The sequence below is a fragment of the Panthera tigris genome, chromosome A1, assembly GCF_018350195.1.
Source record: "Panthera tigris isolate Pti1 chromosome A1, P.tigris_Pti1_mat1.1, whole genome shotgun sequence".
NCBI lineage: Eukaryota > Metazoa > Chordata > Mammalia > Carnivora > Felidae > Panthera > Panthera tigris.
The window spans coordinates 137,226,899-137,356,737 of NC_056660.1; the positions used below are offsets into that span (position 1 = coordinate 137,226,899).

A 129,839-nucleotide genomic window follows, 5' to 3' on the forward strand; every position below is an offset into this window, starting at 1 on the left:
AAGCCATTGCCATGTTGTGAGGATACGCTGTAGAGAAACCCATGTGACGAGGAACTGAGGCCACCAGCGAATAGCCATGGGAGTGAGCCACCTTGCAAGCTGCTCCTCCAGCCCCAGTCAATGACTTGACTGCAAGCCAGAAACACCAGCTAAACTGTTATTGCATTTCTGACCTACAGAAACTGTGAGATAATAACCGTTCGTTGTTAAGCCATTAAGTTTTTTACAAGCTTATTTATTTTGAGAGTTGGGGGGTGGGGCAGAGAGAGAGAGAGAAATTCCCAGTGGGGCTCCATGCCCAGCTCAGAGCCCAAATCGGGGCTGAGTCCCATGACTGTGAGACCATGACTTGAGCCGAAACCAAGAGTCAGATACTCAACCGACTGAGCCACCCAGACACCCCAAGCCATCAAGTTCTGAGGGCAATTTGTTGAGCAGCAATAGATAATTAATATAACCAGGAATGGAGACAACTCCTGACTTACTCCTCCTCTGGAGGTCCTAGTCAACTAACTTTCTTCTCTGCCTCGCTGCTCTTGCCATAGGATGGTCTATACTGAGGTAGGAGCATCTTTGCACCAAAAAGCTCAAAATTTTTGAGCCTCAGTCCCTGGGCTTGAATGTTTCAGATGGAATCAAATGCAAATTGCTTACAAGATTTGAAAAAAGCCCAGCTATTTTAACTGGTAACCAAAGTAGATTCATGCTAACACGAGACTCTACTTTTTTACTGATCAGGAAAAGTAAGGCTTAAAAAAAATATTCATACTTCATGGTGAAAAGGTGGTTCAACTTTTCTGAAATGTACTAAGGACATTCAAAACTTTTCATGCTCTTTGATGCAGAGTTGGTTATACTTCTAGAACTAGATCTTATGAAAGCAATCTGAAACGTATAGCTAAAGATGTTTCCTGAAGCATTTATAGTAGCAGAACAGTAGACACAACCTTTGTCCTGTATTAGAGGATTTGCTTTTTTTTTTTAATTATGGTACGTCCACTTCATTTGAAATTGTGTTACTATTAAAAAGTAAGCTTATATAGTTTTTTATTATGTGGGCCAATGTTTAAGTAGAAAGGCGGGATACAAAATTATAAATGCAATATACTTTCTAGTCTAAAAATGTAAACATAGGGGCGTCTGGGTGGCTCCATTGGTTAAGTGTCTGACTCTTGATTTCAGCTCAGGTCATGATCTCACAGTCATAAGATCGCTCTCTGGCATCAGGTTCCGAGCTGGGCATGGAGACTGCTTAAGATTCTCTCTCTCCCTCTCTCTCTCTCTGCCCCTCCACCACTCATGCATGCTCATGTGCTCTCTCTCTCTCTCTCAAAAATATAAATAAATATAAATAAATATAAATATAGATAAAAGACTGGAAAGAAATGTGCTAAAATATTATCATCACCTACTGTTTGAATACTCCATCCAGGCAAGGATTTGGGATAATTATTTTCATCTTTATACTTTTAGAATTCTCACTTTAATAGGAATTAGTTTTTATGCCAAGAAAACAAAATGTTTAAAAATTGCAAATGTAGTAAAGATTGTGAAAGAAAGAAAGAAAGAAAGAAAGAAAGAAAGAAAGAAAGAAAGGAAGGAAATATAATCTTAAAGCCTCTAGCATTTTTCATTGCCTTTTATCCATAAGCTACAATACTTTGGGTGATGTATGAACGACTCATTGAAAACTCCTGGCCCATGCATGTTCACATTTCCTCTTCTTTCAGGTAGGGGACTAAGGGACATTCTCCAATGAGACAGTGGAATGGGAAACAAGGGCGTCATGCGACCACAAGAGTCCTTGTGGCATTCCAACGACAAAGTACCCAGGGTGAGGTGCTCTGAAGGAAGCCCTGTTAACTCAGGATTCTGTTTTCTTTATGTAAGGATGGAAGTAGGAAGATATAATGCAATTATAAAAAGTTGGTCATCGACTCTGAAAACGACTCAAATTACTGACAGCTTAAAGCAATCAACGCTAGGAAAGCCATAATTATCCCAATACTGTAAAGGTTTGGGGTTTTAAAAAAAAAAAAGAAAGAGTTCTTGCAATCTATGTCTTTCTGTCTGGATCTCTCTGGTTACATAACTAGAAAAGGGCCTGCACAGGAATGAATCGCAGATGGCTCTGCTCAGTGTTTGCTTTGAAGTCGGTTCAACTCGATTTATCTGGTCCGTGGTTTGAGGATGGGTGGAAGGCTCCAACAACACAACAGTGTCCGGGCCTCAAATTAGGGACAGAGCAACCATTTCCTGGGCACAGTGTGTGAGGAAAGGATTTTCCCTTTCGGGGTGCTGATTCTGATCCTGCTAGCTGTAGGAGAGGGGTGGAAGGTATTGCTTCCTTGTCTGCTGGTCCTGGAGCCTAGAGGCAGCTGAGACAGCTTCTTGCCCTGCTGTGGGAAGGCTGCAGCTCTAAGCATGAACCAGGCTTGGCCAGACTGGTCCCTTCCAACCAGGGAGACATCAAGACCACTCTTAGCAGGACAAGGTCGAGTGGGGCCCTGGGGTTCAGCCTCCATTGTGGGTCTCCGTAGTTACAGCTTGTTGCTCTGTTCATTTTCTCTCGGGTAGTTAATTATATCATTTCTCTCGGCAGTTTTCTGAAGGGAATAATTGACTCAAGAAGCCAGAGTGTCAAATATTTGTGGAGGGCGACGTGAGGTGACTGTGGGAGGCAGCAAAAGTGAGAAGGCCCCATTGAGAATGGTGGACCCACTGAAGGCCAGGACCAGGAAGGCAGCAGAAGTCACCTAGTTCAGGAGCCACGGATACAGATGCCCACAGTGACAGAATAGGTCACCTAAAAGCAGGAACTTGGCAGGTCTGATACAGCCTGGAGCAGAGGGGGGCTATGGATTGGAGAATGCGTACCCTTTCTAATAGCATACAAAACAAACAATCTTAATAAACAAATTACAGGTCAAAATAAACACAGTTGCAGGTTGGATTTGTCCCAAGGGTCAGCAACTTGATATTCTTGGGTGGTCACACCCCTTTGATGTACAGATAATAAACAGGTCTGGGGAGACAACTCATTCAGTCAGTGATGAGCTCAGAACCCAGGTTTCCTGGCTCCCTGGCCAGTGGCCTTCTGGTCCGAATCTCTGCAGAGAAAACTGCCTTGATGGCAGCCCCCCCCCCACTCCCCCATAAGGGTCAGGACAGCAATTTGATAGCAAAACTGCACCCTACCAACCTCTTTCTGGAAATGGCCAGCCTCAAAAAACCCTCTGCCTCTAACATGAAACAATCTTTTTTTTTAAATGTCCCCACAGCTCACTTGCTACCCTGCAGCAAGTGAGCCAATGAAGGTCCACCACATATACCTGAAGACCAATTAGAAAGTCTCCTTGAGGGTTGCCTGGGTGGCTCTATTGCTTAAGTGTCTGACTTTGGCTCAGGTCATGATCTCACGGTCTGTGAGTTTGAGCCCCATATCGGGCTCTGTGCTGACAGCTCAGAGCCTGGAGCCTGCTTTGGATTCCGTGTCTCCCTCTCTCCCTGCCCCTCCCCTGCTCACGCTCTGTCTCTTTCTCTGTCTCAAAAATAAATAAAGATTTAAAAAAGTGAAGAAAGTCCCCTTGCGTCCAAAATTCCCACCTTAACAGAACACTTGCCAATCAGAGACTGTCTCAGTATCTCCTCTTTCTACTCTGTAAAGCAACTGTCCTTTCCTACTACCTTTCAACCCCTGCTGAAAAAAAAGCGACCTGCAGAAGGGTTCCCTTGCTGTAAGTTTATGAATCAAAACCCTGAGTTCATTTTGTCCTGGCCTTGGCTTTGTCTCTGACAGCGTTGTGTGACTGGACTGGAGCCCTCAGGGATTTTGTCCCGTATCTGTCTATTCCTGGCAGAGTAGATAAAATCGGTCCCCCATCACCAGCAAGCTTTCCAAAACAGTCCACATTCCTGGGATGCCAGCTGGCAATTTCTGCTTCCCCCTGTCCTGGAGCTGCAGAAGAGGCGCCTGAGCCCACAGCACCCTGGGAATGGCGTCGGTCCCTCGGGCTTTGCACAGAGACTCCTATGCAAAGCTCCTCCTGGAGCCCCACCACACCCTGGCCAGCACTACCCCCTCATAATCCTCGCCTGGGACCTGTGAGCCAGCCAGTCACATAACCTCTCTGCACTGCTGTTTTTCTTCAACTGTGAGAACAAAAATGCAGCCACTCAACATCTACTCACTAAATATTTTCTCTGGTGCTCAAGCTGAGTAAAAGCCTTAGTGATCAAGACTCCCCGCCTCTCCCTCGCCTGTGAGAAACTGCTGAGGGTCACAATTACATTTATTGAGCACTTACTATTTCCCAGGCACAGAGCTAAGCACGTGATACTCTTCCTCTCACCTGATTCTCATGAAAACCCAATAAGCGAGGCATTCTTGTCTCCTTTGTGCCAGTGATGAAACCGAGACTCAGAGAAGTTTAGCGAGTCGCCCAGGATCACACAGGGGCAGAGTTAAGATTTGAACCTAGGTTTAAGCTGGATCCTTGACCACTTTCCTATATGGCATAACAGCCTTTCTCGGGGACGCTCAGCCTCTCCCCTACCTCCATCCTACACCACGGACCACAGTTCCATGTCACTGCCTTCTTCTAAACCCAGACCAGCCTGGTATGAGGCTCTGGGGTGTGGAGAGAGAACAGAACCTTTAAGTCCTTTGTAGGTCCTAAGACATGTAACTTCTAAAGGTACCACTTCAATGACAGCAACTATATTAAAATGTTTCCACAACCCATCTTAAATATAAATGCCATTAAAAACATTCTGAAGGTAATTTTATAAGTTTTCTTTTGAAATCATTTTTTAAATTTTTTAAATTTTAATGTTTATTTATTTTTGAGAAGCAGAGAGAGACAGAACACGAGTGGGGGAGGGGCAGAGAGAGAAGGAGACACAGAAGCCGAAGCAGGCTCTGGGCTCTGAGCTGTCAGCACAGAGCCCGATGCAGGGCTCAAACCCACGGACTGCGAGATCATGACCTGAGCCGAAGTGGCAAGCTTAAACAACTGAGCCACCCAGGCGCCCTTTTTTAATTTTTACTTGGTCATTTTATTTTCTTATTTTGAAATCAATTTAATCATTCATTCTGAAACATTTTGCTTGAAAAGCCCTAGGCACTGGGCTTATAGAGTACTTAAATGACTTAAATTTTTTTTTTAATGTTTATCATTTTTGAGAGAGAGAGAAAGCAGGCGAGGGGTAGAGAGAGTGAGACACAGAATCCAAAACAGGCTCCAGACTCTGAGCTGTCAGCACAGAGCACGACATGGGGCTCGAACCCACAAACCGTGAGATCGTGACCTGAGCCAAAGTTGGACGCTTAACCGACTGAGCCACCCAAGTGCCCCTGAAGTGACTTTTAAAAAATTCTTGGGTTGTGGAGAGAGTACCTCCATAGGGTTCCATGCCCTCACCAATGCGTGAACTTTTGAGTCAATTTCCAGAAGCATTATTTTTGTCTCCTGAGCTGACGGCACTAAATCCTTTCCATGAGTGCCTTCTGGGAATTTCTGCCCGTCTACTGTTTTGGAGTTTTTTTTAGCCTTTTGGTGCTGTGGGAGGGGAGTAACTGAAAACAACCATGGTTTGGGTGGTGCATCCCAAGTCCTCCGTGACTGCAGCCATGGGCGCCCTCCTCCCTGAGGGAGGGTCAAAGACTGGCAAGGATGCATTTTGGAGACACTGACACTACTTTATCTCTGGGATGGTGTATTCGCTGGCTATAGCAAAACACCACAGACTGGGCGGCTTACAGCACAGAAATGTACTTGTCCACAGTTCTGGAGGCTGCAGGGCAGAGATCAAGTGGCTTTCTCGAAGGGCCATGAGGGCAAGACCTGCTCCAGGTGTCTCTCCTCAGCTTGCAGACGGCTGTCCTCTTGCTGCCCTTTACCAAGTTATCCCGTTGTTCTTGCACATCCCCAGTTTCTGTCTGCTTGTCCTAATCTCCTCTTCTTACAAGAAGGACACCAGATTGGATTAGGGTCGCTCTAATGGCTTCATTTCGATCATCTCTTTGAAGACCCTATTTCCAAATATGGTCACCTTCTGAAGTACTGAAAGTTAGGATGAACTTGGGTGTGAGGCACAGTTCAGCCTATGACAGATGGGGTTTGGTTTAAAATGCCCTGATGGTGCTCAGAGGCATTCCCTCTACCTTTGCCTAGACCTCAAGAGAAGGCTCCTCCCCACTCACATCAGAGCTGGAGTGAGTTCTAGAGCTTCTGCCCTGTGTGTGCTTATTAAGCTCTTGGCTAAATAAATGCCTTAACTCAACATCCAGTGCTGTGGTTATTATCCCCACTTTGCACATCAGAAAACAGAGAGGTTAAGCAATCTGCCCAAGATTAGTCAGCTAATATATGGCAGGGCTAGGACATGAAATGAAGCAGGCCATGCTCTTAGCCTCTACAGTATGTGGGTTTGTAAAAGCCCTTTATGGGCAGGGAATAGCCTTTCATTTGCAAAGGATTTGGTTTGCTCATGCTGTGTGTGTGTGTGTGTGTGTGTGTGTGTGTGTGCGCGCGTAATGGAGAGAGGTGATAAACAACTTCTTGTTTTGTGTTTTGTTTTGTTCTATGTAGAGTGGTTCAGAGACTTGCCCGAGAGATCACCCATAGTCAGGCCTTTGGTTTCAAAGATGGAGGCCAGAGAGGCAATTTGGCATGATGGCCTAGCAGTAGGGAGGTAATAGGGACTGTGAGCTTGAGGTTAAGAGAAAAGGGCCCTCTGCCCAGGACTGCCTCCCAAGATCTGGAAGGGGTCGGTACAAACAGCATCAGGGTGGGTAGAGGCTGAACCCACTCACATACTCAGACCCCAAGGTGGAAGGATCAGGATGCCCAGTGCCTATGGAAATAGACACTGATTCCTGTGACTCTGGAACCCTACACGACGGTCCCTGAGGCCAAGCCTGGCATAAAGGGAAGCATCTTCAAGAAGAACCACCCTCCTTTGAATGCTGACTGACAGATGAGGATACATCCTCCTGTCTCGCAAGCCCAAGGGTTCTGACCTAAGAAGGGGGAGGGGGGGCGGGGGAGGAGACACAGAACCCTGACAACTGGTCCTGGGATTCTCCACATCCGGTCAAGTGGGTTTGTGTATAGCAGGTTTATTTTGATTTAGAGAAATAAATGTGACATTTCTTATCATTCGAGTGCCATGACGCAATTCACATTGCACATTTATTCTGGCTCCTTTCCAATTTTTCCCATCTTGTTCAAGCTGTGGGATCCCAAACTGGGTATGACAGATTAGTGAGGAGTGTGCAGAAAGGGGCTTAGAATTCACACTGACCAACCCAACTGTTTCCTGGTCCGATCACAGAAGTAGCTAATATGTGAGTGTCACCTGTGTATTTAGCGGTCTCATCAAAATGTGGTCATTTCCCAAACCAGGCATTAGGCTTCTCCTAAATGGAAACCAGGGCTTTACCTCGGCTCTCTCACCCCATCTTGTAACAGCCCAGAGCCCAACGCCTGGAGAAAGCTTCTATGTGGAAACACAAATGTGTTTAAGATTTCAATGATCTTTGTGCACAGGCTTATTTTCTGGGTAATGATGGATCTGCCCCTACAATGGGCACTAATCCCAGCCAACTGTGATCTAACCAGGGATTTTAGGCCAGAAGCATCATAAGCAGAAATTATCTGGCATCTCTCAGCAGGTGCTAGACAAGAAGTACCGTGGAAGTTGCTGGCAGCTTTCTACTTATCCCTGACTTGCCAGACTCTCACCTGGCTCAGTGGAGAAAGGACTGCTTTACAAACCAAAAGAGTTGGATTTTGAGTTATTTAACCTTGGATGAATTCCTTGAGCAAATTACTTAGCCTCTCTTAACCCTGTTTCCTGGTTTTTTAAATGGGGAAAAGAGCAATTCCTTTAAGGCATTTCTAAGAGGATTAAATGATGTCACTTATGCAAAGCCCAGTCATCATTGGCTGCCCTACCTCATCCTGCTGCCCCCCCTCCGCCCCATCCATTCCTCAGGGATAAGACCAGCATCCAGAAACACTTCTGAGAAGAAAGTAAGCACTGGAAAGCATTCGTAGAGGAAAGATAACTGCCTGGAGACTCTGGACCTCACACCGAAGAAAGGGCACAAAGATTTGGGACGAGGAACGCAGCCCATTTGGGGATTGGGAATTGCGTCTGAGAGCCCCAGGCTCTGCTTACCTCCACCGGAGAGCCATCTAGGTGAAAGGCAGCTCAACAGTGCAGGCCTGCATGGGGCAGCATGGCAGGCTGGTTGAGATCATAGACCTGAGTTTAAATCCTCACTCTGCCGCTTACCACCTTATGACCTTGGATATGTCACGTAACCTATCTGAGCTTACGTTATACCCTGTAAAATAAATAGTTTGAAACACTAGCACAGTGTCTGGCATCTAGTCGGCACTCAGAGGCATTTTGGTGGTTAAGAGCTTGGACTTAGGAGCCTGGCTCTTGCCCTCACTGACTTACTAACCATGGTCAAGTAACCACCCTCTCACTGCCTCAGTTTCTTTCTTCGCAAGACAGGGACAGTAATACTACCTAATACTCTTAGTTTGGGTGTCTCCAGAAGCTCTGAGACCATGATTTGAGAGCAAGGAGTTTATTTGGGAGGTGCTTCTAGGGAACACTGGTAGGGAAATAGAGAAGTGAAACACAAAAGGAAAGGAAACTAGCAAAGGGTTAACCTCTGTGGTCAGCTGGAGCTTCTTAGCACTGGGGAGATGGGAGAGTGTAGAATGTCACCCCAGATATTCCCAACCAAAGGTCAAGGAAGCTTGGGGCGCCTGGGTGGCTCAGTCAGTTAAGCGTCCGACTCTTGATTTCAGCTCAGGTCATGATCTCACAATTCGTGAGCTCGAGCTCCCTGCTGACGGCACGGAGCCTGCTTGGGATTCTCTCTCTCCCTCTCTCTGCCCTCCCCCCATTTGCACTCTTTCTCTCCCTCTCTCAAGATAAAAATAAATAAATAAATAGGCAAGGAAGCTAGAGTGTTTATCCACCAAATGTCCATCGGTCATTGGTTGAAGGCTGTTTCTGAAGATCTTAACTCTCAGCATCCCCAGAGTCTTGCGTGTGAGTTAAGTGTGCTCCCCAAACCAGGGGAAACAAAGACTATTTAAGCAAAGAATTTCAGGTGCTTGCAGCAATAGTCTGCAGGATAGGGGAGAATGACAGCAGATATGGTCAGGGCACCAGCAGCATCTGCTATCCTACCTCACAGGGCTGTTATCATGATTTAATAAAATAAACATGTAAAGTTCTTAGGACAATGCCTGGCATGGAGTAATGACTCTCCCAGATGACATGCACACTAAACAGGTTCAAATAATCTTTCACTTAAATACATTTCAAAGTACTTGTGACTATTCTTCATTGTTTCGTATTTAATGGAAGGGAATAATTAGGAAAAAATAATTAAGTTCAAAAATATTTATGCACCATCCACCGTGCCTGCATTCCCGTAATAATCAATAGAAATAAAGACTTTAGACATCTGAGGCAAGGCTTTACTCCTATCACCTCTTCCTAAGCATATCCTTTTGCTTGTTATCCTTTAAAAAATGTTTTCTTTATTTCTGACTTCTTCCTGACTTCATTTTGCAGTTTGCATGCGGGGTTGTTGGTAATCTTTGAACCACCATGGAGTATATGAATCGCCAAAATCATGGAGACAGGCAAATCCCACTTTTCAATTTGATGAATAAAGGTGTCAAAGAAAAAATGGTCACAAAGAGCTCTCAGCAAGCCTACTCATCAGCAGGAAAGATTCACACTCTTCTCCCATATTATTAACCTAGTCCTTCATCATTAAATATGAACAGACCATCAAGAACCAACCGATCTTTGGGAGAAAAAAAGTCAATGGCACAAAAGAGGAACAAAAGGAGCAAATAGAATAATCTACACAGAGGGAACAGACAAAATGCAGGAAATAACAGGACGTCTACAACTGCATATTCATATGTTTAGAGAAACTTGAGAAGTCATTGTAAGCACAAAACAAGAACAAGTTGCTATAAAAAAGGAAGGAAAATAATGAACAGTAACAAGAGTGCTTGGATATTAAAAAGATACTTAGATGCAAATCTAGCAAAGCATATGCAGGACTTGCAGGCTAAAACGCAGAGTGCTCTATGAAGCATAAATTTAAGGAGTCTTGGGCATCACTATCACGATGAAAGAACTTAGACCTGAGATGGAAACTTGGTGTGTCTAGAGCTGTGAGATTTTGGCAAATTCATCTCAAATATCTACCACAGATGCATTTTTGTCATGGCTGAGTTGAAGCTGTTGCCAGATAATTCTAACATCTCTATCATCTCAGTGTTGGCGTCTTTTGCTTGTCTTTCTTCATTCAGTCTGAGATCTTCCTGGCTCTTGTATGCCAAATAATTTTCAATGGAAACTTGGATGTTTTTGTATTATATTATGAGACTGGGTCTCATTTATACCTTCTGCTCTATCTACCCCTGCCCCCCACCCCCACCTTTTTAAACACTATTCCAGCAGGTAAAGGAGGTGAGGGTACATCGCCCTGTTACTTACAGATGGAGGGAGGAGTCCAGGTTCCTCATGTGGACTCTAGTGACATGGGGAAGGGCCTCTTCTTCACTGCTGTGTGGGAATGGGGATTCTGGGTCCCCATATGGTCTCTACAAACACTGAAGTGGGGGTGACCACGTTGCCTGTAGCAATTGTGAAAGTCCTGACTCTCTACTCTCTACTAGGCCTCCTCTGACCCCATCCCAGTGGGAAGGAGGGGGGGATGTCTCATTACTGCCAGGTGGGGTAAAAGTCCAAGCTCCCCATGTGGTCTCCACGGACACCGCAGGGGTTGAGATTAAAGTCCTAGCTCCCTATTTGGCCTCCTCTGACTCCATCCAAGAGGGTTCGGGGGATGCCTCAATACAGCCTTGTAAGAGTGGGAGTGTAGGCCTTTGGGTAGGGTTGGGCCCCGGTTTTTTCTATGTTGTTTGGCTAGAGTCGGGTGGTTACTATCCAAGTTTTCTCTTTTGCTAGGCTGCACCTTTCCTGGTCCTTCGGCTAGACAGAGCAGGAGTTTGTTGGGGTCTTTTATGTCCGCACCCATTGGCATTTCTTTGGTGCCCCAAGTCTAGGATGTATAAGGGAATAAGAAAACTGAGCTAACTCACTTCTGTGTCATTCCTGGGTCCTCGTGTCCCTAGCTGGTCTGCCTTTTCTCCTCCACCTTTCATAGTCTCTTTGTGCTCATTTCATATAGAATGCCAGGGTTTTCATTGCATTTAGTATCAGGAACAGGAAAAAATGCATCTGTTCTTTCTTTCCTGATATCCAAGTCACTCAGTTTCCATTTTAAAGTAACTAGTATAATTAAGAGTTTCATTTCAAGGGCACCTGGATGGCTTAGTCGGCTAAGCGTCTGACTTTGGCTTAGGTCATGATCTCGTGGTTCATGAATTCGAACCCTGGGTCGGGCTCCAGGCTGACAGCTCAGAGCCTGGAGCCTGCTTTGGATTCTGTGTCTCTCTCTGTCTTCTCTCTGCCCCTCCCATGCTTGCGCTCTGGCTCTCTCTCTCTCTCAAAAATAAATAAACATTAAAAATTTTTAAATAAAAAAAAAGAATTTCATTTCAAGGCTTGGAAAATCCAACTGCTAAGAAATAGTCATGACTTTATGAGAACCCATAAAACTGGTGTTTGGGGGCCAAAACTAACTTTTCTAACAGAGAGAGACTCTATGTAAGTTTTCACGCAATGTTATTGTTTTGTTTGGGGGACCACTTTTGACCTGTGATAGATACGACATGTCATAAAAAAAATATTAAAAGGGCCGGGTCGTCACTGTGCTTTAGACGATCTGATGATATAAGTAAAGGAGGTTTTATTATATTTTGGAGTACTTTGAGGTTTTAGGATTCTATTGCCTGGATGCTTCGAGTCGGAAGGTAGGTTATTCTAGGCCAGGCACACTCCATCTGAGTGGTCTGCTTCATATCCCCAATCAATTAGGTCATTGACATGTGTGCGTGTCAGGAATAAACACTGCCAGTCTCAAAGAGTGGGGGGATAAAGTTCCCTAGGTCACCCTGACATGGAACGGCTTCCATCTGGTTTGGGTTAGAGACAAACAGCTGACTAGATAGCTTAATGAACCCCCAAGATAGTTCCATAAAGAGAAAGTGATGATCAGGAGGTTCAGTTTCCATTCTGGGATTCCCACAAATACTTCAGAAAAGATCCAATTGCTTTCTGAAGGTTGCAGAAATTAAACCTTCTCTGTTGGAAAGGCCCCCTCCCCACCTTTAAAAAAAAAAAAAAAAAAAAGCCCTCCGGGACTGCCGGGGTGAAACTCAGATTCGGATGATGACGACGAAGAAATCTCACGCTCCAGTCAATATTTTGCTGGTGCTGTTCTGGTCCAAGGGCTCTGTGTACTTGAGCAACGGGTGTGAGTCCTGGGACAGGGGAAGGGGAAGGAAAATGAAAAAGCAACCCAAAGTGCGTTCCGCCAGAGTTGACAGCAACTCTCCTTGACACACATCGATTTTCCTCCCCAAACAGTCCTGACAGAGCGTTTTAGCATCAACTAGATATTCCCAGAGAGTGCTTATAACCCTTTAGAGATCATTGTTTTCTTATGTCAATATGCATATTACCGGCAAAGACCTCACTTGCTCAGAAAAAAATGAAGTGCTGTTCACCCTCCGAGCAGCTGGCTCTGATTTTATTTCATAAGGCGCTAGTTTCCAAATCTTATGAAATGCTGCATCTTGGCGATGCAGGAAAATATCGGTGTGTGGATTCTCAGTTCCCATACACCTACCCAATGGCACAAACAATGGGTTTAAAGATATGCACACCAAGTGGGCCAAGTGGGTAGTCTTGGTAGCAAGATCCTTTCCTAACAAGTAGCTCCCTGGCCAGGATCAAGCAGTCCAAGCAAATGCAAACACTGACATTCCGAGATTCAAAGGGCAGCCCCTTCAGCAGTCTTCCTATCCTTGCCAAACAGGTCTCTAGTAACGGGACAGGACCACATCCAGAGGATATGTGCAACACTTGACTTTATGTTTTGCTATACCTTCTTCAAAGGGAGGCCAGTGTTCTTCGAGTTTCTGAAGACAGCGTAAAAACACTACAGTATGTAAAATAACACGCTTTCTACTCTCAAAGAGCAGACTCCCAATGTGAGTGATGATACAAGGAAGGAGCATCCAATAAGACTTAGAGGAAGAGAACAGTCGATGGGCAAACACAACAGCATGTGCCGTTTTTGTATTTTAATTTTTTTTAATGTTTGGTTATTTTTGAGAGAGGGAGAGCACGAGCGGGGGAGAGGCAGAGAGAGCAAAGGAGACACAGAATCTGAAGCAGGCTCCGGGCTCCAAGCTGTCAGCACAGAGCCCGAGGCGGGGCTGGAACTCGGGACGGCAAGATCGTGACCTGAGCCGAAGTCAGATGCTTACCGGACTGAGCCACCCAGGCACCTCCTGCGTGTGCCGTTTTTATAGCAAGGTGCCGGTAAGTGTGTAGAAGGAGGCAAAAATGAGCCAGACGGCAATCTATGCACAGTGAACCGGATCTCCACGCCATCACACATGATAACTGAACATTCCCTCCATGGCCTACAGCATTTACCACTTGCCAAGGGAGAGAAGGTGGAGTGGTGGGTAAAGCACAGCTCTAGAGGCAGGCAGACTGCTTTTGAATCCCAATTCATTACTTCCTAGCTATGGGAAATAGTGCTGGTCGCCTAATTTCAGAACCTCCATGTTCTTATCTATAATATAGGTATACATGCATCCATGTAGCATTTATTCAATGCCTATTGTGTGTCAAGGATTGCACTAGATCCCGTGTAATACAGAAATGAATAATACTTCTGGTGTGTTCTGATTTAAATGAAATAATATACAGAAATGCTTAGGCACTATTATTTCCTTTCTCTTTCTTAATCCTTTAAGGGATGTAGAAGTAGTTTATTCCCAAATAATCACTTGTTCATTAAAAGATAAATTACAGGGGCGCCTGGGTGGCTCAGTCGGTTAAGCGTCCGACTTCGGCTCAGGTCATGATCTCGCGGTCTGTGAGTTCGAGCCCCGCGTCAGGCTCTGTGCTGACTGCTCAGAGCCTGGAGCCTGTTTCAGATTCTGTGTCTCCCTCTCTCTCTGACCCTCCCCCGTTCATGCTCTGTCTCTCTCTGTCTCAAAAATAAATAAAAATGTTAAAAATTTTTTTTAAAAAAAGATAAATTACAGAGATATCTACCTCTAATACACAAAGAGCTTCAATCCATGGACTTCTCTTGGGGAAATTTGGCATCTCAAATGTCAGGACCTGTCACCAGGGCTTGAAATGAAGGGATGGAGGGAACTCTAAAGGCTTCCCATCATCCACCTGCCCTGACCACTCCCAACTCTGAATCTAACTGTGGCCTGGCAGCGGGGATAGAGTACAGAAAGTGGAGGAGGTGTTGGGTCACTTCCCTGAGCTATTAAGTAGCCATGTGATGGAAAGGAAGTCATTTAAGCCAAAAGTAACAGCAGCCATCACCTACCGAATGCCTCAAAAGTGCTCCCACTAGACTACAAACTCCTTGAGATAAGGACTTACTTATTTGTGTCCCTCCTTCAGTGACTACCAAAGTACAAATAGCTGGCACTCGAACCACATTTGCTGAACATAAATTGGGATCATTTTGCCTTGGCCATGTTGTAGGGTTTTTATGAAGATCAAATAAGGCCATTCCTACAAAAACTCTTTGAGGTTGTAAAATACCATGCAGATGTAAGGAATTAATATCTGCCTGTTTCGGGCCTGAGAAGGAAGTAGCAAAAAGGGAGAAGAAATGGGAAGGATGAAAGGGAGCTGGGGGTGGGGCGCTTGGATTTGAAAGCAATCCGAAGCCGCTCTGAGCTGGAGGTTTCAATTGCTTCAAGAATAAGGGCTGATTCCCACACAGCCTGACTGTCTTTCAGTGGCTATGGCTGAAGACCTGCTCAAAGATACTCTATCCTATGACCAGTTTCGGGGTATTGGGAAAAGGAATTACGACAGTCATATAATATGATGGAATACCACATTTCAAAGGTCATGCTTCAGGGAGACTGTGAATGACATAAGGAGATGATTAAGAACAAATTAAGTCTTTTAAAAAATAAGGCAATTAGAATCTTAATTTTAATAAAAATAAATGAATAGATGAAAGCATATGGAAGCAAGGAAAAAACACTGAAAGGACGTATACCAATAAGTTAACAGTAATACATTATTACAAATAGTCATAATAATTATAAAGAATCTTCTTGTCTTATTTATACTTGTATATGTTCCACATAACCTTCAATAAACTCGTATGACTTTTATAATTGGAAATACATCTGTGCGTGTATACATGGATATTCTCTTCTTTGTTGGTTCTTGCATCCCTTTCAGGAACTGATTTAGATCCAAATCAGTTGTTCCAGGAACCAAATCATCAGGAACTGAATCAGACGTTCCATCCAAGTCCCAGTTGGCAAAAATGAAACCCATAACTCAGCTTCTTGATTTTGTCAGCTGCAGGCTAGATTGGACTTGCTCCCCTTTCCCCTGGAAGTCGGATGCCTGGGTTCTAGTCACAGGTCTCTCCAAACAGCTGTGCATCCTTAGGTACATCACTGCCCATCTCTGGGCTCCCCTCCTCCTCCGTCAAATGAAGAAGCTGGACTCTGGGGATCTGGTGATCTGGGACCACCTGGACAGTTTTTATACCATTTACCACCTTTTCCTAGCTTTTCCTCTATGCATATGTGTTCCATTTCACTCCCCCTAACAGTTCTTCCCCAGGAAAAGAAGCAAAGCGGCAGAAGAGGCTTGTTGAGTGTTTCTTGACACCTGCCATTGCCGGTTGGAAGACCTGGTTGGCTAGAGCGGAGGGCTCTGCTTGTTGGGCAGGTCAATAAGCAGAGCCGGCCCTGCTCCCACTCTCGCCCCACAGTCAGAGCCCTGGCATCAGAATGGCAACCCACATTTGGTTCACGTGGGACACACTGTTAGGGAAAGGCAAGCATGAATACAAAAGGCCTCTCTTCTATGAGCCAGCAATAGCACTGCTAGGAATCTACCCAAAGGATACAGGAGTGCTGATGCATAGGGGCACTTGCACCCCAATGTTTATAGCAGCACTTTCAACAACAGCCAAATTATGGAAAGAGCCCAAATGTCCATCAACTGACGAATGGATATAGAAGATGTGGTTTATATATACAATGGAATACTACTTGGCAATGAGAAAGAATGAAGCCTGGCCATTTGCAGCAACGTGGATGGAACTGGAGGGTGTTATGCTAAGTGAAATAAGTCAGAAGAGAGAGACAGATACCATATGTTTTCACTCATACGTGGATCCTGAGAAACTGAACAGAAGACCATGGGGGAGGGGAAGGGAGAGAAAGAAAAAAAGTTACAGAGAGGGAGGGAGGCAAATCATAAGAGGCTTAAGGACTGAGAACAAACTAAGGGTAGATGGACGCTGGGGGAGTGGGCAAAGTGGGTGATGGGCAGGGAAGAGGGCACTTGTTGGGATGAGCACTGGGTGTTATATGGAAACCAATTAGACAATAAATTATATTTAAAAAAACAAAAACAAAACAACAAGGCCTCTCCTCCAAGAGGCCTCTCTTTCCTCCAAGCATGTTTGAGTGTCTGCTTTTGGGTCTGTGTCTGTCTGCTGTCTGTAGTTGGCAGAGCTGGTCTTGGGGAAGGCCTGGCACTTGTGACCAAAAGGTCAGTCTCCTTCCTGCTCCAGGCTAGAAGCAGCACAAATTGTTCTGATCAAGGAGCAATAACATGGCATGACCCCAGAGCCCCCCGCCCCCCCCCCCACCAGCAGCCTGAGGGGGGCACCCAGTCCTCCTCTGCCTCCATCGTCATGGCCTATGGCCACTCGGCCTCGACAGCCTCATGCCTCACATCTCCCAGCTCTGGCCTCCTTTCAAAGGCCCTTTATTAAACCACCAACTATTTGCTGTCGAGACATTTAGGATGAAATCATTGTGTTAAACAAATAAACGTAGCTTCGTCCAGATTTCTGCTCTGGGGGCAGAGTAGGAAAATAATTTCTGTCTGCTCGCCACAAAAGCGGCTGGAAAGGCCCAAAGAAAAATATTATTTTTACTCCATTGTGTGAAATATTGTCCTGGGGATCTGACGCACTGAGCGTTTGAAGAGTTTGCGCTGGCAGGTTTCAAGGGTCCCCTGGGTCGGCCCCCTGGGATTGTTTTCTGCATTAATAAACTTAGCATGATGTGTGTTAAAAGGAATATTCTGTTTGCTTTGTAAATAAGGGATGTCAAACAAGAAGCAGAAGCCTTACAGACATTAGGTGATGTGTTCTCAGAGCAGGGAGAGGAAGGCAGGGAGGGAGAGGCACCCTGGAAAAAAATGGGCATTACTGGGGCTCCCTGAACTGGGCTGAGGCCATGTTGGGAAAACAAATCAGCCTGTTTGAGTCCAAACCAGGCCATTTCCTCACTGATCCTGGTGGGAAAGCTGCACACTTTGCCCTGAACCAGCAGGATACAGGCTTGGGAAGGAAAGTTCTCAAGTGTCTGTCAGCTGTGTGGTGGAGGGGAGATGATGGCGCCTGGCAGAGGCCCTCCCCCAACCCACACCCACCCCCACCCCTCGTAGAGAAGTTTCTTGGCTTGTCAGGATCTCCCAGAGCTGGCGGGCAGGAGGGGGTGGAGGTTAAAGCCATATCTTTGGGGATGATGATCTGACTATCGCTCCCTCTATCTCTCTCATATGCCTTTCTCAGATGTCACTGCAGCCCCTGAACTAGTTCCCCTGTCAAATTCCTGACAGGCCCTCAGGGATGCTGACATCGTGGGAGACACATCACCCTCGCCCTGTGATCCCTGCCTCTGTGGGGAACCTGAAGGAGGCCGGGCAGGATGTGTACCGTCTCTGGCTCAAGTATTTGCTATTTTCACAGGTGCCTCCCCCTGGCCCCACAGCCCCCTCCGTTGTCCAATGCAATGTTATTGAAGGCTCCCCAGACCTCCCAGGCGTTTTCATTTCCACCCGCTGCCCTGCTGGCCTCTTCTCTTTCTCCCTAAGTTCTCCATCTCTCTCAGCCGTGCAGGGAGGACTCCCTGGAAGCGCATTTCTATTCTGGAAAGTCCTGATTCTCTCCTGCTTGGAAGTTCACGCCGATTCTTGAGACTTTGGAGGAAGACGAGGGCAGACGATGCAGAGATCTGTTCTGTGAGAATCACAGACTCAGAGCCCTAAGGGTGCAGACACAGACACGAGGGGGGCTGGATCCCCGGAATGAAGAGCTTTCACCGTTGCGGCTTTCCGAGCCCACCCCCAAGCCGTTCTACTGGAGTTACTTTGGGGTAAGGCTCAAACCTCGAAACGTTTCTAAGGTTTGGCGAGTCCGATGGAGGAGATTCCAGGGCAACAACTAAGCCACACAGTGGTCTCACCCACACGCTTACTTCATGGAAGAGTAACTCGTGTGTCTGCGGTCCCTGTATTAGTTTCCTGTGGCTGCTGTAACTAACGCCGCGAGCTGGTGACTTAAACAACACAAATTTATTTTCCCAGATTTTGGCAAGAAGTTCAAAATCAAGGTGACGGCAAGGCTATGCTCCCTCTGCAAGCTGCAGGAAGGCTCCTTCCCTGCGCCTTCCAGCTTCTGGTGGCTGTTAGCATTTCTTGACGGTGGCTGCCTCTCTCTCTGCCCTGTCTTCCCATGGTCTCCTCCCCTGTGAGGCTCTCTGTGTTCTCCTCTGCCATCTGTCTTTCCTCCCTTTGTGTCTTTCTTATAAGGACATTCGTGATGGCATGTAGATCCCATCCGGATACACCAAGGTAAGTTCCTCCTCTCAAAATCACTAATCACATCTTTTCCTATATAAGGTAATATCCATTCTTCTACTATATAAGGTAATTTTCTCAGGTTATGAGGATTAGGACATGACATACCTTTTGCAGGGGGCCGCCATTCAGCCCACTACAGCCCCTCGGTCAATGGCAGAGTCAAGACCAGAACCTGGGTCTTTTGCTTTGCCACAGAACATGTTTACTACTACATCAAGCCTCTGGGCCACACACAACCCTTTGAAGCAGCCTAGTGTAGAACTTATGTTCAGAATTTAAAGCAACAGACCTGAGTTTGAAACCCCAGCATTTACTTAAGTTTACTACTGTCTCCAAGTCTGTAAATTGGGGATAACTGTATAGCCTTGTATGAAGGATTAAATAAGAGAATGTGTATAAAGCACTTGGCAGCATCAGGCACATGGTAAAGGTTTAATGTTAGTTATCAATAGTATTTTTGTTCTGGCAGGGGTTAAATATTTTATCATTAAAAATTATAAGAAGGAGAAAATATTTGCAAATCACATATCTGACAAGGGAGTAGTATCCAGGATATATAGAGAACTCCTAAAATTCAACAATACAAATAAACAACCTAATTCAAAAACAGTCCAAGGACATGAATAGACTTTTCTCCAAAGAAGATATATACAGACGGCCAAGAAGCACATGAAAAGATGCTCAACACCATTAATCATTAGGGAAATGCTAAACAAAACTACAAGATACCACCTCATACCCACTGGGATAGCCACTGTCAAAACAACAGAAAATAACAAATGTTGACAAGGATGTGGAGAAACTGGAACGCTTGCACGTGGCGAGGCCGCTGTGGAAAACAGTCTGGTGTTTCCTCAAATAATTAAAAATGGAACTACCATAGGATCCAGCAATCCCATGTCTGGGTACATACCCAAAAGAATTTAAAGCAGGGTCTCAAATCGATATTTGTAAATTCACGTTCGTAGCAGCATTATGAACAATAACCAAGCCATGGAAGCAACCCAAGTGCCCATCAGTGGGTAATGGACAAGCAAAATGTGGTATCTACATACAGTGGAATATTATTCAGCCTTAAAAAGGAAGGAATTCTGACATTTGCTACAGCATGGATGACCCTTGAGGACATTATGCTGAAATAAGCCCGTCACAAAGAGATACACACTATATGATTCCATTTATATGAGGTACGGAGAACAGTCAAATCCATAGGGATAGAAAGTAGAATGGTAGCTGCTAGGGGCTGGGGGAGAGAGGAATGGGGAATTATTGTTTAATGGATATGTAGAGAGTTTCAGGTTTGCAAAAGGAAAAAAGTGCTGGCGATGGATGGTGATGACGGTTGCACAACAATGGGGGGAAGAAAACAAACTACAAATGCAACAAGTATATTGCTAATGCAACATTAGCAACCTATGAACTTGACTGAGATTGAACAAGGAAGGTAAAGGTCCTGGAAGCCCCACCTGGGAGGTAGGGGGAGATGAGCCACACCGCGAAAGTTCCTCTCTCTGGCTTCATAGCTAAGTGGCCTCCAAGGAGCTGGGCTGCCAGCTACACAGCATCCCTGTGACCCTCAGCAGTAGCCACGCCAGCCTGCTGTTCTCCCACCGCTAGCCTGCTTTAGGACCATCCACCTGGCTGAGGAGGATGAGCCGAAGAAAGGCAGAGAGACCTGAATGGTACCCTGAGAACTGTCAGAAATGAGAGGTTGTATCATCCAAGAACTAGGAGCTAAGATACTGAAGGATTTCACGTCACTTTTGAAAAACTCTGTCCCATGGCCAGTATTAAAGGGAGAGTTCCTTGTGGCCAGAGTTCAGAACAAATCTCTCAGCATCATGGGGTTGTGACCTTCTCCATCGTGTTGCCGTTGTTGGCAGTCAGCATGATCATACTGAAAGATCTATGTTAAAAGGTGACCTACTCATGTCCTTGTCTCCCCCTCTGACACTTCCACTATGCAGCCCCCCCTCCCAAATGCACACATACTGCCAATGAGTCCCCCAGTGAAGCCCCAGCAATTCATCTGAAAATACTCTCGGCTATTTGCTTCTGTTGCAGCTCTCACTATGGACAGAGGTCTCCAACTTACCCACCCATAGCCCAGAGAGAATTTGAAAACTGCAGAATGCCATGCAACACCCTGACTGAAATGCAGCTTCCCTGAGATAGATGAGGTATGAGCGGGCCACCCAAGTACTTCACATCCGGGGACCAACTCCTGTGACCTGGTGGTCTGCCCTATGGTCAGAATAAACCAGGCAAGGAGGTAAAAGCAGCTTTGGAAGGCTCAGGAATCTTCCTGCAACTGTTTCCCATGGTTTTCTTTTCCTAATCTTGCTCCATGAGCAGCGGGTTACCAGAAATCCAATCTGGCTCTGGAGGAAAGTTCAAGATGGTAAGATAGGGGAGAAGCCTGAGTGTTAGGATCACTCCACCTACCCTCACAGCTAGAGAAAGCCAGGCTGGTTTAAGCCTCTTTCCCAAGCTTCATACCAGAAGGCAGCCCGCACCAAAACCCACGCCCAGAGAAAGCTTGTCCTGTGCACATAGTATATAATCAAAACAGAGTAAAAACATTCTCCCTCTAGGATGTTGAATATAGGTCCACTTTCCACTTCTTTTCCCTTCTCTCTTTAACTGGTTGTCTTTTCATATAAATTTCAAAGCTGTAGCCAAACAAGCTTTAACACCATACCAGTAAGGGCTCTTAAAGATATCGTGGGAAAAAGAGACCAAGACTCAGTAGTTTCCAGGCTCTATCATATCATCTTCATGCAGCTACCTTTAATGATGCCTCTGGCTGTTCTCTGCATTGCGGTCTCTGCCTACAGGCTAACCAAAGCTTGGCCACTGCAGGAGTAATGACAGCTTAAAGTAGCTTGAGCTTTGGATGTAATCAGAATCATGATGTGGTGACAGTGTTTCCAAGCTTGTTCAAAATAATGCTAGAGCACCATTCGGTTTCTTAAAACTGCCGCAACCTTCCCTGGGGATCTTGCCTTCAGCGCACCCTGGAGGACAGGAGTTTTAGTCATAAAGTATTCAGGGGCGAAGTGGTTCCAGCACCAAGACATGGGTTAAACTGGACCAGTTCTAAGAAGCCTTTCAAGTAAATATCTGGGGGCATATGGATCTTCAGTTTAAACGGAGGGAAGGCTAGGGGTCACACTCAAGCAGCCTCCACCAGGGAAGGAGACACCCAAGGGATGACCAGATCTCAGGGCTCAAGATTTTCTGTTTGCAGACAGCGGAACTTTTTTTTCTTCTCTATATATCTAGCTTTATTTTTTTTATTAAGCAGGGTCATAAATTACGCATAACAAAATTCACCCTTTTAATTGTACAGTTTTGAATGTTTTGACAAGCACACCAATTAGGTAACCACTACAATCAAGATATTAATCAGCTCAATCATTCCCCCCACACATATCTAAAATTCTCCCATACCATTTTGTAGTTGGTCTTAGTCTGTTTGGGCTGCTATAACAAAATACCAGAGACTGGGTGGCTTATAAACAACAAACACTTGTTTCTCACAGTTCTGAAGTCTGAGAAGTCTGAGATCATGGCACTGGCAGATGTGGTATCTGGTGAGGGCTTCCTGTTTCACAGATGGCCATGTTTTAACTGTGTTCTCATATGGTAGAAAGGGGCAAGGTAGCTTTCTCAGGCTGTGTTTTTGTTTTTTTTTTAATAGATAAACTCTACCCCCAACGTGGCGCTCAAACTTATGACTCCAAGATCAAGAGTCACATGATCTACCAACTGAGCCAGCCAGGTGCCCCTCAGGCTGCTTTTATAAGGTCACAGTCCCATTCATCGGGGCTCCACCCTTATGACGAAATCACCTCCCAGAGGCCCACCTCCAAATACCATCACCTTGGGAGTTAGGTTTCAACATATGAATTGTGGGGAGTCATAGACATTCTGACCATAGCAGTAGTCAAACCTCTTTTCCCACCTCCAGGCCCTGGCAACCACTGCCTTTTCTGGTACATCATATGAATAAAATCATACATTATGCCGTCTTTTGAGTCTGGCTCCTTTCGCTTAACATAAGCATTGAAATTCACCCACGTTATTGCGGGACGCCTGGGTGGCTCAGTAGGCTGACTGTCGACTCTTGATTTTGGCTCAGGTCATGATCTCATGGTTCGTGTTTTTAAGCCCCGAGTTGGGCTCCACGCTGACTCCCATTTTCTGTCTCTCATTCTCTGTCTCCCACTTTCTCTGCCCCTCCCTCATTCACTCTCTCTCTTTCAAAAAGAAATAAATAAACTTAAAAAAAAAAAAAAAGAAATTCACCCACATTATTGGCAGTTTCAGTAATGTGTTATTTTTAATTTTTGAAAATAATTTTAATTATGGAATTATTTGTATTATTTGTATGTTTATTTTTTCACCAGTTGAAGGACATTTTTTTCCCCTAGGTTTTGGTGATCACGAATAAAGCCACTATAAAAATTCATATACAGGTTTTGGCGTGGACATAGATTTTCACTTCACTTGGGTAAGTATGTGAGAGTGAGGTTACTGCATCATATGGTAAAAGTGTATTGAACTTTAACTGAGGGGCTTTGAATTGAATTGAATTGAATTTGAATTGAATTCAAAACTGCCACAGGGCTTCCCAAAGCAACTGTTCCCCTTTTGCATTCCCATCAAAAATGGGTCAGAGATCCATTTACTATATGTGTTCGGCAGCACTCAGTGTTGTTACTTATACTTTCTTTTAAACATACAACAATCCTATTCTTTACCAAAGGAAGGCGAGCCAGCAAGAATGTGTGACTTATCCAGCTGACCAAATAGCCAGGCTAGAATTTGAACTCAGAACCGTAAACAGTTCTAAACTAGGGGTACCCAGTATTTTAACTTGCTTTAATCTCATCTCCTACATAGCTCCATGATAGTCAAATAACTCAATAAGAAAAAAAAATAGCTCAATTAAAAAATGAGCATGGAATTTGAATAGACATTTCTTCAAAGAAGGTATACAAATGACCAATGAGCACTTGGAAAGACGCTCAACATTGTTAACCATCAGAGATGCAAGCTGAAACTACAAGGAGGTATCATATCATATTAGCCAGGATGGCTATAAAAATTTAAAAAAAAAACACAGAAACTAACAAGTGTTGGTAAAGAAATAGAGAAATTGGAACCTTCGTGCATTGCTGATGGGAATGTAAAATGGTGCAGTCACTTTGGAAAACAATATGGAAACCCCTCAAAAAGTTAAACACAGTTACTCTATAACTCAGTAATACCCACTCCTAGCTATATCCCCAAGAGAACTGAAACCAGATCTTCACGCAAAAACTTGTACACGAAAGTTCATAGCAGCACTATTCATAATAGCCAAGAAGTGGAAACAACCCAAGTGTTCCTCAACAGATGAGTGGATAAACAAAATGTGGTATACTCGTGCAAGAAAATATTGTCCTGCCACGAAAAGGAATGAAGTTCTGATACATACTACATGAGTGAACCTTGAGAACAGTATGCTAATACATCTCAATAAAGCTGTTATTAAGAAAAAAAGTGTTTATGTGTCAATATCCCAACTTGAGGAAAAGCATGGGGAGAGGAACCAAACTTGGGGATGAAAGACTCAACTTCACCCCTTATTTGCTCTATGACCTTGTAAAAAATGCCCTTAACCCATTTGACGCTTGGTTTCCTCATTTGAAATCTAGGGAAAATGAATCCCCCTCGAAGTGTTTTCTGTCAGAGAAGATACTGTCTGTAAACCTACAGATTGCTATTTCATTGTTAGCTGTAACATGAAGGTCTTGAATTTTTCTCTGAAATGGTAATTCTCTTTCTGTAAGATCTGAGCTGCTTAAGAATAGCCGAGTCAGTTTTGTAGATTCTGTTCCTTGCCACCGGCCCTCAGTGCTTAACAGTGTTTAGTAGAGTAAATACTCCATAAACTTACTCACCCGTTGAGCAGCAGTTGTAGGCCTGGGTTATAAACATAAACAAGACTTAACTGTCCCCTCAGGAAGGTCAGTCAATTGGGGGAGGAATAGGAGACCAGATATCTGAATTTATAACTATAAAGCAGGTACATGTTATTGTAGTAAGATGAGCAGGTGATTATGTGTGCACATCCAACCTTTCCAACATATGTCTCCTGGAAATAAAAGTTGAGGACTTTGATGGATTGGGGAATCTGTGTCTCTCGCCGTTGAATCCCGCATATTTCCAACAGAAGGAAAGGGTTGAACATGGTTCAAAAGGATTTCTAAAAATGTATGATGTTAGCTATTTAAGGAAATAAAAACATCACTAACATATGATTGCTAGTAGAATGGGAACTTGAAAAATATCATATTTCCGCAGCGAGGGGCCATTCTTAGCTCACCCGCTTTCCTGGTAACCTCTCGATTATTTTGTCTTAAAAACCCTAATAAAAACATCATGTAATTCCTTCCAATAGTGGGTTCAAAGCAAAGCAATGGAGTGGATCAGCTATGTATTTTCTCGGTTATTCATAGGGCTAAAGCCCCACGAGGGAGGCATTAGATGGACCTACTTCTATTAGGTCATATGTTGTTTATAATGAGTTTCTGAAAATCCAGTTGTCTTTTCTCAGGACCCCAGGATGTTATTACCAAAAACATACATTTCAGAACCTCTCCACCTCCCAAACCCTGCTCAAAAGGAGCCTTGCTGTATCTTTGGAGTCTCTATATTGAAATATTTCCGTTGATGAGTACTTGGCATAGCAGGTTTCAAAACCTTGGTATTCGGAATCGCTTGCTAATGTTTTCTTAAATTACATCCTCTTGTGGGTCCATCAAATCCTGTAGTTATTACAAATAAATAAATGGAGTTTCTCTTCATGATGTAAACCAGCTTTCAATGAAGTCATCGAGGGGAAGTTTAGTTTGGATGAGAGCGTCGCCTACCCAGGGCAAGCGCTGCTTTCCGCTCGCTGGGAGCTGGAGGCGCTGGTCAGCAGCTGCTCTCAGGCGACCGAGTAGAGCAAACTCCTGCTGTTTCATTTCTTGTTGTAACTTCCAGCAGGAAATTCCGTATTTTCAAATGCTCCTTTTCCCAAAAGTCCTGTGTGTGTGGTGACCACGGCCCAGCCACCCTGGAGCTGCTTGAAGACAGACAGTGTATTGGTGCTCACTCCCCACATCTCCACCCCAATGTGGACCATGCTGGAGGCCCTAGGGCAATCCTACAGCGTGTAGGTGCCCCCAAAGCTGATGTGTCTTGCCCTAAACCACAAGGCCCCAGTCTTCCCCAAGCACAATGGGAAATCCATTATTGAGGATGAAAGGGAGGTGGGATAAGAAGGTTGACTCCCAGGAGAGCAGCAGAGACTCTCGGGGCTCATCCTGGGTACACTTCTGGGACACCACCTGGGAGGTAGACATTCTGGTGGACCCACCTCATGGGGAGTGGTAAGCAGGCAGTGTCCTGAATACCTGCGGGCAGCCTCACCCTCCACGGTGGCACGAGGCAGAAGGTACCCCCATATCGGCGTGGAAGTAATTCCCACTCACGGACACAGTTTGGGTCTGGAGAGCTGTCTCACAGCATTTCTTGGCTGGATAATTTCCTTTTCTGCTTCTTGAAATGTAAGGCAGGGTCTCCTCTGTGCAGGGCCTCTCTTTCCCACCTCTCCCCCACAAAAATGCTTTCCCTATGTGCCTAGTAATAGGGAAATATACTTCTTAAATCATAATAGAGAAGTGTTGTCTAGGATTTGGGGCATAATTGAGAGCCAGAAATATAAGGTTAATGCTGTTGCTTCAGTGATATGTATAGATTGTTGTTGCGTTTCTTCATTCTTTTCCTTATTCATATGGTGGAAACTGCTACCTTATAAGGGTGTCAAACAGCTCCTGGACTCAGGGTCTTGCCTTTTGATTGCCTTCAGATTTGCATCGGTAGCTAAATGGAAATTAATCAGAGCTAGATAGCTTAAGGCTATCAAGTGGCTTCAGAGTAAAAGGCTGATTTTAAGTGAGGAGTTTGCTATTGTGTTGTTCCATAACCAAGTAAGAGAAAGAGAAATGAAAATGCCGAATTCACCAGTGCCCCTATTCTCTCAATATAAATGCGCCTGCTGGGATTCAATAGAAAGCGAAAGGCAGCGCAGTGCAGTGGTTAGGAACATGTGCCCTCAAATCAGAGAGACTTGAGCTCACATCCCTGCTCTGTACATTTACCACCATTTATCTTGGGAAACTCACCACTTTGAGCCTCAGATTGCACATCTCCAAGACCAGGATCAACACTACCTACCCCACATCAGCAGGTAAGGTTTGATAGTGTGCTTATAACAATTGGCACATGGCAGGCTCCCAGTGATCAGTCATTAAGCTTCGCTTCACCTTGAAGTTCAGCTTTGCCGCCTACCCAGGAACCAAGGCTTCACACCATTATACACATTGTCTTCCCCCCTCTGGAAGGTAAGACCCGCAAGGCAGAGATTTTCATTTCCTTTATTTATAACCATTTCCTCAGTACCCACGACAATGTTCAAAACCTGGGAGGTCCTCAAGAACTAAATAAATTCACTCATTCATTTGGTTTCCATGCAACAAATTTTCACTGAATACCTACGCTCCAGGCAACGTGTGCTAGACAATGTGCGCGACTCAAAATAACAGGTCCCTTGAGGGACGATGAGATACCATCTCGTGTAGAGATGTGAGGCTCAGGCAAAAGAACTAAAGGTTGCTTTCAGGGAGTGCCCAAGAGCAACACTGGGTGGTGTGAGAGCCAACAGAGACCTTCACACGACAAGGGGCTGGTGGGATGAGCGGGTCAGTATGGGCTTTGCATAGAAGCAGGTGTGGAGTTAGGGCTCCAGCCTCCTCCTAAAGAAGGCAACACCAGGGTACATCGTAGAGGGCTCAGTCAGGTACCTGGGTCTCTTTATGGGTCCAGTAAGACTAGTTCTGAGGGCTGGTAATATGCTCACAAGTTTTTGAGAAATGATTGGAAAGCAATTAGTAATTCTATTTTTTATTCCGATTGCTAACAAAAGAAAAAGTTCCACGTCTTGGTAAATACTGATCAGCAATCCCATAAACTCATAAAAAACAAAACTCTATTTCACATGACAAGTTTTCTGCCCCTGGAAAATTTGCAGAATGACCAAAGGAGAGAGTAAACTGATCTTGAACTTCATGAGCTCATGGTCCACCAGTAAACGTACTGGCATTTTTACAGCCCCAAGCATCCCTGCCCCTTGTTGGTTTTTAGAATGTTCCCGCCTTCACCTTATCAGGTCTGAGACCTGACAAGCTCCTTCCTTCCTTCCTTCCTTCCTTCCTTCCTTCCTTCCTTCCTTCCTTCCTTTTTAAGATTTATTTATTTGTGAGAGAGAGAGAACAAGAAGGGAAGGGGCAGAGAGAGAGAGAGGGACAGAAGATCCGCAGTGAGCTCTTGCACTGACAGCAGCGAGCCCAACGTGGGGTTCAAACTCACGAGGCATGAGATCATGACCTAAGCTCAAGTCAGAGGCTCAACCAACTGAGCCACCCAGGTGCCTCTGACAGGCCTCTTTCTAATTTTCCCTGATATGAGATGCTTGCCTTTTGCCTTGATTCTTTGATTTCCCTCCTTTTCCTGACAAGAACATCACTGGGTCCCAAACTCCACGGGCTGAACCACAGGGTGAGTTGGGGCTCAGTGGGCTAGAGGCATTCCTGCAGAGTCCCTTGTGTTTCCTGATGGCCTGCCTCCTTTCCCCACAGCCCTTTGTCTCACCTCCACATCTGAGAGATGGCCAGGGCGAAGCCCATGATGCCTACCTCTACATTTACTGCCTGGGTGCTTACCCATCACCCCAAGATGCCAGACGTCCCCAACGGCCCTCTCACTAGGACTCATCCCCACAGAGCCAGGTATATTCCCACTTGAGCCAAGTATATCCCCCCAACTCCCCACCTTGCACACTCCCAGACACCTTCACCCGATGCTCTCTGGAATGCACAGCCAATCATCAATAGAATCCCCCAAATCCTCTATTTCTCCTCTAAACGTTCCTTCACCTTCTGCTTCAGGTGGGAGCCTGATCCGCTCTAAAGGAACTGCTTCCCTACAGCTCCCTCAGGGGTTCTGACACAGGGACAGATGTCTTCTTCCTTTCCAGAGGACTGTCTCTTCTCCTTCAAACATCAGACTATGGCCTCCAGGTCATTCCTTGAAGATTCTGCCCCAGGTTCATGATCTCTCTCTGCAACATCACTCCTGCCCTGATTCAATGTCCTGGCCCCTTAGTTATTTGATTTCTTTTCTTCCAGTGATCTTGTCCTATGCATACCTCCCATATTCTCGATTCCAACCTTCCCCCACTACCAGTTACCACTCCTATATTTCTAGCTCACTCCTCTAATCTTCCAACACCAATAAATCCTGGAATCCACCAGGATCCCCAACTTACATCCCTTCTTACCACCCTTCCTCTGCCACATAGCATCACCTCCCTCCTTACCCAGCACAGAGCCCATGATCTGTCGCACATCCTAACTCCCTTCCCCCTCACCTTGCTTAGGGCTCAACAGGAAAAAACCCAACCCTGTTAAATCCAATTCTCCACCCACTGATCATCTGCTCTCAAGCACGTAAAACATGCCATACTCTCTTAGATTTTATTTTCCAATGAGGAATATCTTAGACAAGGATTGCAGCACAAATAGTATTTTGGGAGATGATCCTAAGAAACATCAGAAGAGTCAGGAAGTAAGACAGGGGATGAAAGAAAACCAATAAAGGATCACTAATAAGCAAGTTATCTCTGTGGACAACTGGGGAATCCCAGTGGGGAATGCTGCCCAATGTGTTGAACACGCCTCAAAACTACCCTAGCTGAATGCTGTGGGAGCTGGCGTATTTATCCACCAAAGCCCTGTCCATCATTGGTTGAGAACTGCTTCAGAGGCACAGTAAGTCTTTAGCGCACCCTGATTACGCAGTGTGTAGGCAGCGCGTGCTCCCATAGCCAGAACAAAGCCCTGAGGCAGCACATTGGAAATGCATGCAGTCATTGTGGGAAGGTGAGTGCCTGCAGGTCACCCCCCACCCCAAGCAACGTCTGCACTTACTGACCAGTTTCCACCTGAGATAGGCCATTAATGCTACCTGACAATCTTGCATTCCTCCAGGCAACTACGTCCCTCTCTCACACGCTCCTGGAAAACTCTTTCTCACTTCTTCCTCGCTCCTTAAACTTCCAAGCTCCCCCAGCCTTTGACCTTGCTTCTTCCTTCATGGAAATAACCAAAGCCATCAGAACACAAGTGCATCCCCTCCCACCAGCACACCCACTCTACCTGCCCCTGTACCTATTCCTTCTGCCATCCTCCTATTGACCGTGAATGAGCTCAGCATTATCATCTCAAACACTGAGCCCTCCACCTGGGTGCCATTAGCCCCATCCCTTCTCCCTACTCAAGGTCAGCACCCCTGTATTTGCTTCGCCCTGCCTGCCTCATCTGTGTTCCTGTATTAGCATCCAAACCTTCTATAACTTCTCCCATCTCAAAACAAAACAAAAACGAAATCCAGAGACCAATCCAGGCACTGCCCATTTCTTTACTCTCCTTTACAGCAAAACTCTTGAAAAAATTTGTGTATTCCTGCTGTCTCTAATTCCTTTTTTCCCATTCGCTTTATCTAACTTAGAAACAATTTACCATGAAAGTTTTCAATCATACATAAAAATAAAGAATATTATAATGAACCCCATAATCACATCACCCAAATTTAATAATTATGAATGCGATACTTACTTGCTTCATTCTTTTTTTCCCTTGCTGAAATATTTCAAAGCAATCACAGATAACATGACATTTCACTGTTCAATATTTTGAAATACATCTGTAAAGACATGAAAAATTTTCTTACATAACTTTAATAGTAGGTAAGAACAATGAGGTAACACCATTGTAATATATATTGTGTAACAATAATTACGACTGTTCTCTCCTAAAACCAACCCTGCCCAGGTTTTTTTGTCCCCACTATTCCACACAAACTTTCTTACCTTAACATTCATGACCAATAAGCCCAATGGCCATTTCTCCCTGGTAGGAGAAATGTTTGGCATTTGCTTCGCATTAGGCACTCCCTTAGAACACAGGACTTTCAGTGCTAAGACACGGAGAGGCCTGGGCAAATCAGGACAGTTGGTTGCCCTATTTCTCAGTTTTTATCCTCCTCAACTTTTCAGGAGCAATTGACAGAGGTGATTACTCCTTTCTTCTTGAACAACATTCTTTTCTTGTCTACTGGGACCCCACTCTCCCTTGGCTGTCCCACTCCCTCTCTGGCCGCTGTGCACCTGTCTGACCTCTGAATGTTGGCACAGCCCAGAAGTCTCTGTTCACAGGCCCTTTTCATCTTTCCTCACTTTCAAGTCTTTAAATACCACGTACACACTGATAACTCGCGGTTTTCTATCTCCAACCCAGACCTCTTGCCTACATGCAGACTCTTATTCAACTGACTCCTTGGCATCTTCCCTTGGAAGTCTCAAAGGCATCTCAGGCTTCAGAGTTCAAAACCAAATTCTTGATCTCTCTTTGAAAACCACCTCTTCTTACAGCCCTCTTTATGACAGTAAATGGCAAATGCCTTCTTCTATCTACTCAGAGTAAAAATCTTGGAGTCATCTTTGACTCCTCTCTCTTACGCTTACTAAAATCTACTAGCAAATCTTATTTTCTTTCAAAAATCGGTGACAGTCTAAGGACTCACTTTCCCCATTTGCTCAAATTATTGCAACAGTCTGCTAACTGGTGCCCCTCTGTCATTCATTGATCCCTTTTACCATGCTAAGATGTTCTGAGTTTTATGTCCTTATGTTAAAGCTTGAGAAATGTAAGAATCATGTATTAATAGAGGTGTGAAAGTATTTCCCCATGATTCTATCCTAGAGGGATAAATTGGGTCATAGGCATAATATTGACGCTCTTTAAACGTTTGATTTTACAAAGAATCTATCCTAGGCTGTGTCTAGAGAGCCATAATTAAAAGATTGAGTTGTCTAAGACTGTGGAATACTTTTTCCACATTTCTCTATTTTTTAGAAGAAGCTATATTGCACATGAAACAAATAACTGGGTCATGTCCATTTCAATCCTGTTTTACTGACACAGACTTTAATAATTTTTAGAATACTTTATAAACTTGTATTAAAATGCACATTTCTCATATTAAGAAGCCGGAGAATATGAGAGGAACCCAACTGCTGGCCTCTATTCAGTGTGTCCACCCCTTGAAGCCAAATTTTCTGGAGGTAGGGGTGCCTAACTGTAGCAACTATTCTTATGTTTTAGCTCTTCATTACGAATAGTGCCTCTCACAAAGTGATTTCTCTGCTGTCCCAGCAGATCATTAATTTTAGCATTGCATTGCGGTCTCTATTTTAGAAACCTTTCTTTAAAAAGAATCACTCCTAATTTTTAGAGGAATTCCTGAAAAACTAACATGACAATTGTTTCATTGCCATGAAAAATAATATGTTTCTAATTATCTTTCCCCAGAAGCTCCCCAGCAAACACAGCTGTGATTATTCATAATTCTCAATAATCAATAAAATATTGGCCAAGCACTTTATTACTAGGATTACATGCAAAGAGGCATGGAGAATGTTATCTGTGGTGTAGCCACCAAGAGTTCTAATGGAATACCTCCTGCCACCACAAAATCGTGCTGAATACTATAGAGACAGACTTCCCTTCTCCTAAAACCGTGCTGACTTGCTCTGCACATATAAAAAGCCGAGTTAATCGTCCGAGAAACCAGTGGGGAAAGAGCAGCTCCTTGAGGCAGGCTGTGTCTTCTGTCCGGACCTCCTCCCTCCTCCTTCTGGAGAAAGGGCAGACTGTGCCTTGGCCGTCACACTTCCTCCATTCTTTCCAATTCCCGGAAGTCACAACATGCCTCCACGTGCAGTTACCCAGCTCCTGATCATGGAACCGGGCTCAGTCTTCCGAGGCTGTCACGATAACTGTGATCTCTTCCACAACGTGAAAGGACTTCCACCAATTCCTAACTGCCCGCGGAACTCTTCCCTGGGTTTCTTCGGCCATATGTCCTCAGGGGGCCTGAGCCGTTGGAAAACTTACAATGTGGCCCAGCAGGACCCGTGTCTTTGGTCCAGCGTGATCACGGAAGACTTTTTTCAGCCATCGGGGTTCAACACTGTTTAGAAGAACGCAAGTGGCAAGAGAGGCCACAGCAAAGCAAACAGCCCACTGAATGATGTCGCCTGACACGCTCTCCCCAGGACAATGCAACTGGCTGCATGTGCAGGATGGTGGGCATGTGCTCATGGGAAACACATCCTCTGTAGATGCTGATGAATCACACAGAGGTTCTGTGCCACCCTTCTCATACCTGAAGCGCTAATCACCCATTATTATCTTTTGACAGGAGAAAATGGCTGAAGACCCCCCCACACACACAACTAAGAAGGTTTACGAAGCCTGCCTTACCTAATTTGACTCAGATTCACTGTATAAATACTCCATGTCACTTTCTCTCCACAGAAACAATCAAGTCTGGGGTGCCTGGGTGGCTCAGTCTGTTAAGCACCCGACTTCGGCTCAGGTCACAAACTTGCAGTCCATGGGTTTGAACCCCGCAACAGGCTCTGTGCTGACAGCTCAGAGCCTGGAACCCGCTTCATATTCTGTGTCTCCCTCTCTCTCTGCCCCTCCCCCACTTGTGCTCTGTCTCTCTCTCTAAAATAAATAAACATTAAAAAATTTTTAAAAAAAGAAAGAATCAAGTCTGCATAACCAAACTGAGCCAGACAGCTAGTAGCAGTTTCAGATATTCTTTTTTTTTTTCATCTTTTTTTTTATTTTTGAGGGAGAGAGAGAAAGTGGGGGAGGGGCAGAGAGAGGGGGACAGAAGATCCAAAGCGGGCTCTGGATTGACAGCAGCAAGCCCCATGCAGGGCTCGAACTCATGAACCATGAAATCACAACCTGAGTCGAAGTCAGACGCTCAACCAACTGAGCCACACAGGCACGCCTTCAGATATTCCTTTGGCTCATATTAGATATCACCTCTGCCAGAACTCCCATAAAATTAAGGTCTCATTGTAAATACACAATCATTTCACTACAGATAACTGGACACCCTCTTTCAGAGAGAAGCTATTGTTCAGTTTAGTTTGTTTCAAGTGAGTTTCTGTATTTCAAAGGAAAGAAACAGTGGCTGATTTTTTGTCTACCTAGCATCTGTTCCCTTTTCCTAATTAGCAGTCTGATTTCTTTTTTGGGAAATAACTCTTTCCCCCGTGTGTAGTTTGGGTGGGACTACTACCTGCTGTCACAGAAGCTGAGAGACTAAATACTATTTTCTCCTATGGCATATCCTCGATAAAAACCCAACCAACTGGATGCCTCTTCTCAAGACCGTGACTCTTGAGTGACCCAAGGGTGGCAACCTTGCCTTATCCAGACCATTACAGCTATGGCATCATTCCCAGACCACAGGCTTCCTCACTCTGGAGCAGTCTTGGTTTCCACCTGCCTCCATGCCCGTTTCTTCAGGCTCCCTGTCAATCTGGGAACACCAGAGAGCTGCTAAAAAATTCCCATTCTCTTGGGTCATCCAGAATTCCTGCCTCTTGCCTACACCACAGCACTCTGACTCACCCACTAACACAATTGAGGAAAACATACTTCTGACCCCACAAACACCTTCTCTTCGGCCTGCGGGCAACAGAGAAGCTCAGTGAGCTGCTGATTAGTAGGGTTACATGTGTCCATAAATGTGCAGATAGGTGGCTGGGCCTGCTCTACTGGCACTCCGTGTGGACCATACGATGGCAGGGCTCTGATAGGAATCACTGGAATATTCTTAACCCACTTGACCGACCCGGGCTCTGCTTGTCAGTTAAAAAAGTAAATCAAGAGCCTTCGTTTTTATTAACCAACCTAAACTACGTGGGTCCGGTTGAGACAGCACAACTTAGTGGCATCAGACTCTCAGCACGCCTGCTTACGAGCCTTTGGGGGGTTGAAATTTCCCTTTCCCTCCCAGAACTAGTATTATAAAAGGCTTCCCATGTTACCTGTCCTTCAGGGTCATGCGTGGGAATAAAAATGTTCCTGGACGTGCTCATCTGAAATGGGTGAAAGGTTCGGGAATACCCACGTGGTAGGCAGGAAAGAATGCCATTCACCAAGGCAGCAAAGCACAAAGTCGTGAGCGGGAGGCGGGCATGGAGGGACATGAGGCTCACGGCCAGGGGTCCTCAGCATGTGGCCACAGTGAGTGCCTGAGCGGCACTTATATGAGGTTTATACCCCAAGAAATCCTCACACCTTACAGCTCGATAGATGTGTGGATTCCACACCAGGCCACTTGTGTGGCAGTGCCTGCTGAAGAGGGGACAGGCCGAAGAAGGGCAAACTGAGGGGTCCTATCAGATGATAGAGGCATCTCTTGGCTCAAGGCTTCGGCTTATGACAGCAGCAAAACAAAACAAAACAAACACACAAAAACAAATGGCCCAAGTTGGCATTTTGCTGAGCCTTATTCATCAGTCTGTGCCTCAAACCAGCCACCCTGGTGCTTTCCAACAGTTGAGAAATACGGCTCCCACAGGGAGTGGCTCACAGGACCAGTGTTGCCAGAGACAGGGTGGGGATTTGAGATCTCTATCTAGATCAACCAAACCCCAAAGACCAAATACGTAGTGCAGGCACGTAAAGGAACATTCAGAACTGAATACCCATTGGAGTCTCGACGAATGGACACTGAAGCGCAGAGATGTGGCCAGAAGGTAGGAGAAAAGATGCGCCAATAGGTCCGTCCAAACCGCGGGTCTGAGGTGTGCAAATATTTGAACAAGGTTCCCAGCTGGCTCAGGGAGGGAAACAAGAAGGAAATGGGGCTGTTTCCTGGAGACTTGAGTTCATTACTTCTTTTTTTTTTTTAATTCCATTTTTTCATGGAGATAAAATTCACCGTTTTAAAGTGTACAATTGAGTGAGTTTTGTATACTCTTAATGTTGAGTAACCATCACCACTAATTCCAGAAAATTTCTATCACCCCAAAAAGAAACCCCATGCCCACTAGCAGTCATTCCCCATGTTCCTCCCCCCAACTCCAGGCAATCACAAATCTACCTTCTGACTGTGTGAATTTGCCTCTCTGGGTATTTCATCTGAATGGAATCATACAATCTGTGGCCTTTTGTGTCTGGCTTCTTCCACTGAGAGTGCTTCCAAGGTTCGTCCTTGTTCTAGCACATGTCCACACTTACTCTCTTCACAGCTGAGTAATATTCCAGTGCGTGGACATACCGCCTTTGTTGCCTCATTCAGTAGCTCATGAACATACGGATTGTTTCCACTTTTTGGCTACTGTGGATAGTGTTGCTGTGAACATCTGTGTACAAGTTTGATTGTGAAGATATGTTTTCAGTTCTCTTGGGTATATACCTAGGAGTGGAATGGCTGGGTCCTAGAGTCCCTTTACGTCTTAAAACTCTTCTCTTCAGGGAAGGAGTATGGGGCAAAATGGCAACAGTGCCGTCCTTGGCTGCCACGCTCTTGGATGTGAGGCCAGAGGCGCAGAGGGAGGGTGCCATGTGACGGTGTGACGTGAGCCCTTGGTGCCTGCAGGAGTGTGGTGGTGACCACAGTCTCTCCCTGAAAAGGGCAAGTAGAAGGTGACGTGGCAAAGGAAGCCAGGCGAGAATCCGAGCGAGGACCCTTGCAGGGAACATCCACTGCCTCCTGCTTGTCAGCTCAGCTCCTCCCAGGGGTCTGCTGTCCTATCCACATTCCTTCCACTGCTGTTCTTTCCAGAAGCAGCAAAACATGGGTCAGGTAGTCAGGGGAATAGGTGCAAAGAACTGATAAGATTTTGTAAGATACCACCCTCATGTCTTCGTTGGGCTGCTAAAGCCAACTACATAGATTATGTGGCTTATAAACAATAGAAATTTATTTCTCACCATTCTAGAAGCTGAAAGCCCAAGGTCAGGGTGCCATCATGGTGGGGTTCTGGTGACAGTCCTCTCCCAGGTTGCAGACCACCATTTTCTCACTGTGACCTCACGTGGCAGAGGGAACGTTTCTTCAGTCTCTTTTACAAGGGCGTTGATCCTATTCGCAGGGCCCCACCCGTGACCTAATCTTTCTTCCCTTTGTCATTATGCTCTGTGGTGACAGTCCAGAGTTTGGACGCCCTGCAAACACTCTGCCTTGGTCCAGCTCATGTCCAAATTTCCCTTCTGACACAAGAGCGATTTAGTGATGTTCCTGGCACCTTGTGAAACAATGCACCCTATGACATTTCTGACCTAAAACGATGCTCTTCTGTGCCTTCCCCTTCCTTCCCTCTGCAAACTGCTACCCTGGCCAAAATTGGCCAGAAGAGAAGGCACACCTTTCTGCCAATTCTAAGTTTATCTTCTTCTGACTTGTCAGGTTATTTGAGTTCCTTTCCTCCTATAAATCCCAAAGGCACCGTTGCAATAGTTCAAATGGATTCTCACCCTAAAAGTGCAGATGCCGAGGAAACCCACAGGATGACGACAAGGCTGGTCTTCTGTTGTGGTGGTAGTGAAGACTGAATGTTGTTTGTAGAGCTAATTAAAATGAAAAACAGAGAGTCTCCCTAATGTTAGGTTTGAAGGTAGCTGTCTGGGGGGAGATTTGCCTTATCGTGCGCCTCCAGTCGGCACAGATCTAGCCTAGGTGGCTCACAAAGCTGGCAGGTAAAAGGGCCCTACTCATTTTAAACACCGTTTTCCAATGCCTAACTTTACATGGTGGTTGCTCTGCTAGGAGAAAGGGATACAAAAGTGATTAAAACATTATTCTTGTCCTCAAGGAATTTATAATATTAGTAGAAATATATGAGGGAATCTGGTATGTCGGGCAAAAGAGAAAAGTTGAAGATTCCAGGGAAGATTTCGGGGAAAAGGGGACAGAGCCAGTACAGGCCAAGATCACTTAGCCTCATCGAGCGCCCTGAGGCTGGAAAGTCAGCAAGCCATATTCCTTCTGCTTCGACCACTGCGGTGGGAGGGGGAGAGGGAAGACTAGTTCTGTGGATCTAATGAGCCCACCTGCACCTTTCCTTGTGGCCTTAAACTCCGCAGATAGTCCCCTCTCTAAACGCTACTAAAACCACAAACCCTAGATAATTCCTAGGGTGGAATTATTTGCTTGGAAGGCAAAAAGGTGCTAGTGGCTTCTTTCAGAAAAGTGTCTAGCTCTATAACTGATTGAATCAAGTGAATCCCTACAGTCTATGGTAGGGATTCTACTGTATTCTAATTCTAAAGGCATTGATGACCCAAATATTGATATATCTTTTAAAATTTTTTAAAGTTTATTTCTTGTTGAGAGAGACAGAGACAGCATGAGTGGAGGAGGGGCAGAGAGAGAGGATCCCAAACAGCCTCCATGCTGCCAGCACAGAGCCTGATGTGGGGCTCGAACTCAGGGAACCGTGAAATCATGACCGTGAAATCAAGAGTCGGACGCCTAACCGACTGAGCCACCCAGGCATCCCCAAATATTTATATTAATACATTTAAGCAAGAGGGTGCTGGGGTGCAGTAAGAGTGTCTATAAAAGGCAGTTCCCTCACAGGCCCCACAGCAGGAAGAGCACAGGGCCAGCCTGGAAGGGGCCACCACAGCGTACTGTAGCTTGGAGGCATTTCTTCTACCAACAGTTGGGACTTCAGCAAATTTTTCAGTTCCTTGTCAAGTGCTCTGAAGCATTTCAGTCCCAGAGCCGTGTCTGGGGTCAGCTCTGGTGCTGTCCGCTGTCGGTCTGGGAGACACTATGGGGATGACGGGCCATCGGGGAAAAGGTGCTTTGTGAAGGACACAGCACGTCGTCACTGACTGCTTTGGAGTAATGTTTTACGCCCTTGGGAACGTTCATCTGAAAATACCTGGTAAACATGGACCTTCTCGCAGCTGCTGGAAGGTAACCATCCCTCTTTGAGGAGACTGAAGGAATTCTCCCAGAGTCTGAGGGTGAGCTCCAGAGGCAGGACTGGAAATCCATTCGTGGCCCCAGTTTCTTGAAACGCTGTTCACTTGCTTCACACCCTCATCCTCCTCTTGGAGAAGCAGGGAAGGCAAAGCCAGGAGGCTTTCACTGCTTAAACTGTTAACTAGCATTTTCCCGAAATGTGTTTCTGGTTAGTTTAAAGAAGGATAAACAAGATTTAATAGCTGGCAATGAATCACATTTTTTTTTTCTCCCTAAATGCTATTTGGATCCACTCAAACGCCTGTCATTCTACTTTTGTACAAATAAATAAATCTCCTTTTCTTTGGTGCATTTTTCTCTGTCCTGCATTTCCTAAAATACAATTTGTTTGACGGATGAGTTAAGCAGTTCTGAGGTTTGTTTTTGGCTCTGTAGGCAACTGGGTTGTTTTCTCATCATAATTCAGTAGGACAAGGTTACCACCCCACAAACACTAACACCTCATTTAGAACCAGAAGCACCCCCCCACACACACACACACACACACACACACAGAAGAAAGCAGTTGCTGGTGTTCTTGGTATAAGTTTCCATTTACATCTGTAGTTTCCTTGCATCGACATCTCTGCCCTGCCCCTCCCCTTTCCTCCTGTTTTAGTTTTGCGGGGGGTTCGGGCATGCACACACGTTCTGAAGTGTCACTGCAGACAGACAGAAAGTAAACTTGAAAGGAAGGACAAGGAGGTCCGTCATGTGCTCAGGCTTGGGGTTCTGGACCAGAAACCTGATAAATAGGGACCAACCTCACTATAACCTGAAAGCAAAATTACCCCGAGTATTTTTTTTCTGCAACGCAAACCACATAATCATGATTTTTTCTTTACGTGAAAAAGTTGCACAGGAACTAACCTTATGTGTTTTTGAAAGTCATTGTACTGGAGGGAAACAAATGTTCTCCGCATAGTCTCAGAATCAAGGTGACGTTTCTCTTGGTTTCCAGTCACCAGCTGAACAGAGAAGTGCCTTTTAAATAACTGCCCATCATAAGAAAAGATGAGCCAGGTCTAGAAAAGTATGTCAAAGTTCTCGTTTTTAAGTTCTCACTAGTGCAGGGTCTGTGAGCCTGTTTCAAATGATCTATCAGTGCTTCTCATAATCAGAAATGTCATTGCCCAGGAAAGAGGCAGAAGATTCCAAGAGAGGGAGGCAAACCCAGAACCCAGAGGTGGGCTCCTTTTTCTGCTGCTTTGCTGGGTGGCTGGGGAATGAAGAGGAAGGAGCAGGTTTCCACCCAAGAGTTGTCCTGCCGACCTCCCTCTCTCCCATTCCAGCTGTCCAAGCTTCTCCACAAAGTCTGGAAGCAATATGGCCTCACCTGAAGATTATTTCCCCAAGGTTTTCAGATTTTTTTCAATTACAATACTGTTTGAGTCTGCTTTTTAGTACTTGCTATATTGTATTGCAATAATCTGTTCACAAGCCTATAATTATCTCCAGAGTAAGGACATTACCATCTTTGGATCTCCTGGTATCTATCACAGAGCATGTAATAACACAAATGAGTGGGGGCATGAAGGAAAGAATACTCAACAGCACTGACTAATAATCGAGTTCCTAAAAAATGGCAATAATGAGATGTAATAGTCCATTTCCCTTTCCAACTGTCATTTATCAGCCATCTATAATGAAATATGTAATTTTTAAAAAGTAACCTTAAGGCTATGATTCCTAGTAAGTTTCGTGAAGTTTTGAAAACTGCTTCATGGGATGCCCACTGGGCCTGGGGTTTAGGAAATGCAAACTAGGAGTTCTTGGCCCAGGCCAGTCGTTCTCAAACTTGAGTGTGCATCAGAATCACCCAAAGGGCTTCTTAGAACAGATTGCTGGGCCTCACTCGCAGAGGTTCTGGTCCAGTAGGTTTGGGGAAATGCTGATGCTGCTGGTCTGGGGACCACAATTCGATGAGAGAACAAGCAGGGGTGGTGGGTGCTGAGTCTGTAGTTCTTATGCTGACCAAACTGCATGACATCTAATAGGCCATTCGCCCATCTCGTGGTGGCTCGGGTAGGTGGGAAGGACAATGAATGGCATCTCTAACCCACAGAGCACTTCAGAGCACAAACGCTGGGTCACTTACACAATCACGCCTTTCTCAACCCGTTTTATAGGGATTGAGGCTAATGGTGGGAAAAGAAGTAAAAATGATGATGCTTTGGAAAATCAGAAGTACTACACAGAAATGTGCTGTTTTAACCTCGCAAAGATCTTCACTTTGTACTGGGCTTTCCCACTGGGGCTTGCCTGCATTGGCCTTCTTAGCATAGAAATACTGACGTTAAGTTAGTGGAACAAACTCCCTGCGTTAGGAAACGTGAAAAATGGCTGAAAACATTCACGTATCGGGGTTTACGTCCTGGGGGAAGTACACAATTTTCCGGGCATTCTATTAAACTGATACAGAAGGACTGGCATCTGTTCAGTATCTGTGCATATGTCTCTACCCACTGATGCTACAGCCACCAGGGTTGTTTCCTGGGGATCTGCTGGCAGCCCTGACTCCGACATTAATCAACTTGACATCTGGAACCAACCTGAGGCACCCCATCTGATTGTCACAGATGCCTTTACTTTTCAGCTGTCAGCGAAGAGATTATTCAGTTAAGGATGCCAGGTCTACACCACGCAATCTGTGTGGAGGAGGGCCGGGTGGTGTATTAAAAAGAGAGCTGAATAATCTGGGAGTGTGGGCAAGACAAAAATTTCCCTCGGTAATCTGTCAACTCAGACCTACACCAGGAAAGCATTTTGCCTGCAGCAGCAAAATTACTGTGGTCGGGGAGACCAGGCTAGATTATGCTCTACATATCCTTGGAGTGCATATTTTGCCCATTTTTGCAAACTACAATCCTCCTTGAGCTAACTAAATAACAGCAGCAGCTACTTTCAAAACCGTTTAGCCCCCCTTGGTCTGTTGCAGCCAGGCCCACATTCTTCAGGAGTCTGGGGAAAGATGTGGACACCTCTTCTTGGGTGAGTTTCAAAGAAGACTGGACACTGCTTAGAGACTAGCAACCTAGTCACTGTCATTATCACGACAGCGGCATGGGATGGAGCTGATAGGCACAATCTCAGTTGCATACCTTTTTGATTTTAGCATCCCACGTGTTCTAATATGGAAAATGAGGCCCAGGACATTATCCAGAAGAACTGCTTGTTGGCAATTGCGCTGTGATGTGTTCGGAAGAAGCAGGCAATAAGGAGTCAAATTTCACTTCATGAGGGAGAAAAAAAAAAAAAAAAAAAAAAGCTCTGTAGATAACACTGTAAATCAGCCAGGAGACAAATGTCTGCCTGGATTGTCACCCACCATTTCACGGCATTGATTTCTCAAAGCCTGAAACCGTAAAGGACCCAATCCAGAGCGGAAGGGCATCTTGGCGTCCCATGTTTGCTGATTTAATTTTCCTCTCTGAACACACGCAGCCCCATAATTAGAACATTTACCAACCATAAATACAATTTAAACTCTGTACATGTGTGCCTACATGTGCGGAGAAGTTTAAGCTGAGATACGGTTTCAATAAAAACAATCCTTCTGCGCTGATTAGAATGTGTAAAGAGGAAATCTGTTTATACCACAATCTACTCAAAACTTGTGTTGGCAGCAACACTCTTGGCTAATAAATGTCAATAGCAAAGCTACATGGAGAGTATGAATTAAACTGCTCACAATCTGGAGATTCAGAGCTCAGTCTAGAGTGATATGTCCAACTAATTCCACTACGTCTGTCGTGAAGAAATGCCATCCATAAGCCCTTGGCGAAAACACAGACTGCTAACGGACGGGGCCTGCTTAGCGATGTTTGTCCTGCTGTTGAGTTCAAGTCCACCCTCAAAAGGAAAGGAGTTCTCAGAGGAAACTGCAGAGCCCTGCAATGTTTTGGAAGGGGGTTCATATTTATTCACCTTCTCTTAAAGATAACACTGGTAGCACGAGGAATGAGATTATCAGAATGATTAAAAAACAACAGGGAATTTAATTTTTTTGATGCTCTATTTCTCATTTCCTGTGATTTTATAAGAATTAGCAATCGGGGCACCTGGGTGGCTCAGTCGGTTGGGCGTCCGACTTCGGCTCAGGTCATGATCTCGTGGTCTGTGAGTTCGAGCCCCATGTTTGGCTCTGTGCTACAGCTCAGAGCCTGGAGCCTGCTTCGGATTCTGTGTCTCCCTCTCTCTGACCCTCCCCCATTCATGCTCTGTCTCTCTCTCTGTCAAAAATAAATAAACATTAAAAAAAAATTTTTAAAGAATTAGCAATCGAACACTGTCCATTGAGTCCATCTACACACCTATTCATCCGGAAAAAGAGCAGCCCTGGTCTGATCAGTGCAACATCCCCTGACTGTCGACAGGACTCAGGACAGCCCTTCATCATACTCAAGAACTGGAAGGGAGAGGAAAAACACAAGTCGAGGAACTGAAGGTGGTGAAAAATCACAAGGGACTAATGGGCACCATATGCAAGGGTAGAGTGAAGGTGTGGGATGAGACAGCCCCCTGGGAGGGGTAAACGTGTCCCTCCTGTAGTGAACTTTTAAAGAACCACCTTAGGATAAAGTAGGCATGACCAGCCAAACAGGTGAGAGTCATAGAAAGATTTCTGGGTGATCAACAGCCTTCTCCTTCAGGTTGGCTAGGGAGTAATCTACATTTTTTGAGCTGGAAGGAAAGGAGTAGGGGCAGCTTACCTGTAATAATGATAATAAAAACAACAATAATAACAGCAAATATGTGCTACATGCCAGACACTGTTCTAAGCCCTTGACATTTATTAACTCATTAAATCATAACAAAAACAACCCTAGGAAGTATTACTACCACCCCCATTTTACAGATGAAGAAACCGAAGAACTGACGTGCAAGAACTTCCCAAGGTCATCCAGTCAGTGAACGGTGAAAGCAGACTAAGGCAGCTCATTCAGAGCCACATGCTTTAGCTTGAGTCTCTGCTGCCTCTCGAAAGCGCTGATACCCAGTATATTGAGCACTGTTCTAAGCAGGCTCCAGATATCCTTGCTTATAACGAGCACTCCATTCTGCCTCTTGACATGGCTGACAAAAGTCAACTGAGTATACCATGTCCCCTGTACCCTTTGCTTTTGTCCCATTACGCTTGCTCTAAGTCTGGAGTCAGCCAGAAGCCCTGTTACACTCCAGAGTGACTAAGTTTGTATTTGTGTGGCCCTAGCCTGTCAGATGGAATGCAAATGCAGCCCCACCCTCAGACCAAGTGCCTATCCTTCTCCAGGTTTTTCAGGCATTCACTCAGATCTGACTTGCGGTTGAGGAAGGCTGTGTGCACCCATGGAAAGACAAAGACAGAGTACAGGCAATTTTTTTCTGGTAATTCAGATTCAAGAAAACCTCCAGACAGCAGTCAGGTCATTGACAGAGCACTTGCAATACATTTAATCGGTTCTTTCACTTGTGTTATTTCACTTAACTCTCATAACAACTCAGTGAGGCAGCCAATGTGATCTCTGATTTTAGTGGGAAAAAGACTTAAGATTCAAGAAAAGGTTACGTGACTTGATCATACATCAAGTAAAAAATACAGCTGGGACTCAAAATCCATGTCTATATCACGGTGCTGAACTCAAAACAATCTTTCCTTCAGCACTTTGTAAATAACAACAGCAGCGGTAACTAACTAATCTAAATAACTAACCAGAGCCTTGCCCTCAGCTGATAGGATAAGAGCAATTAGTAGCTGGAATGGACACCTTGGCTATATTCGTTCGGGCAGCCAGGACGTCCACACAAGGTGGGGTAGGTTCCACGTAGCTTCAGGCCCATAACCCCTCTTCTAGGATGAGATCTGTCTCCACACCCCGCCCTGGAGTGCATTTCTAGGGAGCTGGAGGCAAAGGGTCTTCAACAAGGGGCCCTCCTCTGTAAAATACCATTCCTCTTGTTCTCCTGAAAGCCCTGGTTAGCTGACCTTTCAGGCACGATGAAAGATAGCTTTTTTTGGTTTATTTTCCCCAGACAGTTGGAGGAATGTTGTTCTGGGCCAGTGTTCAGTGGGTTTGTGTTTTTGTTGCTGTGTGGTGCTTTGCTATAGTGGTATTACCATATTTTGGAAGTTTTCTAAACCATTGCCCATGCACCCAGGGGTGACTATTAAAATGATGAGAACATTTTTATAAATCATAAAAATAAATATATGTACAAAAGCACAGTTAGTAAAATGGACAAAGCTAACTCAGCTTAAAAAAAAAAAAACACCTGAAAGTATTTCTTTCAGAATCTGAGTTTTGTGCCTAAAAGGAAGTCCATGGGGAAAAAAGTATACATTTTAAGGGAAAAAAAACAAGTGAACGTGAATAACACGATAAATGGTAAATGCTGACTTGGATTGTATATTTTATCTTTGTATCTAGATGGAAGAAATACAGATATAAAAAAGCAAGCATGTATGCATTAAGAATAACTATAATGCTATGTCTTATTTATGTATAATCATTCTTTTGCTAGAATCAAACCATGCATGACAATTTTTTTCTTTTTAAGTTGCTTTTTAAAAAATGCTCGTTTTGTTCTTTCTCATCCAATAGCTATGATCTTTATCATATCTGAAGGCCTATCAGCATGAGAGATTATGGCCAGAACCTGCTAAGAACATTCAGAAGCTAGAACTTCTGGACTGTCTGCTCACCCCCTCTTTCTCCTTCTCCCATCCACTGCTTCCACCCACACCATCCACTGCTCTGCCAAGATCTCGGCCTCTACTAGTTGAGGGCTTCCCTGGCTGCACATAAACCAAATCCTTGTCTCCCTGGGCATCCCTGAAAACACACATAAGTGGTTTCCCAAAACAGAAGAAACTGATTGCCAAATACTCCATGTGCTGGGCAAGATTTCAATGAGCAAATGAATACATAGAGGAAATAAAAATTAAGTGCTTAATAGTTCATTAATGGGTAACTGTTTACAGGTTGACAGTCATTTTAAAACGTCTGTTTTCCTTTAGAGATTTTAGGGGCAGGCAGGGCTTTTGGCCTTCATGTGGGGAGGGGGAGACCGGAAAATGAGTGTGGAGAGCTTCTCACTTGTGGGGCTCCTCCAGGCTCTTTAAGGCTAGCCAACTAGTAGTGCTGACCCTGGCCTGTGTTCCTGTCTCCTAGCACAGGGGCAGGGCAGATTCAATGGCATAAGGTCATTATGGATGATTACAGTTATAGATCTTGGGCAAGATCTAAGGAAAGCAGGCTTCAGACCAGTTGAACTTAAACTAGCTTTGTTCTCAATGCCAAAGTAGATGGGCTGTGAGAGTCACCCTACTACATCCCACATTGTTAGTGGCGGGGGAATGTCTTCCCACAGTGTAATACTATGCGGAGGCAGGTGGTCCTAGAGTGAGCCTTCTGCCACCTATAGAATTGATAAGACTATGATCACTAATGGAACATTCAGTTCTCTGTGTGTGTGGTCTGAAAAATCAAACCAAAGCCTGTGTTATGGGGAGGTGGGGGGAGAGGGCCGACAGAATCAAAACAGCAACTGTATCCAAATTTTTTTTTTTTTAACTATGTCAAACGCATGTGGAGTATTAGAATCAAACAGTTTTCTCAAGGTGAAACAATTATTTTGCTTTCAAACACCAACCAGGTAAAAACAGTCTCAAAACCAATTAGAAATGCAGGGGCTTTTCCACCGTGGTTATTCTTTCCAGTCACATACAAAATTACAAGTACTTTCTAGAAATTACTCACACACAATTAAGTCCTTTAGATTCATCCTGTGATGGGGGCAGTCTTATTGGGCAATGTTTGTCCTGGAACAGCTGTTGAGATCCTAGCAGGAGAAAAGCCCACATGATTCTTTAGCTCATAATCCGGTTAGTTTATTTTCTCGATATTACCTGTGGGCATCATGTTGATGCAAATAGTAACACAAGTAGCTCCTGGATGACAGCCAGAAAATGGAGCTCCCCCTAACCTCACCACAGGTGGAGAACGATCAGACAATATATTTGGACTTTCCCTCCCCACCACACTCCTACAAACACACAGACATACACCATGAACTCCAGATTTGCCCTTAATGTCATCTCCTGGTGCCACTGCAAGCACAGAAGGGGCAGGAAAAGAAAGACAATAGCTGAGCCACACCCCGTCTGGCTACTGACTTCCTAGCCTCCTCTTCTAGCTTTCTCTCTGACAGGACCTCAGCATCACTTGGGTCTTGGGAAGCTGGTGGCTTCCTCATTCTGTTCCCTCAGCAATACTATGCAAGCCCTTCCTACTGCCTCCTACTCCTACTTTCTGCTTCCTACTAGATAAGGATATTCTAAGTTTTCTAAGTCTCTTCTCCCGGAGCAAATTAGAGGCTCCAAAAGGGTAGGCAACACATCTGTTCCTTCTGTGCCCATCATTATTGCTAGTGCAGTACTAAGCAAGAGCAGTCTCTCAAAAATAAACTGTGTGAGGAGTCTCTCTGGTGTAATTTTTGGTCAGTTGTACTTGATGGATAAGAAGGACAAAAGAAAACGTCAGGGGATGCCTGAGTGGCTCAAACAGTTAAGCATCTTGATTTCGGCTGAGGTCATGATCTCACAGTTCATGGGATCGAGCCCCACGTTGGGCTCTGCACTAACAGCACAGAGCCTGCTTGGGATTCATTCTCTCCCTCTCTCTCTCTCTCTCTCTCTCTGCCCCTCCCTCACTTGTGCTCTCTCTCAAAACAAATAAATAAACTTAAAAAAAAAAAAAGAGGGGGGCCTGGGTGGCTCAGTTGCTTAAGCAACCAACTCTTGATTTCTGCTCAGGTCATGATCTCATGGTTCGTGAGTTCGAGCCCTGCATCGGGTTAGCGTCAACAATGAGGAACCTGCTTGGGACTTTCTTCCTCTCTCTCTGCCCCTACCCTCCACCCCCCCCCCCGCCCCCGTCTCTTTCTAAATAAATAAATGAACTTTAAAAAAAGAATTAAAAAAAGAGAAACATCAAGAAAGACAGTAAGTCAGCCACTACTAAGAAACCCTGTTAAACTAAAACCCTGTTTTTATGATTTCCCTGAATATGTGAGCACTGTACTCTCAGATAATTCTGTTGTCTTTCCTCATGCTTCATGGCTATGCTGACCATGAATACAAAGTAGAATTTTAACTTTAAAATCATTCCTTTTCAGGACAAACCTTTCAGTCCATCTTCATGAATTGACTAAAACTAGCTTCTAGAGTTGGGATCTTTTCACACTCTCTGTAGATTTATTTTCAGTAAAAGGTACTGAAAATGCCACAAAATAAAATGCTCAAGGATCTCAAAAGAGAGCCTGTCCCCTATAATTCAGACCTATATCCAAGTAGTTATATAAATTCTTGCCCTTTGTCACAAATCAGTGGATTATTTGGTTTTTTTGAGCTTTAAGGGGTGGAGTAGGTTGGGATTTTCGCTCCTTTTACCCCTGGAATATTTTGATTCTTAAAAATTTTTCAATTATTCATCACCAGTTTCTGCATAAGTAAAATGAAGTAGGGAATTGACCATGGAGTAGGAATTCAGGGCTTGCCAGCAGACGGGGATGGGGGTGGGGAGGGCTTATTTCCTTTCACCTTTGGAAGAGATGGACACTTTATCTGTGGGGACACAGGTTCTGGCCTTAGATCTTTGTTTTCCCGCATTTACCCAGGAGCAGGCCTCCACCCTAATAGAGTTAGCAAAGGTCACTTCTCAAATCCTTAACACTAAGACTTGGGTCTTCCTTTGCAGAGGAGTCATTTACTGATTTTTATGGCCTCCCACAGACAACTATGACAGTTCCTCATACTAAGGTTAAAAGAACAATTGAATATTGCTCCCTTTACCAAAACAGCCTCAGTTACATTCTCCACTGTTTGTAAAACATTGCAGTTGTCTCCTCTCCCAACTTTTCCTCCCCTTGAAAGAGTAAGTTAGCATGGGATGCAGAGGAAATGGCTGATTTCTGCCGAGACACTGGGATAATAACCCAAACCTCAGACGCAAGCCCTGACCAGTCACCGCACCCTAACCTGGGCTCGGGGCCTGCTCCGCAGACCAGACCTGGAAGAAGCCTGGCCACGGGAGATGAGGCTGCCACCAACCTGCGGCTTTTCACCGCCGGCATGGATTAAGTAACACCCGCAAAATCAGCATTTGCACACATGCCAGGGGCTGATTACCAGCCTCTCCGCCAGGGCTGCGGACTCGATTTCAGAGCAATTTCTCCCATTACTCAGCCCCAGGACAGCCGGCCGCGTCTCCAGGCACACTCCCGGGCGTGCGGAGGCCACTCCGCAGCCACCTCGCGGCTCTGGGCTCCTCGCCCCCCACCCCCGACGGGCACCTGCAGGCGCCCAAGGCGGGTCTAAAACGAGACCACCAGCCACCGGCACCGCGTCCCGCCGGCGATTCACGCGCCCTGATCTCTTTCCGCGCCCCCCAGTCTTGGGAAGGAGACCTCGCCTTCCTGGGAGCACCAAATCGTCTCCCTGCCGCCCGCGAAACGGCCAGATGGCCGCTGAGCCTTCTGCGCCTCCATCCATCCTCTATCTGCGAAACACGCCGTCAGAGACCTTCCCACCCAGGCTCCCGCCACTTCCCTGCGGTTTCGCGGTCTGTCACTTGGGAAACAGGGCCCGCAGCTCGGGAAGGCGGTGCAGACAAAAGAGACGCAAATTCGTCTTCCGGGCAGGAGGAGTGGCTGCTGGGGGTCACCCGCTGTCAGACTAGCCCACCCCGCGGAAGCCAGAAGGCGGCAGGGCTTCCCCCCAGTGCGACACGACTGCTCCCGCGACCCGCGCGTCTGCGTCTGTGGCCATCACCAGAAACCAATTGGTTTTCAAACAGTTAAGATAAACCTAGGATCTTAATTTCCTTTATGGGACCGACCACGCGGCTGTGTAAATGTCTCCTGACAGACGTAATGGAGGGTTATTAGCAGTACAAAGCCTGTCGGACCCGTAGCATTAGTTCAAGGGGATACTTCGGTGTTGCACCAAAATTGCTGTGCATGTAAACCAATTTCCCCGACAGAAGGGTAAACACAGACTCGTTTGAACCGCGAGATGAAAACAGATGGGATATCGCAAACAGTTCCCCCAAATACAACAGACTTCTGGGCCAATTACACGTGGTTAGCTCTGAATGACAGAGGAAATAGTTTTCTTTGCTGCTGAATGTCACAAAAGTCACCTAAAGGCACAGAAGGAGGCCGGTTTGTTTTTGCGAAACTTGCTAAAATTAATCTGTGCTGGAGTCACTTGTGAAACGCAGAACCACCGCCCCCCCCCCTCCCCGCCGCCTTCGTGAAGGCCAGACCCCCGTGTTGGGATCCCAAGGCTAGGACTTCGAAGTGTGCCTCCGCCACTCGCCACTCGGAAAACTGGGAAAGGGAAGGAAAATCGAGCAGGCGCTTGCCAACCCAGAGGGCCTAAGGAGTGCGCTGGAGGGGGGGGGGGGGGTCCTAGCCTCCTCCCCGCGGCCCATCTCGCCGCCCCCTCTCTCCACCCCCCGGGTGTGCACGCCTCCCTCGGCACTCCCGCCTCCGGCCTGGCAAAGCAAGAAAACAGAACAAGAAGTGTGCTATCGATCCTGGCCGACCGGGTCAGGGCTGCGCCACGTGCTACTTAGCACGGAGCGCGGCCGAGGGCTCAAGGGACGGGCCGCCAGCCGAAACCCTCCCGAAACATCCCGAGCGACCACCAGAGCAGGCCACCGGGCTGGGGGGCAGAGGCCTGGCTCCAGCGGGTTGGGGGTGGGAGGGCGGAGCGTCGCAGCCGGGCCTTTCCACCGCCCACCCCCGCCCCCACCCCCGTCCCCGCCCCCGCGAGCCCCGAGCTCCGGGCCCGCGCGGGGCGCGGAGACCGAGGGAAGGCGGCGCGCAGGGCCGGGCCTGCACCCCAGTGACGGAATCTCGAGGACGGAAGGCCACGGAGACCCGCTGCCCGGCCGGCCTGCGACGCCTGCGGGCTAATGCCGGGACGGGGGTGGAGGAGAGAGCGCCGCGCGGGGTGCGCCTACTCCCGAGGCCCGGTCTGGCGCGCCCAAGGGCCCGGGTCACCGCGCTGCCGGGCTCCGGAAGCCGCGCTGGCGGGGCCGCAGGGCGGGAGGCCGGGTCCTGGGGCTGCCCGGCCGGAGGAAGCGGCTCGGGTCGCGCCGCCCCGCGCCCGGGAGCCGCGTGCAGGGTTCAGCCGTGTTTCGGTTGCCCTCTGACCTGACCCTGGGCGCACAAAGGCCTCCCGGGTGCGCAGCCATGGCCCAGCCTTCCAGTCGCTGCCAAATTAATGAGCCCACGTCAGGTTGGGTTTACAGCTCGGCCGGGACGCAGCCGAGTGGAAAATGAGCCCGGGGCCTCTCGGGAGGTACCCGCACTAGTACAGAGGCGGTCTGGCGTCCTTGAGGCCGGGGAAGCCGCGGCCCGCACGGTGCCGCCTTCAGCTCTCTACTCAGCTGCTTTCGCGGTCTCCCGAGGAAGCAGGCCCGCCCCTGGGGAAACCTGCCAGCGTCTGCCCCGCTTTATTAAAACAACACAGAGCCCACATTTAACATCCCAGCAGCACAGGCCAGGCATTCTGGACACACGTCGTTGGGTTGTGGCTTGGGGACCCTTTGGTGTCTTTGCGGCGCCCTTGGCTGCCAGGCTTTGGGAACCGAGTCTGCCTTCCCGGGAATGAGTTCCTCCTGGAGGTCCCGGGTGCCTCTCATGAGTATAGGTATATGCCCCAAGAGAGCGGGGAATGCTTCCTCTCTTCCAGAAGCAAGGCTCTTAGGGGAAGCATTTTCAATGACTGTTGGATGCGGGTCTTAAAAGCCAAAGATAAGTGGAAAAGGGATTTGGTGTTTGAGCACGAGTCCATCTGCTAGTTCATCCTGAAGTCTAGGAGACTGGCTGTGCTGAGGGCTCGGTGTTCTTATTGGTCTTTAAAGGCGGTGGGGGGGGGGGGCGGGGGATTCAGTTCAAGAAAAATGACTAAACCTGAAGCTGATAAGGCTTAAGTCATTGATTTACCGTATTCCTTCCAGATTTTTCAAATATGCTAAAAGAAAGCACTTTTATTTAAAAACACTCAAAAGGTCAGAAGAGTGATGCTCTTCAGAAGCCCTCTTTCCCTGCAGCTTTGTCTGCTGTTGTCTGCTGTTGAGAACCAGGAAGGTTAGGAACTGGAAAGAACTGGGTGGCTTGTCGCTGAATCATGCCACTCCTGTAGCTTCCCCATCCTTGCTTCAGAGAGCATGCCTTTCAGAAGGGGAGGGGGGCTGCTACAGACCCCTTTTCTTCATACACCCCTCCCCACCTTAACCATAAGTTCCTTGTCTAGATTCCACGCACAGCCCCCCTGCACCCATCCTGTGGGCACTTCACAGCCTTGCAGACCTGGCTACCCTAAGCCCATCCCTTCCTCGGAAATCTCAGTGTACGTAGGTCAAGTTGCCTTTCTGATGGCAAGCAGCCATGACCTTTAAAGTGGCAAGTATCTCAAAGAGGGCACGCCAATAAACTATGATGTACTATAATTATCTTTTTTTGGTAAACTGTTTCCTCAACTGAAATTTAACAACTTGGGGACAGGGACCAAGACCAGGTGTTGGTATTGTCTCAGTACAGTGTCAGATCAAGAAATGTTATCTATCTTGGGGTGCCCGGGTGGCTCAGGTGGTGGGTTAAGCATCCGACTTTGGCTCAGGTCATGATCTCGCAGTTCTTGAGTTCAAGTCCCGCGTCAGGCTCTGCACTGACAGCTCAGAGCCTGGAGCCTGCTTCGGATTCTGGGTGTCCCTCTTCTCTGCCCCTCCCCCACTCACACTCTGTCTCTCTTTCTCTCAAAAATAAATGGACATTTTTTTAATTTTAAAACAGAAATGTTACCTATGTTGATTCCACAGTTAAAATTAATACAGTCCCCTCAAAAATGCTAATAACTACAGTGGTGATAGTGAGCAGAGGCACCCGACTTTTCCCTCACCATTCCTACTTGATTCTACTTTATGTCAGCAAACTTGCTTCTCTTCTGAACCCACAGTGAGATAGTACTGCTAGAGAAATGGAAATTTTGATTGGAGGAGGCGAGAGGGTGTGGGGAAAAGGAGAAGAAACTTAGGAAGCAGGGGATTTTGAGAAATAATAGGGATGGGCATCAATACAAAGTGAGGGTCCCTAAGGAAACAGGAGGGCACCAAGGAATTGGGGAATGAGAAGACCACCCAAAGGTGGGCCAGAGAGAAAGAGATGTGGACCAATACCAAGAACAACTTTCACCAACCGAGAGGCAATGGTAGTATTGTGGCTAAGAGCTCATGTTTGCTATTCTCTGTCTGTATGCCCCTAAACAGGTTATAAAACCCTATGAGCTTTCGGTTTCTTCACCTGTGAAATGAGGATGGTAATAACACTTATATCACATAGTTATGAGGATTAAATAAAATAACATGCAGTTTCACCTGTGGCCTCATGTCAGTCCTTTCTGCTTTAATGTTACAACTTACCAAATTGGCAGATTATGAAGTAGGGGAAAGTAGTCTTTCCCCTTGAAATATAAGAAAGTGAAGAAGAATCACCCAGCTATTTTAAGGAAAACCTTTACCAAATGATAAAAACCAAAATGGAAAAATAAGTAACTGGGAGAAGTTGGAGAAAGTTTAAACACACACGCGAGTGCACACACACACACACACACACCCCCTCCAAGTAAAATCCTTGGAGAGATGAGAGAAAGTATTTCATCCACGGAATTAGAAAAGGATATCGTAAAAGAGAAACATTAAGAGAACAAGACAGAAATTTCAGGAATTAAAAATACAGTAGCAAAAACAAAATCAGTAAAAGAGTCTAGAAGAAGCTGAAGATATCTTTCAGGAAAGAACAAAAAGACAAAGAGATGAAAAATAGGGGAAAAATGGTAAGAAACCTAGAAGATCAATACAGGAAGTCCAACATTCAAGTAATTCCAGGAAGAAAGTACAGAGATAATAGAGAGGGATTTTTAAAAAATGTTTATTTTTGAGCGAGAGAACACGAGTGGGGGAGGGGCAGAGAGAGAGGGAGACACAGAATCCAAAGCAGGCTCCAGGCTCTGAGCTGTCAGCACAGGGCCTGACGCATGAACCGCGAGATCATGACCTGAGCCAAAGTTGGATGCTTAACCAACTGAGCCACCCAGGTGTCCTGAGGGGGATTTTTTCCCCGCAAAGAAACAGCACAAGAAAATTTCCCAGAACTTACTTGGGTAAGTTCTCAGACTAGAAGGGCTAGCTGGGTCTAGCATAAGAAATGATGAAAGATCATACCAAAGGACATAATCATGAAATTTTAGAAACTCATCAATAACTAGAAACTCCAAAATTTTTCCAGAAAGAAAACCAGGTCCCATACCAAAAACCAGTAATCAGAATGGCATTGAACTTCTCAAAAATAACACTGGAAGTGACTAGAAAATAGAGCAATGCCTTACAATTCTAAGGAAAAATTTCTAGTCTAGAATTCTATATCCAGCAAAATACCCATCAAGTGTGCTGATAAAGACATTTTCAAACATGCAAAATTCTCAAAATTTTATCTCCATGTACCCTGTAACACACATCGCTGACCCACCCAACAGCCATCTCCAACTTTCTTTCATATTATTTTTTAATCATATAGCCATGTGCTTCTGGGAAGCCAAATCTCTACCCAGCCCCAGAGAGAAGCCTTGAATAATTTAAGCCAACAACTTGTAATTTCCTACTTTGGGTCAATAACTGGCTTAGAAATGGGCATGTAACCCAACTCAGGTCAATTAAATCTGAGGAAAAGTCTACTGGGGTATAGGAAGATTTTCTTCACCTTAAAAAAGGGCGTATGGAAAGGACTTAACTCTTTCAGCCAGCTTCTTTGTGAGGACCTGATGCTCTAGGTTGCCATGGTTATCTTATCAAAGAGAAAATCCAAATGCCAAGGATGGCAGAGAAAGTGAAAATAACCCAGGTACTTGATGATGTCATTGAGCCACTGCATTCATCAAACCTGAAACTAGCCAATATCCAGACCCTTTGTTATGTGAGTGCCAGAATGCAACTCTGTGTACTCTGTGTGCTCATCTCTCAAGCTGAATTGTATGCTAAAAGCAATATTGGGGTGCCTGGGTGGCTCAGTCGGTTGAACATCTGACTTCAGCTCAGGTCATGATCTCACAGTTTGTGGGTTCGAGCTCCGCATCGGGCTCTGCACTGATGGCTCAGAGGCCGGAGCCTGCTTCGAATTCTGTGTCTCCCTCTCTCTGCTCCTCCCCTGCTCATGCTGTCTCTCTCTCTCCTTCAAAAATAAATAAAAACATTAAAAAAATTTTTTTTAATTGAAAAAAAGCAATACTAACTAAGAAAAATACCTACCACTGATTGAGTAGTTAGGTATTATTCTGTGGTCTTTTGATTAATGGCTATAGTAAGCCAGTGAAGCAAATATATTACGCCCATTTTGTAAATGAGGAGATATAGGCTCAAACAAGTAGGTGAATGAGCCAGATTTGTACCCAACACTTTCTGACTCTAAGGCCTGAGTAACTCTGATGCTATGCTCAGGATTTATCAGATGATACTCAAACATAGGATTGGCACCTGTGTGTATCAGACATGGAAAAATATTGGGAAACAATACACTGATCTCAAATTGCACTTAATAACCACTTTTAGTTCACTCAGTTACTTGTCAGTATAGTTCAGGTTTGTGGTAACCAATCCCCAAGCTAGCCTCCACCAATCCTCACTTCCTAGTGTACAAGCTTCTGTGCACTCCACTCCCATGATGAGCTGGCTAACCAACAGAATATTGCAGATATGACAATGTGTAACGCAACTTCCAAGGCTAGGTCATAAAAGACATTGTGGTTTCTCTCTTGCTTTCTCTTGGATCATTCAATTTGGGGAAGGTCAATCACCAAGCCATGCGCCCTGAAGAAGACCTATGGCAAAGCCCATGTGTCAGGAAACTGAAACGTCCTGCCGATATCCATGTGAGTAATCCATCTTGGAAGTGGGTGACTACAGATGACTGTAGCCCTGGCCAACCCTTTTTTAACATTTTTTTTAATGTTTATTCATTTTTGAGAGGGAGAGACAGAGACAGAGCGTGAGTGGGAGAGGAGCAGAGAGAGAGGGAGACACAGCATCCAAAGCAGACTCCAGGCTCTGAGCTGTCAGCACAGAGCCCAATGTGGGGCTCGAACCCACGAACCATGAGATCCTGACCTGAGCCGAAGTCGGACGCTTAACCAACTGAGCCACACAGGCACCCCCCTGGCCAACATTTGCCTACAATTTCATGAAAGACCTTAAGCCAGAACCATCCAGCAAAGTCACTCCTAAATTCCTGACTCACAGAAACTGTGAGACAATAAATGTTTACTGTTTTAAGCTGCTTAGTTTTGGGGTGATTTGGTACACAGCAATGGATAAATTAACACACTGAGTACTTAAGTAAACGTTTTCTTAACTTTAAAGGCAAAAGGGGATTAGACTTGTTTATTACTTTCTGTTTTTCAAGAAGACATATATGGTCCTCATTACAGCTCTGTGGAAAAGGCAGGGGAAGTGTCATTTCAGAAAACTGATCATCAGACACACTTGCTTAAGGTACTTAAGTTAGCCAGGTACAAAACTAATAGAAAAGCATTCTGGGTCTCTTTCACTAAGCCTTTCCAGTATCCCTGTTTAGAAGTTGGCTTAGTCTGAAAGAGCCTAAGAATCAGCACAAAGGAAAAATCCCCAGAGGGTCCCTAACTTTAAAATCTTTCCTAAGAGGCAGCTGGCATTATATAACACTCCTGCCGCTCCCAGCCTCACAGCCTCTCTGGTTCTCAAAGCACAGAAGAGTTTATGGTCTTGGATCTTGCCCAAAACTGTAGATAGCCATCAATTTTGAGAACATTTATATATTCTGAGCAGTGAAACTGTTAATGGTTACGGTGTTTATGGCTCAGGCTTAAATAGGAAACTAATAAAGATAAAATCTCTGCTTGATAAGGGTGCTCAACCCCCCGTCAGTGGCAAGTTTCCTGTTGCACAGTGAGGTCTAGGAGTCCATCTTTGAGCCCCGGGTCCAGTCACAGAAAATGCAATTAGGAGGGTGTCAAAACTAACGTGGCTAATGTGTTTTTCACAGAACCAATATTGAGATGGCGGTAAGTGCTGCTTTTGGACAATAATGAGTGAGTGAGTGAGTGAGTGAGTGAGTGAGTGAGTCTGCTTTTTGTTAAGCATAAGCCCTATAGAGTTTGTTTTGGTTTCCTGTTGACTTTGAAAGAGCAAGCAGTATCTCTGGGGCCAAAATGGCTCTGACAGAAACGTCAGTTGCTGACCTTGGCTTGAGTTGGGGCAAATCTTTGCAAATGAAGTCTTCTCTTTGCTCCAGAGATAGTAAAGTTGTCATACATGCAGACTTTTAGGAGTAATCATCTACAGCAGGGAACTTGGCACAAGGGAAGCCCAAGTTTGTTTCTTAGAAGTGATCCGCCTGAAAGTCTAAAATGGACTGCAAAGCACATACCCATCTGCAGTAGATGTTGCTACAGGTGTAGGATGTTGTGGTTTCTAACATCTTACACGTGTTCTCTAAACAATACTTCAAGTGTCTTTTTGTTTCTGGCCTGTGTGGTTTCCTGCCTTTCCAGCAGCTACTCCTATGTAGAAGGGCAGCTGCCTGCAAAGTATGACTGACAATTCTGTATAAAGACGCACATGCAGAAAACGCTGCTGTCTCTGAAAGCAGCTCACCCTGAACTTGGAGTATGATGGAGCCTGCAGCACTTGTCCAAGAAGCTGAAATAAGCACAGTGTTATTGCTGTCCGGACCTGGGTGGCTTCCGGGCACCTGGAGGACTTCCTGCAGTTCCCGAGCCCTTGAGCTCTGCAGCAGACTGAGTCGTAGAAATCTGAATTCAAAATATCAGAGGGCAGAGGGGAAGGAAGGCCCCCCTTAGGTGAGACCTCTTGCCACCACTTCAGAGCCCATGCAGGGAATGTCCAGGGGTTTCTGTGTGAATCATCCAAAGAACACGTCAGGCGAGCTTCGGCTCTGGAGCTACAGTCCTGGGAACCAGAGGGATTGCTGGGACACAGCTAGGTGACACATGCCAGGGTGGAGCTTAAGATACTAGACAGTCAGGTGGTACCTTAAAAGGCAAAACACAGGCAATCCTGAGGCCTGTGTACATAGTCGGTTCATTAAAACTTTCATCCTACATCTGCCAAGGGTCCTCCTTTCCCTTCACCATATAAATATCCACTTGAGACTACTCAACTCCCTTGTGGGGACTCCTTCCCATTTCAGGTTTGCAGGATACTCATTCAGGTCTTATCTGCCTTACATAAAAGCTTCAAGGGGAGTGTGTGTGTGTGTGTGTGTGTGTGTGTGTGTGTGTATGTGTGTGCATGTGTGTAAGCAGGTAGCTGGTAGGCCCCCCATGTAAACTTCCCTTTTGAGAACTAACCCTGTTGGGAACTCTTAGCTTTGAAAACTTTACAGTCTTTTTTTCTCTTTCGTTCCCTTGCAAAAAAGTGATGGAAATGGGAGGCACATTAAACTATCTCCCTGCAGGGATATGGTCATCCACTGGCTTCTAAGAAAAGTGACTTGGCAGAATTCTCATCTCTGACCCATGGGCTGGGCAGTCCTTACAGGACTAATGAAATGTGTGTTTCCCCCTTCCGTCCTGGAGTTGTGAAGGAAACCAGAGAAAGGAGAGATCAAAAGGGGTAGCTGGTGGGAGGGGTGGGTGCAATTCCTGGCTGTGCCACAGGGTTACCGAGGGTGCATTTATTAGAGTTTCAGGTCCTCCACTTCCATTCCCAGTCAGTGTCTTTCCCTCTCCCACTTTTAGGCTCTCCATTGTTACCCAGCAAGCAACGACAAACGAATAGGGTGGAGTGATATACTGAGAGGCTAAAATCCTTCCTGAGACTCTTGGATTGTAAGTATAGACCCAAGGGCAGAGGACTTCCTTAGGACCTCTAACCAATACGGCAGTGGTATGAATCAAGGATTCAACCTACAGATCAGATATTAGAGGGAACTGACAAAGGTATCATTTTCCTTTCAATTTAGCAACTTACAGTAGGTCCTAGACTCTATTCATGTCAAGCACTCATGGAAAGTTTTCTCTGTAGAACGATTTTTTTTTCTTGAAAAAATACATCAGATTACGTGGATTTCCAGTTTAGAGTAACCAGCTGAATACACAGATTTGCCTCCACTCCCTCCAGACACTCCACTAAAGGGACAACTAAGGGATTAAACATAAGAACAAAAAGCAAAAGTAAACAAAGAGAAAAGGAGAAACAATAACTACATTTCAGAAGCTGGAAAGCATTTTGAGGGGTCGTAATGATTTAGCAGACCCAAGAAAGTAGGAAAAAGCTGAGAGGGCATCTAATTTATATCCATGGAATCCCCAGAATGTCCAAGAATTGACAGTACTGGTTACCCCTGGAAATGGAGACAATGCTGGGGCTAAAATCCAGAGGGTTGGGGAGCCTGGGTGGCTCAGTCGGTTGGGCGGCCGACTTCGGCTCAGGTCATGATCTCGCGGTCCGTGGGTTCGAGCCCCGCGTCAGGCTCTGTGCTGACAGCTCAGAGCCTGGAGCCTGTTTCGGATTCTGTGTCTCCCTCTTTCTCTGACCCTCCCCTGTTCATGCTCTCTCTCTGTCTCAAAAATAAATAAATGTTAAAAAATAAAATAAAATCCAGAGGGTTGGTTAAGTTTGTTTAAGCAGCGGTGAGACACCCCATGTCTCCTCCACCACCTGAACAGAAACCCAGGAACTCATTCCCTGAAGAGAATAAGACCAGGATGTGTTGGACTTGAGAACCACAAGAACAGTCGGGATGGGAAAAGCGTCCTGAACATAGGGTGACTAAGTGAAGACTGACACGGTGTTGAAATCAACTTCACAGTATTTTGGCCTCCTAATTAGAAAAGACTCCTCTGGGGAATCTGGCAAGCTCAAGAGAAAAGACCCACAGACTGACATCAGGGATCTGCCTGTGAAACGGCCTAAGCAGAACACCACACTGACAAGCTCAGTCTGACAAATCCTGTCTTGCATAGAGGGTTTCCTATCAGCTTTTGTAGCGCCCTAGTCTTACATATGGACAAAGAGCCAAGATCACCGGCATTTGAGGAAGACTTTTAATAGGAAAGAACGAGGCCAAATCAACAAACCAATATACTTCCAGCTTGAAAGAAAATCATGCAGGGAGATGAAACCTTAAACAAATTATCACATACCTAAAACAAGAACAAGATGTTATATGTAAAAATCAGAACATTTGGAGAATTAAAACTGGGAAGGAAAAATGAAAATCTCAGTAAAAGGTTAAAAAATGAAGTTGAGAAATATCCCTGAAGGTAAAACAAAGACCTAGAAAATTGGAAAGATATAGAAAGACATTTAGAGGACCAGCCCGGGACATCCATCTTCTGATGAGTAGAAGTGCTGGAAAAAGACAAAGAAAACAGAAAGAGATCATCCAACAGCTCATTGAAGTCAACAGAACTAGAGACCTATCAGGTATTGGCCACAATGGATAAAAATAGATCCACACCTAGGCTTATCATTGCGAAACTTTAACACTTTAGGGCAAAGCAAAGATCCTAAAATACAGGCACAAAGTACCAAGAATCAGTATAGAATCTGATTTATCAACAGCAACACTAGAAATACGAAGGCCGAAGAAATATCTTCCATTCCTGAGAGAAAATTATTCCCAACCTAGAATTTTCTACCCGGTCGCAACATTAATCAAATAGAGTAGTAAAATACATATATGCAGTTCAGAAATGCAGAAATGCAGTTCTCAAAATATTTACCATTGACTTTCTCAGAAAGCTACTGGAGGATGTATTCCGCCACAACAAATTAATAAATCATTTGAGGGCATGAGGTCCAAGAAACAGGGAATTCAACATGAGACAGAGGCTAAGGTAACCCCCAAGTTCATTAATGCCACAGTATGTTGTGGAGAAAAGGAAAAGCAATCATGGTAGACTATGATAGTAGTTGTAAGCTATTGACAGCACTTTAAATGATCATAAATTGGAAATGTACACATTGATCTAACTAAACGTCTGTGAAACTATTTGGGAAGACGATGGGTCCTGTAAACCTGGGTCATGGGAGGCAGGGAGAAACAGTGTTAGATCCATATCTTCCATTGTAGGAAGTCAACAGATGATGTTTAAAAGTGAAAATTCCGTAAGTAGCAATAAAATTGTGTGCTTTAGAGATACGGATGCAAATCGCACGTAACTGTTTGGAAAAGGCGAGTGGGTTTGCCTGCCGAAGGTGGGACGTGGGAGGGACAGAAAGGCTTCTGTTTTTTGTGCCAGTCTTATACAATCCCTTGCCTCTCTACATGCGTGCACATGGACCTTTGATGAAAGTAAAACCTAAATACAAAGCAACATCATCACAGGGCTTCTGGATACATCCCTGAAGACTGCTTGATAGTGAGCCCAGATCAACAGGTCCTGCTCTCTGAGAGCCATGGCGGTCTCAGGCATCAACCTGTTTTTGTTCTAACGTGAAACTCGTGTTACTTCCAGGACTTCCTAATCCATTGTGATGCTCCTCCATCCTCTGCAAGGCGAAGCTAATGAGTAAGAGATAGCGCTGGAAGGCACAGCGCTGAATCTCTTCCCAGAGCAACAGGAGACAGGCCAGTGAAGGCCTCTTTAGCAAGGAACAAGGCAGCAATGGTGGGCAGCTGACAGCATCATAGTCTGAGTTCAGGACCTCTTTTACTTTCCACGTTTTCTTATGAAATTTCTCACATTTAGTAATCTTATCCCGAAAACCCTGCTAACGATTTAGACTACTGCTGACTCTTTCAAGCATTTTCGACTCATTTCAGCAGTCCGAAATATCTCACTCAAAAGCACAGTCGCTATGAAGTTGTCCAGTTTGAGGTACCACAGGCAACACACCCAGACATAAACAGTCCTGACGACAGTGCGGTGAGGCCTCCAAGGATGGACTTCCAGACTCATTTCTGGTTCACCTGTCAGGAGGCAGCCACTGAACAGCTGCCCCAAGGAAGCACCCCTTTCCCAGAAGTGATAGAAACAGAGTAACTCGTGGGAGTATTCCAATCCACAAGGCTTGGGGAAATTGAAGGAGGGTGTCTTTTGCTTTCTTTCAAAGAGAAAAATGTAGAGGGAACACCCAAAAACAGAGCCAGAGGAAAAGTTTACTTTTTCTTTAAGAGATTTGAAGGTAAACTTCAGGGGAAAACCTTATCCCATTTTGCAAACAAATTTGGAAATCCTATCCTGTTTACAGAATCTCCCTGACACCAAATTTTTGCAAGACATTGTGCTGATTACTCTGGGGAATGTAAAAATGAATTGAAAGGGGACTTGCCTTTAGAATTTTACCTGGTCCAGGGACGCCTGGATGGCTCCATTGGTTAAGCATCTGACTTCGGCTCAGGTCATGATCTCACATTTCATGAGTTTGAGCCCCGTATCTGGCTCTGTGCTGACAGCTCAGAGCCTGGAGCCTGCTTTGAGTTCTGTATCTCCCTTTCTCTCTCTCTGCCCATTCCCTTGCTCTCTCTCTCTCTCTCAAAAATAAATAAACATTAAAAAATAATTTAAGAATTTTACCTGGTCTGAAATTCCTATGAGAGAAATGGATTTTCTCTCAATGTAGATTTTAGGTAAATACTTTCCAATTATGTGTAATTTAGATGGACATCTCCATCACCAATGTCTCCTTTGGGCTGTAAATTCATTCTGATATTGGGAATACTTACAATGTGATTAGGTGTGAATGGCCTTTGTTGGTTTAGAGAGATGTTGAAGATGATTAAAATAACAGAGAACATGATTTTCCACATGCACTAAGTAAAAAGATAAAGTCATTATCTCTAAACACCCCATGTGATAGTCTAGATCAGTTTAAATGGGCACACTTTGCAGGAGCATTTCTAGAAACTAGCCTCTGATTTCTCCCGTTGTCCTTCTCAGGGCTACCACGTGATGCTACATGGTTGGAATAATTTTAGATGATCACTTTGGCTTTAAATTTGCAGTCTACTGCATCCTTCTCCCTCTCTGTTAAAACAAATTTTCACATTTTTATTTTCTAATCAGGTCATTTGATGGAGATAATAAGTATAATGAAGTATAAGTATGAAGATAATGAAGTATAAGCCTGAGACGCATAAATAGACTTGACTTGTTATCCTGCAGTTTATGGTCCAAATTCATCCTTGGTGAGGACACAAAAAGTACTGTGCTACCTCAGGGCCTAATTCACAAAGGCAAAGCCTATGACCCTGAGGACCCAGATTCTTCTGCAAGTTTATCTTCCCGAGACATCTCCACATCTCAGACTTTGTGCCCCATGGGCAGGCAGTGCAGAGTAAAAGTATCTAGGTTCATTTGCCTATAAATGGCAAGTGAAATCCCAAGCGGAAACTCTGGCTGGGATGTTTCCAATGAAAATCCACTAGAGCAGGGGAAAGGAGGGTTTGCTCCTGTGCTTGTGGAGAAATATCTGGCAACAGCCCCCACCAAGTGCTCTCGGAGAGGACTGCTCTGCTCATGACTAGTTCTGTCAGCACAGAATACATGCCACCTTCATGTCCACATAATAAATGAAATGTTACTGTGCTAGGGGGGTTTGGAACTCAGACTGAGTCAGTTTCCAGGCTGTGGTCAATGTTGCTGTTTTAAACTGTAAGAGACCAGGGTGCCTGGGTGGCTCAGTCAGTTAAGCATCCGAGTTCAGCTCAGGTCATGATCTCACAGTTTGTGGGTTTGAGCCCCACCTCGGGCTCTGTGCTGACAGCTCAGAGCCTGGAGCCTGCTTGGGATTCTGTCTCCCTCTCTGTCCGCCCCTCCGCTGCTCACACTCTGTCTCTCTCTCTCTCTCTCTCAAAAATAAATAAACATTAAGAAAAAAAGATTTTTAATAAAGTGTAAGAGACCAGGAGAATTCTTTGCCCTGTCCTCTGTCTGCGAGGTTTGAACACAGTTTTGTTTGTTTGTTTGTTTTTCCTTCTTGAACCTAGAGGAGTATTAGTCTGGATTTGTGAGACAAAATGTCAAGTTGTTTACATTTTTAATTCACAAATAGAAGATTTGTACTATAAATTATTGGAACTAGAAAATGTAAGCAAATGGCATATATACTTACGAGTAACTCTGCACTCATTTCTAGTTTAAAACCGTTTCTTTAAACCTCATGCCTTTTACATCATGTTGTTCATTTGTTTGAGCGGTATTTTAATGTTTCTAACTGCCAGGGCTGTTTCTGAAGGGCCAGAAGTGTTGTTTCAACAGAGTTTCTCCCCGGGTGGTTATGAAAGTGAGCTAGGTTTGTAGTCTCCCCAAAGCTGACGGGTTAGGGGGCCTCACTTCTGTTTAGCAAGGAAGGCTCGTGTGGAACATTCTGCTGATATGTAGTATAATCTGATGTGAAAGTTTAACAGCTACCAGGAAAAAGAAAGTTTTATTGAGTGTTAACAGCAGTGCTGTGGGGTTGTATTCTCAGCAAGGAATTTTTAAAAACACACACGGTAGGAAGATCACAGGAAGTTCTCCAACAGATCCAGTAGTAAGACAGCACCGACTGGGTCAGGAATCAGGCCGGAAGCTCAGGCAGAAGCATCTAGAACTGGGCATCTGACAATGCCCACAGCAACACAGCCTCCACAAAGTGGCAAGTTTTGCTGAGGCAAGCTCCTGAACAGTGGCAGTTGGTATTTAAACCAATTTGTATCCAAACTGGAGGGAGACAATGATCCCCACCTCCCTTTCTCCATAGGTCTGTTTTATTTTCATGCAGGTATTCATTCACTCAACAAACACTTAGGAAGCAGCTGTTATATTCCAGGCACTGTTCTAGGATTGGGCATTCAGTGATCGAAAGAAGCCCCAACTCCTGCCCTATGGCACTTATATTCCAGGGGCACGAACTCAGAGAATGTCAGAACTAGAGGCAATCATGTTCAGAAGTTACAAACCCAAATGGCTACAGGGGCCAAACGTGGAGTAAAAATGCACAAAAGTAATAGGAAGGGGTGGTAAGTAGCGAACCAGAGTGTATGTCCCCAAAGGCATCCAAATACAGTACAGTTTTTTTCTTTCTTAGTACAATGTACAGTCCAAACAAAATACCTTGGAGCAGGAGAGGCCTCTCATGGCTGCTATTTGACTCTCAAGCAGCCTCAAACCAGAAATCAAAACCCAGAAAGATATGTGCCTTACTCAAGGTCACGTAGCCAGGCAGTGGCAAAGCTAAAGCCAGAACTCAGCCGCCCTGGTCCAGTGCTGGTTCACTACGCCACGCTCCCTCTGGTTCCACAGCTCAGCTCCTTGAGGCATCTCAGAAAGTTACTGGCATCTGACATGGTCTTGGGGAACAACTCATTCACTCTCTCAATAATTGTCTATAAAGCTCAAGAGTGTTGAACAAGACCAACATCAGAAATGGGCCTCAACCTCCCAGACCTTACGAGCATGCTGCTTCAGCAAACTACACGTATAATCAGCAGGAAACAATAAATCCCTTTTTCTCCTTTGAGCACTTCTGAGGCAGTAGTTATGACTCCAAGCCCAGATACACACATGTGCTTAACCTGGAGAAGAAATAAATGTAATATCACATAATTGATATCATGTGTCCTTAAAATTAACCTAGCTCAACAATTGGTATACAAAGATTTATTGTAGAACAGTACCTAGGTACGTAGCAGTCGATCAATACAGGCTTGTCAGCCGTAAGTATTCATGTGTTACGCACTCTAAACTGCTAAGCAGATACATAAACTTGTTCCCCATTTGGCTACTTCCTAACAGGTTCAGCAGTTGCACAATCAAGTGCCAGGACTACCCATTCACTGCACAAATATTGATGGAATGCCTGCCTACCATGTGTAAGACTTTGTGTTAGAGGCGCCTGGGTGGCTCAGTTGGCTAATTGTCCGACTCTTGATTTCAGCTCAGGTCATGATCTCAGAGTCGTGGGATGGAGCCCTGTGTTGGCTCTGTGCTGGCTGTGGAGACTGCGTAAGATTCCTTGTCTCTCCCTCTACCCCTCCCCAGCGCTCAGCTCTCGAAAGGAAGGAAGGAAGGAAGGAAGGAAGGAAGGAAGGAAGGAAGGAAGAAAGAAAGAAAGAAAGAAAGAAAGAAAGAAAGAAAGAAAGAAAGAAAGAAAGAAAGAAAAGGTAAAAGAGAAGAGATTACATGTGTTATAGTGCACTTGTAAGTGTTATGGTATTCAAGGATTAGTGTTTAGAGGTGCCTGGGTGGCTCCATCAGTCAAGTGTCCAACTCTTGATTTAGGCTCAGGTCATGATCTCATGGTTCATGGGATCAAGCCTCGCGTCAGGCCCTGTGCTGACAGCTCAGAGCCTGCTTGCGATTCTCTCTCTCCCTCTCTCTATGCCCCTCCCCTGCTCGCACATGTGTGCATGTGTGCTCTCTCTGTGTCAAAATAAATAAACTTTTTTAAAAAAGGATTAATGTTTATGAACCAAAGGTAAGTTGGAAACTATTTTTTGCTAAAAGTTTCCAAAGTGTAGGAGAATCCTTTGGAAATTGCTAAAGTTAGGTCTCCTAGGCCAGCAATTCAGTTCGTACCACCTGCTACAACTGGAAGTAGAATGGCCAGAGAGGTACGATCCACAGTGATTCATGGGCTATGGCTGATGGTTTGGGTGGATGACCAGGGACTTGCAAGGAACATGATTGGAAAATTGGTGACAAGGAGATCTGAGGAAGAAGTATGTGGACAGGCTTCTCTGAATGGCAGAGGGTGAGAGATATTTGTATCTTATGTGAATGCTCACAGAAAGGTGACTTCAGGTGGAGAGGATAACCCATTCTGTGGACATCAAGCAGCATCATTCTCCAGCCACTCGTGACACTGCCCAATGGACTCCCGAACAACATGGCCACAGTAGGAATGAAAGGAGGAAGGTTACACGTGGACTCAGCAACATGAACTTCCACCTACCAAGCTGCTGAGTGCCCAAACCTCCAAGAGCCCTTTAGTTCCTAATATGCCACAAATTCCTCAGGGGAATCAGCCAGATACGTGATGATGAGTTAATTACATTGGACTATTTCCATAATGCAAGGGGCAGCACTTCATTCTTCCGAGAATGGATGCTTACTCTACCCACCTGTGATGTTTCTTTCTGAGCTATTATCCACTTACAGAGCAACTTATCCACTGCCATGACATTCTAAACAGCATTGTTTCTGACAAAGGAATTCGTTTCATAACAAATGATGTTGCAGCAATGGACACATGCTCATGATATTCACTAGTCTTGTCATGCTCCCCATCAGCTTAAAGTAAGTAGTTGGCTTAATGAAATAGTAGAATAGCCTTTTTAAAAATTTTTTTTTAATTCCAGTATAATTAACTTACAGTATTATGTTAGTTTCAGGTGTACAATATAATGATTCAACAATTCCATACATTATTCAGTGCTCATTGTGATAAATGTGCTCTTAATGCCCTTCACCTATTCCATCCATCCCCCTACCCACCTCCCCTCTGGTAACCATCGCTTTGTTCTCTATAGTTAAGAGTCTGTTTTTTGTCTGTCTTTCTTCCCCCTTTATTTGTTCATTTTTTTGTTTGTTTGTTTCTTAAGTTCCACATATGAGTGAAATCGTGTGGTATTTGTCTTTCTCTGGCTGACTTCTTTCACTTAGCATTATACCCTCTAGATCCATCTACAGTAAAATCTTGGTTTGTGAGCATAATTCATTCTGGAAACATGCTTGTAATCCAAAGCACTTGTATATCAAAGCGAATTTCAAGAACCACTGGCTCAGCTGTGATCAAGTGACATTCGGCATCGTGTACTACTCATATTGCAAGACATTGCTCGTTTCTCAATTTAAAAGTTATCAGAAATGTTTGCTTGTCTTGCAAACCATTCACAGAACAAGTTACTCGCACACCAAGGTTTTACTGTATGCTGTGGCAAGTGGCAAGATTTCATTCTCTTTAATGGCTGAGTCATGTTCCGTTGTATAGCCTTTTGAAGAGGCTATGCCATCAGTTGTGGTGGCAGGTAGGTAATAATGCCTTGCAGGGCTGGGACAATGTCCTCCAGGATGAAATATATGCTCCAAATTGATGTCCAATATATGATGATTTTCCTCCCCTAGTCAGGATTCATGGGTCTGGCAATCAAGGGGTGGGATTACCCCTAGTGATTCACTAGCAACGTTGCTTTATTTGCACCCCTGCAATTGGGCTCTAGTGGTGTAGGAGTTTCAGCTCAAAAGGAACTAAAGGTGGAAACTGCTTCCACCAAGGGACACAACAATGATTCCACTGAACTAGTAGTTTAGACAACCACCTGAACACGGTGTGTTCCTTGTGCCAGTGGCTTAACGAGCAAAGAAGAGAAAAATAGAAACATCACTTGAGCACTGTACTGTCTCAAGTGATCGATCCTGAAAATCATGGGGGAATTTGGATTATTATACCGTAGGGATATAGGAGATGCTCTGGGGGTACCTCTTACCGTTCTTATGTCCTAGGATTAAAGTCCACAGAAAAATGCACGCCAAGTCAGGCAGGACCACTAGTGATCCTGAACTTCAGGAAAGAAGGTTTGAGTTCCCTCCACCAGCCAGGAAACCACCACCAGCTAAAGTGCTTGCTTAGGGTAAAGGAAATGGGTAGTGGAAGAAAGAAATGATATATCAGCGATGACCAGGTGACTATTTCATAAATGAGGATTCTCATGGTTTGAGTGTTTCCTCCTCACCTAGATATGTTTGTATATTTATTAACCAAACATTTTTGTTTTCTTGCCCTCTCTCATCCCCATAGCACCTGACCTACAACGTGCTGTGCAGTAATTAACTTTATACACCAATATTTAAGTTACGGGGATTGTGTATCAGCTTTCACCCCAAACCAAAAGAGGGACTTGGCATTCTCTTCCGAGGGAAGTATTACCATGCTTTGGTTGTATGTGCGATGGTGGCATCATGCCAGGCCGAAGCACAACTTCGTTGTGGTTTTCTTTTTAAAAATTTTTTTAATGTTTTATTTATTTTTAAGACAGAGAGAGACAGAACATGAGTGGGGGGGGGCACAGAGAGAGGGGGAGACACAGAATCCGAAGCAGGCTCCAGGCTCCAAGCTGTCAGCACAGAGCCCGACGTGGGGCTCGAACTCATGAACTGTGAGATCATGACCCGAGCCAAAGTCGGACGCTCAGCCGACTGAGCCACCCGGGTGCCCCTGTTGTAGTTTTCATTTGGAGATAAAATATGGCTTAAGGAGCTGTGAATCATGCATGTGAGCTGACAAAGGGTTGATTGAGGTGGCTTCGTAATGTGTCAATGTGGCTACACTGACTTCTCTTTCCCAGAGGCTCATCCCTGCATGTTTCCAGTTAGACTGTGTCACAAGGGAGATTCTTGGGTGAGATTTGGAGGCCAGAAGTGGCTGCCACTGTTGCTGATCTCCTGGTTCGCCCTGTAGGTGTTCACAACAGCCAGGCCTGCAACTAGTCCAGCCTTCCCTGACTCTACCTCTCAGCTTCTCTGACTCCTGGGTCACGCGTGTGTTAGGTCCATGAAGAACACCAGCTTGTCCTGCACACACTCCTACCATCCAGGCCAGAGGCGGCCAGAAGGGCCAGCTTGTGCTGTGGGTTCTGCCTTATCCGGCTCTACTCCACTGTGCACCCATCTTGCCTTTCCAACTGTCCACTCTTTGGACTTGAACTTCTAGCATCAGTCGCCAAGATGGCCCTATAAAACCTGCTTAACCAGCTCCCACAATTGCTTAAGATCAAATCTCTGTAACAAATCCCTTACCACTCATATATCATCTTGTGCTTTTGCTTCTCTGATTGAACCCTGACTGGTACAGTGGCTTAAAGAATAGGGGAGTGTATTTTCTTCACATGTAACCGTTCAAAGGTGAGCAACCCAGGTGGGTGGCCCAGCTTTGCTTCACATGAGCATTTAGGGACCCCAATTCCTTCCACTGTTTTGTATCATCATCCTAGGACACTGTCTTCACCCACCCAGCTACAGCTGTCTCCACACCCAAATTCCAGTGAGCAGAAAGAGACAAGAGGGTATAAACTCAACATATAAGACCTGGCCCTGGAGGTGGCACACATCACTTTTGTTCACATTCTGTAAATGAGAACTTCATCACATGGCCTTACCCAACACCAAGGAAGACTAGAAAATCTAATCTACTGAAGTGGTCATGTGCCCAGAAAGAAAGAGAAAAGGTATTCTGATGAGCAACTAACTTCTTTTACTACATGTATATAGACTAGTTTTAATTATGTAAATATTACCATGTTTAACAGATAATATTAACATATATGTTATAAATTATATAATAATATATAATACTATATATGCTACGTACAATAAAAATACATAATAAAAAGTAATAGATAGTATTACGTAATGTGATGCTGACCCCCAAGTCCTAAAAATAGAATAAAAGAACCACTAAAAATGAGCTGAGTTACACTGCAAACCAAAGCCAGGAGCAGCCAAGTGCAATGAAAAATTGAATTGAATGCTTCCAGATTTAAGCTTTTTTGTGCCAATAAATAAATAAATAAACTACTACTATAACAACAAACCCCAGGATCCTTCCCAACTAAAAATCATAATTGATTACAAGTTGTTGCCTATAGTATTGAATTACATTTTGCCTTACCAACTAAATGCCTCAGTAGTTACAATGATTTTGTTTGAGATTCACATGGATTAAATAGCCTAGAACACATCCACCCTAGACTTAATCTAAGAGAGAGGAGATTTGGTTCAAATGTTGCTTCTCAGCATGTCAGGAAATGTTTTCTTCAATTAAGTAATCTTATTTTAGAGTTAACTCTGTGCCAAGAAAATAAACAATATATCTTTCATGAACACATCCACTCTGTTGTATAAAAACTTTTATTTTCTGGGAGGCTGCTCTTGGAATTTGTACACATAATGAGATCAGAGCTGGAAAAATCCTGTTTTCTTTAGTATTTAATGGCTTTAGAAACTATAAGGGAGCCATGTGACACAGTATATTGACAGAGCTCTGTGAACAAGTGAATATCAAAGATCAACAGATAATCTCCCCCCCCCCACAAAAAAAACCCTGCAGTTTTACAGTAACACTGCATTAAGTACAGTGGGATGTTTCCACTCAATCTTGAGCTGCGTAAAAATTAGTTTCAAGAGAATCTGTTGCTGATCACAGACCAAATGCTGTTATGCTTTCAACACATTTTAAGGGATTAAGCATTATGGCTATGGACTTCCAAAGATCAAGTTGCAAGAAGGGAAGGCAGGCAAAACCCTGAGGATCCAAGTGCCTGCCTGCCTAAAGGATGGCACTGTGGAAGGCAGAATGCTAAAGGACCCTTTATTGGAGGTCTCTGCCCCCACCCCCTAGGATGGCTCTCGCCGGAGGCCTGGAGCAGGAGTTGACCCTCCTGCCCCACCTCCTACTGTTCCCAACATCCTCTGTTTCCAACACACTCTGTTATGCTCCAGCAATACCAAATGATTCACACATCCCCAGATGTCCAATGCAGCTTCTCTCTTCCACACTCATGTCTCTACTGTTCTCCACCACGAAAACTCCTCAGTGTCCTACCACCACTCAGCTCCAGAATCACCTCTTCTGTGAAGGCCAGGCAAGCTAATTATACTCTCCTCTTCAATGTTTTTTTCAATGTTTTTTTTCTTCCACCTCACACCTGTCAGAATGGCCAACATTAACAACTCACGCAACAACAAATGTTGGTGAGGATGCAGAGAGAGAGGATCTCTTTTGCACTGCTGGTGGGAATGCAAGCTGCTGCAGCCACTCTGGAAGACAGTATGGAGGTTCCTCAAAAAATTAAAAATAGAACTACCCTACAACCCAGCAATTGCACTACTAGCCATTTATCCAAGGCATACAGGTGTGCTGTTTCAAAGGGACACACGCACCCCCATGTTTCTAGCAGCACTAGCAACAATAGCCAAAGTATAGAAAGAGCCCAAATGTCCAACGATGGATGAATGGATAAAGAAGATGTGGTATGTATATACAATGGAGTATTACTCGGCAATCAAAAAGAATGAAATCTTGCCATTTGCAACTACGTGGATGGAACTGGAGGGTATTATGCTAAGGGAAATTAGTCAGAGAAAGACAAATATCTTATGACTTCACTCATATGAGGACTTTAAGAGACAAAACAGATGAACATAAGGGAAGGGAAACAAAAATAATATATAGAAACAGGGAGGGGGACAAAACAGAAGAGACTCATAAATATGGAGAACAAACGGAGGGATACTGGAGAGGTTGTGGGGGGGGGACGGGCTAAGTGGGTAAGGGGCACTAAGGAATCTACTCCTGAAATCATTGTTGCTCTATATGCTAACTAACTTGGATCTAAATTTAAAAAAAACTTTTTTTTAGTAAATAAATAAAGTAGGGGCGCCTGGGTGGCTCAGTTGGTTGAGCGTCCGACTTCGGCTCAGGTCATGATCTCACGGTCTGTGGGTTCGAGCCCCGCGTCGGGCTCTGTGCTGACGGCTCAGAGCCTGGAGCCTGTTTCAGATTCTGTGTCTCCCTCTCTCTGACCCTCCCCCGTTCATGCTCTGTCTCTCTCTGTCTCAAAAATAAATAAACGTTAAAAAATTAAAAAAAAAAATAAAGTAAAATAAGACTGGAAAAAAAAGAATGGAGTTTACACCACAATTAACCTATATATAAAAATGATATGTGGAAGGGTAGACTCAAACATGGCAAATATACAGAGGATTTTCAAATAAAAATTCCTAAGAAACAACAAAAAAAAGTGTTTTTTTTAATCTTACTGTCCTCCCTGCTAATGAGCTTCTGAAAAGCAAGAAGCCCTTTTGATATTGTTTCTCTTCCATTCTCTTTGCCTGACAGAGCCAGACTCATGGTGGATACATAGTATGTGTTTGTGAAATAAACAAGGAAATGTTAAATCTACAAAAGTGGGATGAGGGAACTTCCTGATTAGCCAAATGTGGCTCTCTTTTTGACATAGTAAAGGGCCAGCCCTAGAACTCACGGAGGAAGAAGGAAAGAGAAATCTCTCTGATCTTTTACATTCTCTCCTCGATCTGTACCTGGGTCAACCAAGACGAATAGTTAGCTTCCCTCATATTTCCTTGGTCACCCATGGAATGCATTAATAAGCATTTGCTAGTAGGAACTACCCAGCAAACCCTCCCTCCTTAGAACCACGGTGGTACATTGCCTTTAAGGACACGTGCCAGGGTAAACACTAGGTGAAATAGCAGCACAGAAGAAAACTTTCTCAGACCTTCATGGAAGAGCTTTAATCTCTTCAGAAGTAAGAGTTGACTTTGCTTTGCCTAGTTTTTTTGGTTTTTTGTTTTTTTAAGCACAGTTTAGCCGGAAAATTGGGACAGAGCATGGGAGGTCCAGCCATAACAGACTCATCAGGCCCATATGCACTGTTCCATCACCCCCAATGACTGTTCCATGGACCTCTCCAAGAGGTAGTGACCAAGATGAAAAGCAAAGAACCCTGGGATGTGGATCAGGAGAACTGTGGCTAAGACCCGGCTCTGCAACTATGTGTGCAACCTTTGGCCATCCTCTTACTTCCTTGGGCCTCAGTTTTCTCACCTTTGAATGGGAGCTACAATATCCAATCAACTACTTGATCATGAGGTGCTCAGCTTTGAAAAAGTTAGCTCCCACCAAATCTTTTAAAATTTAAAAATGCCATACCACTGCAAGGCTTGTCTCCTACTTCTCCCTTGTGAATACTCTACCTGTCAGCCACCTGGACTTTTCACTAGCCCATAAACACACTGTGTTCACCCACACCCTGCCCCCTCAGCTTCCTTTCACCTATGGAACAATTTTCCTCCATTAAAATTCTCCTGCTTGGCTAACACAGCCCACGACATCATGCAGACATCAGGTATCCCCTGACATGGTGTGATCAAAAGGAACTCCTCTGTGATGTCCTTTCCCAGAACTCATAACTCTGTTCTACCACGAGAAAAACATCAGACAAACCCAGACTGGGGGACACGTCATGTGGCCAGTACTCCTCAAGACTCTCAAGGTCGTGAAAATAAGCAAAGAATGAGAAACTGTATCAGACCAGAGAAGACTGAAGAGCCATGACAACTAAATGCAATGTGGTCCCCTCACATGGATCCTGAAACAGAAAGAGGACAGTGACAGAAGAATTGGTGACATCCCTAAAAGTGTGGCGTGTCGGCAATAGCGACGTATCGATATGTCAACGTATCAATGTTGGCTTCTTAGTTTTATCAAGTGTACTGTGGAAATGTAAGACGTGAAGAATGGGGAAAACCAAGCGAGACATGTGTGAGAGCACTTCGTGCAATTTTTATAACTTTCTGTGCATTTAAACTTAGTCTAGAATTTAAAAATGTATTAAATAAAATTCCACACTTCCCCTTCGAGCTTCATCCAAATATCCCCCCCCTCGTGGTGCCTTACCGAATCCTCCATTTACCTGTGACCTTTCCTTCTTCTAAACCCTTCTGGTATGTTGCTTCCTCCTCAAACGACATTCTATACATTACAGTGTTTGTGTACTGTTCAACCACCCCCCCCACACATACTCATAAATATGCACATACTGATTTGCAAGCAACTTGAAGGTGATTTTTTTTTTTAATCTGTAAGGGCCTAGCAGAGTTCCTGACATGTGATAAATATCTAATGAGTGTTTATGAATGGATGGATGGATGGATGAATTGCAGCGGCCTGTGCTGTGAAAGTGTCAAGTTACTGCAGCATTGGCCATCCTACCCAGGCTTAGCTGGACAAGACATTTTCTCAAAACAGGACTCACTGTGTGGACACAGCCAACGTCTGTTAATAAAGGTATGGCCATATATTTGCAAAACACTTGCATTCTAGACTTTTAAAGCGATTGAGAAACCACGACTTCTTAATCTTCACACACCGCCTGCCCCCCTCACATGAGATGCTTTCAGCATAATTTAGTAATCCAAACTGTACATACCACAGGAGATTTGAAAAGTGCCTAATTAAAGACACAATGCTGTGCTCACCTTATCCTGGGCTTAAATCCACTGAAATTAGTGAGCATTTGGATTCAGAGAAGGAAGAATTGAGGCATTTTTAGAGCTGTGGATTTGAAGGGATTTGGGGCATCAGTACACTAGGCTCGAATGAGAAAAACAGGCTCAAAATCAGGAATAAATAAGATGGTTGGAAGCCAAACAGGATGTCAGAATTAAGAAAGAAAATTGGAAACGAATGAAAGCATTACGCGGAACCCCTAAATCAAGGATAGAGGAGAGGCCAGCATGCAGGGAGAGGGGTGGTATAACTGAAAGAGATAGAAAAAAAATGTTGTCTTAGCCTAATTTCCTCCTTTCTAAAAAGCAGAGTTTCTGTTAAGTTTCTCAACAGAATTAACAGAAGACTGTGGCGGAAAGGGAGGGGGAAAATAGCTGCAAACAGAGAGAGAAGGAGGCAAACCATAAGAGACTCTTAAATACAGAGAACAAACTGAGGGCTGATGGAGGGGGGGCGCGGGTGAGGGGGAAAAATGGGCCACGGGCAGTGAGGAGGCCACTTGTTGGGATGAGCACTGGGTGTTGTATGGAAGAGATGAATCACGGGAATCTACCCCCAAAACCAAGAGCACACCGTATATACTGTATGTTAGCCAATTTGACAATATATTGAAAAATAATAATAATAATAAATAAATAAAAAGCAGAGTTTGAGACACTGCTTTCCATGCAGGTGGTTGACTTTTTTTTTTTTTTTAACTGGGTTTACTTTCAGATGTGAACCCAAAGAAGAGGAATGGAAAACTGAGAAGCATGGACCTGGGCGGTTCGTGTTCTCACTGTGCAGACAACTGAACTTTGGATGTAACCTGCACGTGATCATGAGACGTGGCTATTATAGTCACGCAAGTGGTAACGGTTAACGGTGGTTTAGCTAATTTTTATATGTTTTAGAGAAGAGCTTCAAAAGCAAATTTTATAGGTCAGGAAATTCTGGGACCATGAGGAGATGGTAAACCGCGCTAACCAATGCACTCCTCCTGTGACTTGGTGCTGCTTGAAAGGCTGCCTTCTCTGCCAGCCAGCCGGGCCCAAGAGGCAGCCAGATGCCCACAGCGAGCATCGTCACTTTCACTCCTCAACCGACTCAAGAAAAGCACAAGCCTTGGAAAAACAGCAACTGCTACCACTATGGTGTTGGTGGGAGGGGATCCATGTGTCCTCCCAGATTCTCGTATGTCACAGTGACCTGCTCTGTGACAGCTACCTTGCAAAAGCTGATTCCGCATTACAAGATTGTAACGATTGCTTGATTGCGTCGCTTCAGCCTTTTCCTCTGAGCTGTTCATCCAGACATGGTGAGATTAGGGGGCTTGAGGCTTCAGAGGTCAAAAAAGAACTCCAGCTGTCAGAAACAGAACTCTTCAGAGACAGCGGGTCCGGACCTCTATTAGCATCACTGCTGCTGCTATTGTTTCTGTGGTGTGGTGGCCCAGACTCTCAACGTGCCTCGGGGCCATCAGTTCTTTTTCTTTTGCGGTCTGCAGCCGTAGTCTTGGTGCGGGGCGATTGGAGAAAGGTGATTTGCTGGAGTTCTCCGCGGCTGCTGTAGCAGTCCGAACCCAGGCCGGCTCAGAAACACCGCCCCAAGGTGTGCGTTTGGGGCCCCCAAGGCACTGGGAGTCAGTGCTAGCAAGTAGTTAGTGCCACTGGGCCTCAAGGTTGACCAGAGACCCCCTGCCTTTCCCAGGACCTCCCCACACGTGCACACCCTGGGAAAGAAGCCTGCGCTTGGACTCAGTGACCCATTCCTGCTTCCAAATGGCCAAGCGACCTCAGGTAACTCATCATCTCCTCAGACCTCAGTTTCCTCTTCTATAAATTGTGAGTGGAGGATTAGAAGGTCTTTCGGCTCCAAGATGTTATGATGTAAAACTCTTGCCAAGACAAATGTCTTAAGTTTGTTTTCTTGTATGTCCACACCTCCCTCTTCTATATTTGTTCCACACACGGAAGATATCTGATGCCTCACCCTTCCTCGCCCTCGCCAGACACTTGAGAAAATCTGGCATGTTTCGTTTTTAAAAGAGCTTCAGCCGTATTTTCTACACAGTTGACACCCCTTTGCCAGTAAAATCCCTCCCACTTCTTCAAATCATAGGAATAAGCATTGCATCTGGAAGATAGCTGATTCTCATCAGGTTCCTTCAATCTTGTATCAAATTCGGTAACCTTAGACATCTTTTTCTCTGTGGACCAGGAGATGGACGCCAGCCTATCTATCTCTGATTTACATCAAGGGAATTTGAAGTAGGATGTTTCTCATGGGGGAAAAAAAATGTGCTTTGAGAATTCCTTTGCCTATTCTGGCCCAACAGAATTTCAGGTGACAACCTGTGGGCAGAGTTGCAAACCTACATTTTTATTTCCATAGATGTTATTTATCATCGGGAAGTTGGTCGGGGACAGTGGTTAAAAGCATATCCCAACCAGGGGTGCCTGGGTGGCTCAGTTGGTTAAGCATCTGACTTTAGCTCAGATCATGATCTCACAGTTTGTGAGTTCAAGCCCTGCATTGGGCTCTCTGCTCTCATTGCAGAGCCTACTTGAGATTCTGTCTCCCTCCCCCACTCATATTCTCTCTCTCTCAAAAAAAAAACCATTTTATTTAATGTTTATTAAGTGCTTTATTTATTATTAAAATAAGCATCTCCCAACCAATCTTAAAAGAGAGTTAAGGGGCACCTGGGTGGCTTAGTCGGTTGAGTGTCTGACTTCAGCTCAGGTCATGATCTCACACTCCGTGAGTTCAAGCCCCGTGTCGGGCTCTGTGCTAACAGCTCAGAGCCTGGAGCCTGCTTCAGATTCTGTGTCTCCCCCTTTCTCTGCCCCTCCCCTGCTCATGCTCTGTCTCTCTCTGTCTCAGAAGTAAAAATAAAAACATTAAAAAAAAAAAAAGAAAGTTAAAAATGAACTCTTGAAGATAGCTCTCTTCATCTAAAATCCACCAGAAGTATGAATCCTGATGGCCACATCAGCCTGAAGATACAGAACATCACAATGACACAGGATGTTTGCCAGTTTAGTGAGAATGCTCCTTGAGCTGGTTTCCTCTGAAACCTGTGCCTGTTTGGAAGCCTTAGAAATGGCCCCCTACTGCTGTGCTCAGTTCTGATGTGTAGTATTATTTGCTGCTTGGCTGGTGCTGAACTGATCTTAATTATCTTCTTGGCCACGCAAGAAGAAAAGTGCAGTTGTTAAAATTAATCCATTATCACTGGGACAGCACCAACGACGAAGGTGCATAGAGCAGGACAGTCGGTTCGTCACAGCGTAAGAGAGGGGATTTACTTTGACTCTCTGCGGAGACGTACTAACAACCTGGCTCTTTGGGATAGGAAACAACGCATGTGCACCAGGATGCCTTGACTTCAAAAGAGCTGAGGGCTAATGCAGAAGTGAGGAAAAGTAATATAGCAGCCGGGGATTTATTTATTTGTTATTTATTTTTTTAAATGTTTATTTACTTTTAAGAGAGACAGCATGCATGCTAGCTGGGCAAGGGCAGAGAGGGGAGAATGGGGGGACAGAGGCCAAGCAGGCTCTGCAATGACCGCAGAGAGCCCAGCGCAGGGCTCGAACTCACAAACTGCGAGATCCACGACGTGAGCCAAATTCGGATGCTTAATTGACTGAGCCAACCAGGCGCCCTGCCAGTGTTTTTTTAGAAATGAGCACTGGGTATTATATGCAAGAGATGAATCACTGGGTTCTACTCCTGAAGCCAAGACTACACTGTATGTTAACAAACTTGAATTTTAAAAAGGGAAAAAAAGAAAGGAGTTGAAAAATCAGTGTGAGCTCTTCCTTATTTGTGTCCCAAGCATGTCCAGAACTTCCTTCCTTTTGGATTCTTTAAAATTTGTTTTGGCCCATGGATGATGCATGAAGAAGTTTCTTTTCAATACGAAAGTGAAAAAGCATTTCTCTGTGTTTCGACACCCTGAATGTGAATTCATTTTGTAGTTTCAACCCAGAGGAGCTGGTTCTATTCCCGGCTCCAGTAAGCGAGTCATGGAACTTCCCTGGACCTTATTTTGTCATCTGGAAAAAACACAAAGGGTTTGGAATAGACCCTCTTTTGCAGCACTGGCTACATAATTTGCAGGTCCTGGTATAAAATGAAAATATAGGGCCTAATGTCCAAAAATGATTAAGACTTTCAAGAGAACAATAGAGTATTAAACCAAGTGTAGGGCCCCTCTACGCATGAGGCCGGGTTGACCAAAGAGGTCACACTCACAGGTCAAAGCTGGCCTTGATTTTTTTCTGGGCCTTGTCCAGCACCTAACTTCTCTGATATCAAGGCATTTTTTTTTTTTTAATCTCCATGTGCACAGTCCTCATGCAAAAACAAAACAAAACAAAACAAAACAAAACAAAACAGAAAAGCAAAAGCAAAAACCTTGAGTTGCATTTTTTTGCTTGAAATCTATCTCACTTTTACTTTTTATGTTCCTTTGACCATAAGTTGTACCTCAGCCCTTCCTGACTTCGTTTTATTCTCCAAGATGGATTTTCTTCTTTCCTGTCTAAAACATCCAAATGACCTTTGCTTCGGGCTTTTTCTAAATCACCATATGTTAGATAATTGTGCCCAAAGGAATTACTTCCAGAGTGGCCTAAACACAAAAGAAAAACACACAGCCAACTTTTTCTCTAGAGCAGTGCAAACATTTCCTTAAACCTAAGTGTCTCAAGAGGAAAATTGACAGAGTAAACCTTTCACCCAGCAAGTTGCCTGCATAGTGCTTGTACAGAATCCTTCTCGCATTTTTATATCCTTGATTTATCTACTGTTTTGCCAATAAAAGCAGTCATGTTCTTTGATTTAAGTTTTTTACAATGGAAAAGTGGCCAGAGAAAATGACTCAGTTGAGTGTTTTATTAACGGAAAGAACTGATACACCAGCAACAATCCAAGTTCTCTGCCCCTTCTCTATCATGTTACACCATAATATAGCACCTATCTGAGAAGTAGGAGATTCCAAATTAAATGCTCCCAAATCAATAACTTTTCAGATATTAGTTCACTAAAATGCCAACCATAAAACAGATAGAACTTACAGCATTGAGAAGTGAAATCTACTCATATAATTTAACAAGCAACACCAAAAAAGGGGATTCTCTTAACATCTTATAAGGAAAGAAGTTTGTTTTCTTGCAGGAGTTTTTCAGCTAGGTTCAAAAGACTGGAGTATCAGCCAACGAGATAAACTCCCCATACAAAATTTCACCATTACTTCAAATCACTGAAAAATCAGATGTATTCCTTAAAGTTAACTTGTAGAGGGGCGCCTGGGTGGCTCAGTTGGTTGAACATTGGACCCTTGATTTCGGCTCAGGTCATGATGCCAAGGTTGTGGGATTGAGCCCCATGTTGGGCTCTGCTCTGAGCGTGGAGCCTGCTTAAGATTCTCTCTCTCCCTCTGGCCCTCCCCCTCTCACAATTGCTCTCTTTCTCTCTCTCTTACAAAAAAACAAAACAAAACAAACAAACAAACAAACAAAAACCCAGAAACTCAACAGATGAACATAGGGGAAGGGAAGGAAAAATAAGATAAAAACAGAGAGAGAGATAAGTCATAAGAGACTCCTAAATACAGAGAACAAACTGAGGGTTGCTGGAAGGGAGGTGGGTGGGGGGATGGATTAAATGGGTGACATGCATTAAGAAGGGCACTTTTAGGGGCACCTGGGTGGCTCAGTTGGTTGTGGCTGACTTCAGCTCAGGTCATGATCTCACAGTTTGTGAGTTTGAGCCCCACATGAGGCTCTGTGCTGACGGCTCGGAGTCTGGAGCCTGCTTCCGATTCTGTATCTCCCTCTCTCTCTGCCCCTCCCCCACTCCTGCCCTCTCTGTCTCTCTCTCTCTCAAAAATAAATAAACATTAAAAAAAATTAAAGAAAAAAAAGGAGAAGGGCACTTTTAGGGGCACCTGGGTCACTCGGTTAAGTGTGACTTCGGCTCAGGTCATGATCTAACAGTTTGTGAGTTCGAGCCCCATGTCGGGCTCTGTGCTGACAGCTCAGAGCCTGGAGCCTGCTCTGGATTCTGTGTCTCCATGTCTCTCTCTGCCCCTCCCCTGCTTATGCTCACTCTCTCTCTCTCTCTCTCTCTCTCTCTCTCTCTCTCTGTCTCTCTCAGAAATAAACACTAAAAAAATAAAAATAAAACATCAAAGAAGGGCATTCTTTGGGATAAGTGCTGAGTGTCATGTGTAAGAAATTAATCACTGGGTTCTACTCCTGAAGCCAAGACTACACTATAGGCGAACTAACTCAAATTTAAATTTTAAAAAATTCAATAATTTAAAAAAAAATCAAAACAAAAAAGTTAACTTGTGGAATTTTAAGAGGAGAAAGTGACTTCAAATCTATTCTGACAACTCAACCTCACAATAAATTTATTTGCTGTTAACGTTTGAGAAAACAACAAAAACAAAAACAAAGTTTGCGGTATTCTATTTATGATAAAAAATAAGTACATTTACTTTTTTCTTAATTATATAAAAATCAAAAGCCCTGTTGTCTCGAATATTCAATATCTGTTTTAAGGGACAGTTTAGGGCAAGGATGTTATAAACACTAACACAACCATCATCTAGTTCATGACAATGCCAAATATTTGAATACAAATATCCTTCAACATAGGAGCAAACAAGTCTACAAAACAATAAATACCTGTATTGAGAACTCAACCACTTCTCTGCCTAATGGCAGGATTGTATCTAAACTCCTGTATTAGTTGCCTAGGGCTGTTGTAACAAAGTACCACAAACTGGATGGTTTCAAACAATAGAAATTGATTTTCTTATAGTTCCGGAGGCTAGATGTCCAAAACCGAGGTGTCTGTGGGCCATGCTCTCTGAAGGCTCTGGCCCAGACCCTCCCTTGCCTCCTCCAGCTCCGGGGGTAACTGACCAGCCTTGCCACCCCGTGGCTCACAGCTGTATCCCTCCAATCCATGCCTCCCTCGTCACTGGGTCTCTTCTCTATTTACAAGGACCAGTTGTGTGCGTCTGTGTGTTTGAGAAATAGAGCAGGGAGAGGGGCACAGGGAGAGGGAAAGAGAATCCCAAGCAGGCCCCCCGCTCAGGCCCTGGGCTCCATCCCACAACCCTGGGATCACGACATGAGCCGAAATCAAGAGTTGAAAACTCAACCCACTAAGCCACCCAGGCACCCCAAGGACCAGTTGTATAAATTTGCCCAGGCTGCTATCACAATATATGATTAGCTGCGTGGCTTAAACAACATTCTTTCTCACGGTTCTGGCTCTGGAGGCTCAAAGTTTGACATCAAGATGCTGGTCTATTCGGAAGGACATGAATTTGGAGGGACACTTTTTTTTTTAACTTTTTTAGCGTTTATTTATTTTTGAGGCACAAAGACAGAGCATGAGCAGGGGAGGGGCAGAGAGAGAGGGGGACACAGAATCAGAAACAGGCTCCAGGCTCTGAGTGGTCAGCAAAGAGCCTGACGTGGGGCTCGAACTCACGGACTGTGAGATCATGACCTGAGCCGAAGTCGGACGCTTAACCAACTGAGCCACCCAGGTGCCACAGAGGGACACTTTCAACCTAGTACATCCCCCTAAACAAATGATCATCTCTTCTCTGTTTAAATGAAGTAAAATAAAACCAAAATGCCTTTATGAGGTGTTCCACAAAAGAAAAGCTCAGTGAATCCCCTGCACATCCATTCCATTCAGTCATCCACCCTATCATCACATTCAAAGTGTGGTGTAGGGACCGCTTGGCCCAATTCAACTTTGGGACGGGCTGATAAAAAATGCAGATGCTTAGGCTCCACCCCAGAGCCACCAAGTCAGAACTGTTACGTGTAGTGGCCAGGAACTTGCATTTTAAACAAGCTCCCAAGGGTTTTGTGCACACTAAAATTTGAGAACCACTGATCTGTAGTGTCAGAAAAGTCTGCTTTACGTTTCCCATGGTGCCTCTTAAGTTCATTCCTTTTTTTTTTTTTTTTTCATTCTTTTCAGGTGAAATTGAGAACAGCTGGTCAACAATTTTTTTTTTAATAGTTGAACACCATCCTAAAGGTACTTCTCATTCCTATTTCCCCCATGAAACCAAATAACACAAACTCAAACAATCTTCCTTTAGGATGTGTTCTCTAATCATGAACTCATTCACACGCTCTGGTCAAATTCCTGTCATCTCCAGAATCACAGACAATGCCTGTGGCCGTGGAAAGAGCTACCACTATCATATTTCAGATTAGAAGAATTTGAAGCCCAAAGAGTCACACTGAAGCCATCCTATTCAAAGTTATTTCTAGCCATGAAAACAGGGTACGTAGGTAAGTATTAATAGCCCACGAGGTAGACCGCCTCTAATTCCTCCTTCCTTCCGGTCAGCCCTTTGTGTCAAATTTTATGAGTGGGAAAACAAACCTACCAGCGTATGGGCTGTCTGTGTTCTGAGCCCTGTGGTGGGGCATCAGGAGGAGATGAAGGCGGGAAGCCTGGGAAAGGGGGTCACCGGGGAGACAAAGGCAACTTTTCATCCGAAGTGGAGCTCTGGCAAGTCTTAAGAACCAGTCATTTCTTCTTGAGTAACACAAAAATAGCACCCGGGGAGAGCCAGGCACAGCATTCTGATTCTGCTGGAGCCAGAAGGTTTGAAAAAGTCTACTGGTGATACCTACTACTTCTCAGCCTTCAATTTTGCTCTCACTTGAAACAGAACTCCAGGGGGCGCCTGGGTGGCTTGGTAGGTTAAACGCCTGACTCTTGATTTTGGCTCGGGCCATAATATCATGGTTTGTGAGTTTGAGTCCCGCATTGGGATCTGCGCTGACAGTGAGGACCGCGCTTGGGGTTCTCTCTCCCTCCCTCCCTCTCTCTGCCCCTCCCGCACTCTCTCTCTTTCTCTCAAAACGAATAAAATAAAAATAAAAATAAAAAAAGAAATAGAACTCTGGGCTGCTCCTCCACATATGCATTCATCCAACATCCATCAACATCCCCCTGAGTACTCACAATTTAGACATGTAAAACCAGGGTTCCAACATGTACTATGAATATGGGAATTTCCAAATAAGAAAGAAATTCGAAGAGTTAGGGGGAAGGAGGAAAATAGCAAGTGCTTTTCAGTTCTTCTAAAACCACATTCACCAGGGAAGAGAAATGATTCAAGTGAGCCCCTGTGTGTGTTTGGGGTGGTGGGCGGAGGTCAGATCACCTAAGCTAATGCCATTCACATATTTCCCATTCTACAGACAATTGTGACATTTTACTGAGAGGGTCTTTTTTAGTCTGACTAGAAAAGTTAATATTTTAATGGCTTATTCAAGCCAGAAAGCATTTATTAAGCACCCGTTATGAGCAAAACATTTTTTTAAATTAAGAATTGATTTAAAAATTAGAGGACACCATCAGCTTTTGAATATTTTATAGTTTATTTAGGAAAGAAGATACTTGTACTATTAGAGAATGCTATAGAAATTCAAGTTATCACAAATGAAAGATGCCATATAAACGGTATTTGCTAATTTGACATGAAAATTTTACTCTATTAATTTAAAAAAAAAGGTTAACTCCTCATATTAACAGAACAAGATTAAAGGTAAATTTCTTAAACATTATCCAGAAAAATAACAAGATCCTAGTATAACAAGTATCGATTTCTGGCATTTCACCTTCATATAAATGAAGTTATACTTCATCATAGAGTATGATTGCTCCTGGGAACCACAATAAGGAAGATAGTCTAGAACCTAGTCTTGAGGGAAATCCAGGATGATGTTGACAAGACGAGGAGAAACTTACAAGGAAGAGTGAGCTATACAAGCAAACGCACAGGAAGAAGGCTCAGGTGTAAAGAAGGCTGTAGGAAATCTGGACAGACTGCATAAAGAGATCATTTGGTAGAGCTGGAACTGCAAATAAAAACGTGAACACAAGGAGTGAAGTTCTTTCAAGACCAGATGAAATATTAGGTTGACCATATGAAACTTCCACTTGTTTGTAAGGCAGTTCAGCCCATTGTTTGGAATTTCATATGGTTCAGTGGAACTATGGAGTGTCTGCAACAATGAAGTGAAGAAACTGATGTCTGGGGAAGATTTATCGGGAGCAGGATTTATCTGAAGATTATGAAGCAGGAATGTGGCTGTACTTGAGACTGGGAGACAATTAGGATGTTTTCTAGTAACCTGGGCATAAGGTGGTTGGAATTTGGACCTGGTTTGGCTGCGAATATGGAAAGGAAGAGACAAATCTCAGAGGCAGCAGACAGTGTGAGACAATTAACAGTCTCTGTCAGAGTTGTAGCCTAGTGGGAAAGTCTCTTCTAAGTGGGAAAGTTCATTTTGTAAAATGAACAGTTGTTTTGAAAATAATAACTAAGGGAAAATCCAGATTTTCAAAGATCAGGTTTTCTGCAACCACCATATATCTACAAAGGGAAAGGAAGGAAGAAAATATCCCTTTTCCCCAAACTGTGCTCTGGCCCCTGGAATTTGGAAGTGTTCAATGAGTCAGGGAGGCACTGAAGACTTGTTGTGTGGGCAGACTGGTTGTGGAATCTTAGAACTGGAAGGTATCTTGCAAGAGTACTGTGTATCTTATTAAACATAGTGTGAACTGAGAGACTTTCTGGAAGGAGATTTCTCCCAGTGAAAGAAGTGATTGTCTAAGTGAATCTTCATTTCCATCTCTGTCTCCAAACCCGAGACATCTCCAGAGTTGCATCTTCTCCTGGAAGTATCACTCTTTGATTCCAACAGCCTTTGCCGTGCCTGGATCCCTGGAGCACTCTGTTTCTCCTTTACAATTCAGCCGGGGCACAAGTAAACCCTGTCTCTTCAGTGTCTCTTCATGCAGGTAAGAACAGGCTGTCATTCAGAAAGGATTTAGCTGAATATGATGGGAGTACCCAAACAGAATATAGGCAACATCATTCATAGTCAGGTTTTCAAGGCATGCAGAGAACTGTGAGTCAACACGGATAACAGTGGGGGAGGGGGGCTAGCACTACATCAAAAACACCCTCCTGCCCAGTGTCCTGACCATCTTTGCCAAGGCATAGCTCAGGGCAGAGCTGTGTCCTACTAACCTCCGGGAGCCTGGCCCTCTCCTACCAAAGTGGAGCTTCTAAAGACTGAACAAAAGACACTAGTCTCCTGAGTCGGGCGCTGGGGGGTTCCATGAACACTCGCTATTAGCAGAGGGTAGAGTCTATTCTTCTTTGTTGTCCCCTTGCCCAACATAGTACTTGGCACATGTTGGGGTTCAATGTAATGTCTCCTGGGAGGAAATTCCAAACTTTTCCTCATACAAGCAATCAGAGCGAAGTCTTCCCACTTAATTCCAGCTTCAGATTCGAAGGCCATACTTTTCTCAAATTGTTGGGATTGTGATGACGGGCTTCATGACTTGAGTTAGCTGCCTCACCCACTTCTGGAGCACTGCAGGGCCTTTCTCTTAGGAAAAGCTCCTTCTTCATAACCTGGACAATTCTGCTTATCAGAGTTCTACAACCACATGTCCACGAAGCAGGAGTCCCCACACACTCCGAAAACAGGGGCTGACTCAGACTCCGCCCGAGATCAGCAGACCAACCTCTTCACTTGGTAAGAATGAAGCCGAGGCCCAGAGAATGAGGAGTAACTTTCCCAGGCTCTCATGGCTGGTCAGTGGCAGAGATGCACCTGGGGAACAGCCAGGCCTGTGCTTCACCCCGCTCCTCACTGCTTTGCTCCTCTACTCGTTTTTACTAGAACAAAGACCTCGGGGAAGCTATGGGAGGCTGCTTTCACCTGGGGCCCACAAGCGGCCCCCACTCTCCCTCTCCTGACCACAGAGTCTGATGGGCCTCTTCTCAGTTCCCAGATGCTGGACCACTCCTGTGTGCTCACCCAGAACCCTTGCACTTTAAGATGAAAAAACAGATACTGCCCAAGCCTGGGCTCACCTGTGAAGGCCTCTGGGCCCTGGAAGAACGTCAAGTTGTTTTCTATGGGGTCCCAGAGTATCAGAAAGCACCTGTTGAAAGTAATGCTGTCTTATTTGTCTGTGTATGTTTGTATTTTACTGTTTTCTGTTTCACTTGGGTTTTCCCTCCATTGGCCCACCTCCACCTTCCTGAATAAATATAGACAGGCCCTCTGAATGCCTGATCCCTAGGTTTTGAACACAGAGACCAGAAAAGCCTGTAACACTATGCCTTGGGGCTACCTTTACTGAGTATGGGCCCTGATACGTTGAAATTAGTGCTTACCTCAAGAGGATCAATATTGTATTAGAAAAACCTTTTAATACTTACTCATCCAACTCTAAAAATAACATATGCTTCTTAGATCAAAATTAGGGGACTGGGGTGTATGAGAAAAGGGAGATAAATATAAAGGAGTCTTTAAAATATAATTCTACCACCACTGTTAATGTTTTAGGGTATTTCTTTTTCTATCTTTCTTTAAAGTTCATTTATTTATTCTTAGAAATAGAGAGAGAGGGGGAGGACAGAGAGAAAGAGAAAGAGAAAGAGAGAGAGAGAGAGAGAGAGAGAGAGAGAATCCCAAGCAAGCTCCACACTCAGTGCAGAGCCTGATGTGAGGCTCTCTCAACCGCAAGATCACCACCTGAACCGATATCAAGAGTCGGATACTTAACCGACTGTGCAACCCAGGTGCCCCTCTTTTCTATCTTTTTAAACACACACACACACACACACACACACACACACACACACATACACACACACTCACATACACACACACACACAGAACTATCATACAGTTTCAGGGAAAGTGATAGTTAAGAATGAATCCAAGTCTCAGGTCAAGAATAGGCAGAAAAAGAGGCTGGCACATCCCAGGAACTGTTGGCACATGTATAAAGATAGGAAATGAAAAAGCTTCATTTTTAAACTCGAATAAGGAAACAGCATGTGGTATTCATGTTATCATTGTAACTGACTCTTCTCAGTGGGAAAAAAAAAAAAAAAAACGGTATCAGTTAGCTCATTGGTTAGGATAAAACTCAGCGAAGCCGTGGCTCTGACTATATAGCCAGCTTCAGTTCTTTCGATTGGGGTGGACCATGCCCCTTCTAAGGGTCAACGTGCTTGTCAGACGGGGCCATGGCAGAGGCCAGGGCTGTCGCTGTCTGAACACAGGACGTCACATCTGAAGGGGAAGCTCTGGGCTGGCACAAGTGTGCTAACCTTTCGTCCATGTCGTCGGGTTTAATATGTTAACTTTGTAGTGACAGTTTCTTCTTTGAGCTCAGGGTTCATAAGAAGTGTTACTGGTCCTTGATGTTCCCAGTCGAGGATAGTAAGGAAAACAGAGCCCTGAAAGCTCACATTGAGTGAAGCAAAGACGGCGCTGGGGGGTCAAGCCAGGGCCCCACCTCCTCCCCAGCTCGACAGAACTGAACGGCTATTCATAGCGGCTGGAGCACTTCCAAGCTGTGAGTGTAAATTTACTTGTATCATCTTTGCAGAGAGGAACTGTGTAGTCCCTCGTGCCTCCCGGTTGATTCGGATCGACTGTTTATTTGTTTAGTCCTGTAATGATATTATCCACAGGGCTAGAGCCACACAGGGCGGAGGAGGAATTCCTGGAGGAGGGAGGCTGCCTGTGTTTACTGCCCTGTCAGCCCTTCACGACAAAAGACAAAAGTTGCTGTAATTTGTGTGTTCCCACACGCACGATCCATATGGACAATATCGAGTCTAGGTGCTGAGGAAGAAAAAAAGAGGATTCCCAGAAATCAAGATGCCAGCTGCCTTGTGAGAAATGCAGGGGCTCAGCGTGAGCCTCTGATTACACACCACACTTCCAGAGCTGGAAGGAATTCTGAGATGTTATCCATAAGCAGAGGAAAAAGGACCCATCAACTCTTGACTGACTTAGGCTTTGTGTTGTCTTGGAGTTTGAGCCTTTTTTTTTTTTTCTTTTTTTTTCTCAAGCTCAGCAGGTTTCTCATGGCAAGGCCTATTTGGGGGGGGGGGGGAGGAACCATGATTTCCCTTTTCCTCAGTACATTTATTTATAGCTTAGTTTCAATGCAGCACTTAGCTGTGGGCGTATTATCAGCGCCAATTCTAGTTCATCTCCTCGATGTCAGACTGAAACCCCTCAAATGTGCTGCCAGTTGGTTCCTGATTGCTTTTCTGGAAGCTCTGCAGCTCTGAAAGCTTTTTACCTCAGGAACGTGCTCTCCATCCAAGAAACACACTACTTGAAAGGACAAAATGAATCAACACAGTCAGCATTGTCACTCACTGGGCTGGCAAATGGTACTCTGCTGAAGGGCAACCGTGCCCAACGTCCTCGACGACGGTGGGCCCGCTCTGGCCCTGCCACGTGGATGCTACCATCACAGTTTGATCGGTGCCACCTGAGAGTGTCACACAACTGACTGATGCTCCGATGGTGAAGGGCCCTGTGGTGAGGGCCGAATGGAAAATGGGATGGATGGCTGCCACAGGCCTTGAGAAACAGCACTTAGGGACATGCCCAAACCACCTCGGCAGAGTGATGCAACACTGCTAGGTGCCAGGGGACTGATGGCACAGCGGGCAACCTCGAATGGCCCGAGCCCATGTTGAGTAATGGGCACGGCAATCGCGGATAACAGATCACAAATAGTAGCGGTCCCCGAAAGTAGCCATCTGAGGCTCCCAAACAATGGAGACATTTCATGACATACGAGACGGAAAGGAATGTGAAGAGCCCCCCTCTGTCTTCCTGGCTGCAGTATTCACCAGAACAACCTCCTCCAACCAACACAGACACCTTCACTCTTTATCTAGTGAAAGCCAAACCGTGTATATGGAATAGGGTGGGATAAAGGGAAAAAGTGCTTAACAAGTGACCAAAGGTCCATTAGGCATTCTTAGTGCCCCACAATTCATAGAAGAGGTAGTGGTTGAGAGGCAGATGCGTGACCGGTTTTAACGTCAGGCTGGTACCCACCAGTCTCTGCGTAGGAAGGAAAACCTGGAAAAACCACCTCACTTTGCTTACTGGGTGTGCTTGGAAGGCAAGGATGGGAGGCGAGGGGAGAAACTTAGCCCAGAACAAAGCAAACAACCCTATTAAACAGAGGGGCTGTTAATAAAAGCGAAAGAGAGACAGCGCGTGTATTTTTAACGACCAGGACTAGGGTGCCCTGTGCAAACATAAACAGCTCCCTGCCTGCGGGGCCTAGACGACCTCCAGTCCTGGACTTTGGGTTCCCGGCCACCCCCTCCTAAGGGTGCCCGGTCCTGCCAAAAATCATTTACAAATAAAGAGCCCTCAGAAATGTGCCCTACCTTCGGCCAAAGAGGAGAACCTCTTTTCCAATAAATATTTGGCCGGCAAGGGGGGAGGGGAGCCAAGAGTAACAAAGGGAGCCAGCGGCCCGGGTTTGTTTGGATTGCCCGGCCGGCGCAGGAGCGGCCGGGCGCAGCTGACCACGGGTACAGCTAGGTTAATTTCCACATGGAGCTGCAGAAACCCTATCCGCGGGTTGCGAAGCGTGGGTCAGCCAAGGCATGTTAATCTGTTTAGCATGTGCGCCGCGCGGAGGAGCCAGACCACCGGGGCGCAGGAGGCGCGGCCGCAGCCGCGCTGCTCCGGGGAGTTAATAAAGAGCTGAAGGCAAGGAAGGGTAGCGGGGTTGTGGCGGCTCGGAGCCAGCCGCGCCCGCGGGCCCCGGGGAGGGCGAGGCCGCCTGCTGCCAGCCGCTCGCGGCCCGCAGGCCCTCCCCGGCTCCGCGCGCCCCAGAGGCTGAGCGAGCCCCGGGCCCGGCCGAGGCTGGGCGCGCAGCGGCGCGGGGCAGGGGCGCGGGGACCGGACCCGCAGGCCCAGGAGAGCCGCGCGGGCCACCCCACCCCCCCCACGCCCCCGGAGCGCGGTTAGGGGGTGGGGAAGCCTCTTCTCCGCCCTCGCGCCGGTGGGGAGCAGGGGAGCGAGGGGTTAGCCGTTTAGAACATTTTTAACTAATCAAAATATTTGCTGATGAGTATTTATTTTTACAAGAACTCAGTTTGGCTGCAGACTTCCAGAGCAACAATATGGGCTGCCGTATTAGGTTTGTGCCGCAGCCAAGTGCGGTTGGGCTTGTTGAATCTGCGCGCCAGAGATCACTCGCGCCGGAGATGTTTCCCTGTTCTGGGGAAGAAGCTTTCCCAAGACCGTCTTTCTGCAGATGGCGTTTAGAACACAACCACATGTCTCCCAAAGCACGGGAGGCTTCGTGGATTAGGTTTGGGCTGAATGAGAAGAGGAATGCACGCCCTTTCCTAGCCAAGCAACAAAAGGGGAAACAGAGGGAAATGTCCCAGCCTTGAGAAAGTAAAGCCAATGGCCAGAGGTTCCAGTGCAAACACAAACACAAGTGGATTAACACAACACGTCTACCTCAATACAGCCTTCTAACGTGCTAATCTTTCCCATCTCTTTTTCTTCCTCCCAATACTCGAGCAAGACTCACTTTTCACTTTACTGAAGTAAACTTGAGTCTAGTCAAAATTGATTAAGCCATCTACTTCATTCAAGTCATTGCAGAGCGACTGGCCACTATCCGGGAGAAGTCATGAAAGGTTGAGGTGAGTCAAGTTTGAAAACGGACTAATGAGCGTTCATAGTACACAGCCTTGGATGGCAAAGATATCTGCAAAAGTACTGGACTATACTTTTTTAAATGCTCTTGACTGAGAACTGGATTGAAATCTCCCACTTCATAGCAGTAATTAAGAAATTGGACTTATAATTAAGAAAATGGGCTGCTCTTGCGCGAACTCCTAATAGTTAACGTGAACAATTTAACAATCCATTTGAGAGTGCTTCCTAGAAAAGACTCCTCAGTGGCTCTGCCTCCGGGAAGTTGGGCAGAGGTTTTTCTGGAAGGGGACCTGTAGGGAATCCCTGCCAAAAAGTGCCTGCAGAAAGTATAAATGAGCAGATTTACGTGAAGTTGGATCAGAGAAGCAGAAAGTAAATTTGCCCGTCATGAAGAAGACAACTTCCCAAGTGCAGGATGGCATAGGACTGGTTGGAATGTATATACAGAAGAAAAATATCTGAAAAGTTCTAGAGATTCTAAGCTAAGTATCACTTGCCAATGCAATCTGGTAGTTTTCAGAAGCAAACAGAGTACTAGGATGATGAAAGCAAAATAAACTGTTAGGAACCAACAACCCACGTCTCCCTTTCTTCTGTATTAGAGTTTCTTGTTCAGTCTGGGGAGCCACAACCAAAGAGATTTGGCGAACGACGATGGTCTCCTTTCTCTCCCTTCTCTCTTCTCTACTTCTTTCACTGGCTTGGTTTACACTGGTCATTAAGTGTCAGTGTCCTGATCTTAATGACTTAATGACAGTTGCCACCTAATTTTGGGCCAAATACTCGACAAATCAAAGTAGAACCATCTATGTCTCCAAGAAGTGTGAAAAGAGCCTGTGGCTTCTTTTGATCAAAGAGATCCATGGCCCTGAATTTTAAACAGAAATGGGAAGACGGCACTAATAAAAATTACCTGCACTTTAGAGTATTTTGAAACTGGTTGGCAGAGATGAAGAGACTAAGGAAAGTACATTTCAGAGAGAAAAAAAAATTGTAGCTGAGGAAGTTAAATTCTTCAGAATCAAAGAAGTGAACGGGTTTCAGTATTTCCAACTCAGATTTCCTTTACTCAGCGACCCCAGCCAAAAGAGGACACTTTGCTCCTGCCAGTCAATAAAAAGATATCGGGGATCTTGGGTGGCTTGATTTTGGCTCAGGTCATGATCTCAGGTTTGTGGTCGAGCCCCAGGTCAGGATCCTTATGGAGTGTGAAGCCAGCTTAAGATTTCTTTCTCTTTCTCTTTCTCTCTCTCTCTCTCTCTCTCTCTCTCTCTCTCTCTCTCTCTCTCTTCCTCCCCTGACCCCCACCCCCCATCTGCCCCTCTCCCCCACTCCAGTGTGCACTCTCTCTCACTAAAATTTACAAAGAAAAGAAAGAGACATCAATACAGTGCCTGGATGTCCAGTAAGCCAAAGAGACTGCCTATCTGGAAAGTGGCATATTCCTATGCCCAAGCTGAGGCTTCTGATGCCCCCTTCTGCTCCATATGAGAGTCAGACTGGGCTGCTATAACAAAATACCATAGACTGGGTGGCTTACACAAAAGATATTTCTTTCTCACAGTTCTGGAGGCTGGGAAGTCCAAGATCAAAGTGCCAGTGGATTCAGTTCCGGGGGAAGGCCCCCTTCTCAGCTTACAGACTTCTCCCTGTGTCTCCACATGGACATAGAGAGTGAGTTCCAGTCGCTTTCTCTTCTTATAAGGACACTAACCCATCACAGGGGGCCCCCTCCTCATGACCTCATCTAAAGTTCTACAGGGCAGCTGTAGAACTGGCAGGATGGGGCACAGGCTGGCAATCTCACCCTACCTTCAAGGCACAGGCCAAGACCCAACAAAAAGTCCACCTCCCTCTTTGAAGCTTTCTCTGTCTTCCTTTTTGAACCCCTCATTCCTCTTTTAAAATCTTTATGGCACTTATTTTTGTCGTCCTTGTTTATTTCCCAGCATAAGCTACTTTGGATTAGTTGTGTGTTTTTTTGTTTTTGTTTTTGTTTTTTGATGAGTGATATTACATGGCCCCAACTGGAATGTTATAGCAGTAACAGCAGTGATATGATGATGACAGTAGTTAACATCGACTAGGCCTGTCTCTTGTGCCAGTGCTTTCCATGCATCGTATCATATAATTTTCACAATAAATCTATGAGGTAGGTATTATTAGTGCCCTTTCACAAATGAGAAAAACTGTGTTTTGGGGAGGTTAAATAGCTTATTCACCAGGTTAGTAAGTGGCAGAGCTGGGTCTCAAACCACTGGCCTCCTGAGCCTGAGCTCTTAACCAATGCATTGTCATATAAACCCCCTCTCTCTCTCTCTTTTTTTTTAATTTTAGAGAGAGAGGGAGGGAGAGGAGAGAGAGAGAGAGAGCTAGCACAAGTGGGGGAGGAGCAGAGGGGGAGAGAGACAGAGAATCTCAAGCTGGCTCCACACTCAGCAAGGAGCCCATGCAGTGCTCAATCCCATGACTGAGACCAGGACCTGAGCCAGAATCAAGAGTTGGACACTCAAATGACTGAGCCACCCAGGAGCCCCTAAGCCCCTTCCGAAGCACACAGTGCTCCCACCAAATGTTTCTGGAGGGTGATAATGTAATATTTCATTTCAATTCCCCTGAGATTAAAAAAAAAAAAAAAAACCGAAAATTTGGGGATATTGACTCATTCCTTACTTAGAAAAAAAAAAAGCTGTATTTCCAGTCTCTACAACATATTAATTCTTGTCCCCTCCCATTTTTTAAACTAAGGTATTTTTCCATCACACATGACTTGATTCTGTTGTGCACCTTCCCTGAGCCTGCGTCATTCTGTTTTGCTGCAATGAGTGATTGATAGCTTTAATTTTTAAATGTATTAAACACCAGACTGGTGGGAAAATTTACTTACCCCATTTGTCATCCTAAAAAATTTAAGGCTGATGAAATACAGAAAAAGAATTAGGCTTACATGGAACTGAGTTTCCCAAGGCCCCCAGTAGGTAGGTGGACGGGGGCAGGAAATGAACCCAAGGCTTCCTGAAGAGCTCCAAGGGAAGAGAGTGCAGAAACCCAGTTAAAATGCCCAATGGGTCTGGGAATGACCTCCTACTATAACAGTCCTTGGAGTAAGGGTTGAATAACCATCAATCAGAGAAAAAAGAAAAAAGAACGGGTCTTGATTAGCTCATGGGTCTCACGCCTATAAAATGGAACTGGTAAGACTGGTGCTTCTCTTCTAAATAAATATGCTGTCAAACTGAGGGGTAAATCTGGTCAAGTACCCTGGAGGCCTCCAAGGAAAGCAGCATGGAAAAATTCTTTTCTAAAATGATGACGTCTCATTCCATCACCAGAAAGTATTTCTTCCTAAATAATGTGATTGGTGAACTGAATAGCTTTCACATCAGGACAGATTCATGTCATTCAAATACGCCATTTGTCTAGGGCTCCAAATAGAAAAGGATCAATCCTTTCTATCCTAAAAGCGGATCAATCCTCCAGAATTCCTCCAACACCCAGTGCCCTTATGTGGGCCAAGCTTGCTTGGAAAGGAGAACAGAATGACGTTGCCCAGTGAATCCTCCCAGCTTCACATTCCGAAAGTGTCCTATTAAATGAGCCCAAGCAGTTGCTTCTGAAATCATAAATTCCAAAGACAATGAAAGTTGCAATCACAAGGGGTAACAGAAGCCAAACACATTAGGAACATGTTCCTTGAGCAAATAGCATAATTCCGGACACGCGGGAACACATGGTTTGCCTCAAACATGTTTCATTTTGTCATCGCACTGAGTGCACAGTATTTCTCTTTGGGTGCAAGAGTGATTGATTTCGTTGGGAGAATTGTTTGCAAGAACATGAAAGTTGCCAAAGCAAACACGTTGGAGGGAAGTGTGGAGAAGGGGAGTAAGAGTATTTGGAGTAGATCTGGGTTTGGGAAGTTCATGCAGAGGTGAGACACTGAGATGTAGAACAAATAAAAACATTCTGCACACTTCATCTACATAAATTATGTTCAGAAATCCACTCTGTGTAGACATTAGCTGTGCAGCTACAACTCTCCCTAGTGTGCCTCCAGAATGTGGGCACAAGGCCAATTTTTAAGTGAATGATTTGTAACTTTTCCTCCACATAAATTAATCTATTAATATTTAAATCATCCTGATTTTAATCCACAAAAGTCATGTAGCCATTGTAAAGAAAAAAAAACCCTATAATCTATTTGTCTTTTATGATAGAATTCTATTACTGACTTGTATTAATAGATAGTCTCCAGTTATGTTGACAAAATGGAAAACATTAAGAATATTTCCTTTGATCTGTTTTTCTGCTATGGAAAAAAAAATAAAAATCTACCTAAATAATACACAGCACCATTTACAACCATGTGATTTTGAAATACTCCTTTTAGTGATTGACTTTACATGCAAATGTTATGTTAGACATGAGAAATTTTTTTAGCTCTTATCTGCCTCTAGGTATTAGCTTCAAAGGGGTGTAAATGTGTTATACTCACGCGGTCACATTACAAACCAGCAGATGAAATTTTTTGTTTACTCCATTAGCATTTTCTTTTTCATATAGCTATTCTTAGAGTGCAAAAAGACAACTTCTGAGAATTAGCAACAGACTATCTGAATAAACATTCTCATTTAAAGCTGATACTCTAACTACAAAATAAATCATTTTAAAAATGGGACTAGAGACTTTTGAAGTGACTCTGTAAAGACCCAGCACAGCTCTGTGCACAGGAAGGTTCTCATCACTCATGTTAAGGCACCGTCTCTCTCCCACCTCTTGTCCTTCCGCCCAGCTAGTACCTCATGGAAGGGCAGGAGGTCACTTGTATTAGCTATCTATTCCTGCATAACAAATTACCTCCAAACTTAGCAGTTTAAAACAACAACATTTATTATCCTGCAGTCTGTATAGGTTGGGACTCGGAGCACAGCTTAAGTGGACCCTCTAGCTCTGGATCTCTCACGTGGCTACAATCATCTCCAGGCTCAACCGGGAAGGATCCACTTCCTAGCTCATTCACACGGCTGTTGGCAAGATTCAGTTCCTTGCTGATTGGTGGACTGAGGCCTCCCTAAGTTCCTCCCCGTGTGGGCCTCTTTGTTAAGCATGTCACAACATATCAGCTGGCTTCAGCAGAGTCAGCAAGCAAGGGGGCAAGAGAGAGGGCCAGCAAGAGAGAAAAAGTACCAGCAAGATGGAAAACACAGTCTCATACCCTGAGCATGGAAGCGACATCCCATCGCTTTTGCTGCAACCCCTTTGATGGAAGCGCGTCACTTGGGAGATTACATCATTGAGAGCAATGTCAGAAGCTCTGGACATATTCCTGGTGACGATTAGGGGTATACTTTGCTTGTATCTTAGGCCCCACTTTATAGTCTCGAACAGTGGTTCTCACAGTGTGACTCCAGAACCAGCAGCATCACTTGGGAATTTGTTAGGATTACAAATCCTTAAGGCCTGATTCAGTCCTATCGCATCAGTCTGGTTGATTCCAAATGATTGTGAGCACGCTAAAGTGTGAAAAGCATTGCCTTTAAAATGAAGGAAGCAGAACTCATTTGGACCTCCCAAATTCTCTCTTGTAAGACCTAGATCTCAGTGATGTTAAGGTCTGCCCACATTGTCAGCATACTCATAGCCGCTGATGGTTTTGTAATGATGGTGATTTGCAACATAAACCAGAAGACATCTTACAAGGTATGGCATATGGCCTAGCCAGAAGAGTTCTTTTGGTTTTTCTTTATCTTGGATTTCAGTGTTTCAATGTATTGCACCTAACCCCACAGGCTGGTACTTTGTAGGTTTTGGAACCACGGGGAACTGGCCCACTTGAACAAAGCTTCACAACAGCTAATCCACGAAAAACAAACAAACCAAAAAAACCCTCATCTGGTTGTTTAAACACCAGATTTTTCAAGCACGTTGATTCTCTAAGCGAGTTCTTCTTAAACTCTGTACCTGCTCTCAAAAAGAAAAATGTTTTAGTGGCCACAGGTGTGCTCCTAAAGTCTGAGGAGGTTAAGAAGGCTAATTCTATATTCTGGGTACTCCTAGTAGGAGTGCAGTCTCTGAGGTGAGTGAGCATCATAGCTATGGACTGCTGTGGCAAAATCTCCACTCTTCCCCAGTCGTGTCCATTTGGTTTCTCTAACATCCCCTCAAACTCATCATCTTTGGGAGGCCTCCATGCATTATGGAAAGAATATAGACTATGGACCTGGAAGATCTGGATTCAAATCTAAGCTCTGCCACTCAGTACCTGTGTGATCTCAGGCAAATTACTTAACCTCTCAGAGCCTTTATTTCCTAATGTAAGAGGCCAAACACCTATCTCCTTGGTTTAACGTATAAATTAAAAGCAAGAGGATACAAAAAGTTCCCAGAACCTAGCAAGTATATAATAAATGTTATTCTACCTTCACCTCCCTTTGCTTCCCCTTAGTGCCTCGCATAATGTGTTGTACATCTTAGGCTTTCCGTAAATGTTAGAGAATCCAGAGCTGTGTCCTCAGACAGGCTGGGCATTTTCAGGAAGTAGACAGTAAAGCACACAGTTAGCCAACAAATGTACTAGTCCACTGATGATGCACAGAGTGAGCAGATTCTTAATATCTTTGTAGGAGAGATTCGCCTAAAGAATCATTCTGATTGTTTACATGATGTATTGAATTTATTAATGTGAATAGTTAACTCAACAACCCTATGGAATTGTATCGGTGATAGTGTCCTGTTCCATACAGCAGAGTAATAATGCGTCTAATGACACCTCCATGTAGTAATGTCTAAGACCTCAACCGCTCCCTTGGCACATGGGTGGTGAATATGGGAAATGAGCTCCAGTGTTATCACCTGACGCCTCTTTCCCAGATTTCTATGGATATAACTGAGTTTACCCCCTACATATACTCTAATTTTGAAGAGCATGGCCCTATTTGGGCAACGCTATGGCCATATGCTGAAGAAAAAGCCAAAATGACAGCTATTCCAATCCTATTGATTTACCATAAGTTAGTTGTATCAGTAAACACACACACACACACACACACACACACGCCAAAGTGATAAAAATAAAAGAAAATACAATATGGCAAATCTTCTAGTCCAGTTCTACAATATTCTTAAATTTAAAAAAAAAAGGTCTTGTAGTATCAGTTCCCTGCCTTATAGAGAACTTTAAAGTATTATAATGTCCCAAAGACATATATTCACTAGTTTTCAATTATTAATTTGTAAATGTATGGGTGTAAATTTTGCTTTCTTAATAGAAATCAACTTCTGGGAAGCAAATAAATGAAAGTATGAAGAAAAGTATACTCAGTTTGAATCGAAAGTCCTTACAAAAATCATGTGCCAGCAACTAAAATAAGGTCTTCCCTCATGTCAAGTAAACAGAGATTATAGATACATCTACATTTGCCTATGACTTTTGGTCAGACTAATCAATAGGTATCCAGCATAGCAGTACAAATGTCAGATATCCGAGAGTATAGGTTATTATAACTCTTCCATTCTAGTTGAACAGTGTAGACACGTTAAGCTAAATTTTATGGTTACAGCAGTCTCTCACCTTTACTGGTTTGCCCACCAACTCCAAATTATTTTACCTAGATTGTTCATCTGGTAGATTGGCCAACTTATTCATAAGTCAAAAAATATTTATTGAATGCTAATTATGTGCGAGGTGTTATGGATAAACGAAGAATTACAAGGCATAGCCATACTTTTAAACAACTTAAAACACAGTGGATACTTAATAGTCGACACTTCATAAAAACTCCTATGGAATTAATACAATTAAGTAGTACTAATAATAAGCTCTTCAAGTTTAGAGAGAGAAATCCTTCACTGAAGGCAAGGAAGAGTAATGGAGCCCAGATTCTAGAATCAGAACCTTATCCTAGCTCATCCACTTACAATATATGATAATGACAAATTGCTTAAACTTTCCATACTTTAGTTTTCCTCTGTGAAAAACAGGGTTATCCTCCTGTAGGATGTTTGTGAGAATTAAATGAGATGAGTTACATAATATATTTAGCAAAGCACTTAGCACAGAGTGCACCATATGGATTAACTATGTAGTAACAGTATTCATTCATGGAGTATTTGTATTCACGGAGAGGAGAAACAACTCAGCAGGGTCATAGGATGGAGACTACGGAGAGAAGAAGAAAAAGATATTACAGCTATGGAGAATGATATTATCAATAGTGTGAAAAGCAGGAAAATTACTGTGTCTGCTGGGACAGTACGGCCCAGGTGTGAAAGGTCGTGAACAAAAGGCAAACTCACTACTTCATTGCAGAACCAATAAAGAGCCACTTCCAGTTCTTGAGCAGCAGTGCGACACGATTAAGAGGTCTTTGTAAAGTTCACCTGCAGTGTATATTGGGCAATGGGGATACTGGCAATAAGGAGGCTAGAGTGGAAAAAGTATTTCAGTGGTATAGACACAGGGCAATAGGGACCTGATCTCTGATTGTAACAGTGGGAGTGGATAAGGGAGAAAAGGCAAGTCTTTGCAAAGGAAGGATTGATCAAGTGTGGTGAATAACTGAGTGGGAGAATTAAGGTGATGGCAGAATAAACGATGATTCTGAAAATGGTAAGCCTGGATTAATAGGAAAATGGAGTATTATGAATGGAAGCAAAACAGTCAAGAAGGGAAGCCAATTCTAGAATGATGCTGATCTTACAGAAGTAAAGGTTGAGGCTTTTAAGTGGATCGGTCGAGCCAAAGTTGAGAATTTAGTACCACAGCATGGAGAAGATGTCTGTACGTGGTACCCTGGTGCACCATCGGAATTTGTTCTCCCTGTGCCTCATTCATTACCTTCTTCACTTTTCCCAACTGGCCCCAGAAGGCAGTCTTGCCTTCTACCTCTTTATCCCCTTCCACCACTACCCGGATGGAAATTAAAAACATTCTGCAGATGTCTGACCTGTCTCTAAAACCACATTCTTCTCCTTTCACCATTCAGAAAGTTATAGCTCCCACAGAACTTTCCCATTTTGGAGTCAATATAATAGAAATACGCTGAAACATGCTTCAACAGCTAACCACATAACTCAACTGAAAAGACCCTTAGTCCACCTTTTCCTTCCTCTTTACATCCAAAATGGTTCTAGGCACGGCCAAAGAAACCTCAGATTTGGTAATCAGACAAGGAGTGTCTGTTGGTTACTTTATATGCATTTGGCTGAGTCCGTGTGATGAGGCTCCAGTATTCATTTACCTGCTCACTGAAAAAAACTCTGCCCTTTCATGCTGCTATTTTTAATACATTGTATTCCCATGTATATATAATTTTTCTTCCTTAAGATTCATGTCAAGCATTACTTCTCCAGAGGCTTCCACGACCCTTCCACACATAGTTATTTCTTTCTCTGTGATCTTCTACTAATCAGTTCACACTTCTATTAAAGCACATCACATAATATTTTAATTAATATATATATCTTTGTTCACCCCCCTCCCCAGATATATTCTTCTTCTTTGTACCCACAGCACATTGCGCCATGACTGGGACACGGTAGATGCCCACCACATGCAGGATAAATAAATGAATGAATGATCAGGTGTAGATCTTTGGCTTCCCTTGATCACTTGTTTTGGTTACAATATCATATCTTAATGTGATTTTTATTTGTATTTTCTTCAAATCTTATGCCATTTTATGCCTGTACTGCAATATAGGCCCAAGTATCTGGTAACAAATTCCCAAGTTTTGACACTTTAAAGGCATTTCACAGGAAGCGGTTTTAGTTTGTTATAAATTTTTTGTGTATTTTGTTGAATTTAAAATAAAAATGCTCATAATTTCTTCAAGAATTTCTGTTCAGGGGTACCTGGGTGGCTCAGTCTGGTTAGGTGCTCAACTTCAGCTCAGGTCATGACCTCGCGGTTCATGGGTTACAGCCCTGCATTGGGCTCTGTGCTGACAGTACGCAGCCCACTTCAGATCCTCTGTTTCCCCTCTCTCTGCCTCTTTCCTGCTGGCTCTCTCTCTCTCAAAATAAATAAACTTAAAAAAAAGAACTTCTGTTCAAACTGAGCAAAGCATACCCCAATGTTTATAGTAGCACTTTCAACAATAGCCAAATTATGGAAAGAGCCTAAATGTCCTTCAATTGATGAATGGGTAAAGAAGTTTGGGTTTATATATACAATGGAATACTACTTGCCAATGAGAAAGAATGAAATCAGGCCATTTGTAGCAACATGGATGGAACCGGAGGGTGTTATGCTAGGTGAAATAAGGCAGAGAAAGACAGAGAGCATATGTTTTCACTCATATGTGGATCCTGAGAAACTTAACAGAAGACCATGGGGGAGGGGAAGGGGGGAAAAAGTTACAGAGAGAGAGGGAGGCAAACCATAAGAGACTCTTAAATACTGAGAACAAACTGAGGGTTGATGGGGGGTGGGAGGGAGGGGAGGGTGGGTGATGGGTATTGAGGAGGGCACCTGTTGGGATGAGCACTGGGTGTTGTATGGAAACCAATTTGACAATAAATTATATTTAATATAAAAAAAACAAATTGAGCAAAGCAACATGTTTTAAGTTGCTTTAAGATAAACTGCAGGCAAATCAAAAAGTGAACAAAAAGTTAATATTAATTACTGGAGACTTTTTTTACGATACACCCAGATTTTTGTCAGACACCCATGATCTGGTTCCTCTGCTCAGCTCTCTTCGATTCTGTGTGGTCCCTTCTGGCTTATTTAAAAAGCGAGAGGCCCATCTATGTGAGCAGGTAGATGAATGGGTGAGTAAAAGAAGCCAGTCTCTCTCTCCACATACAGATCTCCAAAAATAATAGGATACATGTGTGTAAAAGTGGTAAACCACTAATAATATTTAGAGCTCCACAATTCCTAGTGGAAATAAAATAATAAAGCAGTAAAGCATTCAAGAATAAGAACAAGTACCATGGTTAAAACATTGGCATCAGAACTCAAAGCTTGTCTGAAACCCAATCACTCATGATTTGGTCTGCTTACAGTAGGAATTTAGATTGCTTTTGTGTCATGGTCCACTCAGAGATAAGCAGGCCAGACCTCCTGGCCAGGATCTGCATTAAGACTGTGCTGTTAATTATGCGCCTGCTGAACACACTCATTGTCAATGGGGACTTTTAACAACTGAACTACCAACAGAATTGGTTGAGTCCCCCTTATGCTTTAGTAGGGGGGGGTAAGAAAATTGCAACCATGTCTAGAGTTAACAAATATCTCACTTGCAATAGCTCAAAATTACAAAATAGGTAGGGTAATGTGTCCTGCTTGGCTTAGAAGGACATTAATAAGTGCTACTCTTTAAACACTCAATACTTTGTTTAACATACTATTTCCAAAATAAGGCACACATTTCCAAGAACCATCCTTAAAGCCTGACTCTAGAAATAAGCCAAATTTTTTAAACCTTCGAGAGAGGGGCGCCTGGGTGGCTCAGTCGGTTAAGCGGCCGACTTCGGTTCAGGTCATGATCTCGCGGTCCGTGAGTTCAAGCCCCGTGTCGGGCTCTGTGCTGACTGCTCAGAGCCTGGAGCCTGTTTCGGATTCTGTGTCTCCCTCTCTCTCTGACCCTCCCCCATTCATCCTCTGTCTCTCTCTGTCTCAAAAATAAATAAACATTAAAAAAAATTTTAAATGAAATAAAATAAGATAAACCTTCAAGAGAACTCATGTATACAAATGAGTGTTTCCCTCTAAGCAATCACTCGGGGAGGCCATATCAATACCAATGATGCTATCATTCCCAAGAACATTTTGAGAAATCTCCTTTTGTAACTAGTTTATTCAAGATGGTAAATCTTCAGGGACATTTTGTTGTTTTTCCAAAAAAAATATATCTGACCCATCTTGGTCATCTGTTTTATTCACCGTATTTGACTGTCAGTGACATTTGGCTAATTGAAAAAATCAAATCCACCCTCAAAGAATGAAATCTGTCTAACAAACGGGCAATTTTTTAAAAATTTATTTCAGAGAGAGACAGAGAGAGCACACAAGTGGGGGAGAGGGGGAGAAGGAGAGAGAAAGAATCTTAAGCAGGCTCCACACACTCACTGTGGAGCCATTTGTGGGGCTCGATCCCACAACCCTGGGATCATGACCTAAGCCAAAATCAAGAGGCAGACATTCAACTAACTGAGCCACCCAGGTGCCCATCAGGCAAAAACTTTCCTGTTCCAAAAAGTTTTCAGCATTGGGCCTATCAATAGAAAATACAATTTTAAAATGATCAGTCTTTTAAACATCACATGTAAAATACCTGTTGGAAGGACAGAGCCAAATTCATTGCCATAATTAATTATGAGAAATCAAACAATGAAAGCTCTTGTCACACCCAGAGAGTTTTATTAATGAAATACTGACTGATTGCTTATTTTGTACTGATTTTTTCAAATTTTTATTAAAAAAAAAAGTAATAGACTCACAAGAATTTGCGAAAATAGCACGTGAAGTTCCACATTCTCTTTGCTCAGCTTTCTCCAATGGCAATATTTTATGGAATTGCAGTACACTATCAAAACCAGGAAAGTGATGCTGTGTAACACTGTTAAGTAGGTTATATAAGAAGGCTTTATGATGTTCGTGTGTGTGTAGTCCTATGCAATTTTATCCCATGTACAGATTCATGTAACCACGATAATCAGAGTACGGAACTCTTCCATCACTACAAAAAGAACCCCCTCTTGCCACCCTTTTATATATGGACCCTTCCCTGATTTCCCTGTTGTAGGCAACCACCAATCTGTTTCCCTCTTGACCGTTTCGTCATTTCAATAATGTTATACAAATCATATCATACAGTAACCTTTTGACATTGGCTTTTTCACTAAGCATAATGCCTTTGAAATCCAGTTTGTTGCATGCATTAACACTTTATTCCTCTCTGACGCTGAGTATTCTTCCATTGTATGAACATCCCAGAGATATTCACCCATTGAAGGAAATGTAGATTGTCTTTATTTTATTTTTTTGTATAACAAATAAAGCTGCTATGGACATTTTTAAAGATTTTTCTGTGAACATAAACTTTCATTTCTCTGGGATAATGCCCTAGAGTATGTGTGCTAGGCTGTATAGTATGTACATATTTAGTTTGTAAGTAACTGATAGACTATTTTCCAGAGTAACTGTACCATGGTATATTCATACCAGTAACGTATGAGAGATCCAATTTCTCTGCATCTTCACCAGCAATTGATATTATTGCTATTTTTTACTTTAAGTGTGTAGTTCCCTTTAGTTTTTTATTTAAAAAAATTTTAGTATTTATGAGAGACAGAGAGAGACAGAGCGTGAGTGGGGGAGGGGCAGAGACAGGGAGACCAAATCCAAAGCAGGCTCCAGACTCTGAGCTGTCACCACAGAGCCCAATGCCGGGCTTGAACCCACGGACTGTGAGATCATGACCTGAGCTGAAGTCGGACGTTCAACCGACTGAGCCACCCAGGCGCCCCAGGAGTTCTCTTTCTCATTTTCAGAAATTACTGGTCCAGTTTATATGACTGGTACTATCATAATTCAGGAGGGATAACTTTGTCTTCTAAATGGCTTCCTGAGTATGAACTTCTAGATTCATTTTATATTTATATTAATTTTTAGATTTAAGATCATAAAAATATGTTTTCTCTACTTCAAATTAACCTGTGTCCAGCAATAAGCAATCGAAACCTCACTTCAGTCACTTCCACTTGGTCTGGTAATTTCTCCCATGGCACAAACATACCCATACCTAAAAATGCTGTCTTTCCTGGGAAAAAAATCCTACTAGCTGCACTGTCTTGCTTTTACTGGGGGAGGAGAGCACTGGTTGCCTCTGGTTGAATTCATGAGAGAGCTGGCTTTGTGGCTGGATTGCTGGGGATGCTGGGAGAGAGCAAGACAAGCAGAATTCTGCAGGTTTGCTGTGCTTCCTTCATTTCCAGAAAATAGCTTTTCTCTGGTCAACGTTAACTGGCCTATATAATGATCCATAAAAAAAAAAAAAAGAGTATAGACTGCTAAGTTAGTTGCAAAATGAACACTTTACTTCAAACAGAATTCAAAGTGCACTTGACAGGCTGTTTCATTAAGTACTTGCCTGTCTAAGGTAGAACAAACTAGATGTAATTCACTTTTCCCCTCAAGTTCATGCCATTCTTTGTGAAGAGGCCCAAAGTACTTACTTACTACTAGTATTAGGGGCTAAAACAGCAAGTAGGAAATAGAATCCAATCACAAAAGCAGCATATGGCTTCTGCTCTCCTTACACGTACCCACAACTGCACACCGAAAATTACGTACCTGAACGTTACTACAGTTAAAACACTTCATCATATTTATTTACTTCCTTGTAATTGTAAAATTACCTCTGCTGGTTGATAATGATGTGTTTTGGTGGCTGTTGGGAGTTTTGGGGAAGAAAGAGTGTTTGTTTTTAATTTAATTTTGTTTGGTTTTAATTTCAGAGTAGGGTAAAACTTTCTAGTCTGCCCACGCTTCCTGACCTATACAATTTGACTTACCATTTATATTGTCTTATAAATAAAAGTTTGAACAGATGAATCTCAAAAACTTGCTGATGCGTAAGAGAAGCCAAACAAAAGACCACTATACACTGTGTGACTCCACTGATAAGAAGCTTGAGAACATTTAAAACTAACCTATGGTCACCTTTTGGGATGAGCACTGGGTGTTGTATGGAAACCAATTTGACAATAAGTTTCATATATTGAAAAAATAAAAAAAATAAAAATAAATAAATAAAACTAACCTATGGTGATAGGAATGAGCATGGTGGGTGGGGGTAGGGTAGTAGTGACTGGAAGCAAGCATGGAGAAGTTTTCTGGGATGGTGAAAGTGTTCTGCAACTTGATCTAAGTAGTGGTTACACAGGTGTGTGTGTGTGTGTGTGTGTGTGTGTGTGTGCACGCGCGCACACAATCACCTGTGTACACACACAAACTTCACCAAGTTGAATGCTTAGGACTTGAGCACTTTACTACAGAATTCTTTAATTAAAACATAAATTAGCAACTGAAATGAAAGAATAAGAGGCTTGATGATAAAAATCACAGAATAGATTTTGGTTTTTCATTTCAAAGACTCCAAAATTTTTTTAATTTTGCAAATTATAATTTTCCTCAATGCAAGTGAGCCATGCTTCTCATCTCTTTCTTCTTTTCTGCCTCTCCCAGCTTCTTAACTAGTTAGATTTATGTTGCTAAGTCATGCATATTGTAACTGTTAAATTAAAATATTGTGAAGTGGGGTGTGGAAGCAATAAAACTCTATTAAGATCCGTTTAGGCCTTTAAAAATTCCATGATTCCTTTCACTCACATGACATCTTTCATTCCTCTTTTTGAAGTTTGGATCCAAGGAATTTTGCATGCTGTGGGCTGGCATTTAGTTAATAGCATCTTTAGCTGAGGTTCCATTTTCTAAATTAACAAGATCAAGAACAGTGACCTGATATTTCTTTGTACATCTGGCTCTTTTCCAAAAAGGAGGATTAGGGAGCAAAAGATAGAGAAAGTGAGAAAGTGAGGAAGGAAGGGAGGAAGGAAGGGAGGGACCAAAGGAAGAAAAGAAGGAAGGAAGAAAGGAAGGAGGAGAAAGAGAGAGAGGGAGGAAGGAAGGGAGGGAGTGAGGAAATCTAACCATTTTGGTCACCTTTATTCTAGGGCAGAATGGGTCTCAAATTTTTTGTTAAATATCACATTTTTTACCGTCTAACAAAATGTACAAACAACCTCACACACATACACACAACCTGTAGTTGCAATATACCTTCTATTTCTCATTTCTCTTGTTTCCCTAACTTCTTGTGCTTGAATCCATGAAAAAAAATAATAATAAAGAAAAGAATTTCCATATAAACCATAGGGATAGAATCAACTGCTTGCTTAAGGAGTTGAGCCAAGTCAGGTTTAACTTCTTAAAGACTATTTGGAGATGGGCAAAGAGGGCAGAAAGAAGGCTGAAAAGTAGGGGAAGAATCTGTCTAGGCACGTAGTACGTGCTCAATACATATTTCTTTAGAAAAAGACCAGTGACAAACAAATACAAATTATTTATGCAAGTAAAGAACTGCTACAGCAAAGTGTGAGATCAAGACAGTGGATCAGGAGGGCAGCTGACACCCCCATTCCCAGATGCTCCACTTGGAAATTTCATGTTTAAAAACTGGGTGGGGAGATGTAAGACCAAGCTATTCATAGGCAATGTGAGAAATAAGGAGAGACAGATGGGGAGAAAAATATGGAGCTTACCGAAAGCACAGGGGTGCTTTCCAAGCCGGGAAGAGGGAACTAGGAGCCTCTTTCCACTTGGCTGCCCCCAACTTCTCTGCTGTGCTGCGCATTCTAACGCAGTTGGCTGAGCCTTCGGCGTGGGACGCGGGCGAAGGGGCTAGGGACGGGTGGGAAAGCAGGGCCGGGCAACAGGTGGGGACGTGGTGGACTTTTGTCTCCGGGAAGGAAATCGGCTGCGCTGAAAGGGCGGAAAGCAGTGGCGTGCAGGACTCGAGTCTGCGGGGTCCCGGGCGTCGTCGCCATCACCCCGGGCTTCTCTAATTAGAGAAGGGATGCAGGGTGGCATTAGTTCCCAAACGTTTTAATCGAGCCTCTTTTCAATGGCCAGGGATAAATGTAGCCACTGTTACTCTGTGCTGAATGGGTCGCAAAGGCTCCCGCCCGGCCCCCAGCGTGGCCATTCAGGGTTCTTTTCACAGCCTCTAAGCGTTTCAGTCCCCGGGCCTAGCGACACTCCAGAGCTCTCCTAATTAGTCTAATTAGAAAGGTGGATTGATAAATGGAAGGAAGACAGAGTTGGGTTAGGAAGATGCTCAATGCTGCCAATCTCGGCTGGGTCGTCGCTTATTCTCTCCGGAAAGAAAAGAGCGCAAAAAAGGAGGTTGGAGCCGGAGCCCGCCCGCCCGCGCGAAGGCTCGGCTCTGGCCGGATCCGCGGGCCGGGCGGTCCTTGACCCCGCGCTTCCCGCCCACCGCCCGCCGGAGCCCCGCAGCGGGCACCACCGCTTCCCTTAGGAGCGCGTCATAGCCGCGGCCTTCCAGCCTCCGCCGCGCAAGACCCGGAGGAAGGACAGCGGACGAGCGGCGCACAGCCTCCCGCCTCAGGCCGGCGCCTCTCGGCCCCACCGGGTCCCGCGGCCACCCCTTCCTCGCCGGGAAAACCGTGCGGAGGCGCGGCCTGCGTGGCGCAGCTGCGGGACCCGCGAGGGTAGCGACTGGAAGCTCCGCGCGGGGCCTCTGCGTCCGGCCGCGCCACGTGGCCGCTCCCGCGCCCTCCCGCCACCGGCCATGCGTGTCGTGTGAGAAACGCCTCATCCCGATGTAGCCGGCACCCCAAAAAGGAAGTAACTTTGGTTTGGGGACGAGGCTTCACTGCGCGCCGCTGCCGGGCGTCGGGCGGTGTGCGTCCGAGGTTTCCTTGCGGTTCTCCGGAAGCAGGCCCCTCACCCGCGCCGCCGCCCTCGGGGTCCTGGGCGCGGCCGCGCGCGCCGGGACGCCGGGCACGGACCGGCCTCCCGGCCCCGCGCATTCCTGCGCTCGCGCGGACGGCGGGAGGCCGGGAAGGGAGCAGTGCGGGTGGCTTCAAGAACACTGAACCTTTAATTGGGCTATAAATCAGGCAGGGGAGTGCGGTGGAGTTTGTGCAGGTGTAAAAACAGAGGGGAAAGCCCGGGCCGAGCAGCCACAGCGCCCGGGCAGGTCAGAACCTCCAGCAAACTAACATCTTGATAAGTCCGCTGACAACAAAATAAACAGTGGAGAGGGCCGGGGAGGCGGGGAGCGCTGTCAGCCGCGGTCCGCGCGCAGCAGCACAGAGGCTGTCTGCTAGGGGAAAGCAGGCCTCTCTTGGTTTTTGTCTGGGGCTTTGGCGGGGCGGGGGGGGGGGGGGGGGCCGGGCGGGCTAGGGAGGAAGGAGAAGCAAAATTCTCTCCCTTCTCGCCCTCTGGATTTCAGCATCGCATCTTAATGGACAGAGGGCCCCGGGACTGTTAGACGGTGAAGGTTTGGGGAGTGCGCGCTGCCTCACCGACTGCCGCTACGTCCGGGTGCCTGAGCTGTCGGCGACCGCGGGCCTGGCCGTGGCTCGACGGACGCGCGGCCCTGTGCGATCGACAACGGGTCTCTGTGCCCCCTCCCAGACGCGGCGCCACCGGGAGACGAGCCACCGGCTCCGGCTTCATTTCAACGACTGACGTTGGGAAAACACTGCCGCGCCCCTGGCCCAAGGAGGTAACACACCAAGTAGAAAGAGCGATCAAAAATTAATTCGGTGCACTGCTTGGGAGCAAAACCCTGTCAAAACCTTATCGAGACGTTGGCACAAGCAGCAAACGGATTCACAGGCAAAGGAAAACAATACAAGTCTCGTTAGATCGTTTTTCTGGACATTGTTTAAAGTCTGAAAGGGACCAAATCGTTTCAAAATGTTGCCAGTAAAAATTATCCTATGTGGAATGCAACTAATCCTTTTAGGTTCCTGTCAACTGTTTCCACAAAAGGAATCCGATTTTTCAAATCAAAGATCCAAAAGTCTTTGGGGAGAGATTTATTACATGCCAGAGCTTTAGTTACAGAATAGAGTTACAATAACAACTCGCACCCACCAACTCCCTAAAATAAGGGATCCCTTCCCAGATAATCCTAAAGAAGTGTGGGGGATGGCTTGCTGGAGCCCTGCTATGTATTGGGGGAGGGGAGGGAGATGGAGGGGAAGAGGAGGAAAGCTAAGAAATCTTAAATTCCTAACATAGGAAAACAGAACACAGAGTGCCTCAGCATTTTATCTTTATCCTCTCTACCCCTGGTAACTTTTGAAGAAGAAAACAAAACCCAAACTTGGTGACTTGCCCTCCCAGTTCCTTGGTGATGACAACTTAAAGGTGAGGTTAATGCTTGAACTGACTACGGAAAAACTCTGGGGTGCCTAGGCACCCCCAGTGGTGTGGAATCTGGACTCTCTGGGTTTGCATATTGATGTGTCTACAATTTCTGCAAGTGGAAAAATATTTATTTTAAGGTTTGTAAAAGAATACAAGAAAAATAGACTGTGTTTTATTTTTTTTAATTTTCTTTGATTTGTAATAAAATGGTTAAGCATGTGAAAAAAAAAAGGGTCCGAGGGTTTTTCACTGTGATTCTATTTAACTCTTCACAAACCCATGTGAACATAAACTCATTCCATGTAGGTCACAGTCTCAGTTCACAGGACTATGAGCATTTTGTGATGTGCGCCTCCTCCCTTTAATTTCTTCTTCTCTTCACAGAGAAGAAATAGTGGCTGAGGATACCACTACTAGGTGATCTATTAGTAAAAAGCCTTAAAAACTTGGGAGGAAACTCAAATTTATATTTATCTGCACGGAGGAGTTTGGCACTCCAAACCACATGGACACTTAATATGCTTTAGGTGTTTTGTGAGTAAACTGCCAAACTAGAAAGATACTGTCAATAACCAGACAACCTCTGTTTCGTTTACAGACTACCAAGTTTGAAAGAGTTATGTTAAATGAAAAAACTGAAAGAAAATTATCTTCCTACTCTTCCCTCCACCTTGCTGTTTTCCTGCTGCACTGGCTTGCTCCTCTTGTTCCACGAGTGTATGCTTATGTGGTGGCAGGAATTCTTTCATTTAACGTGGGAATAAAGGGATTTGCAATGAAGCAGGTGCTCAATAAATACTGCAGACTAATCCCACTTTACCAAGGCTTAGAGGTTAAAGAGATGATCAGTAGATACGCAACTAGAGAAAAGAAATAGAGCAAGAGACTAGAAGAGTGGATTTAAAGCACTACTGGTTTGTTTATTTTAGAAGGGAGGAGACAGTCATCTCTACAAATACACAACTGGCCGAAGAGAAAACACAAGGCCATCTCTTCTCATTATTTCCAGAAAGGCTTAGGTAACAATTGATTTCATACATAGAGAGGGGATTTTGAAGAAAGAGGAGTTTTTACAGATAGCCAAAGATTTCTCTTAAGTAATTTAAGAATTTGGGTCTCCTCCAAAGTTTAGAAGTCTTACTTTTTATTTCCGGGAAGAATAAGGAGGTCGGAAAGAAGCCTTAGAGGAATCATCAATCTATACAATTGTATAGGTTTTATGTTCTCCAAAATATGTTCCCATAAATGGTCTTATTGTAGTCTCACAACCTATCCTCAAGCTCCCCAAAACTACAAATGAGTGTAAAAACTGATCTAACATTTAGTTTCAAACTAGTCTTATTTATTCTGTTGTGGGATTTGGAGAATTTTTTGGTTTGTGTTCCCCCCCCCTACTTCATAGTCAATCATTAAAAATCTCATCATGGTAATTTTCATATATATGAAGCTTTGCATTAAAATGGTACAAAGCAGAAATAGAGAACCAAGTTGTTTTTCATTCATAATAATACTTCATTGTTGACATTTCAGAAAATGTGTTGTGTCCTTTTATTGCTGAAAATCTCTGCCTTTTACTTATATTAATGGGAATTCCGAAACAAGTGTATACAGAGGCTTCTGCTTTCGGCCATAACTAATATGTGCCACTGCTGTGTCTTTACTAGTCTGTTATTAATCAGTCAGTAGTTGCAAATAAGAGAGAACCCTCAATTTGTGCCTGGCTCCCTCTGGGACAGAGAGGGCCAGGCAAGGCCCCAGGGCCTCTGATCCACCACCTTGGGCCTGCCCAGAACCTCCCCTGGTGCTCAACAGACTCACTGGGCCTATGGACACATTCCATATATAGCTTGCATTCTTAACACATTAGACAGATTCTCCTTTAACTGTAAGATCCTAAATGCAGGGAAACACCCCAATGAAAAATCAAGTCAGTTTCAAAAAAATAACAAAAATAATCTCCCAAACTGTCTCCTGATTTCAAATTCAGGACCAGAACTTTCCAGGTTCTCTAAATATTAACTGCCTGCTTTTATTCCTGAAATGGGATTTTGTTATCTTTTACAGTGTAAAATCTAAAAGAAGAACTGTTTCTGGTTTTACAAAAATACTCCTCTAGAAAATCAATGTTACCTTCCATTAAGCACTGTCCCTTGAAAAGACCACTATAAACACTGTCCTTTACAGTCTGCAGCTCACTGTTAGGTGCAATCCTTGCACTGACTCCAGCTTGGATGTTCTCATAAGGGACAAAGCATTGGCCCCAACAACTGCCCGAGGAGGCTAGGGTTTAATAATGCTTCTGGTGGCAACTGGCAAGGATGCTTTGGCATCAAGAAAAAGATGTGATTCCAGCAGGTGGTCTGGAATTCCCTCCCCGCCTAAGCATTTTAGGGAAACCTCTGGCCAGGCAGTTCTGAGCTCCAGGTGGGATTGTCCCTCAGGAGGCTCCAATGCAGTGGATTAATTGTGCAAGGGCTAAAAGGACTGGCTTAGCCCACATCATACACAGCTGTTCAAAGACAGAAAAATCTTCAAGAGTGTGTCTGGACAGAGGGGAGAGGGTACATTCTGAGAAAAGTGATTTTCTTTCTCATTAAATGTTAAATCAGTTGATCTGACTCTTACATATTCTTTTTTTTTTCCACTTAGAGACAATATGACCTTAAGTGTGGTTCTAAAGACCTGCTTAGCAAAATTTCTGTCAGTGTGGCAGAATTTCAACCATTAAAAATTAGGGAGAAAAGCAGAGGAAATGGGCAAATAGTACAAAGGTGAAAAGGTGAGGTAGGTTTGTGTGTGTGTGTGTGTGTGTGTGTGTGTGTGTGAGTGATACTTTAAGGGAGATTGCTAATGCACAAAAGATTGGAAGAGTGCTGTCATGTGGCACTAGGTAGAGGAAGCTGACATTTCTGAAATAACTTGACTAGAGATTGCAAATGTATCTACATGAAGGGGCTGGGGTATCTCCTGAGTAGAGGAAGGAGGGAGGAGGATCTAGCAAGGAAGCAAAAAGCGCATAAAAAACAAATGGCTCTTCTACACAGTGACCTCTAAGGCAATTGCCCTGCCACAGTGGGTGTTTAATAAATCACAATGACGGCCACAAAGTGGCAGTGTGATGTGAAGGGCATAAAATGGGATTTAAATACTGAAGTCCCAGTAGCTGTGACCTTGGGCAAGTCATTTCATATCTTTTCAACCTTAATATCCTTATTTGTAAAATGAGATCAGTAATAATTCTTGTTGTCACTATTTCAGTGTGGTTGAGAGAAATATTAATGAAAATCCTTTTTAAACGCTAATGTGTGCTGAGGGTAATGACTGGAATAGATGGGCGGTTCCTAAGGAACTGGTGATACCCGCTTCTTGATCTGATGCTGGTTGCAAGGGTATGTTTGCCTTGTGAAAAGTCATTGAGATTTGTGCATTTTTCTGTATGTGTATTGTACTTCCTAAAATGTTTACTTTTTAAAAGTGAGAATAGCTCAAAATGGCTTTTAAAGTCAGGATGATGATGATAAAGAGCAGGAAATGATAAGTGTGGGCCAGAAACTCAGAGGCTTTATCTCATTTCTCTTCTGAGCCATCTTACCACACCTGGAGGCTCAGAACTCAAAAAGGGAATTGATGATAATAATCCATTATTTTCTATGTGTGTTTACTTGTTACTGAATAGTGTTTTCCTGGTAAAGAAGCAAGAGGAATGAACCAAGAAGCTTCCTGCGTGCCAGAGTGGTCAACAATAAAAAGAAAAGAGCCCAAGCTGTTCACGTCAAGGGAAAGATGTGATTAGAGAGATGTGACATGCAAAGAAATTATCTGAAAAGTGAATTCAGTTGGGAAAGTACAAGTCCCAAAGAGCCATGAGCAGCTGGTCATGATCAGATTCTCCATCTTCCTGTCAAATGTAATCGTATCCAAATTGGCAGGGTATTTATTGCTAAAGTCGAAGGGCCAGATTTTACACTAAACATATTTACACATTTACATTCGTGGCCCTATAAACAGTCCACATTTCACTGGCCGTGACATCAAACACATTTACCAACAAAAAGCATATGCCTAATTACAAAATCATAGGGGAGAAGAGAGGCAAGTGGCAGCTGATGGGCAATGAGCGGTCATGCCTGTGTGTGTGTGTGTGTGTGTGTGTGTGCGCACGCGTGTGTGTGTGTGTGTGTGTGTGTGTGCGTGAGTGCGTGTGGCCCAGCTGCAACACCAGGAAACAGGGAGAGACAGGAATGGATGCTGACAATGCCGGGCCCACTTTACTTATCCTCTGCTTCCCAGGCCGTTCCTTGTCTGGTTCAGTTCTAAAGGGGGCAGGGGATCCCTGGCACGCCAATGTGTCCTGCGGTCATCCCCTTGAAGGATCCCAGAGAGACCATAGTGACTGCTGGGCAGATTTCTGATTTGGATTGAGTTTGATGTAGATACGAACTTAAAGTTGTCCCCACATGACTTTTCTCAGTCAGTAATAAAAATAAGTGTGAGCAAAATGTGTAGCCAGCAGAAAAATTTTAAACGAAAACTAGAGTCGTTAACTCCTGGCTCTGGGTACTAAGATCTGATCCTTACTCATCTATAGCAGTTATAATAACACAGTTAGCTGCTCCAAGCTTGGTCTTTGGTCAAGCAAGGAAATCAGAGCCACCAGGGCCAGAGAGAGAAAAACAAAACAGGCACAGCCGCTGGCCTCAGACAGCCTTTAATAAATGACACAGGCTGGTAGTCCATCAAAATAATCACCTTCCATCAGAAAAAACACCTCCCCCAGCTCTCTCAGAGGACAGGGTACAGGAAGGAATGGTGGGCTTTCAAAAAAAAAAATAATAATAATAAAACCTGAAAGGCTGAAGCTTTTCCCAAATGGATGCTTATTACATTCACTGTAAGAATTTTGATAGTAAATATACCCCAAATACAGTTCCACCAGCAGAAAGTTTGGGCAGGAAAGGCCCACTGAGTAGGGGACCGGGAAGGAGAGCTGAGCAAACATCCAGATGCCTCAGTGAGAGAAAATGGGAGAGGTTCTGATCATTTTTTCCTTCCCCTCCCCAGTTTCTTTTTCTTTTCTTAAGAGGAAAGGAAGTGGCTCTTAAATAAATGCACAGGATGCGGACGGAGAGGAAACATGTTGTTGAGCAGAAGCGCTAGCTTCTTATTTTAAAGAAATAAAATAATTACCCAATAGAGAAAAAAAGAAATCAACCAAGAAACGATCTAAGGTCATGACATCATGTGTGGTACAAGGAGCAATTCAATCCATAAGGGCTTCATTACCCCGGCAATAGATAACATTTGGCTAAATCTAGCTGCAGAGTAAATCTCCGCAGCACAACAGAGCCCTGAATGGAGAGGCTCCTTTTTGTGTGGTCCTTCTCCGGGAGCTGCCTGAACCATTAGCCCCAATATATCCCTCTCCCTATTAACTGCAATTCCCTCCCGACTGAGCTTCGGTCATTTGTCTCCAGGCTCTACGGGGGCGTTTGATGAGCAGAGAAACAAGGCGAAGGGGAGAAAAGCGTCGGGTTAATGAGTTGTAGCAAATCCACACTTTGTAGTTGGGAGGAGGAGAGCTGGTGGCCAATGTTTGTCCAACCGGTTTATTTTTCGAGACCCAGCCTATTGAGGAAGGCTTGTTCAAGCAAGCTTCGTCCTTACAAACACACAAACATCCTTCTGTTTGCCTTCAAAGAAAAGAGGACCAGAGCTGGATTTGCATGCGAATGAGGAGCCCCGGGAGGAGACGTCCTTGCCCATCAAAGGCCTCCGTAGCCCGGCAGCCCCGCGGCCTTTGTTCCAGCACCTGCTCGTCCACTCAGCCAACCGGGCGAGCCTCGCGTTCCCGGCCGCCCGGTAGTCCGCCACCGCTCACTCCCTGCCCGGCTCGCCGCCTTCGCTTCCCACTATCTCGTCCGTCTCCGGGCCAGCAACACCTACCGTGGAAGCCCAAACCCGGAAGGTGATGAAGCAAAACGCGACAGTGAGCAGGCCGGTTGAGCTTACTTTTTCTTAGGGTTCAGGGGCGCACCACAGGCTTGCGGTCTCTCTAGCTGGCTTGGGTGATGCGGGACCCCACCTCCAGACGCCAAAGGAGGCCAGCGCTGAATTGCACAGTGCCTTGTTACCATTCTCTTAAAAGCGCGGACAACCTGGGGGCGGGGGAGGGGGTAGAGTCCGTCCTGGCACTTTTTAGAGTTGCGGGAATTTGAACAGAGAGAAGGAGTAGCTGGGATTCCCCGCTGTTCGGGACATCCAAGTATCATGCAAATAATAGTAATACCCATGGCCCCGTTCTTTCACTCTCTCCTCCAAATGACTTTCAGCTCTAAGTTTCAGATCTGTGACTTACAGAAGGCTGCGAGGCATGCGAGCGGTGCCTGGGCCGTCTGGGTTCCGCCTGCTAACTCGTCTCCACCCCGGGCAGCTGTGGCATCTGGACGTTCTCGGTTCCAAAGTCCTCTCTCTTAGCCGTGCTAGGGCAAACGTAACTTTTGTATATAAGATTTTAATCTAACAATATTTCAGTTTGTATCTATATACTTAGTAGTAAACTATGAGGGTATGTTTAAACTCTTAATCTATTCCAAATATTTGATAGGAAAAAAACCCAGAACTTAATTTTTGAGGCTGTGAGAGTCCATTTTTTCCCCTCCCTAAAAGGGGACAAGAGGACAGGGCATCAAGAGTGAATGTCACTGCAAAAATATTGGCCTATAAGTCAGTCTTCGTTAACTTGATTGGTTAGTTGTGCAGATCTTCAGGTATATACCTGTCCAGATTTTTTGAAAAATACCTTAATAAACATATTCAACCTCCTCTGCAACTCACTAATATTATTTAAATTACATATTACATATGCTTTACTTTTATTTGGAGCCTACGATAACATCTATAGTCATCAAAACTAGAGACTCACGTTTTTTCAAAGAACTAGAAATTGCCTGCAACACGTAGTTATTGAAAACACTTAAAGTTTGAAGATAGCCTAAGTCATGAAAATTGTATAAATACCTCAATAAACACCTGATACATTTTCATTTTTATTCTTAGTGTGTACTACCCTAAAATTGAAGATTTCTCTTACATACCTTAAGTTACACATTTAAATTAGAATTTCAATGTTAAGTTTGCCTTTTAGAATAAAAATTTCCTTATTCAATTCCTGAAATCCCTTCTGTCAGGAGAGTGGTGGTTTTAAACCCTAGAGCTTTCAAATACAATTTATTTTATATGTGTAAATATTCAGGACTTCAAAGCTACTTAAGTGTTGATCATCTCTAAAAATTTTAAACTAAAAGTTACCTATTTGCTTGTGTTGCTTTCATTACAATATAATGTGTTGCAGAGCTTTTACAGATATATGCAATATTGTGCTCAAAAGCGAGTGGAAATCAAATGAAGTGGGAAACTGACAAATAAAGTTCCATAAAATTATCTGAGGGTAACTGTGGCATTAATTTTAAATAGCCTCAATGCTCTTCAAAATGGGATGGAATGAGATTTGAAAATGTATACCAAAGTAACTTCTTCAACTTGTAATCATTTAGAAGTAGTTTCTGGTTTCTTGCAATAGCTTTGACCTAGGAAGTATAACTGAAAAATCATGGCATGATGCTTTTGTTAAATTCTCTTTGAAAATAAAATGTCCTATTCTATATTGGGTTCCTACACAACTCCCATAGAAACTTCCTTAACAAAAGAGAAAATAAACTAAGCAGGGGACGACTGAAGCCAACTTTTTGGTGGATTTTCTTTGAAAATTAAGCATTTTATTTCTGAAAAAGTGTAAAAATCTTACATTAGAATAGTACAATAATAATTGCCAGTAAAATTTACAATACTCCTTGTAAAGAATACGCAGTAAGTACAAAATAAAAAATCCGCATGTCTATTATGATACAAAACACAGGTTAAAATAAGAAATGATAATTTTGACTTTTTTTCCTTGTGTAAACATGTTAATCATTTTTTCCTTTTCATGAAAAAGTACACCAGACAAGTGTCCTCAAATAAAAACTATTGCTTCGCTGGCACTCTTCAGGACCTTTACTGTTTGTGTATCATTCTTTTGAACATTACTGATATTTTTAACGCCTGGACCTGAGAATCTCTAGACCTCAAAAAGGCTTAGATTTTTTAGAGAAACGTTTCCCACAAGTCAAGGAAGCCCCTTGTGCCTAGGCCAAGGGAGTGCCCCCACCAGTACCCTCTTCCTCCGCACCCCGGGTCGGGGCCTGCAGCATAGGGCGACTTTGCATAAATAGAGGGACCCGCAGAGCCAAAAAGCGCGTCCCCGCTGCTGCCAAACTCAGTCTTGTCTGAGAGTCCCAAGCGGCGAAAATGGGGGCGCGAGGTCGGGAGGGGCCGCGCCGGGAAAAGTGTACCAAACGCCAAACCAGCAAGATGAAAGAAAAAAAAAAAAAAAAAGAGCCGGGATTCCTACCTTCTCTTTCCCAAGCGCGCTAACATAGCGTTATTAACAATTTGAAATCCTAGCAGTAAAGTTCTCGACACTGGACAGGGCAGTCCCTTGGTGCAGAGTCCCCAGCGCGGCGGACGAGGAGACCGAGGAGGCGGCGGCGGCCGCGGCGGCCACGAGGGAGCGGGTGAGCGCGGCGGCCGGGCCTACGGCCGCCTGAGCCGCGCAGCCGCCGCCGCCGCCGCCGCCGCCGGATCCCGGCGCGGGCGCGGACGGGGTCCCCGCAGAGGGTGAAGGCGAGGCCTGCACGGCGACGGCTGCTTGCGCAGCGGCGGCGGCGGCGGCCGGGCCCAGGCTGCCTCCGATGATGCTCTCGATGGAGAAGGGCGAGCGCGCCAGCGCCGAGGCGCCCGGGCCGCCGGCCTTGGCAGCCGAGGCCTGCAGGGGGGCGGGCAGGGCGGCGCCGAGCGGGTGCGGCCGGTAGCCGAAGGCGGTCCGGGCCAGCTCCGCGGCCGCGCCGTGCGGCGGCGGGGGCGGCGGGGGCGGCGGGGGCGAGTGCGGGTGGAAGGCGGCGGCGGCGGCGGCGGCCGCGGCGGCGGCGAAGAGGGCCGAGGGCGGCGCGTAGGGCGGCAGCTGCAGGCCGTAGCCGCAGCCGTAGGGGCCGTAGCCGTAGGCGTGCGGGGGCGGCGGGGGCGCGGGCGGGAAGAGCGCCGCGGCCGCCGCGGGGTCGCCCGCGCCCGCCGCGCCCCCTGCGCTGCGCAGCAGCAGCGACTCGGCGGCCGCGGCGTTGGGCGGGAGCAGCGGCTGCCGCTTGAAGCGCTTCCTCCGGCGCAGGAAGCTGCCGTTGTCGAACATGTCGGCGGACTCGGGGTCCAGCGTCCAGTAGTTGCCTTTGCCGGGGTTGCCGGGCTCGCGGGGGATCTTGACGAAGCAGTCGTTGAGCGAGAGGTTGTGGCGGATGCTGTTCTGCCAGGCGGGGAACTTCTCCCGGTAGTAGGGGAAGCGGCCGCTGATGAACTCGCAGATCTCGCTCAGCGTCAGCCGCTTCTTGGGGCTCTGCAGGATGGCCATGGTGATGAGCGCGATGTACGAGTAGGGCGGCTTCACCAGGGGGTTCTTGGCGCCGCCGCCCGCGGTCCCGCCGCCGCCGCCGCCGCCCGCGCCCGAGCCCGCGCCGCCGCCCCCGCCGGCCCCGGCCCCCGCCACTGGGGCTGGGCCCGGGGGCGCCGGGGAGGCCACTGAGCGCGGGGCCAGCAGGATGTCATCGTCGTCGTCCTCCTCCTCCTCCAGGTCCTCCAGCTCGTCCTCTCCGGCGTAGGAGCGCCGCCGCCGCCGCCGCTGCGCGGGGACCGCCAGGCGGGACACGCCGCCGCTGCCCTCGTCGTCGTCCTCTTCCTCGTCGTCTTCGTCCTCGCCCTCCCCTACCACGTCGATGTCTGTCTCCTCCGCGAGGCCGGAGGCATCGGACATCTCCGTGCTCAGGGTCATAGCTGTAGCGCGGCAGCGGCGAGGCGGCGCATAGGGGCGCCGGGCTCCGGGCTCCCGCCGCGCCCCAGCCCGGGTCCCGGGCGGCGGGCCCGGCACGGGGGCGCCACGCTGGGGGCGCCGCCGCCGCTGGAGCTGCGCGGGAGCTGCCGGGCTGCGGCAGAGGCTTTTTGCGCCGCGACTTTGTAACTCCTGCGCCGCCGCGAGAGCCGCAAGGTCTCTGCACTCGCTGGACTCCGCGCGCACCGGTCCCAGGCGGGGGGACTTGACCTTCCCCTTGCGGAGCGGGGCCTCGCACGATCAGTGAGGAGGGGGTGGCGAGGCCCCGGGCGAGCAAGTCAGAGTGTCGGGCGCCCGGGACGGTGCGGGAAGGGTGAGAGTCTAGGGACCGAGCTCGGCGAGGCGAGGGCTGAGTCCAGGAGAGGGCGGACCTTTCCTCGGCTTATAGCAGGAGGCCTGTCACATGGTGTGCACGTCAGAGCGCTACCGAGGGAAGGGAAAGAAAGCCTAGGAAATCAGCCCTGCTCGGGAGAGAAAGTTTGCCCGTAGGAGGGAGCAGCAACTGAGAAGATGGGGGGAGGAGAGAGGACCCCACCACTCTTTACTACTCCTTGTCAAAGGGGCTGGGACCCGAATTACGTGCTGGCCCGCGGTGCTCTGGACCTAGGGCCACTGCACGAGTTGGAATTCCCAGGCTCCTTCCCTTCAATTAGCCCTCAATCCTAACTTCACAAGCACTCCTGTGACGCGACAGTTTGACCAGTCAGATGGCCTGTAGGAGACGTCCAGCCCAGAGGTAACTCCCCTCCCCCAATCGTCCGAGGTGGTCCCTGGGGAATGGCTCTGAGATCTGTTGGGTTGTCCCATCTCCCCCAGATTGGGCCAGCAGCTCCCCCATCGAATCTGTAGAGAACCCCCCCCCCCAGTTTAAGCACAATAATAATTGTTTACTGACCTTTTAACCTGTCCCCTTCGGTTCTTCTCCAAAGACGTTTGTTTTCCGCCATCTGTTAATAAAAATGTGGTTAGGCTGGCGTTTTAGTCACTTATCTGCAACTGAATGCCCTAGAAACTTGACAGCTAAACTAAGCCCCTCTAATGAGAGGATCTGACAAATTTCATGGGAATAAAGAAAGTAATCATTGAATGCAGAAAAGAAATAGAAAATGTTAGTGAAAAACAAAATACATTTTTAAAAACTGCACCCTAGGAGCAACTCATAAAAAGCTCTTTCATAATGGGTAAGGGACTCTATAGTTCTTAGTAAGAGGAACATTCTAATCAACACTTCACAGTAATCTCAAAATACTTAAATAACTACAACATATACACATAATCAGGCTTAATAGGAACTATATTAATTAAAACTTTCAAACCAGCTTTAGAAATGTTTTTGGGAAACCTAAATATTTCCAATAGCTACTGCTGAAAAAGAAACGAAATAATATTTTAAAATAAGATTCAAGTTCTTTTCAACCCAATTTTCCTTTTTAGGTCACAAGGTAGTGGAAATAATTTAAATATGATATTATTTTGAGTATACCCATCTTTGTCATCAACTCTAATCATTGTGGCTGGTGTAAGAATCCCAATAGCTTGTGGAATTCACACTCACATAGCCATACTTTTTCGATATTTGCATTTCCTAAAACACTTCTATTTCAAAGTAGGGACCTGCCTCCAAATTACAGCTTTCTGATTAAAATAACCACTTGACAAAAACTAAGTATCAAAAATCAATGGCTTTTTGTAGGAACAATCATCAGCTACCTTTGTGTATATCATTTTATCCACCAGGTTTTTCACATTTTCAAACGTTTTATTACTCCCCTTATCCATCACAGAGTCTCAAAAATAAACTGTCCCCCCACCTAAGACTTATTTTAAAATCGAGTTTTTGTTGCCTAGGAGAGCTAACCACCAGTTACACTTACAAATGACCCATAAAGTCCATCATAGATCTTTGACAGATCTACGAGAACGCCTCAAATTGTAAATAAATTATTTTCCACTGAGTCTCGTTTGAAAAATGATTGAACCATTTAATTATTGTAAGGCGCTCAGCATTAACCTGAGCCAACATTAATCAGCACTATTAATCAGGCATCACATTGCTTTGTTGATGTAGCCAGGATTCCTTACCAAGGCGTTCACTTTTACATTAGGAAGTTTAAGTTTTATAAGTACCCAGTCAATAGCTAAATAAACACCATGATTTGCACTAGACTGAGGATTGGTGTGTGGCGAGGTATTTGAAGGTAAAACGGAGGGGAGGAATTTGTTCGCAGACCATTAGTTACTTTAGGTGATCAGACCCCATTCCCCTACCCTGAACTTGTCTGCCCAAGGAGGGCGCTGAGATTGACTTTGCGTTCCGTTTGTACCTTTGTCCAAAGCTCTCTCCCCGAAGGGTTAAAGGGATCTTCCCTGGAAACGTTTGAAAAACGTGGCAAATTATCTTCTGGCCACTCAAGGATAAGTGTTAGGATTTAAAGAAGGTCAGAGCTGAAGATCAACCCAGGAGGAGTGCTGCGGGGACAGTGTTAACAGAGATTTGGGTGAGCTTTATACTCGAGCCCCAGATTTGGACGTGTCACTTGCTTTGTTTGCTTTAGTGAAGCTACACTTTTGTACGCGGCCTGTAGCTCCCGGCTCTTGAAATTCCCAGAGCGCGGAAACCCAAGTGTTTCATTTCCCGCGTGGTCCTCCTTTGCGCCCCTCGTCCCCTCCCCGCGGGCGTCCCTCCCAAACGTGCTCCCAGCTCTCAGCCCCGGCTGGGGAATATCCACCGCCACGCTCTCAAGCTGGCACAAGGGACGAGAAACTATTCTGTGAGGAGGGCTGGGGGCGACGCGGCGATCTCCCTCTCGTGTGCTCCGCTGGCGTGCACGCTGAACGCGCGGGGCGCCCGCCTGGCTGGGTGGTGCCCACGTGGGGGAGGGCTGCCCCCTGGCGGCGGCGCAGCGCCCTGCTGACCGCGCCGCAGGCCCGGATCCCGAGCTGGGAGGCAGCAGGCGTTTTGCGAGTGTGGCTAGTGGGCTCCGGGCCTTCCCTCCCACTGGCCGTCGGACGGCCAGGGTTTTTGTTTCTTGAGGCCCCACCTTTCCTTCTCGGGAGCGGCCGAGCAGGAGCAGAGGCCTTTCCCTGAACCGCAGGTTTCTGCTGTTTTCACTTGGATGGTTTGGGCGCTCCACAAGTCCCCCGCCCGAGAGAGCCGTTATTGGGATTCTGCGGCAGCAGGAATCGGGGAGGTGGCGGGACCTTCCACTGGGGGGGGGGGGGGGCGGCGCCTTGCACTCGGTCCCCTCACAGAACCTCCTTTTGTGGGTGAAGGCTAGCAGAGACCTGGGGGAGTAAACTCCCCATTTGGGACCTTGGACTCCAGCTCTCTCTGCCCCAGAGCATCCCAAGAGTTTACCCATGAATGTGTATACGAACGTGTTTCCCAACTCGGCGGACGCTTGGGGCTGCGTCTCTCCTGGAATCATTCCACAAGTCTGTACTGAGATACCACTTTGTGCCTAGAGCTCTGGTTCTGGAGAGAAAGAATAAAACTGGAGTCCGTGGTGTGAGGGGTCCCGTGGGGGAGCCAGGTAGATGGGCAATTGTTAGGCCCAATGACAAGTGCTTTCTCAGTCCCTCGGCCACAACAGCGGTGCCTGGGAGCCGTTCTTTAACCGGACACTGTCCTTCCCCGTGGCTCTACGCATCTTCCTTTTCTGGAACCTCAAACGTCTGGAGGCCAAAGGGCATTCTATTCCTCGTTGTTTTTTTTTTAATTGTTTTTTTTTTATTGTTTTCCAGTGTGTGTTAAAATATACATAGCATAAAATTTACCCTTTATTTTTACTTTTTAACTTTTTTTCTTGTGACTAGGCTCGGAGCCTTATATGTATTAAGTAATGTATAACATGAATATATACACAAACATCCCATCGGTGGCATAGCACAGTAGTAAAAATTTACCACTTTATACAATTCAGAGGCATTAAGTCACGTTGAGGCAACAATCATATTATCCATTTCCAGAATTTTTCCATCATCCCAAACTGAAACTCTGTACCCATTAAACAGTAACTCCAGGGGCGCTTGGGTGGCTCAGTGGGTTAAGCCTCCGACTTCCGCTCAGGTCATGATCTCACGGTCAGTGAGTTCGAGCCCCGAGTCCGGCTCTGTGCTGACCGCTCAGAACCTGGAGCCTGTTTCAGATTCTGTGTCTCCCTCTCTCTGACCCTCCCCCGTTCATGCTCTGTCTCTGTCTCAAACATAAATAAACACTAAAAAAAATTTTTTTAAACAGGAACTCCGTTCCTCCCACCCAAACCCCAGCCCCTGGCAACCATGATTCCACTTTCTCTATGAATTTGAGTATTCTGGCTGTCTCACAAAATAGAAAAATACAGTGTTTGTCCTTTGTGACTGGCTTATTTCACTTACAGTATCTTCAAAGTTCATCCATGTTGTAGCATGTATCAAAATGTCATTCATTTTTAAGGCTGAATAATACTCTTTTCTATATATACACATTTTGCGTATCCATTCATCTGCCAACGGACATTGGGTTATTTTTCTCCTTTTCTGTTCCTTTTCAAATCTCCATGCACCTAGCTCTTTGTAACACCATGCATGCAGTGGCCATTCAATAAAGGTTTGTCATTTTCCTACACCTTTTTCACCCCAGAAATCCTCAAAGGAACCCCATTGTCCTAAGAAAACACACACATTAGTGAAGTCACAGCAACAGTCTTCCCACACCCTTTTAGATTTGTAACCTCACCTTGCTCACGATTTTGAGACTTTCTTTTTTTTTTTAAGATTTTTTTAAGTTTATTTATTTATTTTAGTGGGGGAGGGGCAGAGAGAGAGGGAGATAGAGAATCCCAAGCAGATATTCTGTCACCACAGAGCCCAACGATGAGCTTGAACCCATGAACTGCAAGATCATGACCTGAACTGAAATTAAAAGTCGGATGCTTAACCGACTGAGCCACCCAGGCACCCCAACGTTGAGACTTTCAGATTCACACTCTGCACATTATCTTCAATTTTAAAGAGTTTTTTTTAAAAAAAGGAAGAGTTAAGACTCCACCAGAATTGTGAATATTTCCCCCTGATGCGTGCGTGCACGCGCACGCACACACACACACACACACACACACACACATTTTATATCCCTTTCCTGCCTTCTTACCTGTCTTAAAGCCTTAGAGGCGTCAGATGATCTTGAAATGTTTCTCTGGCTGTCCAGGTCCTTCCACTTCAGCATTCTCTAGTGGTTTAATATTCCTTCCATGAAAAAGACCTCTCTGACCTCAGCCGTAGCAATCTCTTACTCGACACATCCCCAAAGGCAAGGGAATTAAAAGCAAAAGTGAATTACTGGGGCCTTATGAAGATAAAAAGCTTCTGCACAGCAAAGGAAACAACCAACAAAACTAAAAGGCAACCAACGGAATGGGAAAAGATATGTGCAAATGACCTATCGGACAAAGGGCTAGTATCCAAAATCTATAAAGAGCTCACCAAACTCCACACCCGAAAAACAAATAACCCAGTGAAGAAATGGGCAGAAAACATGAATAGACACTTCTCCAGAGAAGACATCCGGATGGCCAACAGGCACATGAAAAGATGTTCAACGTCGCTCCTTATCAGGGAAATACAAATCAAAACCACACTCAGATATCACCTCACGCCAGTCAGAGTGGCCAAAATGAACAAATCAGGAGACTATAGATGCTGGAGAGGATGTGGAGAAACGGGAACCCTCTTGCACTGTTGGTGGGAATGCAAATTGGTGCAGCCGCTCTGGAAAGCAGTGTGGAGGTTCCTCAGAAAATTAAAAATAGACCTACCCTATGACCCAGCAATAGCACTGCTAGGAATTTACCCAAAGGATACAGGAGTACTGATGCCTAGGGGCACTTGTACCCCAATGTTTATAGCAGCACTCTCAACAATAGCCAAATTGTGGAAAGAGCCTAAATGTCCATCAACTGATGAATGGATAAAGAAATTGTGGTTTATATACACAATGGAGTACTACGTGGCAATGAGAAAGAATGAAATATGGCCTTTTGTAGCAACGTGGATGGAACTGGAGAGTGTGATGCTAAGTGAAGTAAGCCATACAGAGAAAGACAGATACCATACGGTTTCACTCTTATGTGGATCCTGAGAAACTTAACAGAAACCCATGGGGGAGGGGAAGAAAAAAAAAAAAGAGGTTAGAGGGGGAGAGAGCCAAAGCATAAGAGACTGTTAAAAACTGAGAACAAACTGATGGGGGGTGGGAGGGAGGGGAGGGTGGGTGATGGGTATTGAGGAGGGCACCTTTTGGGATGAGCACTGGGTGTTATATGGAAACCAATTTGACAATAAATTTCATATATTAAAAAAAAATATTCCTTCCATGAGGGTTGGTTCATACATGCCACTGAGCTAATGTCAAGGTCACAACTCTTGAAGTGGGTACCATAGGATGGCTGCGGAAACAGCCATGGATAGTTGCCTCTAGTTGTTACAGAGGCCACGAAGGCAGAGTGGAGCCCTCCATATTCATGTCGCAGTTCCAGAAGCCTCTCCCAACAAAGGACTCCAGGGGCCAGACTCTTTGCACCCCCTAAATCTGCTTCTTTGGAGCCAGTTACGTAGTCTGAAAATAAGTTCAAGGCAAGGTGTTACTGGCTGAGAGTAGTTAGTACCTCTCCTAAGGGTAGGTACATTTTAACAAAAAACATTTGATAAAATGTCATAATCCAGTTTCAAATGGGGGTCTTCACGCAGTGTAGTTGGAAGTTAGAGTCCTTTGTGAAGAAGATATTTTAGTGGCCTTCTGGGTCTTATTAAGCAGTCTTATGCTTGCACAACAGCTCCTTAAACAAGCATTTCATGTCCTGAGCAAGATTCAGAAATCCTCAAGAATTCAGAATGTCAGCAAAGGTCTAAATCTGTGTTTTATAACAGCAAAATTATTTATACTGACTTAGGAATTTTCATTACCGCAGTTAACCTGGACTAGCCCTCCTGCCCCAACACACACCAGCACAGAGACTTATTTAGCTCTGATCTCAGTGGCTTGAGGCGGCACGTTTAAATTTTGTATCCCAAAATGAAAAGTTCAGAAGATATTTTTATCAGGAATTTAACTGCAAAATACACACATCTCCATTCCAGAGAGGACTCCTCCTTTGGGGGGTTACCTTCAATACAACACTCTCAAGAGAACATGTTCATAGCATCACCTGGGTGGCTCAATGGATTAAGTGGCTGACTTCAGCTGAGGTCATGATCTCGCGGTTCGCGAGTCCAAACCCTGTGACCATCTCTGTGCTGACAGCTCAGAGCCTGAAGCCTGCTTTGGTTTCTGTCTCCCTCTCAAAAATAAATAAACATTTAAAAAAAGAGAATATGTTTGTAGCTCTGTAATCTTCTCATGTTTACTTACATTGTTTAATAAGTTAATTTCTTGGAAATAGACGTTATTTTTAATTCTAACATAAGAATTAAAAAATAGTATTACCATATCTAGAAAGAATGCATTTATTATTATTTTTTATTTGTAGTTCACCCAGGGGCTCTCTGTGAAGAGAAATCTCTCTGCTTGGGAAGAATGGGGCTCTTTAAAGTGATTTTAGGGATGCAGCATTGAAAATAAAAAGGATCCTTTATAAAACCATGAGAAAGCCTTGTCACTTATTGCAATTTTTTGTGTGTTTAAAATACATAGTGACCAACCGTAGCTATCGCACACACGTGCGTGCACACACACACATGCACGTGCACACACATACACTCTATTGCTTGGTGTCCAGGCTTAATCCAAGACTGAACTATCATCCCTCTGCTTTACATATGCAAACACACCAAAAGATCTCAATATCCACCCTCAGGGGCAACCCTTCACCTGACACCACAGTCTGGCACCAATGTGGCGGTGGGGGGTTAGTTGCCGTGGAATACAAACATAGTCCCCTGTGCAGAAGGTGGTCTTAAAAGTTTCCACTAGAGGAACATGTGAGCAAATTGTCTTTACTAGAAAGCTCTGATTGGCTAACTTTCTAGAGCAGAAAAAACTGAGAAAGGATCTGAACCCAAAATCTACAGAAGAGTAAAGAAAAATAATGACCACTGGTAATAAAAGACATGCAAATTGGAAAAAGGTGAAATGCCATTTTCCTCGATCACATTAGCAAAGAACATGAACATGATGGGTGTAATGGTAAGAACTCAATCATACACTTCCTGTGTAAAGTGTAGTGACACAAAACTTCTAGCAAACAATTTGGCAGTTGTATCTTCAGTGCCCATTCTCTCTGTTATCATTCATTCTAGGGCTCCATCCTAAGAAAACAACCAGAAATATAAACAAAGATTTATGTACAAGATTGTTTGTTGTACTGATTTTTTTAAGGGAAAAAAATTGGGAACATGCTAAATGCTCAAGAGTTCAACGTTTTACTATATATCCTTAAAATGGAATCATTTGCAATCATTAAGGATTAGGTCTGTGACTGGAAGTCCTAATCAGAGCAATCAGGCAAGAAAAAGAAATGAAAGGCGTCCAAATTGATAAGGAAGAAGTAAAACTTTCACTCTTTGCAGATAACATGATACTATATATAGAACCCCCTAAAGACTACCAAAAAAACCCCAAAACTACTAGAACTAATACATGAATTCAGGAAAATCGCAGGATACAAAATTAATATACAGAAATCCATTACATTTGTACACACTAATAATGAAGCAGCAGAAAGAGAAATTAAGGAAACAATCCCATTTACAATTATACCAAAAATTGGGGCACCTGGGTGGCTCAGTCAGTTAAGCATCTGACTCTTGATTTTGGCCCAGGTCATGATCTTAAGGTCGTAAGATAGAGCCCCATGTGGGGCTCCTCACTGAGCGTGGAGCCTGCTTAAGATTCCCTCCCTCTGCCCCTCCCCTGCTTGCACTCTTTCTCTCTTAAAAATAAAAATTAAATAAATTAAATAAATAAAAGTAATTTTTTTTTTAATTTTTTTTTCAACGTTTTTTATTTATTTTTGGGACAGAGAGAGACAGAGCATGAACGGGGGAGGGGCAGAGAGAGAGGGAGACACAGAATCGGAAACAGGCTCCAGGCTCCGAGCCATCAGCCCAGAGCCTGACGCGGGGCTCGAACTCACGGACCGCGAGATCGTGACCTGGCTGAAGTCGGACGCTTAACCGACTGCGCCACCCAGGCGCCCCAAAAGTAATTTTTTAAATTTACAATTGCATCAAAAATAACAAAATACCAAACAAACAAACAAACAAACTACCTAGGAATAAACTTAACTAAGGAAGTGAAAGACCTAAAATCCAAAAACTATAAAACATTGATTAAAGAAATTGAAGATGACACAAACAAATAGAAAGATAGTCCATGTTTGGGGCGCCTGGGTGGCTCAGTCGGTTAA

The 129,839-nt window shown here is 44.9% G+C and overlaps 1 protein-coding gene across 2 annotated transcripts; it reads right to left on the bottom strand.

The window, feature by feature from the left end:
- Positions 1-43,065: 43,065 nt before the first annotated feature.
- On the bottom strand, positions 43,066-120,399 carry FOXD1 (forkhead box D1). 2 transcript variants are annotated; one of them, XM_042988233.1, is made up of 4 exons: positions 118,936-120,399; positions 116,842-116,965; positions 46,608-46,689; positions 43,066-43,100 (listed from the first exon to the last, which is right to left on the bottom strand). In XM_042988233.1, exon 1 carries the CDS (start codon positions 120,397-120,399, stop codon positions 118,969-118,971), a length of 1,431 nt encoding a protein of 476 aa, XP_042844167.1. In that variant the 3' UTR covers positions 43,066-43,100; positions 46,608-46,689; positions 116,842-116,965; positions 118,936-118,968. The 2 variants fall into 2 exon arrangements, with proteins under 2 accessions (XP_042844167.1, XP_042844176.1); XM_042988242.1 differs by lacking the exons at positions 43,066-43,100; positions 46,608-46,689 and adding an exon at positions 115,989-116,425.
- Between the last annotated feature and the right edge of the window lie 9,440 nt (positions 120,400-129,839).

What these genes read in the sequence shown, in the direction of transcription:
- FOXD1 (XM_042988233.1), bottom strand. Translation starts at nt 120,399, where the DNA reads ATGACCCTGAGCACGGAGATGTCCGATGCCTCCGGCCTCGCGGAGGAG.